At 42.8% G+C, this 144,179-nt stretch overlaps 2 protein-coding genes, 1 non-coding gene and 1 pseudogene across 3 annotated transcripts; 3 read left to right on the top strand and 1 right to left on the bottom strand.

Moving 5' to 3' along the window:
• Window positions 1-10,194: 10,194 nt before the first annotated feature.
• Window positions 10,195-10,284, top strand: Trnay-gua (transfer RNA tyrosine (anticodon GUA)). The gene is given in 2 exon segments: window positions 10,195-10,231; window positions 10,249-10,284. It is a non-coding gene; the product is annotated as a tRNA-Tyr (tRNA).
• A 35,617-nt stretch (window positions 10,285-45,901) lies between these two features.
• Window positions 45,902-135,927, top strand: LOC126285448 (leucine-rich repeat-containing protein 15-like). Its single transcript, XM_049984834.1, has 9 exons — window positions 45,902-46,064; window positions 91,560-91,809; window positions 97,055-97,225; window positions 102,449-102,646; window positions 106,315-106,502; window positions 111,794-111,968; window positions 119,583-119,767; window positions 126,806-127,094; window positions 135,325-135,927. The coding sequence occupies exons 1-8, from the start codon at window positions 46,060-46,062 to the stop codon at window positions 127,089-127,091; spliced, it is 1,458 nt and encodes a 485-aa protein (XP_049840791.1). The 5' UTR covers window positions 45,902-46,059; the 3' UTR covers window positions 127,092-127,094; window positions 135,325-135,927.
• Window positions 73,164-73,280, top strand: LOC126285684 (5S ribosomal RNA; annotated as a pseudogene).
• On the bottom strand, window positions 127,827-128,397 carry LOC126285090 (uncharacterized). Its single transcript, XM_049984415.1, has 3 exons — window positions 128,296-128,397; window positions 128,038-128,140; window positions 127,827-127,939 (listed from the first exon to the last, which is right to left on the bottom strand). The coding sequence occupies exons 1-3, from the start codon at window positions 128,395-128,397 to the stop codon at window positions 127,827-127,829; spliced, it is 318 nt and encodes a 105-aa protein (XP_049840372.1).
• Window positions 135,928-144,179: the final 8,252 nt, after the last annotated feature.

Raw genomic sequence — 144,179 nt, 5'->3', positions numbered from 1 at the left:
CCATCCATGCAACTAAATGCTACCTGGTGGCGTTATGAGCATGTGATGTGGTAAGGAAGGTATGAGGTGCTTCCATGAAGTAAGTTTCCCTGAGGTCATTGATAGAAACAAATGCAATTTTATTAAAAGATTTACTGGAACAGATACAAGAAGCAGTGAGCTATTTGTCAATATATTCACCACTAGAATTCAGGTATCTATCAAACTGTGGGACCAAGTTTTGTATCTATGAATTATAGAAGTCTGTCACCTGGGATTGGAACCACTCTTGACAACCATCTCTGCCTCTCAATTAGTCTGAAAATGCTAACTCCACCTGGACATGAATTTCTTGAAGTTCCAGAATAGATTAAAATCTTCACAGTGATGTCTGGGCTATAGGGTGGATGATCAAACACATAACAGCTAATCGTTGGCAGGAGCTCCATTGTCTTTCAAGCCAATTGTGACCAAGCATTATCAAGCAGCAAACAACACACCAACAATAAGTACCTCATGCTGCTTGTTCTGAATGACCTGTCCCAATTTCTGACAATTCTCCATAATGTGTTCTCGCACTTTTTGCACTTGGTCACCTTTAATGCCTATGGTGTCCTGCTGCACTCCTCATCGTGAACTTTTGGTGACCAGCAATGCACCATCAGTTTGCTCATGGTGTGGTACAGGTGATGGCGAATTTCAATTGGTGCTATGTTCTGTGCATTCAAAAACTTTATCAACAACTGCATTTCACACATGGTGGGAGTTGGAATATGAGTCTGCATTTTCAACTGCTGCTACAAAATTACTGTGAGGCCTCAGAAGTTCTGTTAGCACATGTGCCACACAATGTTATTACTCTATCACATATGTGCTCTTGCTTTGTGCAGCATATGGTTTACTATCTGTGGAATGGGTGGGAAATTTGCTGTTTGGACACCTATATATGCAGAACAGAGGCGAATGGGGAATCATTCAAGTGACAATGTGGGATGAAGGTGGGGAAAGCTGCTGACATAAGCAATTTTGACATAGGGCAAAGCACTTAGGACAGAACATGTTTGAAACCTCAAACCTATCAGCTATTTGAATGCTACTCTTGTGAGCATCTGTGGAAATAATTAGGTCCGGAGGCTTGTCTGCTCTGTAAAGCAGGATAGGCAATGATCTGTGGCAGATCATATGGCTGAGTACAATGATGGTGCAGGCACAAGTAGTTTGGAGCACACTGTTCAGCACACATGAAACTCTGCAGCAGATGACACCTATGTACTTCAATGTTCACTCAATGAAACCATTTACTAGACCATGGATCAATAGAAATATTTTGCCTGGTTGGATGAATCAGTTTCTTGTTTCACCAGATCAACAGTTGTGTCCAGATACACCATCATCCAAATGAACAGCTGCTCAAAATGTGCACCATACCATGGACACAGGCCAGTGGAGGTAATATTTTGCTATATACAATGTTCAACAGGGCTTCCATGGGGCCTGTGGAAGTAATTGAAGGCACCATGAAAGCAGTGGAAATGGGTAAACAACTTGGATACAGCACTGAGTGCAGTGTATCTTCAACTTGAATTCTTGCTTAAGACTGTTAGTTCCCAACATTATAACTAGTGGCATGCATGAATAAGTTAATCCAACAGTCACCAAGGAGTTGTACAATGGTGCAGAGCATGTGCAGTGTTGTTTATAGTTTAGTGAATCCAAATCCACTACTACAACTTAGAGTAAATTCAGAACCAAATATCAGAAGCCATCACCTCAAACACAAACTGATATTAACTGGTATAATCACTTCACCGAAACTGACTGTGTATGATAAACTAAGTCCAGTCAGGTTTGGCCAGCTGTCTCTGATGCAGCAATTGAACAAGTTCGGTAGCCTTACACTCGTAGTGCAGACAAATCAACAAAATATGCCAGATTACAATAGTGTATGCCTAGAATTACAATGTGGAAGGTGCTACAGAAATGCCTGTAATTCAGACCCTACAAATTGGAACTGTTCACAGCTTAAGAGAAAGTGACAAAGGAAATGATCTGAGTTTTGTGTAGATATATTTAACAAAATATCACTGAAGAAGATTTTCTGAATAAACTCATGTTCAGTGATAAAGCCACATTCCATACATGTGGTAAAGTGAATCAACATAATGTTCAGATGTGGGTGAGCAAAAACTACATCATGTAATCGAAAATGTACAGGATTCGCCTAAGGTAACTGTTTTTTGCACTATAAGCTGTAAAAGATTTACAGTCCTTTCTTTTTTGCCAATTCAACTCTAATTGGCTTATCATACCTGAACATGCTTGAATATTAACTAATGCCCCAATTACAACAGGATACAAACACAGAATTTACTAACCAGCAAGATGGCACACCACCACATTTTCATTGTGAAGTTACCGCGTACTTCCTTGGGAATGTGCCGACTTCTATTGGATGTGATGGAAAAATATCCTGCTCATCAAGATCACCTGATTGAACTCCAATGGGCTTCTATGTATGGGGTAACTTTAAAGACAGACTCTTTCCCTTCACTTGCGGGAAATGATGAGCTGCGACAATAGATAACATAATGAATTGCCAGCATACATCAAGACCTGCTTCGTGGGTTTTGCAGGAAACTGATTATAGATAGAATATCTGTCATGTTACATTGAACATTTGTAAATAAAACTTGATGATACTGCATTCAGTGCTGTATGAAGTATTTTCGTATGTTATTTATCTTTTTTGCAACCAAAGATTACTTTTGTATAACTAATTTATAAAAACCCTATATCATTGCAGACCACATGAACCTCTTAATTTCTGATGACTTCCTTCAATTCTATGGCATCTTCTAGCAGAATAAATCTCTGTGTCACAAAGTCCTCCATTTGGCTCTTTGAGCAAGATCTACAGAGGAGGGTGTCATCACAAGAAAAACAAAACTGTTATTCTACATTTTCCCTTAATCAGATGGGTAGGTTAGAAATTAAAAACAGTAAATGGACAGGTGGAAATTAGTTACAGTGGGAATTGGTGAAGTGTTGTGGCAAAAGGTACAGGACTTCTGATGAGTTCAGTACAGGATTATTAGAACAAAATCAAATAGGAGTAATGCACGAGCAGGCCTAAAGTCAATAAAAAAAATAGCAGTGTGGGTAAGCTAATACGAACACTACAGTGAATGCACCATCATAACCAAGACAGACACAAAGGAAACACCCAGCATAGTAGTACAAGTTTATATGGCAACTAGCTTTGTAGATGATGAAGAGATTGAAGGATTGTGTGACAAAATAAACGAAATTGTTCTGAGAGTTAATGCAGACAAAAATTTGACTGTGCTGGGTGATTAGAATTTGATGATTGGAACAGGAAGAGAAGGAAAAATAGTCCGAGGACACAGACTGAGGGAAAGGAATACAAGAGGAAACAATATGGTAGATTTTGCACAGAGTGTAATTTAATTATCACTAACACATGGTTTAATAATCATGAAAGAAGGTTATGTACATGGGAGGGACTTGGGGTCACTGGAAGGTTTTCATATTCATTATGTAACAGTAACACAGGTATTGAAAACCAGATTTTAAACTGTACGACACTTCTAAGGGCACGTGAAGACTGACCATAATTTATTGATTATGGACTGCACATTAAAACTGAAGAAATTGCAAAATTGTAGGAAACTAAGGAGACAGGATCTGGACAAATTTAAGGAACCAGAAGTGTTTGAGAGCTTAAAAGGGAGTAACATGCAATACTGAACTGAAACAGGGGAAATGAATTAAACAGATGATGCATGGGCTGCTTTGAGAGATGAAAAGGGAAGGTAGCCAAGAATAACATAGCTAAAAAAGACAAGGACTCGTAGAAAACCCTGGATAACAGCTGATAGCTACTGTTGACAGCATTGAGTTTAGGATGGGGAGAGATAACTGGAGTGTGGTCAGAATTGCAAGATAACGCATGAGATCCAAGAGATGTTACAAGTCTGCTGGCTGTAGTCTAGATGTTTCCAGTGGCTTCACCACACTGAGGACTGTCGACAAAAAGAGTTCAGGAACATTCTGACAAGACTGAGAAAAAAATTACATTAAATCTAGTAGTAGCAGAGGATTAGAAAGACCAAGGGAGTCATTTTGTAGGGAATAGTCATGGAAGGGAAATATCTCAACTAACACAGAACTCTGTGGGTAGTGAATACCAGGTCACTAGTATTTTTAAGTCAAGAACAGGGCTCAGTGAGGTCAACTGTGATTGATATTCTCTGTGGAAATATGTTGGTGTAGTGATTATTGGGGGTGCTGGGAACAGTTAAGTTGCAATCTCAACTACACAATCAAGCACACTGTTGGTAGTACTCCCCACACAACTATGTTGATTGTGTCACTCTGTGAACAATACAAGAAGCCCTGGATGAAGCATACTGTTCAACATGTGAATATGTAGAGTCAGGGATTGTTCAGCAAATTAAGCTGATCAAAAATGGGTGTGACTGATGAATTACACCTCACACAGTTATGTACATGTGATGTGGCCTATATCTGAATGTTTTCACAAGAGATTATTTGCATCACTAATTTCCAGAAGCGTTCAATGGAATCAGGACACTGTCTGTCCTATTCCTGTGGTTTCCAATATTTTAGTTAGGCATTTTTAGAGCAAATGTTTCTGAAACATCACTGCCAAATAACTATAAGCACATAAAATTTAGGAAAAAAATGTATTTGTACAGATGTACTACTTATAGTGGAACATCAATTGGAAGTCACAGAAACTGAATGGCTGCACCTAGTGGATACAAGTTAGTGCCAAATTATTGTTGACACATTACAAGGAAAGGGGGAATGACTATATACACAAAAGCACAATAAAGTTTCAGGTCATGAACCTAAATGAGCACTACATTGAAGTGCATTTCAGCAATAGACTCAGAAACATACAAGAGAACAATTCTGACCATCTGCTTGTCCCCAACAGGAAATATTTAAAACTTTAGTAGTCAGTTAGAGAGGACAGTAAATAAGACTTAGCAAGAAGAACTGAAAAGTGATTACATGTTGAAATTATTCATTTGATCTTGTGTAGTTCTTATCTTGTGTTACTTGTGTCTAATTTTGATCTGATCCCCACATTAATGTTTCCAACAAGAACAGAAAGGTATAGCACAACATACAATGATAATTTATTTCTAAGTGGAACTGGCTTTATCAAACAAATGTGAACCCCATAAATAATTTATCTGACCATAGTGGCCGAATGATAGAATTAAGGAATCTTTATCAATCAGTTTTAACTATGAAAGGGAAAGGGAAATTTCACAGGCTTTTAAATGCTATGTTTCAATGATTGTTACAACACTCTGAATCCAGTCTTTCTTTACAATGTGTCAGGTACAGTTAAAATGGATGCTAAATAAAGCAGTATTGTATAATTCTCCACTCTATCACCAAAAAAGCAAAAATCATGTACCATGCACAATAAAAATTCAAGAATCAGGCAAGGACAACTTGGTGTATTATTACACATGAAATTAATAAATTTGGTAGGGCAAACTCTATTCAACTCCTTGTTGTTAGTAGCATCAAGGATGGTGACATTAAAATCAAATTAGATACTAAATTCAATAAATTTGTCCTAACAATAACTGAAAACAAGGGGCCATAAAAGATCCATCACAGGTAGATTAATGATATTTACTTAGATGGCATCACACACTCCACAACCAGACATCAGTTTTGACAAATAATCTATCAGAGAAATCACAAAAATCATTAGGTCAATGAAAAGCAGCAAATTAGCTATGATGGCTTCTCTGTCAAAATATTAAAATCTTGGGCATACTTGATAGTGTCCCATTTTGCATGTTTTAAAAAACTTTTATAGAAAACTCACAAAGGAATATTGAACCATCTTTTTAAGAAAAACCTTTTAACAACAGCTCAGTTTGGATTCCTGTTTTACTACTCAGTTTATTCACCACTGACCATTTACAGTGGAATAGGTTTGATCATTAAATATACAATTAAGAATAATTTCTACAGTGAACTTTTCACAATTCAGTTCCATATCTTTTAGAAATATCCTGAAGTACTAATGTCAATCAAGTTTATTTCAAATATTTTGGCTAGCTTGTAATATGAGTATTTGCGTAACCAATCATACACATTAACTTTGAAAATATTATAGGGCAATGTCCAAGCAGGTATTGGAAGTTTATTGTTTTGTGTGAGTCTTCCGTCTATTGTGAGTCTGTGTCTCGGTATATCAAGATTCAATTTGCCTCTTGTCATCTCTCTGGTGGTGGACTCATTTATTTTGCTTTTGGCACAAAGTAACCCATTGTATATGTACACATTAACAACAGTTAATATCTGGAGCTCGATACAGAGGGATGGCACTCTTCCTTAGAGGTAACTTCGCTCATTATTCTAATTACATTCTTTAAAAAAAATTCAGAACTCCACTGAGATAGCTGTAATGTCCCAATAGCAGTATGCCGTAGGACATGTGTGATTGAAATAGGCCAAAATATGCAACCTTCAGATATTCACCAGTGACTACATCTGTCAGTTTCCATGTGAGATAGCTTGTTGTTGTTGTTGTTGTTGTTGTTGCTATTGTGGTCTTCAGTCCAAAGACAGATTTGATGCACCTCTCCATGTCACTCTATCTTTTGCAAGCCTCTTCATCTCTGAGTAACTACTGCAACCTACACCCTTCTGAATCTGCTTAGTGTATTCATCTCTCAGTCTCCATGCTTTGCTCCAGTAATGAATTAGTGATCCCTTGATTCCTCAGAACATGTCCTACCAACTGTTCCCTTCTTCTAGTCAAGTCAGGCCACAAATTCCTCTTCTCCTCAATTCTATTCAGTACCTCCTCATTAGTTACATAATCTATCCATCTTATCATTAGCATTTAAAAAGATTCTTTTCTCTTCTTGTCTTACCTGTTCATCATCCGTGTTTCATTCAGGCATGGCTATACTCCATACAAATACTTTCAGAAAAAACTTCCTGACACTTAACTCTATACTCAATGTTAGCGAATTTCTCTTCTTCAAAAACACTTTTCTTGCCACTGCCAGTCTACATTTTATATTTGCTCTTCTTCGAACATCCTCAGTTATTTTGCTGCCCAAATAGCAAAACTCATCTACTACTTTAACTGTCTCATTTCGTAACATAATTCCCTCAGCATCACCTGCTTTAATACAACTATGTCCCATTGCCTTCATTTTGATTTTGTTGAAGTTCATCTTATATCCTCCTTTTATGACAATGCCCATTCCGTTCAACTGTTCTTCCAAGTCCTTTGCTGTCTCTGACAGAATTACAGTTTCATCGACAAACCTCAAAAGTTTTATTTCTTCTCCCTGGATTTTAATTCCTAATCCATATTTTTCTTTGGTGTCCTTTATTGCTTGTTCAATGTACAGACTGAACGACATCAGGAATAGGCTACAACCCTGTCTCACTCCCTTCTCAACCAGCTGTGAGTACCGGGCGTGAGTCGTGCTTTCGTAGCTCAGATGGTAGAGCACTTGCCCACAAAAGGCAAAGGTCCTGAGTTCGAGTCTCAGTCGGGCACACAGTTTTAATCAGCCAGGAAGTTTCCTGCCACCGTTACGTTGGAAGCTGGCCATCATTGAAGGAATGGGAGAGATGGAATGGTGCGAGTGGACACTATTCACACACTGCAAAGGGGTTTTCAAGAGACCAATCTGCAAGCTACGTTCTTTACCGAGTGATGTGATACAAAAGTGAACAGTGTATTTGTGTTTTTTATTTGTGTGGTTCCTATGTGCCTTGCAGCAGACTCAGTGTATTTTGTCATGTTTTATGCTTAAATGTATATTTGTTTACGTGATTATGATTTCGAGATACCAGTTATAAACTCTATGGACAGAATACCTGATTGAAGGATGCAATGTTGTGTGTATTTACTTGTGTTATTTTCTATGATTTAGCAGGTCTTGTGTTATTTATATTATGCTGGAAAGAAATTGATATTTTTTTGGCGGCCGGTATGTTCGGTCGTTACATTTGACTGAGTCTCTGGACAGTGCTCTCCTCTCTGGAGGTATTTGTACACAGGGGCGATTCTAGAAGTCGGTCAAGTGGGGGTGGGGGGAATGGAATATGGCTTAACAAAAGGAGAGTTGGGGTTCCCTACCGACAAATTCGTGAAATTTGGTGTTGCGTAAGTAGTTTTTGGTAACTGTTTTGCAGTTCAGGGTACAAAATGTGTATTAATAAATAGTAAGACGCCTATTTTAAGTTAAATGATATTAATTCAAATGGGTTCAAACGGCTCTAAGCACTATGGGACTTAACATCTGAGGTCATCAGTCCCCTAGACTTATAACTACTTAAACCTAACTAACCTAAGGGCATCACACCCATCCCTGCTCGAGGCAGGATTCGAACCTGCAACCGTAGCAGCAGCGCGGTTCCAGACTGAAGGGCCTAGAAGCGCTCGGTCACAGCGGCCGGCTCATATTTATTGGTTTAGGTAGTAAGCTACTTGCCGCTCTGATTCTTTTGTTAAAATGAGTTTGGAATACCTTGCAACCTATATTGCTACAGAATAATAATAATAAAAAAAAAGATAAAAAAAACAGATTGAATCTGTTGGAGTAATATTTTTGCTGATTTCTGAAGTCATTTTATCCAGTGTAATATGATACAGCTATAGCCCCATAGCCCCCAACCCCCCTTGCCACCGCCCCTGTTACGACATGAGACACAGTGGTCAGTAGACCACCCCTCAAGGGCACCTAACGGTACACTCGCCGCGGCGAGGGAGAGATTGGGCTGTGCTGAATGGGCTGTCGGTCGGACAACAGCCCTTACTCGTGGACGCGCGCATCATGTAAACGGCAAAGATATATATTTTGATTGTTAACGAACCCATGAATAATAAGAGATTATCTCCACTCTCGTCTTTCATTACAATCTGAATGGATTCGAATCATTATACGGTCCTCTTCAATTCATGGTCCTCCGGTACATTTACGTTTTCGTTTGCCGAGGCTAGTAGTATTATGTTTATTTATACATTACAAACCCGAACATAATCGTGTAGTGAATGTATTATTGCATTACACGACACGTTTACTTTACTGTGTCTCAAACGCTGTAGTTTAAGATGAAACTGCACCTGTAAATTTACAGACTTAAAAATAATTGCCAGTGGCGAGTTATTGTAGGAACGGTGACTTGGTGGAATTACTTTTCTCATTGAGCCTGTTTGCTTTTTGATCTTGCGGATCTGGCATTCACAAAATTTTATAGGTGGAAGCGGTGTGGGGGTAGGTTGCAAGACACCATCATTTTCGAAGTAAATGATGAGATTTGAGACATCACGCAACAAGAGCTTAATTTTACAGGTGACACAAAAAAAAAAAAAAAACATTATATCCTAGTGCTCCGATGGTTATCCACTCAATATTTGTTACGCGTACATTACTTCAATACTTAAAAACAACAAACGATTATACAGCAATTTCTAAAGCCATTGTATAGTCTCACTACGATCAGCCACGTAATGGTGCATTTGACTAAACGAGAGGTTTGGGTTTTATCCGAATCAGGAGAACTCACTGCTAGAAAGGTTTTTCCAATGAATAAAAATACCGTACACCAGATTCCAAGAGGGAGGGGACGGGGTAGAGGGACAAGAACCTTTGTATGAGGACACCTATGCGCGCTGTCAACTGTTTCCAATAATGCATCAGATGTTGGACCATCAACACATAAAAATATATGATTATCTTTTTTGTTTAGTTCTCTCTGAATTCTCTCAACAAGTTTTCGTGAAATATTTGACGTTCCAATTTTTCGGTCACCTTATGCCCTATTGCAAGAAAGTTGAACAATTATCACAGCAGCAGCGTCTTCGCGAACAACAATATTACTGGGCAATCCAGAGAGAACGACAATAATATTGCTCAATATTACTGTCAGTAATATTAACCACTATGGGCCGCTTTAGGCTTGTGATTATCCTTTAACTGCGCTGGCTGTGTAGAACGCCCTGACGACAGTGATTTAAGGTTTACAACTGAAACCACGGATTTTGAAGCAATTTAGTGTACAGGTTAATTGACAGAGTCGTCCCAAATACCAAGAATCTGTTTGAAGTAAGGTTTACTGAATGAATTTGAAGAGGGAATATACTATATTAAGCAGCAGATTTGCCGGTTTCCTCTGGTAGCTCAGTTGGTAGAGCGGTGGACTGTAGAGGACGTATGCACAGAAATCCATAGGTCGCTGGTTCGAATCCGGCCCGGAGGAGAATTTTTTCTTCTACTTATAACATACAGATGTTGAGAGAATTGTATTATATAGAGATGGGTGCAATACGTCTAATTTTTACGTTTATCGTTAACGTATTGTTTGATACACTACAAATGATTGACGAGTAAATAAGTAATCAATGGTTGTTGTTTGTTAAAAAAAACGCTGATGCTGGACAATGGAATATGGCCAGAGAGCGATTTGTTAAAATGATGAGAATAATAAATTAATGTCTACAGTGCTAAAGTCGCATCTTATGCTATATACCTTGTCGTTGTTGGTAACAGTTGCCATCGTACACCAGCTGGCAATGTCTGTAACTGAAGACAGCTTCCGACTGATACACTGGAGCTCAAAAATCTGACTTGGGCACACTAAGACAGGAAAACACAGTTTCCGTATAGTAAAAGTTGCCCACTGAAGAGGCCATCGAGGCAGATACTGAAGAGGTGATCGAGACAGATACTGTTTAATGTACACGGGAGAAGGATCATAAATGGAACTAATAGTAACATCATGCAAGTATGAGATCTAGAACTTTTAGGTGCAAAAATGTGAAAAAGTAGGTGTGACACATCAACTAAAAAAAGTGACAATTGCAAATGCGGTTTTTTTTCTGAGATGTGTAACTCATGAATCACAAACTTCCCAAACTCTGAAGGACTGAAAAATATAGCGATGCACGTCTCTGAACTCCCTGGCCTAATCCAGTTACTCATTCCGAAAACTGTTGAAACATATAGCAGCCAGCTATTCTTGAGTGAGGCTCCATCTGCGATCAGTTGGCAAATATTTGTGAATAGAAAAGTAACTTTATACTTCGACAGACACAAGACATGGGTACAGTGAAAAAGAAAACAAAATTTAACTGGAAGCTGAGAGTACCGAAATAGTTTTTCAAGTTATTAGATTTTCATGTTAAACGATGGATGCGATACGTGATTTGAAAATCAGTCGGAGAAGGCAACTTATTCGGAATAAACCACCAGTTTCTGAAGTAAAACCATGTATTTATCTAGCAACAAGGATACACATTGCTGTTAATGTATCTTTATGAATTAGTAGAAGCTTGTAATTGTTGCTGATGAGTTTTTTAAATTTTGTTTCAGGAAATAAAATGAGATCCGAAAGACAAATAAGTTATGTGAATCTGATGGCAATCATGAGAAGTGTGGTGTGAGTGTACAGACTGTCTCTCACAGAATTATGGGCCTTACGAATAAAGTGAGACGATTGCAAATGAAATGAAGCGGAATGAAGAAAAGGTGGCAACAATGGCAGAATTGATTACAATGCTGAATTAATGAAACTGTGTAAATGACAACCTGTAAAGTATTCTTCAGGAACATTTTAATGGCTTTGCTTTAAACTTTAAACTGAAAACCAGTGGTGCAAACAAGCAATCCACGCGATACAGTGAACTAACCAATCTGCCGTCACTCTGCGTTTCTATTCCCCCTAGGACATATAGATTTGTACGCTTTTATGTTTTTTTTTTTTGCCCCCCCATGAACCATGGACCTTGCTGTTGGTGGGGAGGCTTGCGTGCCTCAGCGATACAGATGGCCGTACCGTAGGTGCAACCACAACGGAGGGGTATCTGTTGAGAGGCCAGACAAACGTGTGGTTCCTGAAGAGGGGCAGCAGCCTTTTCAGTAGTTGCAGGGGCAACAGTCTGGATGATTGACTGATCTGGCCTTGCAACATTAACCAAAACGGCGTTGCTGTGCTGGTACTGCGAACGGCTGAAAGCAAGGGGAAACTACAGCCGTAATTTTTCCCGAGGACATGCAGCTTTACTGTATGATTAAATGATGATGGCATCCTCTTGGGTAAAATATTCCGGAGGTAAAATAGTCCCCCATTCGGATCTCCGGGCGGGGACTACTCAGGAGGATGTCGTTATCAGGAGAAAGAAAACTGGCGTTCTACGGATCGGAGCGTGGAATGTCAGATCCCTTAATCGGGCAGGTAGGTTAGAAAATTTAAAAAGGGAAATGGATAGGTTAAAGTTAGATATAGTGGGAATTAGTGAAGTTCGGTGGCAGGAGGAACAAGACTTCTGGTCAGGTGATTACAGGGTTATAAACACAAAATCAAATAGGGGTAATGCAGGAGTAGGTTTAATAATGAATAGGAAAATAGGAATGCGGGTAAGCTACTACAAACAGCATAGTGAACGCATTATTGTGGCCAAGATAGATACGAAGCCCACACCTACTACAGTAGTACAAGTTTATATGCCAACTAGCTCTGCAGATGACGAAGAAATTGAAGAAATGTACGATGAAATAAAAGAAATTATTCAGATAGGGAAGGGAGACGAAAATTTAATAGTAATGGGTGACTGGAATTCGAGTGTAGGAAAAGGGAGAGAAGGAAACATAGTAGGTGAATATGGATTGGGGCTAAGAAATGAAAGAGGAAGCCGCCTAGTAGAATTTTGTACAGAGCACAACTTAGTCATAGGTAACACTTGGTTTAAGAATCATGAAAGAAGGTTGTATACGTGGAAGAACCCTGGAGATACTAAAAGGTATCAGATAGATTATATAATGGTAAGACAGAGATTTAGGAACCAGGTTTTGGGTTGTAAGACATTTCCAGGGGCAGATGTGGACTCTGACCACAATCTATTGGTTATGACCTGTAGATTAAAACTGAAGAAACTGCAAAAATGTGGGAAATTATGGAGATGGGACCTGGATAAACTGAAAGAACCAGAGGTTGTACAGAGTTTCAGGGAGAGCATAAGGGAACAATTGACAGGAATAGGGGAAAGAAATACAGTAGAAGAAGAATGGGTAGCTCTGAGGGATGAAGTAGTGAAGGCAGCAGAGGATAAAGTAGGTACAAAGACGAGGGCTGCTAGAAATCCTTGGGTAACAGAAGAAATATTGAATTTAATTGATGAAAGGAGAAAATATAAAAATGCAGTAAATGAAGCAGGCAAAAAGGAATACAAACGTCTCAAAAATGAGATCGAGAGGAAGTGCAAAATGGCTAAGCAGGGATGGCTAGAGGATAAATGTAAGGATGTAGAGGCTTATCTCACTAGGGGTAAGATAGATACTGCCTACAGGAAAATTAAAGAGACCTTTGGAGAGAAGAGAACCACGTGTATGAATATCAAGAGCTCAGATGGCAACCCAGTTCTAAGCAAAGAAGGGAAGGCAGAAAGGTGGAAGGAGTATATAGAAGGTTTATACAAGGGTGATGTACTTGAGGACAATATTATGGAAATGGAAGAGGATGTAGATGAAGACGAAATGGGTGATACGATATTGCGTGAAGAGTTTGACAGAGCACTGAAAGATCTGAGTCGGAACAAGGCCCCCGGAGTAGACAACATTCCATTAGAACTACTGACGGCCTTGGGAGAGCCAGTCATGACAAAACTCTACCAGCTGGTGAGCAAGATGTATGAGACAGGCCAAATACCCTCAGACTTCAAGAAGAATATAATAATTCCAATCCCAAAGAAAGCAGGTGCTGACAGATGTGAAAATTACCGAACTATCAGTTTAATAAGTCACAGCTGCAAAATACTAACGCGAATTCTTTACAGACGAATGGAAAGACTGGTAGATGCGGACCTCGGGGAGGATCAGTTTGGATTCCGTCGAAATGTTGGAACACGTGAGGCAATACTGACCTTACGACTTATCTTAGAAGAAAGATTAAGAAAAGGCAAACCTACGTTTCTAGCATTTGTAGACTTAGAGAAAGCTTTTGACAATGTTGACTGGAATACTCTTTTTCAAATTCTAAAGGTGGCAGGGGTAAAATACAGGGAGCGAAAGGCTATTTACAATTTGTACAGAAACCAGATGGCAGTCATAAGAGTCGAGGGGCATGAAAGGGAAGCAGTGGTTGGGAAAGGAGTGAGACAGGGTTGTAGCCTCTCCCCGATGTTATTCAATCTGTATATTGAGCAAGCAGTAAAGGAAACAAAAGAAAAATTTGGAGTAGGTATTAAAATTCATGGAGACGAAGTAAAAACTTTGAGGTTCGCCGATGACATTGTAATTCTGTCAGAGACTGCAAAGGACTTGGAAGAGCAGTTGAACGGAATGGACAGTGTCGTGAAAGGAGGATATAAGATGAACATCAACAAAAGCAAAACGAGGATAATGGAATGTAGTCCAATTAAATCGGGTGATGCTGAGGGAATTAGATTAGGAAATGAGACACTTAAAGTAGTAAAGGAGTTTTGCTATTTAGGAAGTAAAATAACTGATGATGGTCGAAGTAGAGAGGATATAAAATGTAGACTGGCAATGGCAAGGAAAGCGTTTCTGAAGAAGAGAAATTTGTTAACATCGAATATAGATTTAAGTGTCAGGAAGTCATTTCTGAAAATATTTGTTTGGAGTGTAGCCATGTATGGAAGTGAAACATGGACGATAACTAGTTTGGACAAGAAGAGAATAGAAGCTTTCGAAATGTGGTGCTACAGAAGAATACTGAAGATAAGGTGGATAGATCACGTAACTAATGAGGAGGTATTGAATAAGATTGGGGAGAAGAGAAGTTTGTGGCACAACTTGACTAGAAGAAGGGATCGGTTGGTAGGACATGTTTTGAGGCATCAAGGGATCACAAATTTAGCATTGGAGGGCAGTGTGGAGGGTAAAAATCGTAGAGGGAGACCGAGAGATGGGTACACTAAGCAGATTCAGAAGGATGTAGGTTGCAGTAGGTACTGGGAGATGAAGAAGCTTGCACAGGATAGAGTAGCATGGAGAGCTGCATCAAACCAGTCTCAGGACTGAAGACCACAACAACAACATGTTTTTTTGCTCCACCCCAGTATTCTTCGTGGTTTGGTGTCATCAGCAAACTGTGTACCTGCCTATCTACAGGAGGTTTTCAGCTATATAGAACATAACACCAGTGACAAATGATATCTTAAAGAATGTGCTCTTACTTTTGATAGTACAGTATATAAATTAGGAATCAGCTTGTGTGGAACACAACAAAAAAGTGTACGAAAGCTATGTTGAATACTATTTATGACGTATCAGGATATGTTGTGAGAAAGATTACGCAATTGTTAAGATCGGATGAGTGCAAAGAACTTATTACTGTTCCGTTCATGGGCCAAAGTGATCACACTTATTGCAAGACTCCTGTGTCAAATGCATAAGCCTTTACTACGAAGGTTGACAGGTTAACAGAGGTGGTTTGCTTCACGCAGCTGTTGCAGTGTTTAAAATAGCTTTCGTTCTGCTCTAGTGAGATTTTAACTCACACCATTTTTATGACAGGGTTATTAATTGTGTTTGTTATTTCTTTGGTGAGCAACCCAGTGTATTGTGCAAAGCGCATACGATATTCTCTGCCATTGACTGTGAAGACACGTATGAGTCACAGTTAAAAACGAATTATTGCTACCGTGTATCTTCAGATTAGATTAAAGGCACTCACAAAAGAAACAAGAGCTGCAGCACAGGATAGAGACAGAGGTTGGGGAAGCTAAATGTATTTGCCAATGTATGGCTTGTGGATATATATTGAATGAACGAAAACAATAAATTAATTGGACCACCTCATCTACATCTACATGGATACTCTGCAAATCACATTTAAGTGCCTGGCAGAGGGTTCATCGAACCACCTTCACAATTCTCTGTTATTCCAATCTCGTATAGCGCGGAAAGAATGAACACCTATATCTCTCCGTACGAGCTCTAATTTCCCTTATTTTATCGTGGTGATCGTTGCTCCCTATGTAGGTCGGCGTCAACAAAACATTTTCGCAGTCGGAGGAGGAAGTTGGTGATTGAAATTTCGTGAGAAGATTCCGAAAAATGCCTTTCTTTTAATGATTTCCAGCCCAAATACTGTATCATTTCCGTGACACTCTCTCCCATGTTTCGCGATAATACAAAACGTGCTGCCTTTTTCTGAACTTTTTCGGTGTACTCCGTCAGTCCTACCTAGTAAGGATCCCACACGCGCAGCCGTATTCTAAAAGAGGACGGACAAGCATAGTGTAGGCAGTCTCCTTAGTAGGTCTGTTACATTTTCTAAGTGTCCTACCAATAAAACGCAGCCTTTGGTTAGCCTTCCCCACAACATTTTTTTGTGTGTTCTTTCCGATGTAAGTTGTTCGTAGCTGTAATACCTAGGTATCTAATTGAATTTACGGCTTTTAGACTAGACTGGTTTATCGTGTGACCGAAGTTTAACGAGTTCCTTTTTGCAGTCATGTGGATGACTTCACACTTTTCGTTATTTAGAGTCAATTGCCACTTTTCGCACCATTACGATATTTCTTCTAAATCGTTTTGCAGTTTGTTTTGATCTTCTGAAGACTTTATTTGTCGATAAACGACAGCGTCCTCTGCAAACAACCGAAGACGGCTGCTCAGATTGTCTCCCAAATCGTTTAAATAGATAAGGAACAGCAAAGGGCCTATAACACTACCTTGGGGAACGCCAGAAATCACTTCTCTTTTACTCGATGACTTTCCGTCAGTTACTACGAACTGTGATCTCTCTCACAACAAATCACAAATCCAGTCACATAACTGAGACTATATTCCATAAGCACGCAGTTTCACTACGAGCCGCTTGCGTGGTACAGTGTCCTTCCTTTGCCAAAACTCTTGTCTGTAAATTGTTAACATAACAATTTGTAAAGTGATTCATATTAACATCAAAGATTTTTCTCCTGTTAGCAGCTAAATTAGCAACCAAGCAATGGCTTAGCAGTTTTATAGCCTAATGATGTTTACAGAATTTTTCTCATTAGGTGTAGAGAGAAACGTACTTTGCATCAAATCCGTTATTCTGTGAAAGTTCGCCACATATCTGATGAGGTAACTATGACAAGAAATTTTTCATGTCAATGTTTTGGTCATTTGGTATCGCTATATAGTTTCGTCATTCAGGAAATAAAAATGCGAAAACAATGAAAGCAGAAAGTATGTACCGCGGAGTAAGATTTTTGAGAAGCATGATACGTCAGCAGCCTTAGCGGCAGAACGGACATTACGTATGTAAACAAAGTAGAATAATTTAAGAATGAATCTTGCAGGGAAGGATTAGAAGGTACAAGGCAATAACTAACAAGTCCGCCTGCTTGGCTGGCAGCGGGCCCGAGTTCGATTCCCGGCCGGGCTGGAGATTTTCTCCGCTCGTGGACTGTGTGTTGCGTTGTCCTCATCATCATTTCATCCTCATCACCTGCGCCCAAGTCGCCCAATGTGGCGTCGACTGAAATAAGACTTGCACTTGGAGGCCGATCTTCCCCGGATGGGGCGTCCCGGCCAACAATGCCATAGGTTCATTTCATTTCAGTAACCAACAGTGAACTATAAACTAAACGCACACAGTATCATACAGTGTTCATATATGGTAGTAGCTATTTTTTCTGTGTAGCAGAACAATTTGACACTTTGCCCCGGTTTGACATGGTGACTGTGACATCACGCATGTCTCCAGTACTGAGCTGACTGGTAGTGCACTGCTAGTTGACAATAGCAGTTTGAGCTAATGTGTCCCCGGAGACTTTCGCGGCGGCATGTCTGAATAAAATCTGCGTTTTCAAGCCGCGTCGAGACGACTAAAATTCTTGAGCTTTCAATGGCTACCTCCGCCATCGTCAAGGGAAAAAAACAACTGCAGATATTTATTTTGGAAACACTACCATAATTATGGTGATATTTGTGACTTGTCTGCAGAATGCTTTCCAGATGTCAAATCTCCATCTCGAAAATATACTCGTAAATTCAATTTAAGATTAGAAGAGACTGGGTCGATAGCAGTGCTTTCTCACACAAGTAAACCAAAGTCTGCTACTACAGAAGGGAACCTTAATGGTGCGGTATCGGCCGTTATTCGGTCGGCCGCACGTTCAAATACGCGCACCACCGCGTTTGCTATAACCGTCACAGCGGCACGAGGGCGCTGCCGCAAACGACTACCCCGCTGCCAATGGGAGCAAGCATCCCCTCTCTGGAGCTCCAGCGGCGTGTGTATTTGAGTTCGAACATTCATGCACTGACCTCATTTCTGTGTATTGCTACATCTACATCTACATACATACTCCCCAATCCACCATACGGTGCGTGGTGGAGGGTACCTCGTACTACAACTAGCATCTTCTCTCCCTGTTCCATTCCCAAACAGAACGAGGGACAAATGACTGCCTATATGCCTCTGTACGAGCTCTAATCTCTCTTATCTTATCTTTGTGGTCTTTCCGCGAAATGTAAGTTGGCGGCAGTAAAACTGTACTGCAGTCAGCCTCAAATGCTGGTTCTCTAAATTTCCTCAGTAGCGATTCACGAAAAGAACGCCTCCTTTCCTCTAGAGACTCCCACCCGAGTTGCTGAAGCATTTCCGTAACAGTCGCGTGATGATCAAACCTACCAGTGACAAATCTAGCAATCCCCCTCTGAATTGCTTCAATGTCCTCCCTCATTCCGACCAGATAGGGATCCCAAACGCTCGAGCAGTACTCAAGAATAGGTCGTATTAGTGTTTTATAAGCGATCTCCTTTATAGATGAACCACATCTTACCAAAATTCTACCAATGAATCGATGACTATCCGCCTTCCCCACAACTGCCACTACATGCTTGTCCCACTTCATATCGCTCTGCAATGTTACGCCCAAATATTTAATCGACATGACTGTGTCAAGCGCTACACTACTAAAGGAGTATTCAAACATTCTTTACACCAATCACAAATGCTGTCCAAGTCATCTTGTGTCCTCCTACAGTCACTCAACGACGACACCTTCCCGTACACCACAGCATCATCAGCAAACAGCCGCACTTTGATGTCCACCCTATCGAAATGTAGATAGAAAACAACAGCGGACCTACCACACTTCCCTGGGGCACTCCAGATGATACCCTCACCTCCGATGAACACTCACCATCGAGGACAACGTACTGGGTTCTATTACTTCTTCGAGCCACTCACATACTTGGGAACCAATCCCATATACTCGTACCTTAGTTAGGAGTCTGCAGTGGGACACCAAGTCAAACCCTTTCCGGAAGTCAAGGACTATGGCATCCGTCGGATACCCTTCATCCATGGTTCGCAAAATATCATGTGAAAAAAGGGCGAGTTGCGTTTCGCAGGAGCGATGCTTTCTAAAGCCGTGCTGATGCATGGACAGCATCTTCTCTGTATCAAGCAAATTCATTATATGCGAACTGGGAATACGTTCGAGAATCCTGCAACAAACCGATGTTAAGGATATTGGTCAGTAATTTTGAGGATCCGTCCTTCTACCCTTCTTATATAAAGGCGTCACCTGCGCTTTTTTCCAGTCGCTCGGGGCTTCACGTTGGGCAAGAGATTCGCGATAAATGCAAGCTAAGTAAGGACCCAATGCAGTAGAGTACTCTCTGTAAAACCGAACTGGAATCCCATGAGGACCTGGTGATTTATTTATTTTCAACCCATTCAGCTGCTTCACAACTCCAGGGATGTCTATCACTACGTCCTCCATACGGGAATCTGTACGAGACTCAAACGGCGCTATGTTTGTACGATCCTCCTGCGTGAAAGATTTCTCAAATGCTAAATTTAAAATTTCAGCTTTCGTTTTGCTGTCTCCCATTGCCAGGCCAGACTGATCAGTGAGTGACTGGATGGAAGCCTTCGACCCGCTTACCGATTTTACGTAAGACCAGATTTTCCTTGGGTTTTCAGCAAGATCTTTTGCTAGGGTATGACGTTGAATGCTTCGCGCATCGCTCTTTTTACAGCAGCACGAATCTCTACTAATTTTTGCCTGTCCTCATTCTGCCGATCTCTCTTGTACCGCGAGTGCAACTGCCTTTGCTTCCTGAGCATTCTCCGAATTGCACTGTTAAACCACGGTGGGTCTTTTCCGTCCGTAACCCACTTTTTCGGCACATACTTGTCCAATGCGTGATTTACAATGTGTTCAAAATCTGCCCATAATTCTTCCACGTCCATCGTACCGGGAGTAAATAAAGTCTATTCATTTACTAAGTGGGATGCTAACAACTGCTTATCTGCTCTTTCTAGTAAGAATCTGTCCTAGCCTTCTTGACCGACTTTTTAACTTTCGTAGCCGTAGTCGTAATGACATCATGATCACTAATCCCTGACTACTGACAACTGACTAACGACTCCGCGAATTTATACTCTACGGCTATCAATAAGCTAGCTGAATAACAGTTACAGAATTTTTAAGGCTTTCGTGGCCACTTGTTGACAAATTACCTGTTGACTTCTATATCGGGCTCTTCGACCAACGTTCGTCTTGACGATTTTTCTTACATTTCGCCAGCACGAGTGGCTGGCATTGTCAATGTTTCACCCTCCATTGCTGGTGGTTGACTAGAGACGAGCTTTTTCTTTCTTTTTCTTTCCTTTTTTTTTTTTTTTTTTTTTTTTTTTAAGAAAAGAGGTGGTGCCCCTCCACGCCCACACCGGCATGATGTCCAGCTCAAAAGGTCTGCTGCCATCTCTGCTTAAGGGTTAGTTTTCACTAGAGTGAGGTGTCGCAGGGGGTACTGCGATGTTTGCGTACGTCTGGTTAAGGTTAACCATTAATACGTGCTCATCTGGAGATAGATTGGGTCGAAGTCGAACGAAGGGTAGCGGTTTGAAGGGCAGAGGAAAAAAAGTGCCAAGGAAAGAGCCAAGGGAAAAAAAACCTCCGCAGTAGTTAGGTCAGGGTAGTAAGAGTAGTAGCGGATGTCTTGCTGCCTGCGTACGTCATGCAAGGGAAGGCTCTGTCAGTAGTGGGTATCATACATGTGGATACCTTTGACGTTGTGCGGTGCTGTTGCTCGGAGGCTGCCCCTAGGTGCCGCTGTTGAACTCCCGGTCAGCGTCAGCAACCTGCAACAGATTTATCATCGTTTCGTGTCCGATAGGTCGTATATCGGAGGCACAGTGTAGGGTGATGTTGGCGATTTGTTTGTGCATCAGTGGACGAGCTCATCGGTTTCCCTGCTGTAGCCCGTTGCTCGGCTTTAACAGCAGCTGGTATATCCAGTCAACGTTGCTGATGTGCACGGGGGTTGCCGACGATTGTCGCTTGTTGGTGTATGTTAGCTTGCCATAGGTGCGTGGTTACACCCTAACTAGTAGTGTCTTTGGCAGCTTATGCTTCCGCCTATGGTTGTGATCGTAGTTTCCCAGAATAAGGATGAAAGGATTGTTCGAGTGTCTCGAGTTCCTGTATAGTTTTTGGCGTGGTTTTTGAATAATTCCTTGAGGATTTCAGTGTGGTGGTGTAATGATTAAGGAAAGGCAAACCTACGTTTCTAGCATTTGTAGACTTAGAGAAAGCTTTTGACAATGTTGATTGGAATACTCTCTTTCAAATTCTGAAGGTGACAGGGGTAAAATATAGGGAGCGAAAGGCTATTTACAATTTGCACAAAAAAGCAGATGGCAGTTATAAGAGTCGAGGGGTATGAAAGGGAAAAAGTTGTTGGGAAGGGAGTGAGACAGGGTTGTAGCCCATTCCCGATGTTATTCAATCTGTATACTGAGCAAGCAATAAAGGAATCAAAAGAAAAGTTCGGAGTAGATATTAAAATCCAAGGAGAAGAAATTAAAACTTTGAGGTTCGCCGATGACATTGCAATTCTGTCAGAGACAGCAAAGAACTTGGAAGAGCAGTTGAACGGAATGGACAGTATCTTGAAAGGAGGGTATAAGATGAACATAAACAATAGCAAAACGAGGATAATGGAATGTAGTGAATTAAGTCGGGTGATGCTGAGGGAATTAGATTAGGAAATGAGACACTTAAAGTAGTAAAGGAGTTTTGCTATTTGGGGAGCAAAATAACTGACGATGGTCGAAGTAGAGAGGATATAAAATGTTGACTGGCAATGGCATGGAAAACGTTTCTGAAGAAGAGAAATTTGTTAACATCGAGTATAAATTTAAATGTCAGGAAGTCGTTTCTGAAAGTATTTGTATGGAGTGTAGCCATGTATGGAAGTGAAACGTGGACGATAAATAGTTTAGACAGGAAGAGAATAGAAGCTTTCGAAATGTGGTGCTACAGAAGAATGCTGAAGATTAGATGGGTAGATCACATAACTAATGAGGAGGTATTGAATAGAACTGGGGAGAAGAGGAGCTTGTGGCACAACTTGACTAGAAGAAGGAACCGGTTGGTAGGACATGGTCTGAGACATCAAGGGATCACCAATTTAGTATTGGAGGGCAGCTTGGAGGGTAAAAATCGTAGAGGGAGACCAAGTGATGAATACACTAAGCAGATTCAGAAGGATGTAGGTTGCAGTAGCTACTGGGAGATGAAGGAGCTTGCAGAGGATAGAGTAGCATGGAGAGCTGCATCAAACCAGTCTCAGGACTGAAGACAACAAGAACAACATTAAGAATGGTGTAATGATTAGCCGAGCTCGCGACCGCAGACTGTATGTAGTGGCTCCGAACGTCCAAGGGCTCCTCCGCGGTAATTTCCGGCGCTGTTTCTTGCTACCTGCGACGGTCGTTCACTGCAGCACCTGAAGCCAGGATCCATTTTCGTTGAGGCTTTCTTCTTTCTTGTTGAAGCTATTCTCGTGCTTTTGTATTTCTACAGCTTCTCTGAACAAGCTGGTATGATAGTTCTTCTCTCGTCAGCCATAAATTCCGTGTCGGGTAATTTTATTCTGTGGTCGGTCTCGCACAGTGCGTGCTCTGCCACGGCCCATTTCTCCACTTGCCCCAACCTGCAATGTCGCTTATGTTCCGTGATCCTGGTGCTGATTGATCGTCCAGTCAATCCAACATAAACTTTTCCGCATGTGCATGGTATGCGGTATATTCCCCACATTGCAAGTGGGTCCCTTTTCTCCTTTGCCGAACTGAGACACTCTTTGATCTTCTTTGTCGGTTTGTAAATAGTCTTTACGCCGCGTTTGCGCAATATACGGCCGAATGTGTACGTCACACTGGGAGTATATGGCCGATAGGCCGTACCAGAAATTTCTTTCTATGGTTTGTCTCTTCGCCGAATGTTAGGCTCTAGTATTAATTATGTTTCGTTTCTGGTTCGGTTGGTGGTTTGATAGTTTGTGCAGGTATCGGTCCGTGTGTGTCGGTTTTCGATACACGCTGTGTCCCAGGTTTTCACCATCCCTTGTGACCACACATCTTTTCTACTTCAAGGTAAACGGATCCTGGCTTCCCATGCTGCAGCGAACGACCGTCGACGGTAGCAAGAGAACCGCACCGGAAATGAACGCGATGGAGCCCTCGGACGTTGGCGCGCCAGGTAGATATAGCCTAGGGCCGCGAGGTCGGCGGCAGTCCACCACCAGAAATGGAAGGTGAAATTTTGACAGTGCCAGCCATTCGTGCTGGCGAAACGTCAGAAAAATCATCGGACGAACGTTGGCCGAGTTGTTTGCTCAGAACAGCATGGAAATTACTTTGTGCATTTTTTGAAGGACCTTCAATAAGTAAGGCAACACACTTTTTCCTCAGCTAATTTCGGCTGAAAAATGCGGAATTTGCTGTGTGACATTGTGAAATATTTTCTATTGTTTCATGAAGTTTCGACAAGTCGTGGCGCTATACGTAGCCTTCAAAAAAATGGTTCAAATGGCTCTGAGCACTATGGGACTTAACATCTGAAGTCATCAGTCCCCTAGAACTTAGAACTATTTAAACATAACTAACCAAAGGACATCGAGCACTATGGGACTTAACATCTGCGGTCATCAGTCCCCTAGAACTTAGAACTACTTAAAGCTAACTAACCAAAGGACATCGAGCACTATGGGACTTAACATCTGAGGTCATCAGTCCTCTAGAACTTAGAACTACTTAAAGCTAACTAACCAAAGGACATCGAGCACTATGGGACTTAACATCTGAGGTCATCAGTCCCCTAGAACTTAGAACTACTTAAACCTAACTAACCAAAGGACATCGAGCACTATGGGACTTAACATCTGAGGTCATCAGTCCTCTAGAACTTAGAACTACTTAAACCTAACTAACCTAAGGACATCACCCACATCCATGCCCGAAGCAGGATTCGAACCTGTGACTGTAGCGGTCGCGCGCTTTCAAACTGAAGCGCCAAGAACCGCTCGGCCACACCGGCCGGTTGTAGCCTTGAAAATAGCGTGTGTAACGTAGGTGCGTTCCAAGCACAGAGCAGTCATTGAGCGTCTTTTTGTGGGAAACCAGAGCACCGCAGATATTTGTAAACGCTTGCAGTGTGTCTACGGAGACCTGACAATGAACAACAGCAAGGTAAGTCGTAGGGCGACGTGTATGTCATCATCGCAAACAAAGTCGCACAAATCTGTCCGACCTCCGCTTGCCAACCGGCCTCATACAGTTGTGACTCCTGGACTCCTGCAATGTTGAGAAGTGCGGACATTCTCATTCGAAGTGATCCACAGATCACCATCAAACACGTCGCTTCTTAACTGGACGACTCTGCAGGTTGTGCTGACACACTCATCCACCAGTTTGGGTATTGTGTATTGAACCGGGGACCTAGAAACGACGGAGAGGCTCCCCCCCCCCCTCAACCACCCCCCCCCCCCCCCCCCCCAGCCCTACGACAGGCCACAGCCGCCCACCTGCCCCACCGCCGACCCACACCGAACTCATTGTGCAGTTCGGCCCTCAGTGGACCTCTCTGGGAACGTCTCATACCAGACGAATGTAATCCCAAAAGTCAGCTTTTTTTTTTTTTGGTCATCAGTCTACGCCACGAATTCCTTTCCTGTGCTAACCTCTTCATCTCAGAGTAGCACTTGCAATCTACGTCCTCAATTGTTTGCTTGACGTATTCCAATCTCTGTCTTCCTCTAGAGTTTTTGTCCTCTACAACTCCCTCTAGTACCATGGAAGTCATTCCCTCATGTCTTAGAAGATGTCCTATCATCCTGTCCTCCTTATCAGTGTTTTCCACATATTTCTTTCCTCTCCGATTCTGCGTAGAACCTCCTCATTCCTTACCTTATGTCTGCATGGTAGAGTAATTATGGTGTACACGTACGTAGAGACAGTGCTTGCACAGCAATCGCCGACATAGTGTAACTGAGACGGAATAAGAGGAACCAGCCCGCATTCGCCGACGCGGATGAAAACCGCCTTAATAACCATCCACAGGTTGGCTGGCACACCAGACCTCGACAGTAATCCGCCGGGGTCCTCGCCGCCTAATAGAAGACCACATAAATCAACGAAGAACGTTGCATGTGGAATTGCTTGCTAGTAACAAAGCTGATTATGACAATCTCTTCTTCGCACATCATTATAGGGATGAAACATGGGTTCATTACTTCGAATCGGAAACAAAACGATAGCCTATGGAGCGACGCCACACCACCACTCCTCCGAATAAAAATTTCAAAGCCGAACCCTCAGCTTGTGAAGTCATGGCAACGGTCTTCTGGAACTCTGAAGGGGTTATTTTGCTTGATGTCCTGCATCACGGTGCGAAGATCAACTCTGAGTTGTACCGTGCTACCTTTGAATTTGAAGAAACCACCTCACCGTCTTCGTCGCCACAAAATACGAGGGGTGTTCGAAAAGTCCGAGAGATGGAACCACCGGCGCATATCGAGGTCATGTTTAGTTAGTTAGCATCTTCGGAAAGAAAGCACACCAAGTTTCAGCCATATTGGTCTATTTATTTGTGTCTGGCATTCGTGTGAATCAAGGTAGTCAAAAAATGGACAAAAAAATGTCGTGTGGTGATTAAACATTACTTTATGAAAGGCAAAACGCCTCATGAACTAAAGAGAACCTTGATAAACATTACAGTGACTCTGCACCTTTGGTTAGAATAGTTTATAAGTGGTTTCAAAATTTTCGGAGTGGCCATATGGGCACAAGAGATGCTCAACGTTCTGAACGCCCTGTGGAGTTTACGACTCCAGAAATCATTGATAGAATCCATGATATGGTGAGGGATGACAGAAGGGTTCACGTGCGTGAGATTGCTAGTGCTGTGAGCATCTCGAATGAACGGGCACATAATATTTTGCATAAACATTTGGACATGAGAAAGAAATCCGCAAGATGGATTCCGCGATTGCTCACGTTTGACCAAAAACGGAATCGTGTGAAGTGTTGCAAGGATGGTTTGCAGCTGTTCAGGAAGAATCCACAGCACTTTAAGCGTCGTTTCGTCACTGTGGATGAAACATGGATACATTACTATACTCCCCACCAAACAACAATGAAAACAATGGCTTACCAAGGGAGAATCTTCACCAAAAAAGCAAAGACGATTCCTTCGGTCAGAAAAGGTTATTTCGACTGTCTTTTCGTTAAAAAAAATGGCTCTGAGCACTATGGGACTTAACATCTGTGGTCATCAGTTCCCTATAACTTAGAACTACTTAAACCTAACTAACCTAAGGACATCACACACATCCATGCCCGAGGCAGGATTCGAACCTGCGACCGTAGCGGTCACGCGATTCCAGACTGAAGCGCCTAGAACCGCACGGCCACCCCGGCCGGCGACTGTCTTTTGGGATTTGCAAGAAATAATCCTCATCGACTATCTGGAAAAGGGTAAAACTATTACAGGTGCATATTATTCATCGTTACTGAATCGTTTGAAAACCGAGCTGCAAGGAAAACGCTGGCGGTTGGACCACAAAAAAGTTCTTTTCCATCTGTCTTTTGGGATTTGCAAGGAATAATCCTCATCGACTATCTGGAAAAGGGTAAAACTATTACAGGTGCATATTATTCATCGTTACTGAATCGTTTGAAAACCGAGCTGCAAGGAAAACGCTGGCAGTTGGACCACAAAAAAGTTCTTTTCCATCACGACAATGCGCCAGCACATACCTCAGCAATTGTGGTCGCAATATTATTGGAAATAGGATTCCAACTCGTTTCACATCCCCCCTATTCTCCAGACGTGGCTCCCTCGGACTACTATTTGTTCCCCTATTTGAAGAAATGGCTGGCGGGACAAAGATTTTATTCAAACGAGTAGGTGACTGCAGCCACTAATAGCGATTATGCAGACTTTGGCAATTCCTATTATTCGGAAGGGATCAACAAATTAGAACAGCGTTGGACGAAGTGTATAAGTCTAAAAGGAGACCACGTCGAAAAATAAAAAAAGGTTTACCCCAAACGCGTAAGTAGTTTTTACTTTTTCACGGACTTTTCAAACTCCCCTCGTATAAACGAACTTCTCCATGGCAACGCAAGGCCTTATACCAGTCTGCGCAACCGCCAGGACCTCACAAAACTTCATTGGGCTATTATTCCTCACCCACTTACACGCCGAATCTCGGACCTTCCGATTACCATCTGTTTGGTCCAATGAAGGATGCGGGAAGCAGTACATGAATAATGGGAAGGTTACTGATGAAGCAGTACGTTGGTTGCTCTGCTACGACCAGTAGAGTGGTACCAAACGGTCATACAGCCCGCCACCGCCCCCCCCCCCCCCCCCCCTCGCCCGGAATTATTTTGTAACCAAAAGAGAGAGGAATAAATTGATGTACTGAAATCCTGAACAAAACCAACCTGTTTTCAGAAAACAAAATGTGTTGCACTTATTGAACGCCTGTTGTATTTCTCCGTAGATAATACATTTTTATTTTCATTTATTTAGTATTACTGCACCAAACGTAATTTTCACAACTGACTTATGACCCATCCTGTGTTTTTAACTGTGTTAATTTTCGAATTTTTCAGCTAACTTACGGAGCAGACAGTACATAGTCTTGGAGTGGTAAGAATCTCTAAAAATTTACGAGCTTTATTTTACACAGCATACTTGAAGACGCGTTCCCGAGAGCCCATGGGGATCAGTTTGCGGCCTGACTGTCTGTAGGAACACAGCAGCCACGAAATATCGCCCATTCATTCACAGACTAGCAATACCTGTAGCCAACAACGGAACTGACACGTTCGTGAGTCCACAAACGCAACCGGCAAACCACAAGAAGTTAAGAGAGAATGATAAAGATGCTCATCTAAGCGAATTATAACAGAAAACCTGATTTTCGCGAACGTAGCGGGAAACGACAGAAAAATACATCCGCTCCGTGCTCACACAGATGTAGTCTCGGCCCGTGTTTTCAGTCTTACAATACGACTACGAAGTGAAATAGTGAAGTACGCTCTACCGAAAAAAATTTGAAAATGTCGAAGTCGTGACAGTCCGTTGCTATCACAAGTCTTAAAACAAATCAATAGCACAGGTACTTCTCAAATTTTTGGACAAAAGCTTTTCAGCATCACCTATTAATTTGATTTACGATTTTGTTAAGCATAAGCGATGTACTAAGCACTGATGTAAACAAATTGAATTAACTTTTTAAATCAATATATATTATAATAGTAAATGTACAATGTGCGTTCTGCTAAAACTCAAACGAGTTCAGATATGATCAAGGGAGGTATATGGTATGGTAGTCCTCTATCCCTAATCTGCACTCATGCTAATAAATTAATGATAATTGCAAAATGTGGTCCCACACAACGTGGCACTAAACAAAACTGGCGCTAATAGCATAGGCACATGGGGAACACACACGACACAGATCTGTAAATCCACGGTATTGGTGATAAGTTGAGAAAACCGTCCCGAAACACATGTGCTACAAACACCACTGTTTCCTGCGCATGTATCCTGACATCAATATGGGATATGATCACCATGCACACGTACACAGGCCGCACAACGGGTTGGCATACTCTGGATCAGGTAGTCGAGCAGCTGCTGGAGTATAGCCTCCCATTCTTGCACCGGTGCCTGTCGGAGCTCCTGAAGTGTCCTAGGGGTTTGAAGACGTGCAGCGATACGTCAACCGAGAGCATCCCAGACGTGCTCGATGGGGTTTAGGTCTGTAGAACAGGCAGGCCACTCCATTTGCCTGATATATTCTGATTCAAGATACTCCTCCACGATGGCAGCTCGATGGGGCCGTGCATTATCATCCATCAGGAGGAACGTGAGAGACTCACTGCACCCCTGAAAAGGCCGACATACTGGTGCAAAATGACGTTCCGATACACATGAACTGTTACGGTTCCTCTGTCAAAGTCATGCAGGGGTTCACGTGTACCAATCATAATTCCACCCCATACCATCAAACCACGACCTCCATACAGATCCCCTTCAAGGACATTAAGGGGTTGGTATCTGGTTCCTGGTTCATGTCAGATGAAAACCCGGCGGGAATCACTGTTCAGACTATACCTGGACGAGATCCCAATCAAGGCTACCTGCAGTACTCCGTGGCCGTCTGCGGGCGCTGATTGTGAGATATCGGTCTTCTTGTGGTGTTGTACACTGTAGACGTCTCGTACTGTAGCGCCTGGGCTCGTTTCCTGTCTGCTGTTGCCATAATCTTGAGATCACACTTTGTGACACACGGAGGGCCCGTGCTACGATCTGCTGTGTTTGACCAGCCTCCAGTCGCCCTAGCATTCTACCCCTTATAACGTCATCAATATGTGTTCTTTGAGCCATTTTCAACACACAGTCACCATTAGCACGCCTGAAAACGTTTGCACATTTACTCGCTGCACCGTAGTCTGACATGCACCAACGCACCTCTGCGTATGTGGACTGCTGCCAGTGCCACCGTGCAACGACCGTAGGTCAAATGGTCATACCCTTAGGTGATTTAAACCCGCAAACCGCCCACCAGAGCGTTGTTTCACTATGTATCAGCATTATCCTTAGTTTATGAGCATGAGTGTATAAAGAAGGTTCCCGTTTTTACCCGAAAGTCGGGCTTTTGAAGATATAAGGGCTGGGAAGTTTCGCCCTCTAGAAATTTCTAGAGCATTTGAGAGTATTCGAGAACATTACAGGACAGTTGAGAGTATTCGAGAGCATTCCATGTCATTCCAGAATGTTCCAAAATGATTCGGGATGTTCTGGAATGTTTAGGAATAGTGTGGCATATTCGGGAAGAATGTTCGGGAACATCCCGAAACAACCAAGATCATTGTGGAACATTCCAGAACACTCTCGAATGTTGTGGAAAGTTCTGGGACATTTTGAACCATTCGAAGCCTTTTTAGTAAGTTCCGGAATTCACCACTGGTGAGGCTACCCATTCTTAGGAACACACGAAGCAAGTCCCGTCGTCGGTTCGAAAGTCAGTTTCTTATCAGTGACGAAGGGATGAACCGAAAAAGTAGTGCAGTGAGTGAGTAAAAACAAACAGTGAAGTGTGAGTACTCAAAGTGATATAGTGACTGAATATAAATCGAAAATTAAGTGTAAAAAGTGTGGTCCCGGCGGAGGTTTGAGTCCTCCCTCGGGCATGGGTGTGTGTGTTTGTCCTTAGGATAATTTAGGTTAAGTGGTGTGTAAGCTTAGGGACTGATGACCTAAGCAGTTAAGTCCCATAAGATTTCACACACATTAGAACATTTTTTTGTGAAAAGCGTGTAAAGTGCACTTAGTGGATTTATTATTACAAAATTGATTTTATATTTTAGACAATGTCCAAACGTAAAAGTGGAGGAGATCCTGTCACTTTTGAAGCAAAACGGCGGAAAAAACAGCGAAAAAACAAAAAAGACGAAGAGAGTGAAGCACGTTTAAGTCTCAAGGAACGAGAATGAGACAAGTGAGAGGCAGAAACCGAAGAACAACAAAATGAACGGAATGAAGAATCAACAACTGCGACATTAGCTTATAATACAAGACTGTGAACTCAAGACAACCACGAAAATATCACCGTACGAGAGGCGCGGACGACGAGAAGTAAACACTACAGCCAAACATATTGAGCTTTCCACTACGACCCAACGAAAGTACATAACAAAGCCAATACGCCGTGTGAGGAAAAAATGGATAACATCTGCCAATTCTGCAATGTGAAAAAATTCAATAGATAAACACTAGAATTATGTTACATGAATGGAAAAATTCGATTACCATCACTGGAAGCACCTCCGCAGGAATTTTTACATTACATGACGGGAAAACTCCAGAATTAAAACTCTTTCATCAAACTATAAAAGCATACAAAGCCTGCTTCCTAATGACTACTTTCGGTGTCACTTCGATCAACACTAACAGAGATAAAGTCTATTATGTTTATTCCATCCAAGGACAGATATATCACAGTATGGAACCATTGCAACCACTACCCAACGAGAACCATAAATTTCTTCAAGTGTATTTCATCGGAGGTGACGAAACAGAAATTGAGCGACGATGCACAGATATAGGTGGACTGACCGAGAAGTACAAGACGTACAGAGGATCTTACACAAATACCATCAAAACATATTCAAAACAGTGCTAGACCGAATGATTTCTGATGACCATTAAGCAACGATCCTATGTTGTGATAGATTTGTCCTTGGATCGAAGAAACATAATCGATTTCATCTCTGTTAGTGTCGATCGAAGTGACACCGAAAGCAGTCATTTGGAAGCAGGCTTTGTACCTTTTGCATTTTGAAGAAACTGTTTTAATTCTCAACGCACTCCAGATAGGAGAAATCGTCATCGTAATGGTGATCAATGAAAACACGATCCGTGACATAATTGTACAACTAAGAAGAGAACTACAATAAATTGAGGAGACACACCGTTCATATGATGCCCTCCGATATCCATTAATATTTCGGCATGGAGAGGATGGAGATCACTTTAATGTGAAACAAATCCAACCTGAAACAGGCGTAGAAATAAAAAAGTCACTTCCAAGGTGTTCTTCACTTTACGGTTAATGATCAGAGATAATGAAACAAACATCACATTCTCAACACTCGCCGGTTATTCCAGCAATTTCGATTTATTGGTGGATTCGCGTTATGGCCACACGTGGTTTGATTGTTTAGCTTTGTTAGTTATTATTATATCTGAAAGTGATTTTAGGGTGAACGATAAGCGTTTGTAGTAATGTGCATTTTTTGTGATTACCTTATTTGTCTGTACAAATCATGAATATGGGAAAAATAAGAAAAACTCGACAGTTGAGGACGAGGTCAAGGTACACGATTCGGAATTAAATACCGACGTTCGGCAAATTCCGGATGTTGAACTAGAGGCTACAAGTTCTGCCGCAAGCAGTGCTGATATGCCGGCAGAATAAGAAACCAAGATTGCGTTACCAGCTCCTGTATCTCGTCCTTTTTCCGAATTGCGTAAGGGACTAGCAGATAATATACAGAAAAATTCCGAACAACTTGTGAAAACGCGCAAATGAATGAAAGATTTGTACACCATGCGCGAAACCATACAAATTAGTACGCTTTTTCAGGGCAAAATGAGCGAAAATTTTAAGCAATTTGCAAATACCGAAGGAACAAATAAGCGGCGAAATTCAACAACAGATGAATATTAATTTCAAATACTTCTATAACAAGCAAACTGTACGAATTAGCGAACGGTTAGAGGAAAAGTAAAGTGCAGATTTTCAATGAGTAGCCAAAGAGCAGTCTGCTGAAATAATAAAAGCATATCCGAATATAGAAACTGTCACTAATAACTTTGCTGAGATATAAATTGCTTGTAAAGGCAAACCCGAGTCGGTACAGCCGACCGACCAGAGTTCATGTACAGCTATAGTCGAATGTAAACCTTAAGGAAGTAGTGTAAAGTGATGTCGTATCAAACGATTTTTCATATAGCGAACTTAGCTGTTTTGGAGTTTAGGTGAAACGCATAGCTTCTATATCGGCGTAATTTGACTCAAAAGACTGTATGTAAGAAAATAATGCCAAAGGCAGTGCTATTGAAGACTTTCAGAGAAAGTGTGAAATTTGTGTGCAATTACACAATACTGTGCAGGGGAACTAGTCTGTGAGAACAGTGAACATTATGTTGTTGCAAAGTGCATAATAATGTTGACGCTTACCTTCGCTTAAGTGTTCAATCACGTGTACAGGTGCAGCATCCTATGTAAAAACTCTTAGGTAAAGCATAGCTGCGAACCGAGTGTACATAGCTAGCAACGTACACCGCACCTCAACAATGTTCCACGCGAAGCTCTGGATTGTCGCGGTGGAATGTGAGCCACGTGATCGTCCAGTACTTGCAGTAGTTCAAAACATAGAGACCTGTCACCGCTGAGCTGCAGTATTAAAGCTCTTTTAGTGCAGATAGTGACAGAGAAATACACCAATAAATAAACTGCAATGCTCATTGCAAACAAATAACAATCATGATGTAATCGGAGAGGAAGGACAACGCGGACAAGAGTACAGAAAGCAAAATTTTAGTGCGCCAAACAAAAGAAATAAATGGTCACAACGAACTGTAAACTATCACCGAGAACAGAATATACAATCATTATATACATCCATAGGACAATATACGCACTAATACACCCTCTTTCAGCCAAACCGCATAATTGTATGCTGGTATATTAACATTCAGTCGATTGTATTTCATGTACCCTATACCCCAGATACCTGTCCTACGGAAGAGCAAATAGCCGGTATCCTATGAACTTATGCCCATGAATTGTGTGAACAACAAATGAAGTGACTTCAGTTAAATGTTGATCTTCAACAGTCAAAACAGTGTGATCTAAATATTTATGGGGCATTTTATGCAGTCACAAACTATCACGCGAAATTTACGCAGAGTAATAATGTAACTATGCCAGATAATATATCAATAAGCATACAAAGATCATAATATGTAATTAGTATAAACAGCAGTAAAGCAAGGGCACCACTCTCTTTTGCTCTGCTCTTTTGCTATTCTCTTTTTGCTCTTTATTCTCTTGCCTTTGTGCTTGTCTCTCCTGGTTAGCTTGATTCATGTTATGTAATAAATCCTTGAATTTGATGAAATGGTCATAGGAGATCTTTCTTGGACTGTTACTTAATTATTTGCAACTGGAACTGTTATTAGTAATCAGAATATCTAGTGCGTGCATTTGAGTATTCCGCATTTCACGTACAGGATCTTTTGTTTTAAGTAGTAGGTATGAAATGTTTGCTGTGTGGAATAGTGTAAGTTGGCTTTCATTTCTTTAAAATATACTGTTGAAGTTTAAACATATTTCATTTACAAACCTGTACTTCCTTTACAGATTCATAATTTTGTGGATTTTCTTGAATACAGATGCATTTCTTATTATAGTCAGCGTGCGCCATTTCATGTGACATAGACTTTTTTGTGAAATACGATAGAACCTGCAATCATTTTAATATTACGAAGTCCGATAATCAATTTATTGCTCTCCAAGCCAAAACTGTGGCCATTGCTACTTTCAGAAGAAATTGCACTGACATTTGTAAAAGTTCAGAATTAAATCAGTTATTTAATGAAAGAGGCCCCAGTTCCTTTTAAAGATGCCGCCTTTGCTTTTCATTTAAATATAAAAATAGTTCTCAACTCGAAATTGGCTTCCATATTAAGTGCAACTAAAATAATTAAATCTCAGTTAATGGGAAGTGGCTTTAAAATTTCCAGTCAAATTAGTCTACAGTTTTACAATTAAGAAAGAGAAAGGACAAATTTTAAAATATTGTGGCATTAGCCTCAAAGAGTGCTGCTCCTCTCATGGTCAACTACACATAGCTTCCTCTCGTGTAGGAAATTCGAAAAATTGATTCATATATACCTTCGATAACAAAATGAAAAATGTTGTTTATAAACAAGTATTGCAAATAGTTAGAATACCTTTTCAATAAAAATTTCTATCTCTTACATTTTAACAGGTGTTGTAAATAGTTAGAGTATGTTTTCAATAAAACTTTTTCACCTCTTATTCTTTAAAGTTTAGCCTTTTACTTCAACTACCACACAATCTTATATTAACTCCCTGAGACAAGCTGGGCACATCAGCTAGTCTCTTTATAATTACTTCTGCTGTGTCTATTATGCCACCTAGGTACTTGAAATTTTCCATTTTCTTGAGGTACTTGTCCTTTAATATTTATATCTGTTGCTGCTCTCCCCTTATTTATAATTGCTACCATCATTTCACACTTCTTTCCATTAAATTTCGATCCATACTGTATCACCATGTACATGTACTGCAACAGATTTAGCCTTTATTGTACATCTTCTTCTCCATTTGCCCACACCATTAAATCATCAGTCAATACCTTCTATTTGTACTGTCTACTGCTCCCCTTCTTAATCATAATTAAAGGTCGTTACTTCCTAAAAACGAAGTCAGAAACCTGAGCAGTAAATTGGTTTGTTCTGCAGTTCTCCTGTATCGTAAGAAATTGGAGCAAAAGGGAGAAACATTAGTATTTAAATATCAATGAGGTAAGAACTACTGAGTCTGTAAGGATCATTTTAACTTTTCTGTCATAATCCATTATAGTTTCACATAAGCTTGATGGTCTTAGAGATATAAGTGATACAATTCCTTGCTGTAGGTTTACAGTATGAGTTTATTATCTGTGCTAAGTCTTCAGTGATCCCTTCACATCTCGTCCAGTAAATCTATCCTGATGCTGTATTCTGCGTGAATTTTCCAAACTCTGCCCCATTTGCTAAACCTCTCCAGTCCTTTTCCTTGACCCCTCTTCCTTCCCCTTCAACCCTTCTGCTGGAAGAAAGAGCCATTGGCTGCAAAAGCTTGCATAAGTAAAACCTTTCTTTGTGTGTATGTTCATCTGCTGCCACTTGGTGAGTACATTTCTTTATCTATCCAATTACATTTCAATGTCAAAAATTGATTATTTTCGTTTATAAGTCTGGGTACTAAAACCTATCATTTCCAATACAAAGTGCCAGCGATGCTCATGTCACATTGTAGTTCAAAGATGTTATAATCAAATATTAATTATTTGCACCAAAAGATAAAATTTATAAATCAGTGACATCTTATAATTTTCATGTGGTAAAAGATCTTCAAATTGTAATCTAATATTTATTTAAAAAGTAAAAATAATAATTTTGGACCATTTCAAAAGTTTCTTTCTAAATTAAAATGAATGCATCTTCTCACATTTTGAAATAATTTCTTAATTAAAATTTTAGTGAAATAATTTTTTTATAATTTCTTTAACCATAATAAAGAAAACCAAAATGAATATGATTTCTAAAGTGTTTTTGTCCACTGTATAATCCAGTTGCCCGAGTGTATTGGGTACTCCAAGCGTTCGTAGGTATCGAGTACTCCAGTTGCTTGTGTGTTGTCACCGGTTCCAGTTTGCAGTGCAAATAAGTTTATTGACCAGTTGCATTATCTCGTCCATAATTGTGATGAAAAGTACTCACTTGATTCGACCTATCTTCTGTTCTAACCAGTATGTCTTTTGTGTTCCTACTTTCGTCAAACACACAAAGTCCTTGTTGTATTACCTTTATTCTTCTCATAGTCAGCCTTCCAATTGCTCTTTTTGAGAGTCTTTCCAGATCTTGTTTCTTATTGCACTATCATATACCTTCTCAATGTCCAGAAACACCATTACTAAATCCTTACTTCACTTGTAATCTCACTCTTTGGAGCTGTCTTACACCAAAAATAAGATCCTCTGTTGACCATCTTGGCCTAAACCAAAACTGTCCCTGTCATAGTCATCTTCCTACTACCTTCTGTATTCTCTTCTCCAGGGTCTCCCAAAACAGCATGGCACCACAGTAATTCTCCTATAATTTTGACATGGTTTCATGCAACTTTTCTTAAAAATTTGAACTTTATTTCCATTTTCCCAGCCTTTGGTCATCCTCCTTTCTTCCCCATTATTCTCTTGACGTAATGGAGCCACTGTACTCCAACAATGCCAGCTGCTCTTATCATCTCCATACTTACCTCATACCATCCAGATGCTTTTCGTCCCTTCATGTTCTTTATCAGTTCCCTACTTCAGGTTAGGTCCATCTCAATATCCTTTACATCCCCAACCTCTTCATCCTTCTCATCCATGGTTGCATTGGGGTTTAGTAATTCTTCGAAATATTCCTTCCACTTCCCCTGATTTCCTGTACATTCTGAACTTTTTCATCTTTATTGATCATCCTGATATTTTCTGTCATGCCTCCCTTCTTGATCTTAACCACTCTTTGGAGGGTTTTCTTGCTCATCATTGGCATTGTCCTCTTCCATCATTTTTGGACACTCCTCCATCGATTTACTCTTGTCTCATGTTGCCAGTCCCTTAGCTACCTTCTTCTTCTCCTTTCTTGCTTTCCTTCTCTTGTCTTGAAACCATATATGGCATGCTTTGTTTTTCTTTGCAACTTCCTCCCTTATTCTATCATTCCATCATGGTGCTTTTTTCACCTTTTCTTATCACTGGGTTTTCCACACACTTTTTCTACTGCTTCCATTATCATTGTTTTGAACCTTCCCGATTTGTACTGTACTGGCTTTTTTTCACCACTTGATATTTTACTCTTTACTATTTTCTGAAATACTTTTATTTAAATTTCCATATTCTTACCCTTCTTTCCTGTGTCCTGCCCCCTTTTACTCGTCAGTCCCTTTAATCAGCACTACCAGAAGGTGGTGACTGCTATATAGAGTGCCAGTAGGTATTACCTTGAGATCTGCGATTGTTTTTTTTTTTTTGTGCTCTGGTCACATTTATTACAGTTTCATCCAAAGAACTATCGAGTTATCTTCTGATTTTTCTTCATTCAATGAACTGTGGATGAAGCCTGACCAACAGGCATTACATGCATTGATCAAAAATGATAGTGCATTGAGAATGGCTAGATAAGCAAATAAAAAATTTCAAAAGGACGACTGATAGCTGAAATCTATTATTTACAAATTTTCGTTCTTCTCCTGATTCAAATGCAAGAGATAAGGTTTGAATAAACAAATATATATAGATTTGCCCTATAATCATTACATGTATATTTATATACTATATGGCGATGCAGTGGGTATATAAAATGTGTGTATTTGGAGGCAACATTGTTTCAAAATTTCAAAGAAATTGGTGAACAACGGTTGGAGATTTATGTTTTTGAATGAACAAACATTAATATTTTATTTATACAGGGAGTACACAAAGTTCAGGAACACTTTCAATTATTTATTGCACAAGACATAAACATTGTACAGATGTCATACATAATGCATTTTGAAGAGAAACTCTGAAAGTTGTTTTACAAACATTCAATATGCATACCATGAGTGATCTGGCAAACCTCAGTACGTTAATCGAATTCTTGTCATACCTGTCCCAGCATGGAATCGTTGACTGTGGCAGTCGCTTCCTGTATTCTCTCCCGGAGCTCTGCTACATCACGTGGTAGAGGCAGTACATACACCAGATCTTTAATGTGTCCTCACAGAAGGAAGTCACACGGAGTGAGACCTGGTGATCGGGGAGGCCATTTCATGAAACAGCTGTCCCCTTCTGTAGTACGGCTAATCCATCGATGTGGCAGCTCCATGTTCAGGTACCCATGAACTGCATGATGAAAATGGGTTGGAGCCCCGTCCTGCTGAAAGATGGCCAGAGAGTCAAATTGCATTCGAGGTATCAGCAATTGCTGCAACATGACCAAGTAGGAATATCCAGTGACAGTGCTCTTGGCGAAGAAGAATGGGCTGTAAAGTTCTCGACGTAACAAGGCACAAAAAACAGTTATCTTTGGGGAATCACGCTGAAATTCAGTGCATTTGTGTCGGTGCTTTGAATCCCAGATTCGACAATTGTGCCTGTTCACTTTCCCATTAGTGTGAAAAGTGGCTTCATCGCTAAAAATTAAGCGATCAACAATGCCATCCCCATCCTTATTCAATTATTGCAACTGCGAACAAAACTCAAAACGGTTGTCTTTCTTGTCGTCATTGAGCTTCTGCACTACCTCCAATTCGAATGGTTTCACAGACAGCTGCTGTCGCAGGACTTCCCACACCGTCATTTCGAGTTCACTGGATACACGACGCACGAATTTCCTTGGACTCATTATGATTGACTCTCATACGCACTCCACATTCACTTCACTCACACTGGGATGTCCGTTTCTCTTTGCCGGGCACAAGCAACACATCGTAACGAATTTGTTGTTCCAGTGGTAAATGGCCTTCCTTGTTAGTGGCTTCTTACCGTACTTGGTTCTAAACATCCTCTGAACATCTGTAGCACACTTGTTTTCGTCGAACTCCAAAACACAGAAAGCTCGCTCGGCACCTGAAGTCGCCGTGTTTGCGACTAGATCCTACTGTCGGCAAATTACGGAACTACGCTGTGGCGGTATACATGGTCTTAGATTAAATTCGTAAACGGATTGAAGCCATTTGTCCACTCTGTGACCTTAATCGCAATGAAACCCAATGTATCACAGATAAGGCAGAAATACACTCCTGGAAATGGAAAAAAGAACACATTGACACCGGTGTGTCAGACCCACCATACTTGCTCCGGACACTGCGACAGGGCTGTACAAGCAATGATCACACGCACGGCACAGCGGACACACCAGGAACCGTGGTGTTGGCCGTCGAATGGCGCTAGCTGCGCAGCATTTGTGCACCGCCGCCGTCAGTGTCAGCCAGTTTGCCGTGGCATACGGAGCTCCATCGCAGTCTTAAACACTGGTAGCATGCCGCGACAGCGTGGACGTGAACCGGATGTGCAGTTGACGGACTTTGAGCGAGGGCGTATAGTGGGCATGCGGGAGGCCGGGTGGACGTACCGCCGAATTGCTCAACACGTGGGGCGTGAGGTCTCCAAAGTACATCGATGTTGTCGCGAGTGGTCGGCGGAAGGTGCACGTGCCCGTCGACCTGGGACCGGACCGCAGCGACGCACGGATGCACGCCAAGACCGTAGGATCCTACGCAGTGCCGTAGGGGACCGCACCGCCACTTCCCAGCAAATTAGGGACACTGTTGCTCCTGGGGTATCGGCGAGGACCATTCGCAACCGTCTCCATGAAGATGGGCTACGGTCCCGCACACCGTTAGGCCGTCTTCCGCTCACGCCCCAACATCGTGCAGCCCGCCTCCAGTGGTGTCGCGACAGGCGTGAATGGAGGGACGAATGGAGACGTGTTGTCTTCAGCGATGAGAGTCGCTTCTGCCTTGGTGCCAATGATGGTCGTATGCGTGTTTGGCGCCGTGCAGGTGAGCGCCACAGTCAGGACTGCATACGACCGAGGCACACAGGGCCAACACCCGGCATCATGGTGTGGGGAGCGATCTCCTACACTGGCCGTACACCTCTGGTGATCGTCGAGGGGACACTGAATAGTGCACGGTACATCCAAACCGTCATCGAACCCATCGTTCTACCATTCCTAGACCGGCAAGGGAACTTGCTGTTCCAACAGGACAATGCACGTCCGCATGTATCCCGTGCCACCCAACATGCTCTAGAAGGTGTAAGTCAACTACCCTGGCCAGCAAGATCTCCGGATCTGTCCCCCATTGAGCATGTTTGGGACTGGATGAAGCGTCGTCTCACGCGGTCTGCACGTCCAGCACGAACGCTGGTCCAACTGAGGCGCCAGGTGGAAATGGCATGGCAAGCCGTTCCACAGGACTACATCCAGCATCTCTACTATCGTCTCCATGGGAGAATAGCAGCCTGCATTGCTGCGAAAGGTAGATATACACTGTACTAGTGCCGACATTGTGCATGATCTGTTGCGTGTGTCTATGTGCCTGTGGTTTTGTCAGTGTGATCATGTGATGTATCTGACCCCAGGAATGTGTCAATAAAGTTTCCCCTTCCTGGGACAATGAATTCACGGTGTTCTTATTTCAATTTCCAGGAGTGTACTAAACGTCTTTTTGAAAACTGTTTCACAGAAGAAGAGCACACTGCAGTACCTCCTCCAACTACAAATGTTCAATTACCAAATTTACACATGCAATACAGACTACAATTACTAAACTACAAATTAGTACAGCAATCCTAGTTTCTGCTATTTTTACTATCAAAAGAATTCCAAGGGACGATCCGAAGCAGCGGTCGCCACGTGCATGGGGGCTTAATTAAATATAATGCAAATATTTTTTTGTTTTTTTTTTTTTTGTCGCTGTTTGTCCGATTACGCAGTCTTGTAACCGGTTGGCCCTGAATAATATTAGTACGCAATCTGACTGCAGGGAATAACAATAAAGAATGAAAGGAAATTTCCGTTAACACAATTAATTAATTAAGTCCCCAGCAACTATAAAAGTTACGAAACAACAAAGTACAAATGTAACTGTTCTGTGTGTGGAAGTGTGATTCAATGTACACATCTGGCACAGTTCTACCTCAATAAGACAAGATATTTTAAACACGATTTACACTGAAGTAATTAAAAAAACTATAAATACTATAATTGCATATAGAAACCAGAATTACAGTCTAACACAAGAACACGAGCCAGATGCTTTGTTGACTGAACCTGTGACCAAGAGGCATAAGACATTTGAAATAAAAAAGTTTCTTTACCTTCATATATATTGACGAAAAATACACTGTGATCATTACAACATCCCCAATCCAACAACATCCGGTGTCTTGCCCAACAGAACAACTGCACACGACATGGTCACAATTAGTACTCTAACTACGGCTACCTCAGAACTACTACTGCCCTGAGCAGCTTCTCAGCTGCAACTGCCAGTGGAGGCGGCTGAATAATACTCTTTGGCGCAATCTCTGACACTGTGACTCAGTGTAGCCACCTTTCAGTGGCTACAGGAATACTCTTTTGAATTTAAACACTTCCACTGGACACCAAATTCCCCACATCCGAACGTTATTGAGCACATCTGGGGTACCTTGCAACACGCTGTTCAGAACGGATCTACACCCCCTCGTAGTATTACTGATTTATGGGCAGCCCTGCAGGATGCATGGTGTCAGTTCCCTCCAGCACTACTTCAGACATAAGTCGAGTCCATGCCACGTCTTGCTGCGGCACTTCTGCGTGCTCGCGGGGGCCCTACACTATATTAAGCAGATGTACCAGTGTCTATGCGGGGATCCCCAAAAGGTCGTTAACATTTTAAAATTGAATAAGGTTGTAACCTTCCCGTGTATAAAAATTTCCGGTACAAAATTGACTGAGAATTGAAACTGGCCCTGTGAAATCACCCTGAATAAACTGAAAAATTCTTACCTCGTGTTGTTGCCGCCGGATAACGCTGTCTATATATATCTGCTCCCAAATGGCACAGCTTAGTGCAATGCTGGCCTATCTACTACTACTAAATAACATTTGTCTGAGATTTGCATTATTAGAAAAAAAAACTGACTTTGCTTGTTGACACAGCTGCATAGATGGTCCTCTGATTATTAAACAACACATGACTGTGATCTGGGAAAATTTGTAAAATATTTAAATTCAAGTAAATGACTGGCAAAAAAATTAAGTTCTGAAAAACCCTATTATCGAAAACATTTCTGCAAACCATTACATAAAAAATTGAACATTACAAGTCTGACTTAATTAATGCTGACAAATCACAAAAGATTGAAACAAATTCATATTAACATCGCAGACAACGAATTTACACTGCATGGCAATGAACTGCGCTGCGCCAACGGCGACTGCTATTGCTCTTACATGGCCAGCAACTGTGCTGACCGGCCTGAGTGACCGAGCAGTTCTGGGCGCTACAGTCTGGAACCTCACGACCGCTACGGTCGCAGGTTCGAATCCTGCCTCGGGCATGGATGTGTGTGATGTCCTTAGGTTAGTTAGGTTTAAGTAGTTCTAAGTTCTAGGGGACTGATGACCTCAGAAGTTAAGTCCCATAGTGCTCCGAACCATATTTGAACCAACTGTGCTGCAGTGGTGAGCTACTACGACTTCTCCGTAACAGCGAGCTATTGCGACTGTTCCATAACAACGAACTATTGCGACTGCTCTGTAGGAGCGAGCGATTATTACTGCTGCCGACACTGCTCTGACCTGCGATTCTATTGCAGCAGAGATGTTTTTATATCGCAGGCAGCGCGTGAACAATACATCGAAATTACATTTGCTCCAGTAGGACAGTGAACAGCAAACCTTTTACATAATGAAACCCTTACAAGGTAAAATGCTTGAAACGAGGTGGGATTTCATTGAAACCAAGAACAGTGCGCAAAATTACCAACAGATGGCTTTATATAATGCAAAAGCAATAATTAGCATAAATATTGATTTTCAGCAAAGACGATATTCTTTATCAAATGCTCAACGTGTCTGCCGTCATAGCCGAGGAGCAATGTTGGTAACAGCACTGTGAAGCATATCAGTATTTATGGTGAGAAATTACCGTCGGATGTTGTCTTTTAGCATCTGTAATGAGGTTAATGAGCTCGGTCGATCGCGGTAGACTTGCTACTTCAGGTAACTCCGCAACCAATAAGTACACAGACTGAGGTCTGGGGACATGGGAGGACATGCGTGACTGAGGTGGATGCTGAGCACCCAATCCTCTTTCGTAAGTGTAGCAATTTGGTGTGGAGCACCGTCGTGTATAAAAGTCGTGCCTTCCAGCAGGTGTTTATTAGCCAGGCTAGGGATAATGCGATTCTGTAACATATCGGCGCACCTCGCACGAAAAGCGACATCCCCGCATTAACTCGAAGAAAAAAGGCCCGGAAACAACTGATGAGTTAAATCCACATCACACCGCGACTTTCTCGTCACGCAGCTTGGTTATCAAGACAGTTATAGAATGTCCGGTAGCCCAAATTCTGCAGTTTCAAACACGACTCTCCTGCAGTGTCACTGACGTGTTGCTGTCCAGCGCTACTCTTTCTCGGTTTTTGCACTCGTTTTTGTTTTCAATAAAACCCTATGCCATTTCAGGCATGTGTATCAAGTTTTATCTCTCTACATACATTATTCCGTGAATTACTGCATTTTCAAATGTTACCGCACCTTTGGGTCACTCTCTGTATAAATGACTTAGTGGAGCCAGAAGTTCCATGAGGCATTTCGCGGATGATGCTGCTGAACACAGGAAAGTCGCAGCGCTAGAAAACTGAACTGAAACCAGGATGACCTGCAGAAGTTCGATGTTTAGTGCAGGGACTGCCAATTGATCCTCAACATAAACAAATGTAAACTCTTACGCATAAATAGGCAGAAATATCCATTGATGTATGACTATACGATTGCAGAACAGTCACTGGAAGCAGCCTCATCCATAAAATATCCAGGATTACGCATACGGAGCAAGCTGGAGTGGAACGACAACATAAAACTAATCGTAGGCCAGACTGAGATTCATTGAAATAATCCTCATGAACTATAATCTACAACAAAGGAGGTAGATGACAAAACATTCATTCGGCCAGTAATTGCGTATTGCACGGCAGTCTGGGATAAGTACCATATAGGACTGATAGAGGAAATAGAGAAGATCATAAAAAGAGCTGCGCGTTTCGTTACAGGTTCATTTGGCTAGCGCGAAAGCCTCAAAGATATTCTCAGCCAACACCACAGGCAGACACTATAAGAGAGTCATTCTGCATCATAGTGTGCTTTACTATTAAAAGTGAAACGTCCTCTTAGAAAATTTATTGAATAACTGTGCTGATAAATCTCTTACATTGTTTGATTTTCAAATAGCTCAGCAAAACTGAACGTACTCAGACATTTCGCTCTCTACCTATTCTGATCAACACTAAACTGACACACAATATTTTTTTAGCGCAACGCAGTCTGACTTTCAATAATCCCTACCAAAGAATGGCCCTGACTAACATTAACCTATACCTTTCACAAATCACTTACCTCACAAAAATCTTCGTTACTCGAACTACTGCAATACAGCGAGCGCCACTACTGCCAGCAAAATAAAAGATTCAAACTACTGAAGGCTCTCACTATTGATAGGCATAGTTAGCAAACGAAAGATTTTGATAGAGAACAGACAATGTATTAACCTTAAAAGTGTTCAAACGTCATAATATATATATCAGTTCATGATATCCGGTCTTAACAAATTTACTATTTCTGGTGGACACACGTCCAGATCATCCGCTCTCAAAAATCCGCCCTCTCACTTCCGCACATACACCACTGCCGGCGGCTCACCTCCAACTGCGCAACCCTACGCTCTATTAACAGCCAACTGCCCAACGCTACAATGGCGAGTATTACAACAGTGCCAACCAGCCACAGACTGCACACAGCACAGCCAGTGATTTTCACATAGAGCGCTACGTGGTGGTGGCGTTATCAAAATAAGAACCTAAACAGCCTACTTACAAAAGTACCGAGAACGTGGACGACCGCAGTGGCCGAGCGGTTCGAATCCTGCCTCGTGCATGAATGTGTGTGATGTCCTTAGGTTAGTTAGGTTTAAGTAGTTCTAAGTTCTAGGGGACTGATGACCTCAGAATAAAGTCCCACAGTGCTCAGAGCCATTTGAACTATTTGAACCGAGAACGTACTTCCGTAGAAGAGTCAACTGATATATTACTTCCTCTTACGAATATCTCGCGATACGACCATGAAGGTAAAATTAGAGACTCGAACTGACATGGAGGCTTATCAGCAATCGTTTTTCCCGCGAATCATTCGTGACTGGAACAGGAAGAGGGGGAAGTGAGTGGTACATAAAGTACGCTCCGCCACACACCGTAGGGTTTATTGAGGAGTATCGCTGTAGATGTAGTTTCAACACGCCCTGCGAACTTCCTTTACAAAACGTCATAAAGGATCAGGTAGTTATTGAGTGTAGATACAGGAACTATACGAAAGGCAACAGTTTAACTCCTGTCGGCAGCGAGAGCTTACCGGAAAAATTGCAGGTTAATACAGGTTATAATAATTGCAGGTAATACAGAATACGCAGATTTGTGTGATTCACGGAAGAACAGTAAGCGGCGACGTTAAACAGGCGGCAGCCGCAACGTCGTTATCTGGGCGTGAGCTGCAGATAAGCAGATATCGGGGGCAGCTGGCCACAGTCTGCTCCAGGTAACCGAACAACTCCAACCATGAGGTGAGTCCAGCCTATAGCTTCTGTTGTATAACATCCCTGCTGTTGCAAATCACGGATGTCGCTACTCATGAAAGCTAATTCGTTGCCCCATGAGTGGCTACATCTGCTCTACACTGCTAGCCTGTGCTCATTCGCGTGGCGCGTCGCCCAACTCTTCCAAATGTAGCACCAGTCGTCCTTTCATGATACGTACAAAGAGTCTTGGTGATTATTTAAAACATGTAACCAACGTTGTTGATTGAGGAAGAAATCTCTACTGTGCTAGCAAAAAGGTTCTTCCCTTCATTATTTAGCACTAATTTATTGCGATTCGTTTTTGTTTTTCTCGCTGGTACTGCGCAGCTGTACTGCGCAGCCGAGTCTCTAGCAGTGGTTCAGCCTATCGGTGAGCACACGTTCGGTTGACGTCAGTTTTGTGTATTTTCTGAAGCTGCAAACCTGATGGAAAAAGACCTGAATTGTATCAGCGATAGAAAATGAATTACAGAGCCCACAAAAGAATGTTCGTCGAACAACGCAAAGCATACGCCAAAAGTACTTTGCTAAATTGTTAAAGTTAGTGTTGTGACCCATTCCGCTTACCACGCAGAGATTGATTCAGATTTTATCAGCGATTTTGTCGGCTAAAGTTAAAAAAAAAATTTATGGCGTAGGTTGTAACACTGCTTCAGTCTACCACATACAAACTGAGAAATTATTTTCTGTTTGCTTGGGTTGACATTCTTCAGTATTTTAGAAAAGACTACGTGTTATAGGTTATCTCACAAACACGATTTCGAAATATGAGCCATTTTCAGGTAATGACGTACAATACCTAGAGCACGGACTATGGTAAAATTGCGCAATACTTAGACATAGTTCGATATGGTTATTATACGAAATGTTACGTCATCCTTTGATACAAACGACGAGATAATTTTTTATTCTTATACAAATGAATTGAAATATGGCGTACCTCGCACTGCACGAATTATCCAAAAACACACGTTGTCCAAAATTTACTTGTTTTTACGGTTACGTGTCATACTTCTAAGCCCACTTCATTAGTTTAACTATGCTCGCCGATAAGTGAGAACATATTTACAGAATATACTTTCAACAGTATATTTCATATCACTTCCTTTCAATTCACTTTCGGTATATAATATTAAAATTTTTGTGTTTGTGATTTTCATTCATATTTTCCCCTGGCGACGCTTACTATTTTCCGGAAAGTCAAGAAACCGATGTAATCAAACGAATTGTGTCCTGTGTCACCAACGTATTTCAGTGCCTCGGCGTGGGTGACAACGGTTCCCTCGATCGTTACATCTTCTCTCGCTTCTTCCACGGGACGCACTTTGATCACTATACTCGCGTCACTTGACTCCACAAACTTCCGTTTTTTGGCATCGCTTTTTAACCACTCGCGGGTGATTCATCACACACGTGTTCACAGCCTGAGATTTGTTTCACAAAATCGGTCAGACGAGTGACAATATCACATTCCTCACCACTATTACCTTCAAAGCCATTTGCTGCTGAGGACGTTGCAATTTTCTTTCACGAGCAAGATAATGATGGTGACTTCACGTTGTACAAAGCTTTGCAAATACCGTGAACTGCCGCGAGCACATTCATAGATTTCCAGAAACTGCACATGTCAGAATCTTCTTGCGCAAGCTATCTCATGAGATACGTATTTCATCGCCCCCGCGATCACAAATTGGCCCATCGGCTGTACGGGTGACGTAATGCAAAGAGAAGTTATCTCGTGAGATCCGTATTTCATCGCCCCCGGGATCACAAATTGGTCCATCGGCTATACGGGTGACGTAACGCAAAGAAGAAGGTACTTTGCAAACAAGGACATATTTCGCAAGATGACGAAATGCGTTGCCCTTTCAAAGAACAGCTCATTTAAAAAAATCGCCCAATGATGCACTGCCATCTTCAAACCGGATAATCCCCAACTTGGTGATCGGGAACTTGATGTATACGAATATGGTTGATGTTCTTTTGACAGTAAAGAATATGTATTGGCTCACATCATGGTGAGTTATCACACTGAAAATAATAATCGCGATCGCGAAATTATTAAATTCGTAACCGTCCATGCCGAACAGATTTCTAAAATTCAGTACTTGGCTGTCGGATGTATTCAACCTTAACAGCATCTATGAGTGTACATCTACATCTATAAATGGCGACCAAAAGAAAGTTACCATCTGAGGGCAATGCTGCAGAGTGTATGGAACGTAGGACGACTCCGATGCGTGTATACAGGGTGGTTTTTTCCACCACGCACAAACTCTAGGGGTTGATCGACGGGAGGATATGGAGCAAAGAAGGTCAAATGAACTTATATCCGGAAATGCAAGGTTCCTATGCTAGAGACCATTTATTCAACCACACTTTGTTACGGACTGGGGTTTAATAAGCGCTGTACCACGCAGTCACGGTTATAGTTGAAACTTCTTAATTTAAAGATTTTTACTTCAACTGCTGAATGCTTACTCAATGTTTTTAAGTTGCTGAGTGAAACTGAATGCAAGTGAACCTGCTTAAACTGCTGAGTGAAACTGAATGTACTCTCTCTTTGCTTGTCTTTATCGTTTCATTTATGACATACAGAATTTTCCCTGACAAACAGAACTCAAACTTTTCCTATTCATTAATTACTCACAATATTAAAGGATAACGCGGTTTGACTGCTTTAAAATTGATAACCTGACTTCAAACAATTAATACAGAAGAATGGCGCTGAAATAGAAGAAATCCTAACAAATACCCATACATATCATACGTCACTTACCTCAGAAAAATCTTCATTACACGAACAACAGCAATGCCGCAAGCGTCAATACTGACAGCTAAATGAAAAACTACTAAGGCTCCAACTACTAATAGGCATGTGGTTAGCAAAGGAAAGAGTTTATTGCACAGCAAACAATGTATTTACCTTAATAATGTTCAAAAATTACATAATCGTGAATGACATCCAATTCCAAAAATTGTATAATCATCGACAAATGACATTTCCATGACGGACAAACATTCAGATCATCCACTCGCGCTAACACTTCAAACCTCTAACCTCCATCACCGCTGGCTACTCACTCCCAACTTCCATCACTGCTGGCTGTTCACCTCCAATTGTTAATCCGACCAGCCACAGAGTTTCTTACAGAGTGCGCCGTGCGCCCAGCGCTGTCAGAGTTATTAATGAAGAGCGCTTCACAGCACCGCCAACATACAAACACATAAACAGCCTACTTAGTTAGTATGCGTCGTTTCCTCCTAGAAGGTGGTACTGTTCCTCATACGTCACGTCCTAGCGCCCTCTCCTGTCGTAGTAATTGGTAACGTTGTGTCCGTTTCACATCGCTTGCTGGCTAACCTTGTAGTGGATGTGATACGACGCTATACACGGTCGCTCCCTATTCGAATCGAGAGCTTGCCGATCTGGTGTTTACTTACAGAAAGTCAAAATGGCAACGGGTGGCGGGCAGCAAGGTTCTATCAGGAGACTTATCCCCGCCGAAGATACCCATAGCATTCAAAGTTTGCAACAGAGTTTCGCCGTTCGGCTGAGACAGGGTCGTTTCTGGACGCACCCGAAATATTAGGGCACCAGACTTGGAGGAAAATGTGATGAACACTGTGGAGGGCGACCGCCATGTCAGTACAATGTAGTTGGCCCGTCAGTACAGGGGAAGCCAGACAACCATGTGGAACGTTCCCCATGACAACTGTTATTACCCTTATGACTTACAGCGTGTGCACGGCTTACCAGCGACAGACTTTCCACGTCGGGAGTAGTTTTATCACTGGGTCTTCGCCAGGCAACCATGCTTCCGGGATTTGTGTCATCTATCCTATTCACAGATGAGGCCAGCTTTACGTGGAGTGGTATCTTCAACGATTATAACAGTCATCTGTGGGATAGTGTGCAGAACCTCCATGGTATAGTGACAGCGAAACATCAGCATCGCTGTAGCCAGAATGTGTGGGCCGGGATACTTGGCGACCGTATGTTGGGACCAGTCTTCCTTCCACGTCGCCTAACAGATCGGAACTATCGTCGTTTCTAGCGGGTGACTTTGCGTCCCCTGCTGGAAGAAGTGCCATTGATGATTCGAAGGGTTATGTGGGTGCTACATGACGGTGCTCCAGCCCACTTCGCTGTCAACATCCGGACGCATCTCAGTCGTGTCCTCCTTGTTTGGACCGGACGAGGGTATCCAATTGCACGGCCTGTTCATTCACTGGATCTCAACCCGTGCGATTTCTGGTTATGGGGCCATCTCAAAAGTATCGTGTATGGATAGTCCATTCCAGATGTGAAGACACTGGAGCAGTGTATTCTGCTCTCTTTATTACTGTTCGGTTGCAGCCTCGCCAATGTGAACGTGTGAGACAAAACATGCTACGGTGTATACCCGCATGCATTGATGCACATGGAAGCCATTTTCGACATATACTGTAGCTGTGGCTGCATGGTACAGCCCATATTGGACAGCACTGTGTAACAATATATGATAGAGTAAATGGTCTCTAGCATGGAGACCATGCTGTTCCGGACACTAGACTTCTTTGGTTCCGTATCCTCTAATTCATAAACCCTTGAGTTTGTACACGATGGAAGAAATCATCCTGGATCAGAACCGACATGTAAGGGATTATTGTAGCATTCGTGTCTTTCTGACGTGTGAACAGTAAATGCGGAAACGAGAACTATGGCAACTTTAGTACTAAATGCGTCCAAAAATGACCAACGCGCTGTTGTTCTTTTTCTGACTGCTGAAGGTCAAACACCGGTAGCCATTCATCAGAGAATGAAGAATGTGTATGGGAAACTTCAATAAGTGGTGCTGCTTCTTCATGATAACGCACCTCCATATCTCAAATGTAACGTAGAAGTTACGCCGACTCAAGTGGGAGATACTTGAGCACCTGTCCTATAGGCTTGATCTCTCGTCGTACGATTATCACGCCTTTGGTTCCCGAAAAAAAGAGAATGAAGGGTCGACGATTCGTGTCGGACGATGATGTGCAGCAGGCATTGCAGACTTCTTCAAGCAGCAAGACGCAGTGTTTTACCAAACGGATATCTTCAACCTGGTGCAACGGTGGGATGATTGCCTCAATGCTCACGGCAGCAATGGATGTACGGCCTTCCAACGCAAGCTTTTCGATCACCCCATATATAGGGTAGGGCAAATACAAGTGGCCGTAGTACAGAGTTCCGTGGTAGGAGGCGTGTTTTTTAAGTAAGGTCCGTTTTGTTGTAGACACTATTAGTTCGCGCGCATACCGCAACGAGCGCATGTGTCGTGTACCGGCATGCCTCGGGAACAACTGTGCTCAGTTTCAGCTCTGTAGCTAACCTGTACAGTTCTGTTCCGTGCTTTCAAAATGTTTAAGACTATCAACTCGCCCGCCGCGTGTGAGGTTCGCTCATGATACGGTTTTTGTCAGCAAGGAACAGATTTTCGAAGTGGACGGTGATACTGCTATGAGTAAAAGCAAAGTGCGTAAGTGGGTACGAGAATTCAAAGATGGCCGTGACATCGTCCATGATGAGGACCCCTCCAGTCGCCCTTCTTTGATTACAGGCGATTTTGTGGTTTCAGTTGAAGCGAGGATTTGTGAAAACAGACGCTTCACAATAACAGGTGTCTCAAACGAATTTCCTGACGTGTCGAGATCAGTGCTTTAAAACATTGTTTCTGAACACCTAAAGTTTAGGAAGCCGTGCTCCTGTTGGGTCCCAAAACTCCTAACAGAGGACCACAAACTCCAAAGATTTGAGTGTGCGATGAAGTTCTTCACTCGTTATCACGAAGAAGGTGACGGCTTCTTGAGTCAGATCGTAACAGTATCCGAAACATGGGTTTCGCATATCACGCCCGAATCGAAGCAACAGAGCATGGAATGGAAACACACACACTCGCACTGTAATGATGAAGGCCAAACAGACTCTGTCCCAACACAAAACCATGACGTCGGTGTTTTGGAACAGGCATGGTATTTTGTTGGTGGACTTCATGCAACGAGGAACCACTATCAATTCAGAAGTATACTGCCAAAACCTGAGAAAGCTATGCAGAGCGATTCAAAACAAAAGACGCAGCATCCTGACAAAGGTAATTGTCCATCTCCATGACAATGCAAGACCTCACACTGCAGGTCAGACCCGCGATTTATTGGACAGATTTCCTGAGAAGTCTTAGGCCACCCACCCTACAGTCCTGATCTTGCACCGAGCGATTAACATCTGTTCCTCCACCTCAAACAACACCTCAGTGACATCCGTTACAATGATGACGGCGGTAAGTTTTTATGAAGAGGGTATTTTAAAATTGGTTGAGAGGTATGTTACGTGTTTGAACAAACTTGACAACTATGTCGAAAAATAGAGTGAAGTACACTACTGGTCATTAAAATTGCTACACCAAGAAGAAATGCAGATGGTAAACGGATATTCATTGGACAAATATATTATACTAGAACTGACATGTGATTACATTTTCATGCAATTTGGGTGCATAGATCCTGTAAAATCAGTACCCAGACCAACCACATCTGGCAGTAATAACGGCCTTGATACGTCTGGGCATTGAGTCAAACAGAGCTTTGATGGCGTGTACAGGTACAGCTGCCCATGCAGCTTCAACACGATACCACAGTTCATCAAGAGTAGTGACCGGCGTATTGTGACGAGCCAGTTGCTCGGCCACCATTGACCAGAAGTTTTCAATTGGAGAGAGATCTGGAGAATGTGCTGGCCAGGGAAGCAGTCGAACATTTTCTGTGTCCAGAAAGGCCCGTACAGGACCTGCAACATGCGGTCCTGCATTATCCCGCTGAAATGTAGGGTTTCGCATGGATCGAATGAAGGGTAGAGCCACGGCTCGTAACACATCTAAAATGTAACGTCCACTGTGGAAAGTGCCGTCCATGCAAACAAGAGGTGACCGGGACGTGTAACCAATGGCACCCAGTACCATGACGCCGGGTGATACGCCAGTATGGCGATGACGAATTCACGCTTCCATCATAATGGTGTAAACAGAACCTGGACTCATCCGAAAAAATGACGTTTTGCCATTCGTGCACCCAGGTTCGTCGTTGAGTACACCATCGCACGCGCTCCTGTCTGTGATGCAGCGTCAAGGGTAACCGCAGCCACGGTCTCCGAGCTGATAGTCCATGCTGCTGTAAACGTCGTCGAACTGTTCGTGCAGGTGATTGTTGTCTTGCAAACGTCCCCATCTGTTGACTCAGGGATCGAGACGTGGCTGCCCGATCCGTTACAGCCATGCGGATAAGATGCCTGTCATCTCGACTGCTTGTGATACGAGACCGTTGGGAACCAGCACGGCATTCCGTATTACCCTCCTGAACCCACAGATTCCACATTCTGCTAACAGTCATTGGATCTCGACCAACACGAGCAGCAATGTCGCGATACGACAAACGGCAATCGCGATAGGCTACAATCCGACCTTTATCACAGTCGGAAACGTGATGGTACGCATTTCTCCTCCTTACACGAGCCATCACAACAACGTTTCACCAGGCAACGCCGGTCAACTGCTGTTTGTGTATGCGAAATCGGTTGGAAACTTTCCTTATGTCAGCACGTTGTAGGTGTCGCCACCGGCGCCAACCTTGTGTAAAGCCTCTGAAAAGGTAATCATTTGCATCGTCTTCCTGTCGGTTAAATTCTCGCGTCTATAGCACGTCATCTTCGTGGTGTAGCAATTTTAATGGCCAGTAGTGTATGTACTTTTATGAAAATAAACTTACTTTTTTGAAATAAGCTTGTGTTGTGTACTTGTGTTCAGACGGTCCTTACTTAAAAACCCCCTTATACACAGGAACCCAACAAGGGAAAGGAAATACAGTACTAACCTGACTACAGCACATATTGAAAGTGACTTTCATTCAACTGGCCCTACCCAGCAAATTGCTGAAGGCGGATCGAAGTTGGACCGCTAGAATTGCTGCAGTATCGTACGAAATGTTCTGCTGCAGTTCTTGAAGTCAGGGTTCTTGCATACACCTTAGACTTGAGGGCTCACCACACAAAGTAATCGCACACTGACAGATCAGGCGACCTGGGAGGCCAGCTATGGCTGCGACCAGACTGACCTCTGCTAACAACGCTGTCAGGTGTGAAGACTGTGTATATGTGCTCAAGTCTGAGACAGCTGTATGGGGAGTTCCTCCATACTGTTGGAAGTAGCTATTGATCTTTTCCTCCTCCGTTAATGCCGCCACAAAGGGTTTAAAAATGTTGGAAATGCAATGCGCCAAAGTCCCCGTCTGATGAAAGGAGATGGAACGAATAACGCGGCTTGCACACACTGCACAGCATGCTCCAACTTTATGATCATGCAATGGTGTTTTGTCGAAGTTATGCAGATTCTCCGCTGCCCAGAACCTGTGATTATGTGAGTTGACATAACCAATCAGGTGAAACCAGGCCTCATCAGACATAAAGAACCAATCCATGTCCAAGTCATTCATTGTTATATCAGTGAATAGCCACTCAGAGCACTGGAGGCGCTGAGGAGCATCTGGTGGTTTTAATGCAAGGTCAACAGACACCCAGTAGGGATGCATGCGCAGGTCCAGGTGGAATATTCGTCCGCATGATCGACAGGTGTCGAGTTGGTTTGGTAGGACTCTGAAGCATTTTCTGGTGAACTGCAACCAAATTTTCTGGTGTGTGGGTGTATTTCTAAATGTTTTTTGCCTTGTCCAAAACAAATCCTCTCTGGTGGCTCTTTTGGATTGAGCATTGCATGGCACTCTTTTCTGGCGCTTTGACGCCATTCAACCTCTGGGCAAACAACTGATCACAGCGTTGCCACGATGTTCTTGTCATCGGCTCCACTGCGAGCACCATCGTTCCCTTTGCACTGCTCCACTCACCCTGCCACAGCCTGCTCTGCGCTCTGAACCGGTGCAGATCACGTGGAGGGCGTCCACACCAGGCGTATCCACTCGTCCAGGCCACTTTTATTTGTCCCCTCTCTGTATATGATTGATCCGCAATTCACACTTAAGGATTCATTCTCAACCATTCCAGTCTCGAATAGCTAGTGAGTAAAATTAACATATAAATCTTCTTGTGCGAGTTCTGATTTCTTTTATTTTATCACTATGATCATTTCTCCCTATGTTTTGGCTTTCGTAGTAGAACGTTGATGACTGTAATTACGTGAAAAGGTCTCGCCACAACGAAAAACGTTTCTATCACAATGATTGCCACCCTACACATTTATCATGTCCGAGACACTTCAACTTTCCCTTTGAATGTAAAGAAAGACTATGCTGGTGAACGTCTACGTTATTTTATACAGAAACAGCCAAGTAAAACTGAACTTTCTCAGACAGTTTTCTCTTTATTTATTCTGATCTTTTCTAAACTGACACACAATATTTTAGGGCAACGCAGTCTGACTTTTAATAATCCCTACAAAGAATAGCCCTGACTAACAATAACCTATACCTTTCGCGAATCACTTACATCACACAAATCTTCTACTGCATTGCAGCGAGCGCAATTACTGCCAGCTAAATAAAAGATTCTAACTACTGAAGGTACTAACTACTGATAGGCACATAGTTAGCAAATGAAAGATTTTGATAAACAAACATTGTATTTACCTTAATAGTGTTCAAAAGTCATTATATATATATATATATATATATATATATATATATATATATATAAAATTGACATCTATTTAGCCAAATTTCCTTTTTCTGACAGACACACGTCCAGATCGTCCGCTCATATTAACATCGAAAAACTCTGGCATGTCTCTCCCAAAATCCACCACTGCTGGCGGCTCACCTCCAACTGTCCAGCGCTACGCGCTGTTCACATCCAACTGCCCAACACTACACTAGCGAAAATCCAACAATGAGTCCAACCAGCCACAGACTGCACACAGCGCAGTCAGCGATTTTAGTTCAGAGCACTACCAACATAAAAACCTAAACAGCCTACTTACACACTCTCTCACTTAATTTCATGATATTACAAAACGAGCTGCACATCTTTGAACGCCTCCCATGTCCTCTGCTAATACTATCTGGTTGTTGTTGTTGTTGTGGTCTTCAGACCTGAGACTGGTTTGATGCAGCTCTCCATGCTACTCTATCCTGTGCAAGCTTCTTCATCTCCCAGTACCTACTGCAACATACATCCTTCTGGATCTGCTTAGTGTATTCATCTCTTGGTCTCCTCTACGATTTTTACCCTCCACGCTGCCCTCCAATACTAAATTGGTGATCCCTTGATGCCTCAGAACATGTCCTACCAACTGGTCCCTTCTTCTAGTCAAGTTGTGCCACAAACGTCTCTTCTCCCCAATCCTATTCAATACTTCCTCATTAGTTATGTGATCTACCCATCTAATCTTCAGCATTCTTCTGTAGCACCACATTTCGAAAGCTTCTATTCTCTTCTTGTCCAAACTATTTATCGTCCATGTTTCACTTCCATACATGGCTGCACTCCATACAAATATTTTCAGAAATGACTTCCTGACATTTAAATCTATACTCGATGCAAACAAATTACTCTTCTTCAGAAACGCTTTCCTTGCCATTGCCAGTCTACATTTTATATCCTCTCTACTTCGACCATCATCAGTTATTTCGCTCCCCAAATAGCAAAACTCCTTTACTACTTTAAGTGTCTCATTTCCTAATCTAATTCCCTCAGCATCACCTGACTTAATTCGACTACATTCCATTATCCTCGTTTTGCTTTTGGTGATGTTCATCTTATATCCTCCTTTTAAGACACTGTCCATTCCATTCAACTGCTCTTCCAAGTCCTTTGCTGTCTCTGACAGAATTACAATGTCATCGGCGAACCTCAAAGTTTTTATTTCTTCTCCATGGATTTTAATACATACTCCGAATTTTTCTTTTGTTTCCTTTACTGCTTGCTCAGTATACAGATTGAATAACATCAGGGATAGGCTACAACTCTGTCTTACTCCCTTCCCAACCACTGCTTCCCTTTCATGTCCCTCGACTCTTATAACTGCCATCTGGTTTCTGTACAAATTGTAAATAGCCTTTCGCTCCCTGTATTTTACCCCTGCCACCTTCAGAATTTGAAAGTGTGTATTCCTGCCAAAGTTCTCAAAAGCTTTCTCTAAGTCTACAAATGCTAGAAACGTAGGTTTGCCTTTACTTAATCTTTCTTCTAAGATAAGTCGTAAGGTCAGTATTGCCTTACGTGTTCCAATATTTCTACGGAATCCAAACTGATTTTCCCCGAGATTGTCTTCTACTAGTTTTTCCATTCGTCTGTAAAGAATTCGTGTTAGTATTTTGCAGCTGTGGCTTATGAAACTGATTGTTCGGTAATTTTCACATCTGTCAACACCTGTTTTCTTTGGGATTGGAATTATTATATTCTTCTTGAAGTCTGAGTGTATTTCGCCTGTTTCATACATCTTGCTCACCAGATGGTAGAGTGTTGTCAGGACTGGCTCTGCCAAGGCTGTCAGTAGTTTTAATGGAATGTTGTCTACTCCTGGGGCCTTGTTTCGACTTAGGTCTTTCAGTGCTCTATCAAACTCTTCACGCAGTATCGTATCTCCCATTTCATCTTCATCTACATCCTCTTCCATTTCCATAATATTGTTCTCAAGTACATCGCCCTGGTATAGACCCTCTATATACTCCTTCCATCTTTCTGCTTTCCCTTCTTTGCTTAGAACGGGGTTTCCATCTGAGCTCTTGATGTTCATACAAGTGGTTCTCTTTTCTCCAAAGGTCACTTTAATTTTTATGTAGGCATATCTATCTTACCCCTAGTGAGATAAGCCTCTACATCCTTACATTTGTCCTCTAGCCATCCCTGCTTAGCCATTTTGCACTTCCTGTCGATCTCATTTTTGAGACGATTGTATTCCTTTTTGCCTGCTTCATTTATTGCATTTTTATATTTTCTCCTTTCATCAATTAAATTCAATATTTCTTCTGTTACCCAAGGATACCTACTAGCCCTCGTCTTTTTACCTACTTGATCCTCTGCTGCCTTCACTACTTCATCCCTCAGAGCTACCCATTCTTCTTCTACTGTATTTGTTTCCCCCATTCCTGTCAATTGTTCCCTTATGCTATCCCTGAAACTCTGTACAACTTCTGGTTCTTTCAGTTTATCGAGGTCCCATCTCTGTAAATTCCCACCTTTTCGCAGTTTCTTCAGTTTTAATCTACAAGTCATAACCAATAGATTGTGGTCAGAGTCCACATCTGCCCCTGGAAATGTCTTACAATTTAAAACCTGGTTCCTAAATCTCTGTCTTACCATTATATAATCTATCTGATACCTTTTAGTATCTCCTTGGTTCTTCCATGTAAACAACCTTCTTTCATGATTCTTAAGCCAAGTGTTACCTATGATTAAGTTATGCTCTGCGCAAAATTCTACCAGGCGGCATCCTCTTTCATTTCTTAGCCCCAATCCACATTCACCTACTATGTTTCCTTCTCTCCCTTTACCTACTACCGAATTCCAGTCACCTATGACTATTAAATTTTCATCACCCTTCAGTATCTGAATAATTTCTTTTATTTCATCTTACATTTCTTCAATTTCTTCGTCATCTGCAGAGCTAGTTGGCATATAAACTTGTACTACTGTAGTAGGTGTGGGCTTCGTATCTATCTTGGCTACAATAATGCATTCACTATGCTGTTTGTAGTAGCTTACCCGCATTCCTATTTTACTATTCATTATTAAACCTACTCCTGCATTACCCCTATTTGATTTTATGTTTATAACCCTGTAGTCACCTGACCAGAAGTCTTGCTCCTCCTGCCACCGAACTTCACTAATTCCCACTATATCTAACTTTAACCTATCCATTTCCCTTTTTAAATTTTCTAATCTACCTGCCCGATTAAGGGATCTGACATTCCACGCCCCGATCCGTAGAACGCCAGTTTTCTTTCTCCTTGGTTTGGCTGAGATATTTTGCCTACATTTCAGCTTGGATGAAACACAATTTGATTGCCTTTCTTTTGTGACCTATGTAGAAATACGTGAGATAAACTTTTACGAAGGTTGCCCAGAAAGTAAGGAATCGCATTTTTTTTCTTCAACAATTCTTTATTGAATATAATGAGAATTACACACACGAAAGAACGGGGCTTTATCTACATACCCTCCCTACAGCACGAAACAAGGGCGGGTTTTCCCTGGCGGTAGTACTTTTCATCCTGGTGGCGGAGCCAGTGTGCCCTCTATGAATCATCTCCTCATCGTCCTCAGAAAGTATTCCACGAAAGGCATCCTTTAATGGCGAATGACATCAGCTCGCTGCAACATGTCAGCTGTGACGGCCGTGGGTGGTCTCCCCGACTACTGTAAATTGTGGAGCTCTGTCGAACCGTCTTCTGATGACCTCACCCTCCGTGCCCAGCGACTAACTGTACTTCCGTTGACAGCAGATGCTCCATAGACTTTGCACAAGCGTTTATGAATATTCCCTACAGTTTCTTTCTGTGCAGTGAGAAATTCAATGACGGCACGTAACGTACATCGCCTACAGGCGCCAATTTGAAACTGTCCTGCAGCTGCGCTATCTGTGGGACGTGATGGAAACTTGGCGCGCTCACTCAAGAGGCTTCAAATAACACATATGTACCGTTTCGAATTCGTAGCATTGTTTCCGACTAAGAAAAAAAATGCGGTGCATTAGTTTCTGGGCAACCCTCGTATTAAAAATCCGTTTAATAATGTACATCTTTTTTCATTAAGCCCTGAACGCTTTTAGGGTTATGGGATAATACCTGTCGATACTAGGCTGTGAAACGCTGTGGCCAATAAGTTATTGAATAGAATTCAACCAGTAAACCCTAGATTCCTTAAAGAATCGAACTTCCACAAATAAAGCGCCTTCAGACATCTCATTACTTTACAAATGGGTTAATGTGCTAAATATTTGATTTTAAACACGTAAACGACAAAAAATTTAGAAAAGATTTGAAATTATGCTTATAAAGTTTGTTGGGAATCGCTAACTGCTCTCATTATAAAACAATGGATGAATATGCTATGGGTAATTTGCCCTTCATTTGAAGTAAAAGCAAGTTTTTCACTCATCTCAATGTTTATTACGACATATGTCCTGAACCATTTGTCGCACAATGATATTTTTGCAGGTGCATTCAGTGATTTATGTGGAAACTGTCTGCAAATTGCGTTGCAAATAGAGTTGCCAGTAAAGAAATAATACATTAAAACGTCATGCCTGATGTTTAAGTTGTACTGCGCGCCACTGTAAGTCGAAATTAGTTTTTTTAAACACATAAATGTCTATGACGTCATATCTCCGGAAGCGTGCGCCGTACAACGATATAATTTTGCAGGTACATTCAGCGGTAAATGTGGATGCTGTCTGAAAACTGTGTTGGGGGTGGAGTCCGTAGAAAAGATATAATAAATTAAAAGTTAATGCCTGATGTTGAACATTCACCACGTTAACATCGAAAATGCAGTAAGCCGTAAACTGCTTTCCTTTTATCATTTTGTAGCAACCGCTAGTGGGAAAAAAGTTTCGTAACGGTTTAAAATTATGTGTAAAGTTCGTAGGAAGTCGCTAAGCTCTTTCATTCTCCAATACTGTTTGAATAAAAACCGGGTATTTGTGCACGGACAGTTACCCTGGCTCAAGACAAACACACAGTTTGTAACTGTAAGACTTGTCTTATTATGTTAAACTTTTAACAAAAGATAATAGCTCTTAATGAGTAGGTTATGAGAGCTTTTTTACTTTTTGAATTAATTCGGTAACTATGCGGAATACTGAAAATCAAATTTTTGTTGCCCCTCAAAACAGCTACTTAGAAAACCTTCAAATAGTACTGGATTCCGGGTTGCAGTATAGTCACTAAATAAATAAATGTCGTGTGACTAGGGCCTGCTCGTCGGGTAGACCGTTCGGCGGGTGCAGGTCTTTCGATGTGACGCTCCTTCGGCGACTTGCACGTCGATGGGGATGAAATGATGATGATTAGGACAACACAATACCCAGTCCCTGAGCGTAGAAAATCTTCGACCCATCAGGGAAAGGAACGCGGGCGCTTACGATTGACATCCTGTCGCGCTGACCACCACTTTTTTTAAATTTTTAATCTCATTATTTTCGCTTTCGTTCGTTGCATCTGCTCGGGGCGGACGTCGTAAGACACCCGTTTAAGTTCGTCGTTGATCGATTAACTCAGTTTTTTTTTATTACAGAGGGCAGCTAACCCTCTGACCGAACACGCTGAGCTAACGTGCCGGCTGGCCTATCAGCTACCGGGGCAGACAGTATAGGGAACAGTCCCACATGTAATCTTAATGGAACTTGGAGGGTGTGTAGACGGGGCCAAATATTGCTACATCTATTTTTTTAAATTGCGTCCATTACGACTTTTAATATAGAAAATACGCACCGAAAGGCATTTTTGCATGATAGGTTTAGAGGGAATATTTCGAAACTATGATGTATAAAAATGTTTTTCATGTAGAAGTTGATACGTAATTAACAGTCATGAAAATTGTATAACCAGCTTTTGTAATGATTTGAATACCCTCCATAATTAATGAATTTTAAAAAATGGAAACTTATATTAAAACATAAATTAAAGAAGCTTTCAAGCCAAATATATCCATGTGTAATAAAGTTAGTTTATGAAACACCATTTTTGGAAAATAAGCTGTACACAATGTGGTGTCGACATATTTTCAACATTCCTAATAGAATATCCAAATATTCATTATTATTCTAATTATTTATCTTACTTACTCATTTTAAAACAAAAAACACGCACCACGAAGGAATTATCCGAATGGGATGGAAACCAGTAGACGTGATGTACTTGTATAGACAAGCAAATGATTACAATTTGAGAAAAACTGAGTGATTAATTCAAGAGAAAGAGCTTCACGAATTGTAGTGTTACTTAAAAACAGTCTTGATTGAAAATTTTTTTTATTCATATGACCGGTTTCGGTTCATTCAGAACCATCTTCAGATCTGATATTTCAGTTACATAAAAAAATTGCAATCAAGACGGTTTTTAAGTAACATTATAAAATCACTGAATGCTGTTATCCCATAAGACATCATGTCTGTTTTTGCTTCACGAATTGAGCAAGACAATAGCGCACTTGTCCTCCACTGACCCTTATGCAAGCAGTTATTCGGTTTAGCACTGATCGACAGAGTTGTTGGACGACCTCCTAGGGGATACCGTGCCAAATTCTGTCCTCCTATTCTGTTATGGTTATCCCAGAGTCCTCGATGCACTTCCATACAATGTAGTGCCCCAGTCGTACATTCACACAAATTTCTTTCTCAAACTATGGCGAATGTTTGACACTAGTGGCATTGTTTTGGCCAGCGCCAGCGCTTTTTGTATTTACTGATCTACTTTTTATGATCTCTTCAACTTGTCCATCAAATGTTAATTTGTTTCCAAGGCAACATGTTTCATGACTGAAGGCAGCAAAAAGGCAACATTCATGAGGACCATGTCCTGCACCTTCGCTGTTACGTACTTCCTGTAGACTGGAATGGATGCCATTACTGGTAGTAATGATACATCCATAGAGTGATGTAATTTGATGCGTGCAGCACCCGTTTACTACTCAACCACGATATTATTGCACTTGGACTCCCATGGCCGTTATCGAAAACGCGCGGTATCATTACAGTAAAAAAGTTTTTTTGATTGTTGTACACACTGTGGAAGTCCTAATAGCTTTACTAGCAACTTGTCAGGTCGTTAAAGCAGTTAAGAACATTCTAATAGGCTTCAATGTCGCAGGTAAACATACGACCCGACCGAAGAGCTCTCCGTCCTAGATGCAATAATACAGAGGGGTCCAAAAAAATGTATCCACTGTTTAAAAGACCATAACTGGCAAACTATTTGACAGAGTTGTCTCATCTTTGGTAATATAATAGTTTGTAGTTCCGGCCGCCACACAAGCGTTGTACTGCATTGTTTTCTTTTGTCAGATGACAGTCGCCAGATAATCAGTGTTTTGTTCTTAGTTGCACCTAGTTACTCGAGTAAACATGGCTGGCGCAAGGCTTACATTCGATGGATGGAAATCAGTTTTGAAGCGGTATTTTAAGTACGAAAACATTAATGAAGTTCAACGGCAATGGCGAAATGAGTATCAACCAGAGCGATCGACACGTTTAACGATTCGTCGCATTCGAGACAAATTTAAAGCTGAAGGCTGTGTTGAAGATGTACACAAACGACGATCTGGACGACCTGTAACAGTAACAACTCCAACTAACTCCCGTTGTGTGTTACAACAATTCACTCGCTCACCACAGAAATGGTTCAAATGGCTCTGAGCACTATGGGACTCAACATCTGTGCTCATCAGTCCCCTAGAACTTAGAACTAATTAAACCTAACTAACCTAAGGACATCACACACATCCATGCCCGAGGCAGGATTCGAACCTGCGTCGCGCGGTTCTTGACTGAAGCGCCTAGAATCGCTCGGCCACACAGGCCGGCCACCACAGAAGTATGTGAGACAGTGCGCCCGTGAAACTGAAGTGAGTCGCTCAAGTGTTCGGCGAATTTTGAAGACAGCAGAGTGGAAGTGCTACATCCCACGATTGCTACACGCAATGAACGAGGACGACCCAGATCGTAGAATGAAGTATTGCGAGTGGTTTACTAACACGGTGCGCAACGATGAAGAGTCTGCACAGATGATTGTGTGGTCTAATGAGGCACAGTTCAAACTCAGTGGTACAGTAAATCGCCACTATCGCATCTACTGGACCGCCGAAAATCCGAACGTCCATGTAGACAAAGCCGTGAATTTGCTAGGAGTAAATGTGTGGTGTGGGTTGTCTTGCCGGAGCTTGTTTGGGCCATTCTTCTTTGACGATACAGTTACGGGTGAGGCGTACCTTCAGAACCTTCAGACATCCATTTTACATGCCACCCGAGACTTGTAAGGAGACGGAAGATGGTGCACCTTCCTTAGGGGTTCCGGCCGTGTTCCAGCCTCTGCGGCCATCTCGTTAGTTTGACATGACACACACAACTTCCTTTTCTATGTCCATCATCTCCTACCGGTGGGCCAATTATCAATTATTATTCGGTGTGTTAGTACTGATTTAGCATCATGTAAGATGCAAAATCTGCTACCTTGCACTAAAGTGCACAAGAAAATAAACAAAGTAGAAGGGACCCAAACTCGAAGTTTAAGAAGTTCAGCGTGGGTCACAGGACGTAATCAGTAACACGTGATTGTGCCTTGAACAAGTTACGAGTGCTCAAGCGATGTAGGTCACTGCAACAGATACTTTTTTTGTTTTTTTGTTGGGGTCATCAGTCTTCTGAGTGGCTTCATGCGTCTCGCCTCTAAATCGTCTCTTATGGCAACCTCTCCATCTCAGGGTAGCCCTTGAATCCTACGTCCTCAATTATTTGTCGGTTGTATTCCAATCTTAGTATTCCTCTTTAGTTTTTACCTTCTGTAGCTCTCTCGAGTACCATGGGAGCTGTTCCCTGATACCGTAACACGTTTCTTATTATTCTATCCATTCTTGTCAGGTTTTTCTTGTGTTCTTTTCTTCGGCGATTCTGCAGAGAACTACCTCATTCTCTATCTCATCAGTGCACCTGATGTTCAACATCCTTCTACATCTCCACATTTCAAACGCGTCGGTTCTCTTCCGGGCCGGCCGTTGTGGCGGAGCGATTCTAGGCGCTACAGTCTGGAACCGCGAGACCGGTCGCAGGTTCGAATCTTCCCTCGAGCATGGATGTGTGTGATGTCCATAGGTTAGTTAGGTTTAAGTAGTTTTAAGTTCTAGGGGACTGATGACCTCAGAAATTAAGTGCCATAGTGCTTGGAGCCATTTGAACATTTTTCTCTTCCGGTTGCCTCACAGTCGTTCATTCACTACTGTGCTCGAAACTTACATTCTCAGAATTGTCTTCCTCAGATTAAGACATGTGATACTAGCAGATTTCTCTTGGCAGGAATACCCTCTTCGCCTGTGCTGAGCTGCTTCTTATGTCCTTGCTTCCATACGAAATGTTTCCGAGTCTATCAGGCCATCGTCAAACATTGCTGACAAAGTCCCATGGCAGTACAGAAGGGCGAGACGACGAATTCGACAGAACCAGCGGAGTGGTGCGCATTCGTAATCGGAGCTCAGCGCCAGTTGCGGTTTTAGCTGCGGTCACAGTGGCACCGACGTCCGTTGACCCCGCCGTCGACCGACGTCGGCAGAAGACGGCCGATCTTTTCAAATCAGTACACCACTACGTGCGCGGTCACAAAGCAGCCGATCTCTTCACCAGAACGTACAGACTTCGGGCTACAATCGGTGAAATTCAGATCAGTTTCTTTTCATCACGGCCTTGCCGCAGTGGTAACACCGGTGCCAGCCAGATCACCGAAATTAAGCGCTGTTGGGCTGGGCTAGCACTTGGATGGCTGACCATCCGTTTTGTCCAGTGCTGTTGGCAAGCGGGGTGCGCTCAGCCCTGAGGAGCTACTTGATTGAGAAGTAGCGGCTCCGGTCTCGGAAACTGACACGCGGCAGGGAGAGCGGTGTGCTGACCACATGCACCTCCATATCCGCATCCAGCGACGCCTGTGGGCTCAGGATGACACGGCGACCGGTCGCTACCGTTGGGCCTTCTTGACCTGTTCGGGCGGAGTTTTGTTTTCTTCGGTCGAATAGGCCAACGTTCTCAGATACGAAGCAGGGACTGAGAGAATCTGAAAACTTTAGGCCAACAATGGAGTAGTCTGCGGCATAATCCGGTTGTAGCTCGGAATATATGGGCTCAAATCGCAACTTTAATGGAAACCACAAGTACGAAAATCTTTATCGGATGTTTCAAGTGTATTTTTATTAAAAATGAAATTCCTCCCGCTGCACTTAAGATTTGTTATTTACTTCGCTACTAGTTTCGACGTTGCGTCGACCCCATCTTCAGGCCCGTGCACTTTGATGAAATCAGTTGTGTGTGGCTCAGTCTAGAAGTCCGCGGAGAGATCAACACGCGCACCACATGGATCCAAACTGAACGCCTCTTATCCTCAGCAATGTGAAGAGGATATATCCCAGATTTTGTGCTGCTCTCGGAACAGAGATTTCGCAGCTGCTGCTAACGCAGTGGCGGGCCGCATCCAGCCAGAAATAAAAGTTTCCTTAAACTGATCTTCTGGAATTCCCAACATCAGCATCCTTAAAACGTAACCCATATTAGTTGGGGGAGCATTTTTACAAGGAAAACTTAGAAAACACCAGAAATATGACTTGGAAAGAAACTAGCTAAAACCATTTACTAGCAAAGAAAACACGTTCGTCTGGCAGCAAAAATTACTTAAGAGAGAGATTAAAAGTTTTTCTTCTAACAATGATTTTGTTAGCTCTCATTTATTATCGAAATAGAATGGCAGTATATTACATATTACGCGTGTAGTGATACTGTAGTATTTTTGTTTATGTATTTTTCCAAGGCAGAGTATCGTCAAAACATAAATACCTTAAGGCTATAGGACATGCAAAGAACAGTATCCTCTGTATAAATGTATCACCCAAAAACGAAGCATTCACAATACAATTACTTGATAATAAATGAAAAACACCAGTTCGCTTTTGTTCTACAATATTACTCTGAAGATGGCCTTGTAAGCCGAAAACCGGTTAGCAATAAAAGTAATATTGTAGAACAAAAGCAAACTGGCGATTTTCATTTATTATAATGTTGTTCTACCAAGAACCGACGGAAGATTCTGTTAATTACTTGATACGTAACTGCCCACACATGCACATCTTGACTACATCGTAACTGATACAAAAGTCATGAACATATCACTGCAATAAGTTTCTGAACTTTCTACAAAAATATAAAACAAGTAATGCTTGAGACACACGTTCAATCTAGTACTCGCATTTGAAATTGCGTAGTGTAGCATTAAAACACCTATGAAATACTGAAAATTAAAAGCTCTTTCTAGGTTTCCTTACCTTCTTTCATTTGTTTGTCTGTTGCAACGATGCACTAAACGCAATAAGACGAGTGAGAAAAGCACGCAGCAGTCTATAAAAATGAACATTTATTACGAAACGAAGTGAAACAATAATGAAATTCAGTGGCTCAGCCTTTCTCAGCTGCTTCAAACATTTACAGATAAATAAAGCACATCGATATGTCACGATTTCAATATCACTGCGCAGCAATTCTGATGATAAATTTATTAAAACGCCGCTGTTATTTGTTAGATAATATACCCATTGACGAATGTTACATCTTAAGACTAATTCTGTTTACACATTAAAAATTCTCCATTCAGCAGAGAGTACAGCATCGTGTCCTATGACAAAATGTAAATGTCGTATCGCACTCATGACTTGGAAATCCCACATGTTCTTCGTCCGTGCACTTTGGCCCCTTTTCTTGCGGATTTACGAGAATATGTGTGTTTTAGAGTGAAGATGAGTGCTATGGGTGCGTGTTTAGTGTAATGTTATGTTCGTAGTACATGACGATGATGATGATGATGATGATGAGAGAAGAGAAAGGGTGATGCCCGTTGCCAGCACATAGCCTACTTGCCTACATTGTTGGCAACCGGAATAAAATAATAATTGGATCCCAGTTCAGATGATACAGTTGCTGAAAGATTCAATGAAAACTTCAGTTTGATTTGAAACACGTACCGCACTCATACGATAGTAGTTGGTGGTGACTTTAATTTACCCTCGATAAGTCCGGGAAAATACATGTTTATTTCCGGAGGTAAGCATAAAATATCACCCGAAATTGTGCTAATAATAACTAGCATCAAAACCGATATAGGGATTAGTGAACACAGGGTTGTCGTAGGGAGATTGAATACAGTAATCCCCAAATCCTCAAAAAATAAGCGAAAAGTATACCTATTCAAAAAAGCAAATAAAAATTCACTTGACGCCTTCCTGAGAGACAATCTCCACTCATTCGAAATTAATAATAAAATTGTAGACCAGATGTGGCTTAAATTCAAAGAAATAGTTCGGCAGCAATTGAGAGATTTATACCAAATACATTAACAAACGATGAAGCCGATCCTCCTTAGTACACAAAACGGGTTAGAACACTGTTGCAGAAACAACGAAACAAACATGCCAGACTTAAGCAGACGCAAAATTTCCAAGATTGGTGATCTATTACAAAAGCTCGAAAGTTAGTGCGGACTTCAATGCGAGATGCCTATAACAGTTTTCACAACGAAACTTTGTCTCGAGAAGTGGCAGAAAATCCAAACAAATTCTGGTCGTTTGTGAAGTATGTTAGTGGCAAGAAACAATCAATGCCTTCTCTGCGCGATAGCAATGGAGATACTATCGAAGACAGTGCTGCTAAAGCAGAGTTACTAAGCACAGCCTTCCGAAATGCCTTCACAAAAGAAGACGACGTTAATTAATCCAGAATTAGAATCGAGAACAGCGGCTAACATGAGTAACGTAGAAGTAAACATCCCCGGAGTAGTGAAGCAACTTAAATCACTAAATAAAAGCAAGTTTTCTGGTCCAGACTGTATACGAATTAGTTTCCTTTCGGAGTATGCTGATGCATTAGCTCCATACTTAACAATCATACGCAACCGTTCGCTCGACGAAAGATCCGTACTCAAAGACTGCAAAGTTGCACAGATCACACTAAGAAAGGTAGTAGGAGCAATCCACTAAATTACAGGCCCATATCGTTAACAGCGATATGCAGTAGGATTTTAGAACATATATCGTGTTGAGTGCTATTGATGGATTTCAGATCGATTCCGTATTTCTGGATTTCCGGAAGGCTTTTGACACTGCACCACACAAGCGTCTCGCAGTGAAATTGCGTGATTATGGAATATCGTCTTAGTTACGTGACTGGATTTGTGATTTACTGTCGGAGAGGTCTCACTTCGTAGTAACTGACGGAAAGTAATCGAATAAAACAGAAGTGATTTCTGGCGTTTCCCAAGGTAGTGTTATAGGCCCTTTGCTATTCTTTATCTATGTAAACGATTTGGGAGACAATCTGAGCAGCCGTCTTCGGTTGTTTGCAGATGACGCTGTCGTTTATCGACTATCAAAGTCATCAGAAGTTCAAAACAAACTGCAAAACGATTTAGGGTGCGAAAAGTGGCAGTTGACCCTAAATAACGAAACGTGTGAGGTCATCCATATGAGTGCTAAAAGGAAATCGTTAAACTTCGGTTACACCATAAATCAGTCTAATCTAAAAGCCGTAAATTCAACTAAAATCTAGATATTACAATTACGAACAACTTAAATTGGAAGAAACACATAGGAAGTATTGTGGGGATGGCTGCGTTTTATTGGCAGGACACTTAGAAAATGTAACAGACCTACTAAGGAGACTGCCTGCACCACGCTTGTCCGTCCTCTTTTAGAATACTGCTGCGCGGTGTGGGATCCTTACCAGATAGGACTGACGGAGTAAATCGAAAAAGTTCAAAGAAATGCAGCACGTTTTGTATTATCGCGAAATATGGGAGAGAATGTCACAGAGATGATACAGGATTTGCACTGGACATCATTAAAAGAAAGGCGTTTTTCGTTACGACGGAATCTTTTCACGAAATTCCAGCTACCAACTTTCTCCTCCGAATGCGAAAATATTGTGTTGACACCGACCTACATAGGGAGGAACGATCACCACGGTAAAATAAGGGAAATCCGAGCTCGTACTTAAAGGTATAGGTATTCATTCTTTCCGCGCGCTATACGAGATTGGAATAAAGGGAATTGTGAAGGTGGTTCGATGAACCCTCTGCCAGGCACTTAAATGTTATTTGCAGAGTATCCATGTAGATGTAGAAAATAAAAGCCCGACGTGTCACGTGGCCGTGATGTCGTAGGATCTTCGTCAATGAGCAGTCTAGGAACGCGATATCAGTGCATTTGATCGTGGGCAGGCAGTGTGTGTCCGATCTGTAGGATACTCCATCCCTGAGCTCCTGTGCGCCCTCGGCTTTTCACGTGTCTCCAAATCAAGGATGTGCCAAAAGAGCCTCGATTAAGGGAAAACCGCCGCCATCACAATCAGTGATCGTGCGCAACAACGTGTTCACGAAGCGGTCGTTGTCGAATGTTGTGGATCGTTAGAGCGAATGTTAGCACGCTGGACTCGCATTCGGGAGGACAACGGTTCAAACCCGTCTCCGGCCATCCTGATTCCAGGTTTTCCGTGATTTCCCTAAATCGTTTCAGGCAAATGCCGGGATGGTTCCTTTGAAAGAGCACGACCGATTTCCTTCCCAATCCTTCCCTAATCCGAGCTTGTACTCCGTCTCTAATGACCTCGTTGTCGACGGGACGTTACACATTAATCTCCTCCTCCGCTAGAGTGAACAGAAGGGCCTTAGTGCAGTGTCATCATCTTCATCATGACCTCACTTCTTCATTCATTTCTTAATTAACTGGATCTACGAATAGATTCCTCCATCCGCAGCGATCCTCAACTCTTCTTAATATAACGTGAAGAAGTAGGCCGGTAATTTTCTCCGCTTGATCCAACCAACTATTTGCGCCTCCTCCGTGTGATCTTCTGACTCAGATTTTGTCTTGCAAGATAGTTCTTTCCAAATTTCCACCTTCTCTGCTCAAGGAACTGGAATAGCTTTGGAAGACATGGAAAGACAAACTTCTTGTGATGCTAAGTTGTTTCGTAACAGAAGCAGTAGTTCTTCTTTCCGTCCAAGGTAAGCACAAAATCTTCTTCCAACGTGACATCTCGAATGCATCAATTCGGCTGTTGTCACTAGCTTTCACAGTCCAGGCTTCGTAGTCGTATAAGAACATAGGGAACACCTACGATTCTATCAAGCGCATGCCAGTTTTTTGAGTAGTGCATAGCTCTGCCATATCTCAGTGAGTTTAACCATTGCAGCTCGGCCAAGTACGATTCCTCGTTTCATTTACTCATGACAATTTTCTGTGTCATTGATAAGATAACCTATATATACATTATGATTCACTACCTTCATATCCTTTGAGCTACGTCTAAGTTGGATCTGATCTTAACCTTCTCGATGAATAACCATTAATTTAGTGTTTCTCACGTTTATCTCTAGATCGAAATTTAAACTGAGAGACTTCAATCTGGAGAACAGATCGCCAGTTGTTCCCCCCTTAATCCAACGAAGAAAAGCATAAATGGTTGGTTTTCCTGTCGCCAATCCCAGCCGTTCAGAGTGCAATTCATATTATCCAGAACCACCTCCTTTTAAACGGACACATGGGACTCCGTCTGCCACCCTCTCCAATCTGAGCTTCATTCCTTTCCAGCGCCTATGAATGAGTCCGGTTTTTCGCATTGAGAATGCAACATGGATTTATTCTTGACTAGCGACCCGCCTCGACTTCGCACTCGTAGCATTAACTAATTTGCGGCCGGATAACTACAGTAATTCTGGACATCAGCTTTCACATACAGCAGAAAAACGAGGTGAGAAACTTTATTTTGCGTTATGTAAGTTATAGATGAGATCCGGAGGCAGGTAATAAAACATAGAAGAACGAAAACAAGATACTCATCTGCTCTAAAAATCGTATTCCACGTTTCTTCTCGTGGTAGTTGGCATCATAAGAATGGAAACGAAGAGAAGAATTCGCAATCAACTTTTATCGATTAGGCTTGTCATTTTAACATAGCAGCACACCACTCGATAATATGTTTCTCCTTAAGGTTGTTTCCAGATTTTCTGTTTGGCACGCTAATGATTATATGGAAAAGCCAAGAGGTCACTTGCATCAGTGAAGGGGCCCTTTCTTCTCACAGCATACTAATGTCTTAGTTGTTAACAACTTGTAATTATGATATTTGAAAAGGTTTATGAGAGACAGCTACCAGTCATAAAACCATTTGCATACTTTTAAAACAGTGAATATGGCTTTAAATTACTTCAAGGTAGTTACAACAACACGCAAATTTTGTTTCCAGATCTGCTTTGCTGATGAACATAAATAGTAATCACTTCGTTTACCATCACTAGGAGAACCAGGTAAAAGGTTCGAAAGTTTGGTTTATTGATCTAAAGAACCCTACACATGCCTTATTTAAAAATGAGTTCAGTGACGTCGCCGGCCGCTGTGGCCGAGCGGTTCTAGGCGCTTCAGTCCGGAACCGCGTGACTGCTACAGTCGCAGGTTCTAATACTACCTCGGGCATGGATGTGTGTGATGTCTTTAGGTTAGTTAGGTTTAAGTAGTTCTAAGTTCTAGGGGACTGATGACCTGAGTTGTTAAGTCCCATAGTGCTCCGAGCTATCTGAACCATTTTTTCAGTAACGTCAATAGAAGGTAAAAACTCAATCTTTTATATCTCTGTAGCGCTAACCTTGTCGTGGAGCACATGTAACGTAACTGGAGTATTTATGGAGGAAGTACATTCTGCACTCCTGTCTCAGGTAGATAGCTGATGGATTTGTCTTTGCCCAGTCAGTACTCCGTTCCATGAACTGATGCCACACAACAACGCAGACTGTGCCGCAAGTAAAGCACGATTTTATCGTTTCCGCGTTAATCATTCACAGTGATGAGTAACGTTCGCAAGCCGAGTTATCTTTGCCGTGCACAGTACATGCCCGTCAGCGAGCACCGCTTTTCGGAATCTCTGACTCTCATGTGACGTTGCTACTGACGCTGCCAAGAGAGATGATTCATACTCACTGTTTGTTATTCGACAAAATGGTGCGTTTTTCGGATTCTGCGCCGTTGAGACCAGCAAATATGTATAGACTAATTCTTATATTTTCAATAGTACGAACCACGATGGCCGGCCGCTGTCGTCGAGCGGTTCTAGGCGCTTCAGTCCGGAACCACGCGGCTGCTATGGTCGCTTGTTGGACTCCTGCCTCGGGCATGGATGTGTGTGATGTCCTTAGATTAGTTAGGTTTAAGTAGTTCAAGTCTAGGCGACTGATGACCTCTCAGATAGTGCTTAGAGCCATTTGAACCATTTTTTTGAACCACGATGAATGACAGTGGTAACCGTGAATATAATTTGTGATGAGGGAGATAGTGCCAACGGCCTTGCCACTGCGGTAACACCGGTTCCGTCAGATCACCGAAGTTAAGCGCTGTCGGGCTTGGCTAGCACTTGGATGGGTGATCATCCGGTATGCCGAGTGCTGTTGGCAAGCGGGGTCCACTCAGCCCTTGTGAGGCTAATTGAGGAGCTACTTGACTGAGAACCAGTGGCTCTGGTCTCGTAAACTCACAAACGGCCGGGAGAGCGGTGTGCTGACTACATACTCCTCCATATCCGTATCCAGTGACGCCTGTGGGCTGAGGACGACACGGCGGCCGGTCTGTACCGCTGGGCCTTCCAAGGCCAGTTCGGACGCAGTTTAGTTTTATGAAGGAGATAGTGTGGTGCTTACTAAGAGCACAAAGGTACTGGATACGAGTGCCAATCCTTGTTAATAACAGATGCAAACCTTGCCCAAACTGCTGCTGTCAATGAAAGCAACTCCATATCGATCACTTCCGAGCAAACATCGCGTACAGAATTGTATGCTGAAGGATTTATAGATATAAATTGGTCTTGTTCGTATCTGAAGAGAGGCAACAGTACGTAATATTACTTATGTTTTATATCTTACAAAATTTGCTTTTTTATGTGCTTGGGCAAGGCATCTTTGTTCGTTATTTTAATTATGACCGCGCACTTGCAGATTCACCTTTTATCTTTTATATCGGACTTCGCATTTCAGATCAGCAGCATCCGAAGACGTCGATGGTTCATGCTGGACGACTATCTTTTCAATTTACGGATCCTTTCTTTGCCAAGCCAAGACACTCAACAATCTTACAAATAACTAGTGACACAAAATAAAACAAACACCGATTAGTAATAATTATATTCTGAGATAGAAACATAGTTTAAAAATACACTTGCATCATGTGACTACGAGCGCCGGTGTTTGCAACTCGTGAATAAAATATTGAAATAATACAATGTTAATGGCGGTGTGCCACACTCGTCCGATCTGTACAGGACCTATCCAACAAAAAGCAACCTATAGTTTCGTTATCTGACGATCGTAATTCTTCCTCTGTTTTCCAGCGGCTGCAGGCAATGCTTGCATAGCCGTGGATTTCATCTGTGGTTTTTTGATGTATCTTTATTTGTCAACTTATAACTACGACTTTTTCCTAAATAACCGCGCAACGTGCAAATGTGCCTTTGAAGATGTTTGCAGTAGGGTATCACGCAGAAAGACGTTGGTTACAGCAGCATTGAAACGTCCCCTTAGAAAAACGGATGAATTACTGTGCTTAAACTGACACACAATATTTTTTTTTAGCGCAACGCAACCTGACTTTTAATAATCCCTGCAAAAGAATGGCCCTGACTAACATTAACCTATACCTTTCACAAATCACTTACCTCACCAAAAATCTTCGTTACTCGAACTACTGCAATACAGCGAGCACCACTACTGCCAACTAAGTAAAAGATTCTAACTACTGAAGGCACTAACTACCGATAGGCATAGTTAGCAAATGAAAGATTTTGATAGATACCAAACAATGTAATTACCTTAATAGTCATAATATATATATATCAGTTCATGACATCCAGTCTGACAAATTTCAAAACTCCGCCATCTCTCTCCCCACATCCACCACCGCTGGCGGCTCACCTCCAACTGCGCAAAGCTACGCGCTGTTAACAGCCAACTGCCCAATGCTACAATGGCGAGTATTACAACAATGCCAACCAGCCACTGACTGCACACAGCACAGCCAGTGATTTTCATACAGAGCGCTACGTGGCAGCGGCGTTACCAATATAAGAACCTAAACAGCCTACTTACAGCATAAAAAAGCTGCATTTCTTCAGTGGGTCGTCAGCAGCGCCTAGACTTATGGTTAGCGTTGCTGACTCTCAATCAGGTGGACCCAGCTTCGATTTCCGGCCAGGTCTGAAATTTTCTCCGCTCGGGACTGAGGGTGTGCGTGTTGTTCTCATCACAATTTCATCATCGAAGCGCGAATAGCCGTAGCGGCCTCAAATGAAAAGACTTGCATCAGACGCGCGAACTTCCCAGCTATGGCCTCCCCGCTAACAGTGCCATACGTACATTTCATTTCGATGGGCCAAACAACGCAGTAGGTAAACAGTACCTCCCTGTAGGCGTGCACTGTGACCCAACGAGTCGCTATTTTGCCTTTTTGTAAGGGGTCGATTGCAGCGACAACCTAAGGAGGCGATTAACCTGCAGTTTGTGGAGGTTGTCGTTCAGGACGGAGTTGGTTCAGTGAAGCTTTTTGGGTGTTTTTCGTAGCATGACTTGGGCCCCCACATTGACGGTTTCCTTGAACATGTAACAGGACGTGTACTTCAAAATTCTCGGTGACCAAGTGTTCCGTTTCTTCTATGTCTTCATGATGAGTGTGCTTTGGACAGTCCCGTCTTCCAAGAGGAGAGCCGTGTTCACAGGGCTACCCACATACATTCTTGGTTTGACGAACACCCAGCTACTCTGTCGCACGTCGAATGGCACGTTGCATCACTCGATCTTAATCCCGCAGAAAATGTCTGGTAAGTGTTTGAACGTCCGGTGCAACGTGGCAGTCAGCATCACCACAGATTGGTGGCCTACCGTACTGCATATAACCACGGATGAGTGGCTCCAGCTGGATACGTCATATCTGGAGAAACTTGTGGATTTCCTTTCTCCCCGAATTGGGACCGTTATCAAGGCTATACGTTATGTTTGCACTTGTACAATATTTTCGGTAATCCTTCATCTTCCTAATGTGCTGTTTCCATTTTCTTTCTCACGCCTCTGTCCATTCGTTTGAAAGGCATTCATCCTTAAAAAATTTTCAAGTGTGTGTGAAATCTTATGGGACTTAACTGCTAAGGTCATCAGTCCCTAAGCTTACACACTACTCAACCTAAATTATCCTAAGGTCAAACACACACGCATGCCCGAGGGAGGACTCGAACCTCCGCCGGGACCAGCCGCACAGTCCATGACTGAAGCATTCATCCTAATCTATGTTCTTGGTTCTTAATTTAATTTTCGGCCTTATGTATCACGATAGGGGGCTGAGAAAGTTCATTTCCACCACTCGGTTCTCCTATTTTGTTGTTATTAATTTTTAACTGCCATAGATTGCAAATGGGCGTGACAATGTTTCGTAAAATTTTAGGAATGTTTCCTTCCCATATACCAGTGAGTAGGGAGGATACATTGTATCAGATTTGCTGATGACTGCGTAATACTTGCAGACTCCGAAAAAGAAATGTGCAGAACGCTTGAAGTCCTGTCACAAACTCATAAACTACAGAAATTAAAAGTGAACAAACGGAAAGTGAAAGTAATGTTTGTACAGAGAAATATGGGAAACATTCAAATCAACATATAAACTGATGACATCAGAATTGATCAGGAGAAACAATTTTCCTATCTCGGTACTATAATCACAGAGGACTACAGACGTTTAATGAAAGTGAACAGGATTGCATTGGCAAAACAGCTATTTATATCTGATTCAAAAAGGTCCAAATGGCTCTGAGTACTATGAGACTTAACTTCTGAGGTCATCAGTCCCCTAGAACTTAGAACTACTTAAACCTAAGGACATCACGCACATCCATACCCGAGGCAGGATTCGAACCTGCGACCGTAGCGGTCACGCGGTTCCAAACTGAAGCGCCTAGAACCACACGGCCACACTATTTATGGCTGAGAAAATTTTTTTAATCAGCACACATACGAATATATATATTGGAAAATCCTTCGAAAAATCATTAGTTAGGTTAATACTGCTCTATGGAAGTGAAAATTGAATTCCGAGTAAATTTGAAAGAAATCAAATTGAAGGTGTTGAAATACGGACACGTTGTAAAACAACAAGAACAGCTGGACGAAAAAAAACAACCTGGAAGTCTTAAAGGAAGTCAACGAAGAGAGAATAATATTAAAGGAAATGTAAAGGAGAAAAATAAAATTTATTGGATGTGTCATCAGACAGAACACTTTCATCATTAACGTTGTTGAAGGGAAAGTGCTGTGAAAGAAAGGAAAATGACGGCTTAGGATGAAATATTTTGGATTTCGCGAGAAGGGTGGGATGTGACGATTGTAAGGAACTGAAACGAACTGTCAATGACAGAAGAGAGTGGCTAGATTTACAGGGCATTAGCCATTAGGATATGTGTATGAGTGTTTCTTCCCCGCCTTTCTCTGAAACGTTCGTCTAATAGTACCATTCATTAAGTTAAATTTCTGTCTGACGATGAAAATCAGTATTATCTTAATACGACATACTACATCCTTAGTGTTTAATATATATTTTTCCTGCCAACAATTTTTTTTTCATTTATTACGATTTTAGACCTAATTCTTTTCTCCACATAATGCCGCCAAATGTGTTTCACTCTGTGGTATACGCAAGTTGTACAAAGCACAGATACTTTGTAAATGAGATGCTGCTCTTTGTAGATCATTTTCAGTATCAGTTATACAGACCTGGTAACCTGCAGATAGCATCGCCGGTAGATAATTTGTAGATTACGAGAATAACATGGCAGGGAATTTACTCATTCCGAAAGGAGCGTTTAGCCCTCTGAACACCAGTGGTTTCCGACTGAAACCACCATTTTATTGTTATCTTTTATTTGAAGTACGAGTGCCTTCGCACGAAATTACCGATGTTATTGCGAGACAAAGACCTCTATAACTGTACATTGAGGTACTTCAACGAATGTAGAACATTATAGCAGTCATTTACAGCGTTCAAAGCAACAGTCCGCGGGAGTGTGTGTTTCGTAATTGTATAAGATTGTGACTTTTTCTCCTTTTTTTTAGAAGGGGGGGGGGGGGGGGGAAGGTGATCATATTGAGGAGATCACTGACAATGAAAGTAAGTATATACAAACTGATACAGTCATTTAACGTGAATTAGAGTATGTACGACTGCTTTTATGTGCGGTTTTGAAATGGAGCCACTGGGGCAGTATACATTTTTATATAGATTTATTAAACTTAAGGCCTATTTTTCCTTGTTATTAGGGATTACAACTTTTCTTTAGCCATTACAAGTTCATGGGAGTTTCGAGATGTGCGATTATTTCTAGGGAAAATGCGAAATTGCTTTCAGATATATCACACGAACAGATGTGTGGTTGAAAACTGTATGTCCCATTGATTCCAAAGTGAAACCTCCTCCATAAAACAATTAATTGTTTATTTTTTGCAAATTTCTTAATTTTTGTTGTTTAGGTTACTTTTGTGAAAAAATTTCAAATTCTATTTCAAAGTGAAACCGCCTTTTTAAAACAACTCATTGTTTACTTTTTGCCAGTTTCTTCTTGTATAGGTTTTTCACCATGACAATAAAGGTTAATTTTGCGAAAAATTTTAAAATAATAAATCAAAATAATACCTGCGGCACTAAGAGTTTAAGCACAGTCTTATAAGACAGTTTGCACCCAAGAGGAAAGACAGTGATACAATCAAAACATCGCAGCTCTACGGTCGTGTCTCGCCGCAGAAAATAGTTTTACACCGAAACGTCGTTAACAGCTAGGAGAAGAAGATCATTACGTTTACTTGGTGCTGCCAGGAAGTCAACTCGGAGGTCATTTTCTCCTGCGGCGAATGACAGCGCTCCAATTGTTACACTACCTGGTTGATATCGTCATCCCTCCCTCAACACGACGGGGCTGCCATATTGGCAGAATTCACAGTATGCTTTTTGCGTAATAAGTTACTTGGATAACAAGTAGTTAACCAAGATGTGATGCGTTTTAATGCGAGTTGAAAACAGATGTCAAAGGCAATTATTCTCAGACTATCTAAATCCATTATTTGTCCGTGCTTTTTTGAGGACAACGTTTTATAACAGAAAGTGGCTGTGGATGGCTCAAATCTGCTTCAGATTGCAAGTCTGCTTCCGGTCGTGTCAAAAAGTTGGCTGCCGCTTGTCTCTGTTGCCATAATTTAAACTCCTCGATTTCGCAGCTCTACAGAAACTCGCTCGCCGTCTGTAATTTCAGATAAATGTTACAGGACGTGACAATCGCAAGGCCCGCATGCCTTCTGCCCGAACTCGTTCATCGATTCATATCTTCCGAAGCTTAGCACAGCGAGCGGTATCTAATCTTTCAAAAGATATCTTTAACCTACGTGAAACTAACTGCACGCGCCTGAACTTACGTAAAGATGAGCAGTACATCGACGACTTGAGACGTAGCTGAACATTACTGAATTTTATAAACATTCCGGAAACCAGAGAGTTCTCGCAGGCAATAAGGGTTGTTCTTTGCACCTAAGTCATCTTATCGTCGCTAACAGGTCCCCTCTCCTTATTTTTATACACTACTTTCCTAAATCGTTATCGTTATCAGCTTTATAGCTTAGTATGCTAAGTAAAATATGACAGATCGCAGCAGATATGAATACAAACTGTGTAGGCTTCAAGAGATACAGCCAGAAAAGAGCAACTTAGCAAGGTATATTTGCGTGAGTAACATAGTACTGGAAACTTCTAAGTAGCTAAATTAAACTGTTACAGCGATCCTTATAGGTTTTGCGTTCTTAACTGAAAATATTGTGGCCTACATCGTAGGAATTACGTAATGGCGTTGTTGATACTTAAAAAAACCACTTGTTTGAGGTAAATAGGTAAGTCGTTCATAATTACAATTTTGGGCCTCGGTTCACTCTTACATGATAATGAAGTGTATCAGATCATCAAAAATCAAAGATCATTACAGTCTTTCTTTTTTGGGCGCTGTAGTCTGTCATGCCACGCTATTTAGAGATGGCAGACTTCATTGAACAAATTAGAATTAGGACAATTAGAGCATGGGAGGCTTTTAAACCAGAAGTAACACAGAAGTTCGATTTTATTAATGAGAGCTTAAATTTTATTTTCGATTTTACGTGTGATGCGAGGGGAGACAAGAGATGCTAAATACACTGGTGTGCAGAAATTAAGAACGAAAGTAACTCTCGCATGGTGTGTCAGTGCCAAGAAACATAGCTAAGTGAAAGTTGGAAAACAGATAGAACTGCTATAGTACATTGCAGTATAGAAGATAGCTCAAAGAAAAACACTTTGAGACGAACAGAAATGACACTTTTAATCAATGAAAATACTTACACTGAAGGAACCTCATTACAAAACTCTGGACATAGGTCTTAATATGGTGTGTGATCATCACGGACGGCAATGCATACTGAAAATTCCTGGCAAATTAAAACTGTGAAGGACAGACACTCGAACTAGCGACCTTTACCTTCAGCGGGGAAGTGCTCTACCGATGGAGCTATCCAAGCGCGACGCACGACTCGTCCGCACAGCTTCAATTTTGCCAGTACCTCGTCTCCGAGCTTCCAAAAGTTCCCGAGTTCGAGTCTCTTTCCGGCACACAGTTTTAATTGCCAGGAAGTTTCATATCAGCGCACACTCCGCTGCAGAGTGAAAATCTGATTCTGGCGATGCATACTGCTCAACGTGCTCCAATGCTGGCCACAAGACTGATAAGAAAGTCTTGTGATAGGGCATTCCATTCCGCGATCAGCACGGTGACAGATACTGGGTGGTCGATGGTGCCTCCAAAATGCACCCCACACGTGCTCGATGGGATGTAAGTCGGGGCAACGGGCACGCCAGTCCACTCGCCGAACATCGTCTCGTTCCAAGACTCCTCCACGTGCGCTGTTTGATGCGGTCGAGCATTATCACCCTTAAAACTAAAGTCAAGGCCGAATTCTCCACTGGAGAAGGGCGTACATGGGGAATGAGTAGAGTGTCACAGTAACGCTGACTGATGAATGTACTGCATTTAAAGAAATTGCACCGTTAAGGCTCCCCACAACCTGGACCACCAAGACGATGTGCCTGGGTGTATTACGTGTCGCCACCTCTCGCCATGTGTGAGTGCATCCACCTCTGTCGAGAATGATTATTTTGGTGGTCCAGATACACACATCAAAAAAAGTTTTGCATCGCCTCGGGTCCGAGAGTTCCGGAACTTGTACAGAAAATTGGAATAGAGATCGACATAAACAACATTTCCGCCCTTTTAATAGCTCATGAAAACCACACACTGCATGTTGGACCACCATACAACGAGACCTCCAGAGGTGGTGGTCCAGATTGCTGTACACACTAGTTCCTCTAATACCCAGCAGTACGTCCTCTTGCATTGATGCATGCCTGTGTTCGTCGTGGCATGCTATCCACAAGTTCATCAAGGCACTGTTGGTCCAGATTGTCACACTCCCTCAGTGTGATTGGTGGGTCACGTCGTCAATAAACAGCTGTGGAAGTCGCGAGTGAAGTTGCGCATCATGCAGCCTCTTGTGCACAGTTTGAGTCGTAACACGACATCCTGTGGCTGCAAGGAAAGGTTGCTGCCAGGTTTCCGCCGAGCCATAATCCATCAAAAATCCATCAAAAATGGCTCTGAGCACTATGGGACTTAACATCTATGGTCATCAGCCCCTAGAACTTAGAACTGCTCAAACTTAACTAACCTAAGGACATCACACAACACCCAGTCATCACTTGGCAGAGAAAATCCCTGACCCCGCCGGGAATCGAACCCGGGAACGCGGGCGTGGGAAGCGAGAACGCTACCGCACGTAGCGGTCATCCACTGCAGTAGTAGCCCTTGGGCGGCCTGAGCGAGGCATGGCAGTTCCTGTCTCTCTGTATCTCCTCCATGTCCGAGCAACATCGCTTTGGTTCTCTCCATGACGCCTGGACACTTCCCTTGTTGAGAGCCCTCCCTGGCACAAATTAACAGTGTGGACGCGATCGAACTGCAGTATCGGCCGTCTATGCATGGTTGAATTATAGAGCCGTGTACCTCCTCCCTGGTGGAATGACTGGAACTGAGGGGCTATCGGACCTCCTCCGTCTAATTGGCGCTGCTCATGTATGGTTGTTTACATCTTTGGGCGGTAAACTGCATAACAGAAAGAACTAAGTAGAAATGCAGTATTGAAGCCGGCATACAAAGACGACCACTCGTGACAAGCACAGGCGTAATAAGCACACAGGTAAAGAAACACCACGCTAATAACGTGTAACGTTCCCTCTCGTCTTCATAATGGTCGGAATTCCCCGAGGAAAAGAGATCACAAGTTTCTACAGGTACGCCATATCCAAACGTAGATTCTCATTGGTGATAAAGTCCCATAGAAATATCAAATTTAGGAGATACGTTTCATCCCATGTTCCTAACAGTAGCAGACTTCTTTTATGAGATTTTGATCGGATGACGGCCAGTCGGTGTGTGACGACGGCACCTGAGTTTGTCCTTGAACTGAAGAGAGTGTCCACAGTATACTCAGCATGTAGATATAAAAGAGAGATCAACATGCGCTCACAAGGAACACCGAAATAAACATTCTTGTTCATGTTCACAGTAGCCTGAATGAACGGTCTCATGCCATGTGCAACGCCGCTACTTATTGTTCGTCTTACAGAAATAATGTCCACTCATCTTGCGACGAATTTCATCTTCTGCAGTCCACACACCTTACCTGTTAGAAAATGCGTAATGGTCGTGAGCTAGAGAAGGCTGTAGTGTAAACTAACCGCATCATACGCCACTATATGTTGCGAGAAATGTTTTCTGGTATCAGGTTAACTCAGGTTGTTCAACAGTAGACAGTCTGTGAGTGAAAATTTAATATATTGTCACTCGTTTGATGCAAGAAAAAACAAACCAAGCCTATGGTAGGTAATCTTAAGTTATAGTCTCGCCACTGGCACGCAATCATAGTCACTCGTAATAGCCAGCTTATGGCATTATACAAGGGCTATTCAGGAAGTAGGGAACGTTTCCGTTTGACACCGCTAAGCACGCGCCGGTCGCGTATACAGCGTGGTCCATTGATAGTGACCGGGCCAAATATCTCACGAAATAAGAATCAAACGAAAAAACTACAAAGAACGAAACTCGTCTAGCTTGAAGGGGGAAACCAGATGGCGCTATGGTTGGCCCGCTAGATGGCGCTGCCATAGGTCAAACGGATATCAACTGCGTTTTTTAAAAAAATAGGAACCCCCAGATTTTTTTACATATTCGTGTAGTACGTAAAGAAATATGAATGTTTTAGTTGGATCACTTCTTTCGCTTAGTGACAGATGGCGCTGTAATTGCCACAAACGTATAAGTACGTGGTATCACGTAACATTCCGCCAGTGCGGACGGCATTTGCTTCGTGATACATTACCCGTGTTAAAATGGACCGTTTACCAACTGTGCAAAAGGTCGATATCGTGTTGATGTATGTCTATTGTGATCAAAATGCCCAACGGGCGAGTGCTACGTATGCTGCTCGGTATCCTGGACGACATCATCCAAGTGTCCGGACTGTCCGCCGGATAGTTACGTTGTTTAAGGACCCTGGAAGTGTTAAGCCACATGTGAAACGTCAACCACGACCTTCAACAAACGATGATGCCCAAGTAGGTGCTTTAGCTGCTGCAGCGGCTAATCCGCACATCAGTAGCAGGCAAATTGCGCGAGAATCGGGAATCTCAAAAACGTCGGTGTTGAGAATGCTACATCAACATCGATTGCACCCGTACCATATTTCTATGCACCAGGAATTGCCTGGCGACGACTTTTAACGCCGTGTTCAGTTCTGCCACTGGGCACAAGAGAAATTACGGGACGATGACAGATTTTTTGCACGCGTTCTATTTAGCGACGAAGCGTCATTCACCAACAGCGGTAACAGGGATAATATGCACTATTGGGTAACGGACAATCCACGATGGCTGCGACAAGTGGAACATCAGCGACCTTGGCGGGTTAATGTACGGTGCGGCATTATGGGAGGAAGGATAATTGGCCCCCATTTTATCGTTGGCATTCTAAATGGTGCAGTGTATGCTAATTTCCTACGTAATGTTCTACCGATCTTACTGCAAGATGTTTCACTGCATGACAAAATGGCGATGTACTTCCAACATGATGGTTGTCCGGCACATAGCTCGCGTGTGGTTGAATGGTATTGAATAGCATATTTCATGACAGATATTGGTCGTCGAAGCACCATACCATGGCCCGCACGTTCACTGGATCTGACATCCCCAGATTTCTTTCTGTGGGGAAAGTTGACGGATTTTTGCGATCGTGATCCACCGACAACGCCTGACAACATGCGTAATCGCATTGTCAATGCATGTGCGAACATTACGGGAGGCGAACTGCTCGCTGTTCAGAGGAATGTCGCTACACGTATTGCCAAATGCATTGAGGTTGACAGACACCATTCTGAGCATTTATTGCATTGATGTGGTATTTACAGTTAATCACGCTCTAACAGCATGCGTTCTCAGAAATGATAAGCTCACAAAGGTACATTTATCACATTGGAACAACCGCAATAAAATGTTCAAACGTACCTACGTTCTGTATTTAAGTTTAAAAAACCTACCTGTTACCAATTGTTCGCCTAAAATTGTGAGGCATATGTTTGTGACTATTACAGTGCCATATATCACTAAGCGAAAAAAGTGATACAACTGAAACATTCATATTTCTTTACGTACTACACGAATATGTAATAAAAATTGGGGTTCCTATTTAAAAATACGCAGTTGATGTCTGTTTGACCTATGGAAGCGCCATCTAGCGGGCCAACCACAGCGCCAACTGATTTCCCCCTTCAAGCTAGACAAGTTTCGTTCTTTGTAGTTTTTTCGTTTGACGCTTATTTCGTGATTTATTTGGCCCGTTCACGATCAATGGACCACACTGTATTTTAGTATGTGCGTGCTCGGCAGCTCCGTCGGCATTCGTCTGTGACAGCGGGAATGTCTCTGCGCGTCTGGTTTTTTCGATATTCGAATTTGAAATGTGCGCTGCAATCGAAAATCCCGCCAGTTGTGAGGTGCTACCTCTGATACGGTTTTTGTTGGCTAAAAACATAAAACCCATAGAAATCTATCGTGAACTGTGCGAAGTGTACGGGAACAACGTAATGAGTGAATGTTCCGTCCGGAAACAGTGCATTCGGTTTAAAAATGGCCGAACCAACGTTCATGATGAAGAGAAGAGCGGACACACGACCATTGTCACTGACGATCTTGTCGCTGAAGTTGATGAAACATTCGTGTCGCTTCACAATAACGGAGCTTTCGCTTTCTTTTCCACAAGTTTCACGGACTTTATTGTTTGAAATTGTCACTCAAAAGCTCGGCTACCACAAATTTTGTGCACGATGGGTGCCCAAAATGCTTAGAGAGCACCATAAAGAACAGTAAATGGGGGCAACGTTGACATTTCGGAGACCGACCAAAAACAAGGTGGTTCATTACTGGATCGAATCGTATCCGGTAACGAGACTTACGCGAAACAGGTCAATAGCGAGGCAAAATTACAGTCCATGGAGTGGAGGCACACAAGGTCCGCCCCAAAACCAAGAAAATGTTTGCAAACCTTGTCAGCAAGGAAGTTGATGGCGACAGTGTTTGGGATAGGGAAGGTGTGCCTCTTATCGATTTTCTCGAACGTGGAGCATCCATAAATTCTGCCCGGTACTGTCAAACTTTGCACAGCCTTAGAAGAGCAGTTCAAAACAAACGCCGAGGAAAGCTGACGTCCAAAATTTTGTTTTTGCCCGACAATGCCCGAGTTCACACCGCAAACCGCACTAAATAACTCCTTAATTCATCCAAATGGGAAATTTTCCCTCATCCGCCCTACTGCCCCGATCTTGCACCAAGCAACATCCACTTGTTTCCCAAGCTGAAGAACTGTATTCCAACGCAGCGCTTTGATGACGACGGAGAACTCCAGGTGGGCGTGACTCACTGGCTGAAGTCTCAGCGGCAGAATTTTACGACGAAGGTCTTTCAAAGCTTGTCGACCGTTATGATAAGTGCCTCAGTGTGTTTGGTGTCTATGTGGAAAAGTAGTACGTCAGTCGCTCTTTCAAACGTATATAATAAAATGTGTTTCTTGTACTTAGATTTTTTTAAGCCTAAACGTTCCCTACTTTCTGAATAGCCCTCGTATTACACAAATTGATCCTTTCGAATGTTCAGTCCATTGTCACGATGTGTATAACACGACACGCTGATTTTCGTTAAATAGTAACAAACGGCACCAATAATCGGACTGTTTGTTTGAAAAGAGAAGAGTCTCTCTTTTTGTTTCTGTCCAAAAAGAAAGAGTTTTTTATTTGAAAGAATCCTCCATTGAACTGACGCCAGTCATGTGGCCGAAGGCTTCTTTCATGATTACTTCTTCCGGTACTTTTCCTGAAAATGGATTTCTTATCTGGAGTGGCCGTCACAAAATTGGAACCTCAAGATTACGCTGGCCGCACTCCACAGGCGCTGAGCGCTGTGATTGGCCCGCCTCACAGCTTTCTTGCCGCATGTACACAATTGACAGTACGTCAGCGCCAGCTGAATGTTCTCTCCCCCTGTGTTATGGAGTGTTCCCAAGTACTTTCAGTCTTCCGTGGAACGGTACATTGACGTAGTCAGCGAAATCCAGCAGCAAAGGCCTGAACAGAAAGTGAAGTGACATTCGAAAACAATCTAAAACTGTGGTATCGAATGTACTGAAGTTTTTACTGATCTAGGGAACAGTGGAGGAGCCAGGAACATTATAAATTTTGCGCAAGTTCATAAATTGACAAAAAAAAATCCTTTGTGCTGTCGACTGTACTCCATATTAACAGTGCAATAACGTCGGCAGAATCCCCCGATGTGAGCATGTGTTTTGATTCTACAAAAAAGTGATACAAATGAAAACGGAAATCTACAGAATTGAGAAAAACTTAGTGTGCGGAACTGTACTTAGATACCACGACCGATGATAGTATCCGATGAATGAAAAAATACAGGGTGATTTCGGTTTTAAAAAAAATCTTGCTTAGAGACCTCCTTTCGTTGTCTTCTCCACTACCTTGGTATTTGATTCAGAAAGTCTAATTTTTAACTCTTAAAAGGAAATAACTGCCTGAGGGACATGTATGCACTTAAATTGACGGGAATGCCTCTGTAGCTTCACATAATTTTTTGGTCAGTCTTGTGGTGTGATTGACTGTTGACGGTGACGGTTATACATCAAGTAATTGTTGTTTTCTCAAATACCACAGTGTGTGACACATACACTGAAGAGCCAAAGAAACTGGAACATCTGCCCAATATCGTGTAGAGCCCCTGGAACCGCGCGACCGCTACGGTCGCAGGTTCGAATCCTGCCTAGGACATGGATGTGTGTGATGTCCTTAGGTTACTTAGGTTTAATTAGTTCTAAGTTCTAGGCGACTGATGACTCAGAATTTAAGTCGCATAGTGCTCAGAGCTATTTCAACCATTTGTAGGGCCCCTGCGAGCATGCGGAAGTACCGCAACACGACGTGGCATGGACTCGACTTATGTCTGAAGTAGTGCTGGAGGGAACTGACACCATGAATCCTGCAGGGCTGTTCATCAATCCCGTAAGAGTACGAAGGGGTGGTGATCTCTTCTGAACAGCACGTTGCAAGACATTCCAGATATGCTCACTAATGTTCATGTCTGGGGAGTTTGGTGGCCAACGGATGTTTTTAAACTCAGAATAGTTTTCCTTGAGTCACTCTATAGCAATTCTGGACGTGTGAGGCATTGTCCTGCTGGTACTGCCCAAGCCCGTTGGAATGCACAATGTTCATGAATGGATGCAGGTGATCAGACGGGATGCTTACGTATGTATCACCTGTCAGAGTAGTATCTATACGTATCAGGGGTCCTATATCACTCCACCTACACACGCCCCATACCATTACAGAGCATCCGCCAGCTTGAACGGTCCCCTGCTGACATGCAGGGTCCATAGACTCATTCGGTTGTCTCCACACCGTCTATCCGGTCGATACAATTTGAAACGACACTCGTCCGATCAGACAACACGGTGCCAGTCATCAATAGTCCAATGTCGGTGTTGAGGTGCCCAGGCGAGACGTAAAGCTTTATGTCGTGCAGTCATCAAGGGTCCACCAGTGTGTCTTCGGCACCGAAAGCCCTTATCGATGATGTTTCGTTGAATGGCTCGCATGTTGACACTTGTTGATGGCCCAGCACTGAAATCATCAGCAATTGGTCGAAAGGCTGTACTTCTGTCATGTTCTTCAGTCGTCGTTGATCCCGTTCTTGCAATATCTTTATCCGGTCGTAGTGATATCGGAGATTTGATATTCACGGTACACTCGTGAAATGATTGTACGGGAAAATCCCCACATCATCGCTACCTCGTAGGTGCTGTGACCCATCGCTCGTGCGCCGACTATGACACCACGTTCAAACTCGCTTGAATCTTGATAACCTGCTATTGTAGCAACAGCAACCGATGTTACAACTGCGCCAGGCACTTGCTGTCTTATGTAGGCGTTGCCGACCGCAGCACCGTATTCTGCTTGTTTACATATCTCTGTATTTGATTATGCATGCCTATACCAGTTTCTTTGCGTTTTAGTGTATTTCCAGTATCGCAAGTTCTGTTGTATGTCTAGTAGACACGGTTTTCCAAAATCTGTACTTTTACTTCTGGTGAGTAGAACTACATGCAGCTAATTGCTTTTGCTTTTAGACATTCTGTCAAGTTACAAGTCCTAGAATTTTTGCAATATATTGTACAGGTGTTAAAAATGGAGCAGGTTATCTACATCTCGAAAAAGAAGACAAAAGAAGTTTTGAAAGCATATTATCCAAATTTTGAAGAGAAACTTGTAATGGTGTGGAAAGAAGTAGATGGAGAGGACATGTATGTTGAGGATATAATTTCCGGAGTATTCCGATTGCGACCTTCCATTTCTGCAAAAAAAAAAAAAGCAACTTCCAGGTCTTCCTCTCATGAACAAGACTCTGATGCAGGCGTTCACTTTACCTGCACAGTTGAGCAAAGCAAACAAATAACGGTATGTCAGTCACCTTTGTGTACAAAGGCAAAAATGGATTTTGTTGCGAATCAAAAGAACCAACTAAAGTTAGACGAGCATCTCGTGATAACATAATCCGAGGAACACCGGGTATTACAAGGACTGTTAAAAATAGAAGATATTTGGTCTTTGATATTTGATGATGAACTCATACAGGTAATTATGAAATGGACAAACATTAAACTGGAACAGTACGGAAACAGGATCGACGTACATCAGCAAAGCAGCTACAGGTCTTCGATACTGTGAAACGAATCACTTGTACCGCAGGCTCTTTGCTTTCCATATTTTGAGAGGTGGTAGTGTGGAGATAAACGTTAAGTGAACGGAGGATGTAAAGCGTACCCCTTAAGAGTAATGAGAAATTGTTCATCTTCGCTATTGAGAGACACATCTCTTCTACTGAACGAGTGATCTCAGCTCTTAAGGTACGCATTTTAGAGTACGTGAATGCTTGGTAGTTTTCTTTCTTTCGGTCCCTAATACCTCCTTCCGAAATATGAAAAGCAAAGAGCTTGCAGTAGGACAGACTGGCTTCACAGTGTCTAAGACGAAGTAGTACTCATAACAGGTCTTAAGAAATGCATTTTCGAGCCCGTGTTTAGTAGACTTTTTTGCTTCGAACGACAGTTCCTGTCAAATTCATGAATATCGACCATTCGTCCTGGAAAACACTGTATAGGGAGTAGGGCATGTTTCAATTCCTTTCGCCCCTATGGGGCATAGGGCGTCCAGGAGAACTAGCCATCCAGCTCTGTCTTTGGCCATTTGCCTCAATTTTGCCCAGGTCTTGCCAACTTTTTCTGCTTCCCCTTCCACTGTCCTATTCCATGTGCCCCTAGGTCTTCCATGTTAACTGGGGATTCCATTCCGATGCTTTTTTCTCGATGGCTCCAGCTGGTTTTCTCAGTGTGTGCCTCAACCATCCCCACTTTCTCTCTCGTATCTGATCTTTTATAGGTATCTGGTTTGTTATTCGTCTGAGCTCCTCATTACATATTTTTTCGGGCCACCAGATATTCATGATGGGACGGAGACATCTATTTATGAAAGCTTTGTAACTGGGTTGGTCTTTTTTGTCCATTTTCCAGGTTTCACTGGGGTATAGAACGATAGCCTTCACATTTGTATTAAAAATATGGATTTTTGTGCCTTTTTAATGCGGGTTTTCACGTCATTTCCAGATCCACCATCTTCCGTCTCTATACTGCCCAGATAAAGAAATGAGTTGACAGTCTCCACCCGTTGCTTCCTTATTAACAGTGACGCCTCCATGTTCCCTGAATTTACTCTAATTTCCTTTGTTTTGCCTATATTTATCTTGAGGCCAACCGTCTCTGCTTCTTCTTTCAGAAAGTTTAGTTTAACTTGCATATCAGTCAGCCTTTGAGTTAATAAAACTATATCGTCTGGAAAATCAAAATCCTCCAGACGTTCAAGGATCCCCCATTGGATTCCTCGTCTCTTGCCTGCTGTGACTCTTCTCACAACAGAGTCTAGAACAAGTAGAAAAAGTGTTGGTGATAAATGCAACCCTGCCAGACTCCACTTGTTACTTTTATGGGCAACATTTGTAGCCATTATATACCGGATGATCAAAAAGTCGGTATCAATTTGAAAGCTTAATAAAATACGGAATAATGTAGGTAGAGAGGTAAAAATTGACACACATGCTTGAAATGACATGGGAATTAGAACAAAAAAAAAAAAAAATTGCTAGATGCGTGAAGGATCTCTTGGGCGCGTCGTTTGGTGATGATCGTATGCTCAGCTGCCACTTTCGTCATGCTTGGCCTCCCACGTCCCCAGACCTCAGTCTGTTCCTTTATTGGCTTTGGGGTTACCTGAAGTCGCAAGTGTATCATGATCGACCGACATCTCTAGGGATGCTGAAAGACAACATCCGACGTCAATGCCTCACCATAACTCCGGATAGGCTTTACAGTGCTGTTCACAACATTATTCCTCGACTACAGCTATTGTTGAGGAATGATGGTGGACATATGGAGCATTGCCAGTAAAGAACATCATCTTTGCTTTGTCTTACTTTGTTATGCTAATTGTTGCTATTCTGATCAGATAAAGCGCCATCTCTCGGACATTTCTTGAACTTTTTTTGGTTCTAATAAAACCCCATGTCATTCCAAGCATGTGTGCCAATTTGTACCTCTCTGTTGACATTGTTCCGTGATTTATCAGTTTTTAAATTTATACTGACTTTTTGATCACTCCATAGAGCTTTTATGATGTTTAAGATCTTCTGTAGTATATCATACTTCCGCAACAGCTGCCAGAGCACTTTATCTTTCACGGAATCGAAGGCATTTTGAAAATCAATGAATGACAGCAGGAGTGGATCAAGAATTGAACCCTGCGGGACTTCCTTTGCGATGCGCATAGGCCAAGTTACTTTGTGTCAGCTCTACCTGTGACAGCCTACTTGTTGGGAAATGGAGGCCGAAATAATAAAGGGGTTGAACCTGATGTGTGCAGACTGGTGGCAGCGAGAGTGGCGGCGGCGGCAGCTCTGCTGGTGGTGGCGGCGGCGGTGGGCGTGGCGCAGGCGGAGGAGATGTGCAGCGTGTGCGCGTGCGCCAGCAGCGGCGCCGCCCCCGCGCTCAACTGCTCCAGCCGCGGCCTGCAGAGGCACTTCGCCAACGACAGCGAGAGCGAGGAGGCCGGCTGGCTGTGGGCGGACGACATGCTCGGCGTCGTCTCCGTCGACTTCTCCCACAACGACCTGGTGAGTCTGACGGCGATCGTGGCACGGGCTGGGCAGCACTCAAAATAGTCTGAATCCTTCTGGGGGTGTTATGCCATACCTCGCAAAGTACCAGCCCAAACTCCACCATGTACGCTGGAGGAACATAGCACAACCTTAGTACAAATGATATTGTGGAGACATGGCTTAGCCACGTTGTAGGAGATTATTTACGGAGTGGATTTCCACTCTGCAGAGTAGCTTACGCTGATTTGAAACTTCCTGCGGATTAAAAATGTTTGCTGGACCAGGACTCGCACCACAGACCTTTGCCTTTCGCTGGAAAGTGTTCAACAGACTGGAGTACCACTCACGATCCGTCCCCACAGCTTCATTTTCGACAGCACCTGATCTCTTACGTACCAAGCTTCACAGAAGATCTCGTGCATTCCTTGCCGGACTAGCTCTAGACCACAACACACGATCCCACTCATACCGATGAAAAAACTACCCACATTATTTCTGCAATAATATGCTCTCTTACTCACAAACTGGACATCCAATATCAAGAAAGATTATCGCTCTTGTCTAAGAACGAGAAGATGTGCGTTTTACTGTGGATTCTTAAGGATGGTTCCAATACTAATGGATGGATTGGAATCATCAGCAGGTACAGGATCCGCGAACTACTCCCCAACTGAAGAAGAAAGTTTCACGTGAAAGATTTCCCCCCCCCCCCCTCCCCCCCCCCCCTCCTCTCACCATGGCGCCTGGTTATCAGAGAAGCTGCCAAGTATACTTTGCACAACATGAATGAAATATTGATCAGAATGGATTTGCAGAGTACACCATCCGTCTAAATAATTCCGAGACTCTTCCTGGCGTGTAAGAGGCGTCGGCGCAGTGTCTACGGTTTCAGCTTCAACTAATAACGCGAGCGGTTCTAGGCGCTTCAGTCGGGAACCGCGTGACCGCTACGGTCGCAGGTTCGAATCCTGCCTCGGGCATGGATGTGTGTGATGTCCTTAGGTTAGTTAGGTTTAAGTAGTTCTAAGTTCTAGGTGACTGAATACCTCAGATGTTAAGTCCCATAGTGCTCAGAGTCATTTGAACCATCAACTAATAACAGAAAAAAACAGATGTCCGAAATTTCAAACAATTCCAACAGGTGACGGAACTGTAGAGAAGTAGCTTGCACAGAAGGAAGTCGGTACAAAGAACGTGCTGTAATTGAGTTCATTGGTAATGAGCCTTGGTATTACTAACATGTACTTATCACATAACGACAAAGTGCAGAATGGGTTTCTGTTGGCTCACCAGAACCGAAGAAGGTGCAAATGACAAATCGAACGTGAATCCAAAGCTCATTTCCGTTTTTGATGCTCGTGGCATTATCACATTATTAGCATTGTGTAAATAAGTCTCTTTTCAGTCAGATTATTATTTTTCTTGATAGTTACTGGCCAGTTAAGAAGCATGTTCATGTCACTAACTTAATTTTACACTTTCTTCATCGCTCTTTCGTCTTTTCATTTTCCTCTTTCTTTCTCTTCCGCTTTCCATTTTATTCCCTCCTTTCTTGAAACTGTCTACATTTGAAAATTGTCCTACTTCTTAGTTATGTTTCTGTATTTTGTACCGTCTCCAGTTTCTTGTTAATACATAACCACTTCACCTAGATATTCATGCACTTTCCCAAGTCAACTGGATCTGCCTTCTAATTTTTCAAAATGTTGTCCAGTTTTTGTCAATCTGCTAGGAACCACTCTCTGAATGTGCCCATAAGACATTAGCATTCTTTTAAACTTTTCTACATGTTTGTATAGTTCCACGTTCATTGTAATTTAAACATTCCCACTTTTGTGCTGTTTCTTAATATGCTCCTCCTTTCCTATGATTATTCCATTTTGTTTTATTGGTCCTAAAGTTAGTGTAACTGGTACATTTTTGCATTCTGGCCACATTATTATACACACATGAAAAATGTTTTGCATCACCTCGGTTCCGAGAGTTTCCGAACCTGTACAGAAAAATGGAATAGACCTCAACAGACACATCATTTCCGCCTTTTTTATAGCTCATGAAAACCACACATTGCATGTTGGACTACCATATAGCGAGATCCTCAGAGGTGGTGGTCCAGATTGTTGTACACACTGGTACCTCTAATACCCAGTAGCACGTCCTCTTGCATTGACGCATGCCTATATTCGTCATGGCACACTATCCACAAGTTCATCAAGGCACTTTTGGTCCAGATTGCTCCACTCTTCAATGGCGATTCGGCGTAGATCCCTTAGAGTGGTTGAGGGTGACGTCGTCCATAAACAGCCCTTTTCAGTCTATCCGAGGCATGTTCGGTAGGGTTCATGTCTGGAGAACATGCTGGCCATTCTAGTCGAGCGATCCTTAAGGAAGTCATTCACAAGAAGTGCATGATGGGGGCGCGAATTGTCGTCCATTAAGACGAATGCCTCGTAATATGCTGCCGATATGGTTGCACTATCGGAGGACGGCACTGACGTACTGTACAGCCGTTACGGCGCCTTCCATGACAACCAGAGGCGTACGTCGGTTCCACATAATGACACTCCAAAACAGAAGGGGACGTCCACCTTGCTGCACTCGCTGGACAGTGTGTCTAAGGCGTTCAGCCTGACTGGGTTGCCTTCAAACACGTCTCCGACGATTATCTGCTTGAAGGCTTATGCGACACTCATCGGTGAAGAGAACGTGATGCCAATCCTGAGCTGTCCATTCGGCATATTGTTGGGCCCATCTGTACCGCGTTGCAAGGTGTCGCGGTTGCAAAGATGGACCTCGGCATGGACGTCGGGAGTGAAGTTGTGCATCATGGAGCCTACTGTACACAGTTTGAGTCGTAACACGACGACCTGTGGCTGCACGAAAAGCGTTGCTGTCAGGGTTCCTCCAAGCCATAATCCATAGGCAGCGGTCATCCACTGCAGTAGCAGCCCTTTGGTGGCCGGAGTTCCTGTTTCTCTGTATCTCCTCCATGTCCGAACAACACCACTCTGGTTCACTCCGAGACGCCTGGAAACTTCCCTTGTTGAGAGCCCTTCCCGGCACAAAGTAACAATATAGACGCGATCGAACCGCGGTATTGACCGTCTAGGTGTGGTTGTACTACAGACAATATGAGCTGTATACCTCCTTCCTGGTGGAATGACTGGAACTGATCGGCTGTCAGATCCCCTCTGTCTAATAGGCGCTGCTCATGCATGGTTGTTTATATCTTTGGGTTGGTTTAGTGACATCTCTGAACAGTCAAAGGGACTGTGTCTGTTATAAAATATCCACAGTCAACGTCTATCTTCAGGAGTTCAGGGAACCGGGGTGATGCAAAACTTTTTTTGATGTGTGTACTATAACGATGATCTTTTTGCATTTATAGAGTGTAATTTTTTTTACCATGATATAATGGCCTGGGCTGAGACCCCCATGGTTGCAGAATGGTGAAGCCTTTGGAGTATGCTGGTGAACACTAGTTGGCTCCCTGCACATTAGTGACATATCGTTGAAGACATACGTTTATTCGATTTAAGTGTTTCATTAGAATCGTCTCCTCTACGCCCATTGCGAGGTTAGTTGATGCAGCATGTAGCCTTCTAGCACACTGATTCATCCACCTCAGCAGATTACTGAGGTACCGGCAGCTGGCTTAGCTTGAAGAGTGGCTTAGACCACCAGAGCATCGACTGCTTTTTTGCTCGGCCACTCTCATGAACATCGAAGGGGTGTGCCTGAGTAAATTCCAGCAGCTTTGCATGGGATTCTGATAGTTGTGCGTGGTCTCACCACCAGAGCTAGGCTGTGGATGCCAGTATCTGTCCATAGATGCAGGTCTGGTGCAGCAGGCTTTATTGCACCTCCTGAATACAGTAACAGGTTGGTGGTGTGTCAAATACCATCGGTTCGGTTCTCAGCAAGCTAGAGGAGGTAGACGTCCCCGAGGTTTCACATTAGTGAATGAGCTGTTGGCAGTTCACCGCGATCAGGTTCGGCAGATGTGGACAACAATCTCGAAGGTACGAGTCATCTAATGAATGACAGGCAGCACACTACAGGTCTGCACCTTAGCTTGCTCACTGTAACTGAGTAGCGTATGATCCTAGAAGCCTGAGTGTTTTATTGCTGTACATCTGAGGAATGACATCATGTCTTAACGAGGATGACGGTGTGTATCGTAATTTTATGGTTTCTTCGGCATTCTTCACCAAACGTTGACATCACAACACTGACTTTCAGTAGTGCTTTAGCTCGGTGCTTTTCTGGTATATGAGTGCGCTGACAGGTGTTCTTGCGGAACTTTTACTCATTCTTGTGGCATAGTGCTCTGCTGTCAGATGATGTTATGATCCCTCCTGAGTGGGGTCAGGTTGCTCACTCATTCGAAATGAAGCAATAGCTTCCAGAGTGTGCTATATTATTTGCAGCATCGGCGCTCTGCCTGTTTGTCATCCTGATTGCTACATTGTACGCTGACCTGGTTGGACTCGGCTTAACGCTGGATGGAGAAAACTTTAAGAAAATTTTGCATTTGCCCATGATATCTTTCCGCAGTGCAAAGATTACAACATCGCTTGCACCTTTTGTAATCTTCCTCTGGTAGTTTCCTTTTCCCTCAGTTATGCGTTATGGCTTCTCCTAGATATTTATTTATTTATTTGTTACACTAATTTAGTACCACCGATTCTGTTCTGTTTCTGTTCATATTTAAACTATTCACATTTTTTCCACTGCTGGATCCACCCTCATATGCTCCGGTCAGCAGACATTGTCTACTTGATTCATTGGGCTTAGCGCAGTGTGTCAGCATTGTTTTCACTTTACATGTGATTCCACGTTACATTACACCATCTTAGGATTCACACTTCTGTGATCACTTGCACCAGCGCAATGTAGATTCTTGAAAACTATTTCATTGTTTGGTCGTCGACCTCAGCTGTCTTCTCACCAACTTTAGAGTATCTCGACTAGCTGGGATGACGGCATACTGCCGTGTGGTTGAGTGCCTTGTGGAGTCTTCCTTGGGCTTCCTGGACACAGCTGCTGCAATATCTCTCAAGATGCTACAGGATGACTCATTCCTCAGTACTGCTCTGAGATCCAACGTACTTAATGGCTAACTGCTTAACGTAATGGGAATGTTGCGTGATGTGTTATGATGTCACTATGGTCCTGTGGGACAAAGAATATAAGAATGTAAGGAAATCTTTGGAATCCAAAGTGCCTGCACAATTACTGGGAAGTTTGCCTGTGGCAGGTGCGCGTGCACAAGTTCCCGATGCTGCCTGCCCTCCGGGTGCTGGACCTGTCGCACAACCGGATCGAGGAGATCGACCCGGCTGCGTTCGAGCAGCTGCAGAACCTCACAGAGCTCGACCTCAGCAACAACGAGCTGGTGACCGCCGCGCTCAAGCCCATCGTCTTCCAGGTGAGTTCCCAGCTGGCTTTGCTGCTTAGTCACCGGCTTGGTTTTCTCTTGGCTCGGGTGGTGTGGAATGGGTTCCCTGGAGTGGGCAAACTCTAGTCGGAATGAACGATGGGCGGCATTGACACGCAGTCGGCTGACGTGGCCTGAAGTCGAAAGTTTTGCACCAGACTGTGAGCCATTTTTTAATTCATCATTCTTTCGACAGGTTTTAAGCTACAAACCATCTTTTCATCTTCGCTTAACTGCCACATTCAACTATAATACACTCCTGGAAATGGAAAAAAGAACACATTGACACCGGTGTGTCAGACCCACCATACTTGCTCCGGACACTGCGAGAGGGCTGTACAAGCAATGATCAAACGCACGGCACAGCGGACACACCAGGAACCGCGGTGTTGGCCGTCGAACGGCGCTATCTCCGCAGCATTTGTCCACCGCCGCCGTCAGTGTCAGCCAGTTTGCCGTGGCATACGGAGCTCCATCGCAGTCTTTAACACTGGTAGCATGCCGCGACAGCGTGGACGTGAACCGGATGTGCAGTTGACGGACTTTGAGCGAGGGCGTATGGTGGGCATGCGGGAGGCCGGGTGGACGTACCGGCGAATTGCTCAACACGTGGGGCGTGAGGTCTCCACAGTACATCGATGTTGTCGCCAGTGGTCGGCGGAAGGTGCACGTGCCCGTCGACCTGGGACCGGACCGCAGCGACGCACGGATGCACGCCAAGACCGTAGGATCCTACGCAGTGCCGTAGGGGACCGCACCGCCACTTCCCAGCAAATTAGGGACACTGTTGCTCCTGGGGTATCGGCGAGGACCATTCGCAACCGTCTCCATGAAGCTGGGCTACGGTCCCGCACACCGTTAGGCCGTCTTCCGCTCACGCCCCAACATCGTGCAGCCCACCTCCACTGGTGTCGCGACAGGCGTGAATGGAGGGACGAATGGAGAAGTGTCGTCTTCAGCGATGAGAGTCGCTTCTGCCTTGGTGCTAATGATGGTCGTATGCGTGTTTGGCGCCGTGCAGGTGAGCGCCACAATCAGGACTGCATACGACCGAGGCACACAGGGCCAACACCCGGCATCATGGTGTTGGGAGCGATCTCCTACACTGGCCGTACACCTCTGGTGATCGTCGAGAGGACACTGAATAGTGCACAGTACATCCAAACCGTCATCGAACCCATCGTTCTACCATTCCTAGACCGGCAAGGGAACTTGCTGTTCCAACAGGACAATGCACGTCCGCAAGTATCCCGTGCCACCCAACGTGCTCTAGAAGGTGTAAGTCAACTACCCTGGCCAGCAAGGTCTCCGGATCTGATCCCCATTGAGTATGTTTGAGAATGGATGAAGCGTCGTCTCACGCGGTCTGCACGTCCAGCACGAACGCTGGTCCAACTGAGGCGCCAGGTTGAAATGGCATGGCAAGCCGTTCCACAGGACTACATCCAGCATCTCTACGATCGTCTCCATGGGAGAATAGCAGCCTGCATTGCTGCGAAAGGTGGCTATACACTGTACTAGTGCCGACATTGTGCATGCTCTGTTGCCTGTGTCTATGTGCCTGTGGTTCTGTCAGTGTGATCATGTGATGTATCTGACCCCAGGAATGTGTCAATAAAGTTTCCCCTTCCTGGTACAATGAATTCACGGTGTTCTTATTTTAATTTCCAGGAGCGTATGTTTAGCGTGTTAACCATTCTCACATACTTAGCAGATATCCCACTAATTTTCTTCTTGTAATTTTTTTTTTGTTTATTTACAGACGCAATCACATGTTTATGACACAGTCATTACCGGTTTCGGCCGTACAATGACTATCTTCAGATTCTAAAACAATACAAAAGAAAATTTATATTAAAACTTAAAAATAAGTGCAATACTTAACCACGCGTATTAGTAATCTAACTGAATTTATGCGAAATACATATAGTTCATATCTAAAGGCGGCATACACTGAAGACAGGTTCATGCGTTGTCAAACTAGCTATAAAATGTATATAAAAATTTTGTTAGATTTTGTTCACCCTTTTTGCGCTAGACGCGCGCGTCCTTTATAAGAGAATTTTTCAAAAGCCTGAAATATACGAAGTTACTATTAATATTTTGGTCAAATGTACTTAAAATTTAAGATACAGAACAGATCGTTAAATCAGTAAAATAACGTTTCTGTTCTGTAATCTTAAACGCAACAACGTACGTCAGTCTCTCAATGAGACGCTGCCTCAGCGCTGCATAACAGCCGTGGGATCCCGAGACACTGCCCAGCATTTTTGCCCTCCAAGTTTTCTTGTGGGGCATGTGAAGGTCAGTGTGTTTATCTCCCTAATACTTCGTGACATAGAAAAAGTGAAGAACAGAGTAACAGCCGCCATATCTCCTGTAAAAGCAGATACATTGTGTGAAGTTTAAGATCTCGCCTAGATGTTCCCACTGCTGATGGTGGACACACAGAGTATTTGTAATAGCACGGCTAAAACTTTTAAGATTTTGCGAGTATTTTTCAATGCATCCCATGTGTTGTTGTGTGTTCTTATCAATAAATACATTTTTTTTAAATTTCTTTTGAAGCACTCTGTATAAATTTAAAATGTTTACAATTAAGGTATTAGTATTTATTTTTCGGGAGGCCTTCGACCTTCGTTCATTCTGAGCTCTGGTCACAAGCTAAGCAGTTGGTACTAAAAAGGTCTTTCACCTGTCATTGGTCGATCGGTCTGTCGGTCAGTCTTGCTTTCTTTTCTTTTTTTCCTTTTTGAGTCAGCCTTGTGACTGGTTTGATGGAGCCCACCACGAATTCCTCTCCTATGCTAACCATTTCATCTCAGAGAAACAGTTGCAACCTACTTCCTCCATTATTTGATGGATGTATTCCAATCTCTGCCTTCCTCTACAGATTTACCCTTTACAACTCCCTCTGTTACCATGAAGTTATTCCCTGACGACTTAACAGATGTCCTGTTATCCAGTCCCTTCTTGTCAGTGTTTTCTATACACAGGTACGGTGTCAGAAGGGGGGGGGGGAAGGGGGAAGGGGCTTGGGGGCTATAGCCCCCACCCCCCAGTGGAGTATAATATTACACTGGATAAAATGACTTCAGAAATCACCGAATATATTACTCCAACAGACTCAATCATTTTTTTAATAACTATTTAGCAATATAGGTTGCAATATATTTCGAACACTTTTTAACAGAAGAATAAGAGCGGAAATAGCTTACAATCTAAACCAATAAGTACCATTTAACTTAAAATAGGCGTCTTATTATTTATTAATACACATTTTTTACCCTGAACTCCAAAATAGTCACCAAAATCCACTTTAAGCAAAACCAAATTTTACCAATTTGTCTGTGGAGGACCACAACTCTCCTTTTGTTAAGCGATATTCCATTCCCCCAAACCCGCTCCCCCCTTTAGGCTCCTCCCCCCCCCCCCCCCCCCCTCTGACCGACTTCTAGAATCGTGCCTGTCTATATATTCCTTTCTTCACGGATTCTGCAGAGAACCTCCTCATTCCTTATCTTGTAGGTCCACTAACTTTCAACATTCGTCTGTAGCACACATCTCAGACGCTTCGATTCTCCTCTGTTCTGGTTTTCCCATAGTCCATGTTTCACTACCACACAATACAGTGCTCCAAATGTACATTTCTTCATCAAATTGAGGCCGATCTTTGATACTAGTTGAATTCCCTTGGGGGTAACTATCCTCAGCTCCACACATTGATCCAGAAACTAACGCTGAAAAAGATATTTTACTATTAAAATACAGCGACCAACCACTTTTTTTTAATGCATTTTATTTATGCCAATATGCATTTCAGGTTTGCACCCATCTTCAGCTAGCAAACTACATGTATCTTCAGTTTCTACAGTGGTACAATCTCGACAGCAGCTTGGATGCGGCAGCTGGCCTGTGTAAAAGCAAGGACTCCAATCATTTACTTCAATTTCGCGAGTTTAAAGTTACGCCCTATCAGTAGTTCATTTTACTTACCTTCTCCTCTCCTTGTTTTTTCTTGGCTTTTCTTCTTTTTTGTAACAGCACAAACACTTTTTGTCACGTATTTTACACAGGCGCACTGCGTTATCCGCCATGTTGTCGACTGACAGGTTTGTTTACATAGAAGCACTTTATCTATGGACAGAGTTATGTTTTATGAAAGTTTTTGAGGTTCTAGCTAAGCTACTGTTTACTAAACATTGACTTGGGTGACAGAAGTATTCTAAGTACGATGTATACTAAGTTTTTTTGTTACTTAGGCAGTATTGAAGACAATAAACTAACATAACACATTTATACAAAGCAGTAATTCATACATTTACAATTTTTTTCAGATAATAAACTAACATAACACATTTATACAAAGCAGTAATTCATACATTTATAATATAACAAAGATAGAATTAAGATTTTTATGTTGTCTATTATTAATGCATTTGTTGGGTTTATATTAGATTATGTTATTTCTTGATTGTGCTTAGTAAGTGGTTTGATAAGTAGAGTGTGGAAGTTTTTCGGAAATATTCGGTTTGGTAACTCTGTTTGGTCGTGAAGTATGTCAGAAGGGGATGCATGTTTATGTGAACAAATTTCGATTTCTTCTAGGAGGTTCATCCTTTTTCCTTTGTTGACTAGGTGGAGAACTTGTAGGTTAAGGGATATGTCTGTTACTTGATGTTCTTCTTCTGCTACATGTTGGGCAAATGTGGATTTGTTTAAGCTTTTAAACAAAGAGCATCCATGTGTTCTCGAAAACGTATGTTGAAAAATCTGGCGGGTCAGACGCTCCAATGTTAGCCACTGACCATCAGTCCAGGCCAGTGTCCATGAAAAAATGTGTGGAGGCTGCTGTACTGAAGATTCTGTAGAGTGAGTGTAAACCCAGGGTCCGATTCAACCATACCTGACACTGTTGAGCCTAGGTGCTCAGAACTTCTACAACACTCGTCCTGCCAAGACTTCTCCCCTCACCAAGAACACTCTACTGCATATTCCTGCCGCTGCTGTACCCCTTTTATGCTCGAAGGACAGGCTGGGTACATGACATACAGTGTTCTAGGGCTTCATTGTGGCCTGTAAGGATCTTATACTAGCAGATGTTGACATTTCAGATTACTTACCTGGTGCATAAGAAGCACAGCATTGCAAGAGCTACATATATAAAATAACTATCGACTTGACAGTGCGATGTGTTGATGACTGTGTACGCAGGGCCTGTACGCGATGCCGGAGTACATGCCACTCAAGTCGCTGCGGAGACTCAGCCTGGCTAACAACGTACTGCATGCACTGGACTCGGACGTGTTCGACCATATCGAGAAGCTGGAAGTCCTCGACCTGAGGGGCAACAAGTTCAGCATCATCAGCCAGGTCACCGCAGACGCCATTGGATCGCTCTTCCACCTCAAGGTATGTGCCTGTGTAACTGAGAGGGTGGTGATGTGTTCTGTACAGAGAGGGATGGAGAATACTATGCAGCTGCAGCAGTATGCTCTCTGCCTCTGTCCCACACCTCACGCTCCACCTGCTGTTTACCTTCATAACTGGCAACGCTGGGTTAAGTGTCATGCTCGATCACTGTTTCAGCTTCTGACTCTCCCTAGAACAATTGGTATATGATCAGGATACCATCACTGTCGTTTCTTAACATAAAACTTGTCGTGTTTCCTTTATGTCACTCATAAGGAACACCATCTTTTAACTAACACATATATTGAGGTGACAAAACTCATGGGTTAGCGATATGCACTTGTTCAGATGGCGGTAGTATCGCGTACACAAGGTATAAAAGCCAGAGAACTGGCGAATCTGTCGTTTGTACTCAGGTGATTCATGTGAAAAGGTTTCCGACGTGACTATAACTGCACTGTGGCAATTAACGGACTTTGAACGGAGGATGATAGTTGGAGCTAGATGCATGGGACAGTTTACTTCGGAAATCGTTAGGGAATTCAGTATTCCGAGATTGGCAGCGTCAAGAGTGTGCCGAGAAAACCAAATTTCAGGCGTTACTTCTCACCACAGACAACGCATAGGCCAACAGCTTTCACTTAACGACTGAGGGCAGTGACGTTTGTGTAGTATTGTCAGTGCTAAGGACAAGCAACACTGCGTGAAATAACCGCACAAATCAGTGAGGGACATTCGACGAACATACCTGTTAGGATAATGCGGTGAAATTTGGAATTAATGGGCTATGACAGCAGACGACCGGCGTGAGTGCCTCTGCTAATAGAATGACATCATCTGCAGAGCCTCTCCTGTTCTCATGACCATATCAGTTGGACCCTAAACGACTGAAAAACCGTGGCCTGGTCAGATGAGTCCCCCTTTCAGTTAGTAAAAACTGATGGTAGGGTCAGAGTGTGGCGCAGACTGCACAGAGCCATGGACCCATGTCGTCAATGAGGCATTGTAGAAGCTGGTGGTGTTTCCATAATGGTGTTGGCTGTTTTTGCGTTGAATGAACTGGGTCCTCTGGTCCAACTGAACCGATCATTAACCGGAAATGGTTATCTTCGGCTACTTGGAGACCATCTGCAGCCTTTCATCAATTTCAATTTTTGTGAATGATGATGTGTCATGTCATCAGGTCACAATTCTTCGTGATTTTTGAAGAACAATCTGGACAATTCGAGCGAATGATTTGACCACGCAGATCGCCCGACATGAATCCAAACGAATATTTATGGGATATAATCGAGAGGTCACCTTGTGCACAAAATCCTACAACAGCAACACTTTCGCAATTACAGACGACTGTAGAGGCAGCTTGGCTCAGTGGCTTGTTGAGCCCTTGATGAGTTGAATTGCTTCACTATGCCAGGCAGTACAAAGTCTGACATAATATTATGAAGTATCCCATGATTTCTATCACCACAATGACAGTGCTAAATGTTTCATGCCCTGCTGATGCTACGGTCGCAGGTTTAAATCCTGCTTCGGGGATGGATGTGCGTGATGTCCTGAGGTTAGTTAGGTTTAACTAGTTCTAAGTCTAGGGGACTGATCACCTCAGATGTTAAATCCCATAGTGCTCATAACCATTTGAACCATTCTTTGTTCTATATCCACGCCAAAGTAGACACTACAGACAGAAGTGGCCGAATAATACTGTTGGCTGGTACGACATGTGGCACATTGCTCCTTGCAATGTACATCGTTACACCATTCAACTTCTTGCATGCACCCCACTGTAAATCATGGCTCTAAAACACTGCCTAACAAAAAACGCGGTGCACCCAGAAGACAGGGTAAGATGACGATGTACACATCTTCGCCAGTCATGTAATAGGATGGCCACCAGTGTACATTAGTTTTGTACATGTTTAGTTTTGCTAACAGGTCTGCTACGTTATATAAAGGACGTTAACAGCATGAGGCGTTGAGCAATGACTGTGAAGGAGATGGAGATGCCAGGCACCCGTCTGAGACAGTATTATCAACACTTGACAGTTATGAAGGGGCATCATTGTGTGTGTCCATTGGACCATTTGGTCGAATCGCGCAATTTTCAGATTTGTGGGCCATTTGAATGTAACAGTGGTCCAGTGTCGGATTGCTTAGGAACGTGAGTGCAGGCATACTCTTCTTCAAGAGTCCGATCGAGTAAGTCTGGCCGCCACAAGGGAGGGTCGCTGTGTTGTGCACTAACCACATCGTAATCTCTTCATATCTGCGCCTGTGATCCGAGAACAAGTAGTGTACGCCCCGTAACATTCTATGTAACCCAAGTCACTGGTTGTAGACTAGCAGTCGGGAATTAGCGTTCCATTTGTAGGCTGTCTGCCCCGATAGCTGAGTGGTCAGCGTGACGGATTGCTGTCCTACGGGCCCAGGTTCGATTCCCGGCTACGTCGGAGATTTTCTCCGCTCAGGAACTGGGTGTTGTACTGTCTTCATCATCATTTCATCCCCATCCGGCGCGCAAGTCGCCCACAAGGCGGTCGGACCTGCCCCGTAAGGGGTCTCCCGGACAATAACGCCAAACGCTCATTTCATTTCGTGTCTAGGCTTCCATTAACACCACGTCAGAACTGTCTGCATCTGGAGTGGTGCTGTGACTGGGAAGCGTGGAATTCTCACGAGTCGCGTCGCACTCTATTTGGCGATTAATCGTGGTTCTGCACTATCCTGGATGAGCATCGTCGCTGAGTATGGGAGCCACCTGGAAAGATGACTCTTCTTCCAACATTTTGGAGAGGCACAGTAGATTTACTCCTGGCATCATCGTGTGGGGGGCCATTGGGTAGGGAATTCTGATGGTACAATAGTGTGTCACAGGCATCCTGCGTCTTCATGTGTTTCCTCCCATGCGAGAGTATCATGGTGCCCATTTTCAAAAGACAATGCTCGCCCATATCTATGAACTATCTGTGTGATGTTGAGGTTCTCCCATGGCCATCAAGATCGCCAGATCTGCCCTAATGGATCATTTGTGGAACCATATCGGACGCCAACTCTGCCCTAGTGCCAGAATCCAGTTTCAACAACTGTGGGCAATTTTGCCTCAGGAGACGATGTAACGGCTGTGATATCCTTCCCAACCGAATCCAGGCCATAGGTGGTGCAACGTCATGCTGGTAAGTGGGCTGTAACGGTCTAGTTCTTTCTGAACCTGACGCAGTTTTGTAGTCACTGAAAGAATATCACATACACTCTCATTCCGTGAAGTTTCATTTCATTTCTTTCTCCTTTACTGGGTCCTTCACGTTTTTGTCAGGCAGCGTATTACAGGCAGGGTCACGCAGTACCACCATTCTAACTACTGTGTCCCCTAAAACGGCTGCTCCATCTTGTGCATTTAGTCTGCTTACTCTAGTTAGGTACTATTCGGCTGCTACCAGGAAGAGTATCGCTACAGAACTGACAATGAGTTGGACATTGGCTGGACTTCTTCACATGTTCTGTCGAAGACTCAGCCATTCCCCGCTTATCTGAATCAGTACGCTGCTATGAAAGCTTCATGTGTATTTTGTCTTGTGTTATGCCAATTGCTATATGCACTTTATCACTTCCTTTCCGGCCTGTAACTATAGCGGCTATAGTTAGCGCTGACGAACTCGTCTTTGCCTCAGAGTCTGGACCTGTCGTTCTGCGACATCGAGGCGCTGCCGGAGACGTTCCTGCACCCGCCGAAGGACCTGCAGCAGCTGTGGCTGGCGGGGAACCGTTTCACCAAGCTGCCGGACGAGCTCAAGAACTCACACAACCTCAGCCTCCTGGACCTCAGCCAAAATCCAATCCCTGAGATCTCCAAGGCGCAGTAAGTATCGAGTACAACGCTGCGTGCCGTTGCAGTATTTCATAAGCGTACCACACGACTCTGGAACAAACACATAACAACCTAGTGGACACTGCGCAGTAACGGAAGTCACCACTCGGAAGTAACTGCTGCTAAGCGATAAGTCAACCAGGGAGAGGTAGTGGAACAGCGGTTCGTATGGGTCGGTGCACACTGGGCCAACTACATTCATGGTCATAAATTAAGGACACAACGTGGCATTACACAACACTGGCGCTAATAGCATGGGCACATCGGGAACTGTAAGTCCACAGTATTGGTGATAAGTTCAGAAAACTGTCCCGAAACACATGTGCTACAGAACGCCACTGTTTCCTGCGCATGTACGCCGACATCAATATGGGTTATGATCACCATGCACACGTACACAGGTCGCACAATAGGTTGGCATTGGATCAGGTGGTCGAGCAGCTGCTGGGGTATAGCCTCCCATTCTTGCACTAGTGTCTGTCGGAGCTCCTGAAGTGTCGTAGGGGTTTGAAGACGTGCATCGATACGTCGACCAGACGTGCTCGAGGGGGTCTAGGTCTGGAGAACAGGTAGGCCACTCCGTTCGCCTGATATCTTCTGTTCCAAGATACTCCTCCACGATGGCAGCGCGGTGGGGCCGTGCGTTATCCATCAGGAGGAAGGTGGGACCCACAGCACCCCTGAAAAGGCGGACATACTGGTGCAAAATGACGTCCCAAAACACCTGACCTGCTACAGTTCCTCTGTCAAAGACATGCAGGGGTGTACGCGCACCAATCATAATACCACCCCACACCATCAAACCACGACCTCCATACAGGTCCCTTTCAAGGACATTAAGGGGTTGATATCTGGTTCCTGGTTGACGCCAGGTGAGAACCCCGCGAGAATCACTGTTCAGACTATACCTGGACTCGTCCGTGAACATAACCTGGAACCACTGTTCCAATGAGCACGTACTGTGTTCTTGACACCCGGCTTTACGAGGTCAGTGGAATGCTCCTTGCAGGTCTCCAGGCGAAGAAACCATGTCTGTTCTAGTCGTCTGTAAACTAAGTGTCTGGAGACAACTGTTCAAGTGGCTGCCGTAAGGGCCCGAGCAAGGATACCTGCAGTACTCTGTGGCCGTTTGCGGGCAGTGATGGTGAGATATCGGTCTTCTTGTAGTGTTGTAGACTGTGGACGTCCCGTACCGTAGCGCCTGGACACGTTTCCTGTCTTCTGGAATCGTTGTCATAATCTTGAGATCACACTTTGTGGCACTCGCAGGGCCCGTGCTACGACCTGCTGTATTTGACCAGCCTCCAGTCGCCCTGGTATTCTACCCCTCATAACGTCATCAACATGTGCTCTTTGAGCCATTTTCAACACACAGTCACCATTAGCACGTCTGAAAACGTCTGCACACTTACTCGCTGCACCGTGCTCTGACATGCACCAACACACCTCTGCGTTTGTGGACTGCTGCCAGCACCACCGTGCGACGACCGCGGTTCAGATACACCGCATGGTCCTACCCCGAGCTGATTTAAACCTGCAAACCGCCGACCAGAGCGTTGTTTCACCATGTATCAGCATTATCCTTAATTTATGAGCATGAGTGTAGCTTCGACACCTGGACATAGTAGAAAAAGTATATAAAATCCTACAAAAATGTGTTCTTTGTGGGCTTATGTGGTCGCTGTTTACGAATCCGATGCCAGAATTACAAAATTGAAAATGGCGGATTCAGTATGGCTGACCAAAAGTGGTAAGTTCAGGGGATTCGAGTTAAAATGAAGGTGAAACGTATTTTAAGATCGCTGATAACAAATTAGGAGCCGAAACTATCGTACTGAAATTCTTTATTCAACATTTTACATTTTTTTCGTAGAAATCGCAGTCAAATTCGTCGCTTGCGTCATTATCACTGTCAGAAAGTTCACTGTCGGGTTGTGCACTGTCGATTCGAAAAACTTCCTCAGGTGATAACTGTTTACTTTCTTCAATTGTCATTTTCTGGAAGTTCGAGATGAGTGGATCATAAGACGCCAGAAGCCGAGGCAATACACCCTGCATCATTCTCTCATGGGAATATTTGCGCGTGAAATTGGGAAGCGACCGTCAAGTTTCTTTTCCTACAGTGAGGTGATATGCAAATCACTTATTTACTGAACTCGGAATTGTGCTACAAATTCCCCAATGCGATTCTTACGCGCTTAATGACATCTGATTATGCAGTACAGTCCTTTGTTGAAGAATAGGATTGGGTGAGGTTGGCTGCCTCATAGAAACAATAGTGATGCATGTAAATTATTAACACCAAAATTTTTGAACAGGTTGTAGGATGGGTCGGTGTGTCTGAAATATTTAACGCATGGCAGTACAGCCTCATTGCTCATTCCATAGCTAGCTATCTCTGTTAGTATGGCGTAATGAACCGCAAATTTGTTCACATCATTGCTGCTGCTGGTCATTACGGCCTTAATTAATTACTCAAAAATGCAAAGGGGCGATTGATGTGGGCCTAGCACTCCCACTGCTCGGCTCATGTAAGTTGCCACATTGCAAAATCTTATCGGTAATGTCGGACATCCTTTTTCAGACCTTCCTGCGCATTTTCACTTAGACCGTCATCTGTCGGCAAATGATGGTTAAAGTGCTCACTATAGCAAATATCTACTAATACCAGTATTTCTGGCCCCTGTTTTGATCACAGCCGAGATAGAATCTTCCTATCGTCGGTCAGGGGTCTGAAAATTGCGTAGTAAAACGCTGAAACTGGTAGTCAAATAAAAAGTTTGGAAACTAGACGGCTGAAAGGTGATTAATTTGACATCCTCATTCGTGAAATGGTCGTATGGGAAAATCTCCTCTTCATCGCTATCTCGGAGATGCTGTGTCCCGTCGCTCGTGCTCCGACTATGACACCACGTTCAAACTCACTTAAATCTTGATGACCTGCCATTGTAGCAGCAGTTACCGATCTAACAACTGCGCCAGGCACTTGATGTCTTACACAGGGTGAAACAAAATGGTACGGCGAAATTTTCAGGAAACATTCCTCACGCACAAAGAAAGGAAATATGTTAAGTGGACATGTGTCCGGAAACGCTTACTTTCCATGTTAGAGCTCATTTTATTACTTCTCTTCAAATCACATTAATCATGGAATGGAAACACACTGCAACAGAACGTACCAGCGTGACTTCAAACACTTTTTTACAGGAAATATTTAAAATGCCCTCCGTTAGCGAGGATACATGCACCCATCCTCCGTCGCATGGAATCCCTGATGCGATGATGCAGCCCTGGAGACTGGCGTATTGTATCACAGCCGTCCACAATACGGTACCGGGGTTGCGTAGACAAGAGCTTTCAAATGCCCCCATAAATGAAAGTCCAGAGGGTTGAGATCAGAAGAGCGTGGAGGCCATGGAATTGGTCCGCCTCTACCAATCCATCGGTCACCGAATCTGTTGTTGAGAAGCGTACGAACATTTCGACTGAAATGTGCAGGAGCTCCATCGTGCATGAACTACATGTTGTGTCGTACTTGTAAAGGCACATGTTCTAGCAGCACAGGTAGAGTATCCCGTATGAAATCATGATAACGTGCTCCATTGAGCGTAGGTGGAAGAACATGGAGCCCAATCGAGACATCACCAACAGTGTCTGCCCAAACGTTCACAGAAAATCTGTGTTGATGACGTGATTGCACAATTGCGTGCGGATTCTCGTCAGCCCACACATGTCGATTGTGAAAATTTACAATTTGATCACGTTGGAATGAAGCCTCATCCGTAAAGAGAACATTTGCACTGAAATGAGGATTGACACATTGTTGGATGAACCATTCGCAGAAGTGTACCCGTGGAAGCCAATCAGCTGCTGATAGTGCCTGCAAACGTTGTACATGGTACGGAAACAACTGGTTCTCCCGTAGCACTATCGATACAGTGACGTGGTCAACGTTACGTTACAGCAGCAACTTCTCTGACGCTGACAGCTGGGTTATCGTCAACTGCACGAAGAATTGCCTCGTCCATTCCAGGTGTCCTCGTCGTTCTAGGTCTTCCACAGTCGCGAATCATAGGCTGGAATGTTTCGTGCTCCCTAAGACGCCGATCAATTGCTTCGAACGTCTTGCTGTCGGGACACCTTCGTTCTGGCAATCTGTCACGATACAAACGTACCGAGCCACGGCTATTGCCCCGTGCTAAACCATACATCAAATGGGCATCTGCCAACTCTACATTTGTAAACATTGCACTGACTGCAAAACCACGTTCGTGATGAACACTAACCTGTTGATGCTACGTACTGATGTGCTTGATGCTAGTACTGTAGAGCAATGAGTCGCATGTCAACACAAGCACTGAAGTCAACATTACCTTCCTTCAATTGGGCCAACCGGCGGTGAATCGAGAAAGTACAGTACATACTGACGAAACTAAAATGAGCTCTAACATGGAAATTAAGCGTTTCCGGATACATGTCCACATAAAATCTTTTCTTTATTTGTGTGTGAGGAATGTTTCCTGAAAGTTTGGCCGTACCTTTTTTGTAGCACCCTGTATAGGCGTTGCCGATCTCAGCACCGTATTCTGTCTGTTTACATATCTCTGTATTTGAATACGCATGCCTATACCAGTTTCTATGGCGCTTCAGTGTATTATCTATTACATGCACCCCACGTCTCTAGTTTCAAATTTAACGAGTATTTTTGTAGCTATTAAAAATTCTTAAGCACAAATGTTCAGGAGTATCTGTACGGGGATAAGAATCTGGATGGGGCTATGAGAAATTATTATATACTTTTTAATACATTTTATATTGAAAACCAAATTTAAATAATTATTTTCTGCTTTTTAGTCTTGAGAATGTGAAATTTTTCAGTCGATTATAAACATTTTTATGGGATTGCAACAGAGTCGTGTTAGTCTACGGAGTTACTTTGCCTTTCATAACGTAATGTGTAATCACCACACGAAATTCTTTTTCGTCCATTGTTTGACAATCACTCGAGTTCCTTGATTCACACGAATGCCAAACACAAATAAATAGACCAACATGGCTGAAACTTGGTGTGTGTTCTTTCCAGAGATGCTACTAACTAAACATGACATCAATACGCGCCGGTAGTGCCATCTCTCGGACTTTGCACGGACTTTCCAAACGCCCCTCGTATTAAAAAATCGTAGCCCCAGGAATGCTTTCTCATGTGCGAGTAGCCGCTTTCGTAGGCTGGGAACGCGTAAGGCGAGGGCCGGTGCTGAGTGTTGCTTCCTGCGCCTTCGCAGGCCGTTCCCGGCGTCCCTGGAGTCGCTGACGACGCTGGTGATGACGTACATGCCGTTGCTGCGCGCCGTCGACGGTTCGGCGATGGCCAACCTGACGGGCCTGCGCGAGCTGCAGCTACACCACAACCCGCGCCTGTCCGAGCTGCGCGGCGAGCTGCCCTACTCGCTCCGGAAGGTCAGTCTCTCCGCCCCACCAACACACGTCACTACTTGGTGCCCTAAGCCCTGTACCATACTACAGAGACGAGACTTTGTTTAAGGTTGTCGACAAAAATCTCGAAAACTTCTACCCCAATGTACTTCAAATTTTTACACAATTTCTATTACACATTTGGACAGACATAGGCCATATATTTTTCGATATATGAGGAGTTGAAACCATAAGGATCCAAAGTACAGACAAAGTTTTGAGAAAAATAGACCTTTCTAAAATGCAGATCTGCAGGGAAAGCACCAGTCTCACAGGTCTGACTTGTCTTTTAACCAAGCATCATCATTTACATTTTTTATAGAAATTTACGTACCAACTTTATGTTCTGAATTCTTAATTAATATTTACGATTATTATTATTCTTATTATTATAATTAATGTTGCTCCAAAACATTTCAATTTATAGACTAGTAGCAACCGTGTCTTTTTTTATTGTTGTGTAGGTTGTAATTAATCTGATACCGTGGTGTCAACGCCAGACACCACACTTGCTAGGTTGCAGCCTTTAAATCGGCCGCGGTCCGTTAGTATACCTCGGACCCGCGTGTCGCCACTATCAGTGATTGCAGACCGAGCGCCGCCATACGGCAGGTCTAGTCTAGAGAGACTTCCTAGCACTCGCCCCAGTTGTACAGCCGACTTTGCTAGCGATGGTTCACTGATTACAGATGCTCTTATTTGCACAGACGACAGTTTAGCATAGCTTCAGCCACGTCATTTGCTACGACCTAGCAAGGCGCCATATTCAGTTACTATGTCTTCTGAACAGATGATATCATGTACCTTCAAGAGCGACTTTCATCATTAATGGATTAAAGTTAAGTATCTAACTAATTATGTCCGCTTTCTGAATTCTAATTCCTTGTCATGTTCCAGACCTCACGTCAGTATAGTCCTTCCCTCCTCACGGCAGCTTGCGTGAGCTAATACGCGTGCATTTCGGCCTCCTCTAGTAACACGGTGTTGGCTCTTCTGCCAACAAAACAGATACTAGAATCAGAATATAAACAACTACTGAATGCACCACACATACGCAGTTATAGCCTATCCGTACACTTCATGGTCCTCGTTGACATCATTTTCGTTAAGCATATTCTCCGGCTTGAGGATCAGAGGCCGCGCTGGACTAGCCAAGCGGTCTAAGGGCGCTGCAGGCAGGGACTGTGCGGCTGGTCCCGGAGGGGTTCGAGTTCTCCCTCGGACACGTGTGTGTGTGTGTGTGTGTGTGTGTGTGTGTGTGTGTGTGTGTGTGTGTGTGTGTGTGTGTGTTTGTCTTTAGGAAAATGTAGGTTAAGTATTGTGTAATCCCATAAGATTTCACACACATTTGATTTTTTTTCCCCTGAAATCATGGAATATTAAGTTGTGGTGGGGTATTCCTTCAAGAACTTCCAGCTTTCACAAAAAATGGGCGTCAGTGTACCCATTGAACATTCCTGCACGAATGTCCTTTGGGCCCATATGGAAATGAATATGTGAATATCAAATTGTTGAGACAGCTTTTCGTAAATGTACATATTTACAGTGCAGGGTACAGCACTGATAAACCTGGTCAACAGATGTGAGAAGCATGCATACAAGCTACAATCTCAAAATCGACGAAGGTGTGCTTTAGGCCTATGGTTCTCAGTGCCTCAAATGTATAACATACGATAGGGAAACGTTGTCAGCAAACATCTCTATTAGTTCTTCATCGATTTACTTCAATTTTTTGGCACGATACTCTAATAAGCATTCAGGCAGACATTGGCTAAGTAATTTTTGAGCAAGAGTATTCAGTTTTTATGAAAAGGATAGATTGCTACTCACCACAAAGATGGCACTTGGAGTTGCAGATAGTCACAACGAACAGACTGATACAATAAGCTTTCACCCAAAGCCATCCCCAGAAGGGAAAGGTAATAAAGACACATATTAACAGAAGCAAACACGCCTCACACACACCTGACAGCTGCCTGCAGCTGTTTCCCTGTGGAAAATCCACTTGCAAGATCTGCCCCGTCCATCCAGCCAGCACTTCCTACTGGATTCCTATCACAGGCTTATCTTACCCCAGCAGGCGCCAATCCACCTGCGAAAGTAGCCACTTCGTATACCATCTCTGATGAAATTGTTGCACAGCTTTTTAGATTGGTATGATTACCAACCAGCTGTCCCCCAGCATCCCACCCCGTGGCACAACATTCATCTGAACATAACATGTTTCATTTGAATGGTTGTTTCACAACTTGGGTCATCTTGATCCTCCTCTGCACCACCAGTTTTTCTGCACATTCTCCATTTCTCAAACCAGCTTGGCCTCAACCTACGGTAACCTATTGTCCCACACCCTTCAAACAATAGTTTCCCTTCCCCCTGTTGTGAGTTGCTCTCTGCCAGTCTTTACCGCTTCTCTGTTCCTCTCCTTTTCGACTCCCCGTTTCCTCCCCACGCTCCTGATGCTGTGCTTGGAAGTGTTGTCTTGCCACCATCCACTCGCTCCACACTCCCGCAGGCAGCACTCACTTCTCTTCCTTCACACACACCCTACTATCCTTCGCCCTTCTTTGCCACACTCCAAGTTGCTGATTCCGCTCGAAGCAGTTGCATTCTGGCCGTAGCAGCCGGATATAGCGGTCACGTATGCGTGAGATGTGCTTACTTGTGTGAATATGTGTGGTCTTTTTCCTTTCAGGAAAAGGCTTTGGCTTAAAGCTCAATGTGTAACACTCCGTTCATTGTGGCTGCCTGCAGCTCATTGTGTCATATTTACAGTGACTATCAATCTATCCTTTTCACAATATTGTTGATATTCTAACCTGAACTTTCTATTGTTTAGATGTACAGAGTTTCTGCAAAATCGAATGCGATAAAAATCTGTTGCTCTACCACTGTGCTGTGAAAATGTGCGATTTCACTTTCTTCCTCGCTGTCAGTTTTAACAATGGTAGCAGAGTATTTAAATCAATAGGCAATTTTTTCTCCCACACATATATTCTTTCTCCCTATAAATAATTTTAAAAATTGTATTCACAACAATGTGCTGTTTTGTTTCATAGCTTGCAGTTGGTTTTAACAGGAAAGTTGTGTTTATGGTTTATCGACTTATGTCTAGAATACTATGATAACTGAATCTTTCGAAACTTTGCAATCTTCCCCATTCACGAAATACTCGAAATACGCGAAATACTCTGATTGAAGATACTATGCTCACAGATGCAGCAGGTGGAGATGCATCTCTCATAACCTGTACTCCAATGATTCCAACTGATCTACCCTTTCATTTCAAGCGAATTCATTTCTCAATCAAGGTTTCGTTTACAACAATAATAAACAGTATTTTTTTCATAATGCGGGGCCGGCCATGGTGACCGAGTGGTTACAGGCGCTACAGTCTTGAACCGCGCGACCGCTTCGGTCGCAGGTTCGCATCCTGTCTCGGGCATGGATGTGTGTGATGTCCTAAGGTTAGTTAGATTTAAGTAGTTTTAAGTTCTAGGGGACTGATGATCTCAGATGTTGTCCCATAGTGCTTACAGCCATTTGAACCATAATGCGGGGCCACAGTCATAACACGTTTCTTTAACGTCAGTACCGCCATTGGATTGTTGTTTATTTACAATGTTACATTTACACTTACACAATCATGATTTCGGCTTCAAAGTGCCATTATCAAGAGTTTCAAATGTTATAAATTGCCTAAGATGGCATACTGTCGTATTAAAATACACTATTAGACACTTTGTCTAAGAGTCAATACTTCTGGCTGAGCCTACTGCTTTGTTTCATCACTGAGTACACCACCTTGACTGAATGACAGTTGGCTAAGATGGTGTACTCAGTGATGAAACAAAGCAGTAGGCTCAGCCAGAAATATTGACTCTTAGACAAAGTGTCTAATAGTGTATTTTAATACGACAGTATGCCATCTTAGGCAATTTATAACATTTGAAACTCTTGATAATGGCACTTTGAAGCCAAAATGATGATTGTGTAAGTGTAAATGTAACACTGTAAATTAAGGACAGTCTAATGGCGGTACTGACTTTAAACACACTATAAACAAGGCTCAATGTCAGAGAGAGAGAGAGAGAGAGAGGTGGGTGAAGAGGAGAGGGGCAGAGGTGGGAGAGGAACTGGAGAGAGAGGGGAAAGGACGAAATAGACAGGTAGAAGGGCAGGAGGAAGTGGAGAGACAGGGAGAGAAGGAGATGACTAGAGACGACATTTCAAATTCCCATACAAATTTACCGACTGCGAAGCATTGCCAGGTTCGCTAGTTTCTAATAAAAGATCTTGGAAATTACGAAAGCATATATTTTCCTTAAGGTTCAAATATATTTATGAGAAACAAATTCACATACAATCGTGAAAATAAGAAAACTTCATGTGTGGAAATATCGATTTATTTTTCGATGCATCGTCATGACATCAATGCGATTTATTGCATAGAAGCAAAAGTTGTATTTTTTAACTTCCATCCTAGTTTCCTTCGTCCATGGGTAAAGAGACTAACATATTGTACTTACCGTATACCTTCAGGCCAGTACAGAATATTTCTACCCATTGTAAATCTTAATGAGAATATAGTACAGGGCAACGGAACAATGTAACGCTGTATTATGTATTGCGAATGCAATGCTAGCTCCATTGTGCTGCCTGATGAGAGTAATTTCGATTATACAATCGAAGTTTTATGGAGAGAGTGGCTATTGAAGTCTTAGTTTATATTTTAAAGTCTGAGTATACTGATTTAAATATATTACTTCCAGCGAATTTATTTATGTTATTTCAGTCAGAAAATTAAACAGTAAGTGATGAATAATAAATATTAGTTTTCTGCCACTCAAATAAACTTTTATCATTTTGAGTGCACCTCAGTTTTTGCTTGACGAAAAAATATATAACCAACGGTAACATACTATAAGTAATGCATTTATTCGGATTCCAATACATCACGTTACTCCCCCTCCTTTGGCTACAAAACCCTATTTTTCAACACAATCTACGTTCAATGCGATGGACTTGCGCCACCTTACTGAGAGGACCTTTACACCCAATGGTACCACTCTGCTGGTCGATGTTGGGGTCAACGTTTTGCTGCATCAATAACCTCCGCATCGTCCACATACTGCTTCCTGAGGATCCTTTGTTGGGCCAAACAGATGGTCCTTCGTTGATCTTTATGGTTTTCTGTTAGGCAGCAAAGAACCCCCCAGGCACACATCTCTGAGTACCCCAACTGGTGGATTACCAAGAGACACGTTCATTTAAGCAGCGAGACGTCTGATTGTGATCCGCCGATCATCTCGAATGAGAGTGTCCGCACGTACCAGCACTCCACGAGTCACAGCTGTGTATGGCCAGTTGGCTTGCGGGAGATTGGACAGGTTTGCGCGACCTTGCTATGATGATGACCGACGCCTCGCGGTGCTTTCGTTCACTGCCAGGACTTCCGCAGACATTCGGCAAGCGCCTATGAATATCTGCGGTGCTCTGGTTTTCCGCCAAACGAAACGCAGTGACAGCTCTCTTCCTGGAACGCACTTCCGTTACAGAAGTCATTTTGAAGGCTACATGTAGGGTCACCACCTATCGGAGCTTCATGAAAGTATAGGGGCAGCAGCATTTCACGATGCACCCTAACGCAGTTTTTCAACTGAAATCGGCGGAGAAAAACGCCCGTTGTAGTTATGGCCCATTTTTGTCTGTTGCGGTTTATTTATTCGAAACTAAAAGAACACAATGGGAGACATTTGTCGTGAAATACCATGTCTGCACATGACTTAAAAACCACAAATCACTGAAAGATAATGCTGTAACAGCTATGATTTAAATGAGTCGAATGACTCATTAGTAAAAGCGTTTCGTCAGTTCAAGACTGAAACACAATCAGATGTTTCGAAGCAAACATGGTATCGAACAGTTCATATTATGAATTTGCACCACTTCCTGGTATATTACAAGTCTAATGCGGAAACATTTGCCAGTGGAGAGATCACTATGAAACTTCTTATTAGGTACAGGATTCATGTTCTACATATTACATGCCTTTAACGCAGCGGTTGTAAGTAAGCTGTTTAGTTTTTTTTTATTGGTAACGCCGCCGCCACGTAGCGCTCTGTATAAAAATCACTGGCTGTGCCGTGCGCAGTCTGTGTTTAGTTTGCATTGTTGTCTGCCATTGTAGTGTTGAGCAGCGGCAGCTGGATGCTAACAGCGCGTAGCGTTGCGCAGTTGGAGGTGAGCCGCCAGCAGTGGTGGACGTGGGGAGAGAGATGGCGGAGTTTTGAAATTTCTAAGAATTGGTGTCACGAACTGATATATATATTATGACTATAAAGGTAAATACATTGTTTGTTCTCTATTAAAATCTTTCATTTGCTAACTGTGCCTGTCAGTAGTTAGTGACTTCCGTAGTTTGAATCTTTTATTTAGCTGGCAGTAGTGGCGCTCGCTGTATTGCAGTAGCTTGAGTAACGAAGATTTTTGTGAGGTAAGTGATATTTGGAATGTATAGGTTAATGTTAGTCAGGGCCATTCTTTTGTAGGGATTTTTGAAAGTCAGATTGCGTTGCGCTAAAAACTATTGTGTGTCAGTTTAACCACAGTCGTGTAAAATTTTTCTAAGGGGACGTTTCACGGTTCTACTTCTTTCCTGCTTCCTCATGCCTCTGATCTTTGCTGATTCTTCTGCCTTTAGCGACAGTTTTCCACCGTAAGTGTAAGAGGGTGCTTTGAGTCTCTGTCTGTTCCTCCACGCTCCTTGACAAGGCCGTTGGCAGTCTGAAGGTGACTCTTCATACCAGGAGTCATTGCTGACGGTATTTACTTAAGATCTGATCAATGGCAAGTGTCAAACTTGCGACTCAGGTCTTTTGAGTAGTGGTCCAAGACGCTACAGGACGTCAGGCTCGTATTTGTCCTCGAAGTAACCGATTTGTGACAGTTCATTGTGTCACCGTGGTGACAACTGCTGCTCAGATTTCTGCTGCAGATGCAATACGATGCAACAGAACCATACGCCGAATACGATGGTATTCCCTCTCGGTAGTTCGACGTGGCTCTTCGGAGCGAGTTGTTTTTGCGACCGTACACAGCCGTGACAACCGCTGCCAGTAGCTGTGTGTATTGGTTACGTTCCTCCCACATCTTTCTTGAATATCGCAGAAGGAAGACCCAGTTTCTCGTAGTCTCTCGCTCATACTCAGCGACGTGTCTTTGTCACCTTAAACGCATTCTCGACTAACATCAGCCCACCACATTCAATCTCGAACGCTCACGACCTTTACAGCATGTATTTAAATCAAATCTGATTTTCATCCTCATAGTAGCGACATTAGCGCCACTCTTCCACGACTGGCGCGAAATTTTAATAGACATCATTTTTCAGACCCAGAAAACTCTCGTACCAACTTTAGTTTATGTCGCACCATTCCTTTTTGGTTTTGGTATTTTTTCCGTCAGTGTAGTATTAATTAAAAGACACGACGGCAAATTTTATGCTGAAGCAGTTTATCATATTGAATGAGGAGACTAGATAGATAGATAAACAATAAGGAGGGAAAGCAGATGTAGACTGATGTTTTTTCCCGGCAGATATGGCTGAACGACAACAACTTGAGCCGGCTGGACGGCGCGCAGGAGCTGGGTCGCTCCAACATGCTGAAGCTGGTGGACATCCGCTACAACCCGTGGGTGTGCGACTGCGACACGCAGTGGATGGTCTCCGTGCTCACCCCGCTCATCAACCGTACGACGCCGGAGCTGCTCACTGGCGCTGGGTGAGGCTCTCTTCTCTACGGCTTCCAGGTCATGCCCGCACCAACTCTGCTCGCAGTCACGGCCGTGTTGGCTCGTGATCCGGGAGCGGAAGTTTGGAACAGGCCGTAACCTACAGCAATACATTGACAGTTTTACAGTTATTAGCTTGGTGCATAAGTCGTAGCGATTTTGTTTTGCGTGTTGGTATTCCGCTTGCTGTGGGTTTATTCATCGATTGTCTTTTTATTTGTAGTTCATGTTGCTATTTGAGTTTGAGTTTTTATTCTTTCATTTTGTCATTTACAGGAGGTAGTGAGTGGAGATTTGCACGCTAGAAAATGGAGTGCCAAGTACGAAAGTCGGAATATTTCCGACATATTTTTCTGTTTGAGATCAATAGAGGGGTTACAGCAGCGGAGACAGTCAGAAACGTTTGCGCTGTGTCTGGGAATAATGCCGCTGGGCAGAGTACGGCAAGAAAATGGTTTTCTTGTTTTAAGGAGGGTCGTTTCGACATTAGCGACTGTCCACATTCAGGAAGAGCTTCGGGGTTTGACGAACATAGTTTAAACCCGTTAATCCACCCAAACAAAGCAACAAATCCCGTACAAAGACCTGTGTGCATCCACAAAAGATAATGTAATACATCTGGTGCAACACCAACGGTGTCGTATGCTACTAACTGCTTCCCCTAGTTGCAACCATAACTAATATTTATTGTCAACAACTGAAGCGCCTTGCAGATGAAACCCAAGAACAGCGTCCAGGAAGACTGCCTGAAATGAGTCACCACGACAGAGTGCTAGACTGACAAAAAGCACTATACAGGGGTAGTGTTTGGAGTCCTGCCGCACCCGTCTTATTCACCTGTTATAGCGCCCTCAGGTTTTTACCTTTTCTGCTACCGATCGAACAGCCTTCAAGGCAGTTACTTTCCGGATGTAAATGCGGTCACAACGAGGCACGACGAGTTGTTCGTCTCAAAATCACGTGATTTCTACAGTCGCGGAATGTGAAAGTTACCTCAGCGTCGGCAGACTACGGTAAATGTTGAAGGAGAATGTACTATTGATTACTGAAGTCTGTTATGTGTATCTGTTGTGTTAATTTGACTTATAAACTTATGGAAAAACAATGCGAACTTTTGCACCAACCCAAAACATTACTTACTAATCGTTAAACATTGATATAACTTTAGGAGAGTATGAATGGCGGATCGCGCTAATGTTAAAGTTGCTAATTTCATGACACAGTCTTTCAAGAATTACTACATGCAACTTAATGAAACTTTTGCAGTTTACTTAAACATGCTTCCGGTACTTACCCTTTCAGTTTGGTTGAAGTGTATATTCTAGGAGGTAGGATAGCATTTTTTCTGTTTTATTTGTTGTTAAACATTTCCTTAAATTTTTGTGCGTTTTACTAGAAACAGGCAAGCTATCTTTACCATTCGATAGGTCTGTATCATAAGGGTGTCATAACTTAATTTTCAAAAATATCAAAAGTCGATCTTCTGTAGTTCCTCAGAAAATGGACCACTGGTCTGGAATTTTTTTTTTTGCAGAAACTGAAATTAAAAACCACTTTAAGTTAAAACATTTTAATAGAAACAACAGCTAAAACGTGGAAGCGCTGTAGTCTTCATCGTCTACATTGTTCGAACGCATCCTCTTTCTCCCCTTCGAAGATCTTGCTCGTTTGACACCTTTTGAGCTTGAAGCTCAGCCTTGACAACTCACTCCGTCTCCATTTCCACCAGCATAGCTCGCGTTTTCCAGCCAGTTTTCAATCTCAGCTCCTCAAATACTTTCAGTCTGCCAGTACAACAATCACTAAATGCGATAATAGTATCATATACACCAACCCTCAATGTATGATACCCCATAAATACATTTTTAGACACTCTTGTAAACACTACATTGTGGAATGACTCATTCACATTTTGTTTTTCCCCTGTCAGATAATTCTTCGAAAGACCTGGATTTGCCCAATCTCTGTAAGTGGTTTATAGCCAACGCAACAGCCTCAGGTAAAGAGTTCTTGAGGGAAATATTTTCTACATGTCCAGTTGATTCAGATTTCTTATATTTACACCACTCGCCTGAACGAAGGTTGTGGATCGGCCTGTCACCTGTTGATATTTTATGGAAAAAAGTTGCTCACACAGCTTCTTTCATACCATCTACGTATTTTAATTGCTTTTTGCGGCTTAAATATAGTATTCTGGTGGTTGATTGATGGCATTCTGTAGCGTACGACTCCTGACAGTCTTGCAGTCAGATAGGCGCGACCAACAGCTCTTGTTTCGTGCATGATACCAAGAATGTCGCATGCACAACATATACAAGAATCACAACTGTTAAAATGGTTCAAATGGCTCTGAGCACTATGGTACTCAACTGCTTAGCTCATCAGTCCCCTAGAACTTAGAACTACTTAAACCTAACTTACCTAAGGACATCACACACATCCATGCCCGAGGCAGGATTCGAACCTGCGACCGTAGCAGCCGCACGTTTCCGGACTGCGCGCCTAGAACCGCGAGACCACCGCGGCCGGCACATAACTGTTATGTCAGTCCTTCCACCTTATGCAGTGATATTTCTACTAGCATTGAAATCATGCCACGCCCTTCTATACGGTTATGATTCTTAAGATATTAATTTTTAACTGACTAATGTTTTACGAAGTCCTAAAAATGTCCTAAGCTATTAATTAAATTTGGTTAAATATACTTCCAGTCAATCAAATTTAATAAATTGTACACCAAGTTAATCAGCAAATCCCAAATTATGTTTCTATACAAAACAAAAACAAATTAAAACTCATCAACAAAATGGACATGTATACTCCCCTTAAACCGACGGTTCCTTGTAACTGGGGAAGTCACAAGACGGAAGCAGTGACCCCTGAAAATACGTCAGCAAGTCGACTGTGGTCGACACGACATTAAAGGAGGACGGGAAGCTGACTTTGACAGAGCCCAGTGGAGCTGGACGGCGTCGTACTCAAGAGTTGAGCGGCAGTGGCAGTGAGAAGGCGGTGGCTTAGCGTAGCTGGCGGTGATCTGCTTGAGGTGACCGCCCAAGAAAACTGACCTTCGCCTGCTCTGTATCCGGTTATATTGCCACCAGTAACACCTCCATCCTCTATTCCTTAAAGAATCGAACTACCTTGTATGCAACAGCTTCAACGTCTGATTATTTTGTATATGAGTTAATGTATTTTAAGAAAAGCTTGTTTTCAAGCGTCTCACTGTTTATGGCGTCATACATCCTCAACTATCTGTCGTACAGTGATATAATTTTTCACGTACGTTCAGTGGTGTATGTCGATAAGTAAAGTAATGTCAGTCACGCAAGCTGGTAACGACGGTATTGGTTCGAATGCAGGCACCGCCTTTAAACCTTGGGAAATTTTAGCTCTGTAATCCTGGGACTGAACAGGAAAGAGATCAAACGCACGACTGGACTGACGACCGGCCTTGGGAATTTGAAAAAACACCTACACACAGTGTGTATAACGGGACATGACCCTAAATGTAGGATCTGTGATGAGCGTGAAGAAACGGCATCACACCTAATCTTCGAATGCGTGGCACTGGAGAGCAAAAGATACAGTATCTTCGGGACAACTAGACCTGCAGAAATTGTGTCTGACAAAAAACTGGTAAAGGGGCTCCTTGCACTATTTAAGGACATTGGTTGGCTTTACTAGATATAGAGGGAGCGATACCGCACAATAAACTTGGTTTCGGTGCGGGCAGTGGTGGGTTAGTCTTAAGCTGTTTTTGCTTCCCTGTCAAAATCAAATCAAATCAAATCAGGCCTGGGAAATACTCCCGGTACACATTTGATAGCAGGCTGAGTTAATATGAGGCTGTCTTGGAGAGAATGGAAAGAGGAAATATCCCCACACATTTCCAGGATTGAACTAGGGACCATCAGCACGTGACACTAGTGCTCTACCTGCTAGAGTACTATAGCCACGTTACTTGTAGATACTGTCTACAAAATTTGTTGTGAATAGTTAGCGGTAAAGCAGTAATAAATTGAAACGTTATACCTGATGCTTAAGTTTTACTGCGTGCACAATTAAAAACAGTAACAGATATTTTTTCTTTTCATTATTTTGTGTCTTTGGGGAAGAGGGAGTGAAGTGCCAGTGAGGAAAAGTTTCCGCAAGATTTCTTGGAAGAGCCAAGTGCTCCAATTGTCAAATCCTGGATGAATATAGTCTAGGTGATTTGCGCGGCATTCGTTAGGCTGCCTCAGGACGCAGACTTGATTTCTAACTCCAATACTTGACTCATTACGTTAAACCATCAACGTATGATAGTACCTCTTAATGTGTCGATTATGACATGATTTTAAATTTTTAAATTCGGCCATTAATTAATTTACATGATGTACTGAAAAATCAAAGTTTTGTTGCTCCTGGAAGCCATTAGATAGCCAACCCACATCTGCGACAGGGTGGCCATCTTAGCTGTTTAATAATATACATTGGTGGGCGAAATGTAAGGGTGAAGCTAACTTTTCCATTACATGTCACTGCCGAGAAATAACGCTCCATGAAACTCGGACCATGCGTAGAAGCAACTGACACACTTTAGTACCACAAGTAACTAAAAGAAATGCACAATGAGACGATCAGAGCTTTCATTCAAAGGCAGCAATTACACCGAAGTCATGCTGATTCATGATTGTCTCAGGACATTACAAACGGCGGGACATCATTGTCAGTAGAGTTGGGGTCACCACAGACAGTAGTCTAAGAACAACAATGTGCTCCCATTCTGGCCAAGAAGTTAGTAAGGAGTTCTTGTGGTAGGGTAGTCCATTCCTCCACCAGTGTGGATGACAACTGCTGGGGCGTGGACGTCCTACAGAACGCCTTCCCAATGCATCCCACAGGTGCTCAATGGGATTTAAGCTAGGTGAATGGGCAGGCCAGTCCATTCCCTGGACATCCTCTCATTCCAAGAGCTCCTCCAACTGTGCAATTCGATTTAGTCATGCTATGTCATCCATAAAAATGAAGTCACAGCCGAAATCACACCTGGAAAGATGCACACAGTAAAGGAGTACAGCATATGTGCACACTGAACTGCATGCATTGCTGCCCACAGTTATCACACATCCTGTTAAGAGGTATGTCCCACCTTTTGCAACGTCCATGTTACCATCATAACCGCGGTGACTTCAGAGTGACTATCACCTTTCAATAAGGTTGTCATTTCTGTTCTTCTAATCATGTTTTTCTTTCAGTTACCTTCTTTACTATACTGTATGGGCTTTTTCAATGTGTGGTCCAAGTTTAATCGAGCTCTTTTACATGGCTGAGATACACCATGCGAAAGTTATTTTTTTTCTCACCTCTATAGATTTTCGAAGTATCCTAGGTAGCTAACATGAATAACTAATGGTCATGTCGCGTAATTACCGCCACTTGTAATGGTGTCACTATAGCTACGATGTCTCCGTCATTGATACACTACTGGCCATTAAAATTGCTACACCAAGAAGAAATGGAGATGATAAACGTGTATTCATTGGACAAATATATTATACTAGAATTGACATGTGATTACATTTTCACGCAATTTGCATAGATCGTGAGAAATCAGTATCCAGATCAACCACCTCTGGCTGTAACAACGGCCTTGATACGCCTCGCCGTTGAGTCAAACAGAGCTTGGATGGCGTGTACAAGTACAGCTGCCCATGCAACACGATACCACAGTTCATCAAGAGTAGTGACTGGCGTATTGCGACGAGCCAGTTGCTCGGCCATCATTGACCAGACGTTTTCAGCTGGTGAGAGATGTGGAGAATGTGCTGGCCAGGGCAGCAGTCGAACATTTTCTGTATCCAGAAATGCCCGTACAGGACCTGCAACATGCGGCCGTGCATTATGCTGCTGAAATGTAGGGTTTCGCAAGGATCGAATGAAGGTTAGAGCCACGGCTCGTAACACATGTAAAATGTAACGTCCACTGTGCAAAGTGCCGTCAGTGCGAACAAGAGGTGACCGAGACGTGTAACCAATGGCACTCCATACCATCACGCCGGGTGATACGCCAGTATGACGATGACGAATACACGCTTCCAATGTGCGTTCACCGCGATGTCGCCAAACACGGATGCGACCATCATGATGCTGTAAACCGAACCTGGATTCATCCGAAAAAAGTGACGTTTGGCCATTCGTGCACCCAGGTTCGTTGTTGAGTACACCATCGCAGGCGCTCCTGACTGTGATGCAGCGTCAAGGGTAACTGCAGCCACGGTCTCCGGGTCTCCGAGCTGATAGTCCATGGTGCTGCAAACGTCGTCGAACTGTTCTTGCAGATGGTTGTTATCTTGCAACCGTCCTTATCTGTTGACACGGGGATCGAGACGTGGCTGCACGATCCGTTACAGCCATGCGGATAAGATGCCTGTCATCTCGACTGCTAGTGATACAAGGCTGTTGGGATCCAGCAAGGCGTTCCGTATTACCCTCCTGAACCCACCGATTCCATATTCTGCTAACAGTCATTGGATCTCGACCAACGCGAGCAGCAATGTCGTGATACGATAAACCGAAATCGCGATAGGCTAAAATCCGACCTTTAGCAAAGTCGGAAACGTGATGGTACGCATTTCTCCTCCTTACATGAGGCATCACAACAACGTTTCACCAGGCAACGCCGGTCAACTACTGTTTGTGTATGAGAAATCTTTTGGAAACTTTCCTCATGTCAGCACGTTGTAGGTGTCACCACCGGAGCCAACGTTGTGTGAATGCTCTGAAAAGTTAATCATTTGCGTATCACAGCATATTCTTCCTGTCGGTTAAATTTCACATCTGTAGCACGTCATCTTCGAGGTGTAGCAACTTTAATGGCCTGTAGTGTACATTTTATTCCACCAGTTGCGAAGATACACACACACTGAACATAAACTTAAACAGTGAGCAATCATTTTCCCAATTGACTGCAGAGGGTGGTAGATGAAGCCTACAGACTCGGATGTTGAGAGGTGTCTGGCTAGGGTGCTGTGTGTGTGTGGCAGGTGCGAGCATCCGGAGGAGATGCGTGGCAAGACGTTCGCGTGGATGTGGCGCAGTGGCTACAACATGCGCTGCCTGCCCACTGACGGCTCCAAGCCGGAGCGCGACGCAGCCATGCTGGTGGGCGTGCTGCTCGGCCTGCTGCTGGGCATGGCGCTGCTCGGCGTCGCCATCTTCCTGCACCGCCGCCGCCTGCTGCCCGCGTGCCTCACCTGCGAGACCGGTCCAGCCGCCTTCTCCAGAGGCTTCTACAAGCGCGCTGGGCCCGCCACTGACGAGATGTACTAGCCGGTAAGTAATACAATCGTGCCGGAATCTGTCCATCATGATCATCATCCTCATCTTCAACAACCTCATCTTCAACATCCTCATCCTGAATACTCACATCCACACCATAATCTTCCACAGCATCCTAGTCCACATCATCTTCCTCCACATCATTCTCATTCTGATCATCCTCATTCTCATCCACACCACCCACATCAACATCCTCCTCATCCACCTCATCCTCATCTTCAACATCTTCATCCTGAATACCCTCATTCACACCATCATCTTCCACAGCATCCTAATCCACATCATCTTCCTCCACATTACTCTCATTCTGATCATCCTCATTCTCATCCACACCACCCACATCAACATACTCATTCACCTCATCCTCATCTTCAACATCCTCATCCTGAATACCCTTATCCACACCATCATCTTCCACAGCATCCTAATCCACATCATCTTCCTCCACATAATTCTCATTCTGATCATCCTCATTCTCATCCACACCACCCACATCAACATCCTCCTCATCCACCTCATCCCCATCTTCAACATCCTCATCCTGAATACCCTCATCCACACCATCATCTTCCACAGCATCCTAATCCACATCATCTTCCTCCACATCATTCTCATTCTATCACCCTCATTCTCATCCACATCATCCAAATCCTCATCCACCTCATCCTCATCTTCAGTATCCTCATCCTCAATATCTTCATCCACATCATCATCTTCCTCAGCATCCTAGTCCATATCATCTTCCTCCACATAATTCTCATTCTGATCATCCTCATTCTCATCCACACCACCCACATCCACATCCTCATCCACCTCATCCTCATCTTCAACATCCTCATCTTCAACATCCTCATCCTGAATACCCTCATCCACACAATCATCTTCCTCACCATCCTAATCTACATCATCTTCCTCCACATCATTCTCATTCTATCACCCTCATTCTCATCCACATCATCCATATCCTCATCCACCTCATCCTCATCTTCAGTATCCTCATCCTCAATATCTTCATCCACATCATCATCTTCCTTTCCATCCTAATCCACATCATCTTCCTCCACATCATTCTCATTCTATCACCCTCATTCTCATCCACACCACCCATATCCACATCCTCATCCACCTCAACCTCAACATCCTCATCCTGAATACCCTCAACCACACAATCATCATCCTCATCATCCTAATCCACATCATCTTCCCCCAAATCATTCTCATTCTCATTCTGATCAACCTCATCCACACCATCCACATCCTCATCCACACTATCCTCATAGACACCACTCTCATTCATGCCATCCTCCTTATCCTCCTCCTCATCATCATCATCTCCCCTCCTCTCTCTGACCGCATGAACAGTCCGCTACTTTCTCCCAAAGATTGTCCAGGCTGAAATCTGTCACTTCTGATTTCACCAATCCATCCCATCCTTTGCTGCTTCTTTGTGCTTTCGATCTTCTGCAGCATTATGGTCTTTTCTTCAGATCATTTATTCTCATGATTAGCAGCTACAACAAGTACTTGTGCTGTTGGACATGACATGGAGGTCACTCATCGGTTAATCTTGAGGTTTTGAGGGATGATGGCCAGCATCCATTTAGTTTCCACACTGTCCAGGACCCAAATCCTGTGGCAGGCTACGAACACAGGCTAGTGTTTTGGCAGTGGTTTCTGCGACGCGTTGCATGAGATCCCGACTTCCTCGCTATTGTGTTGTTTACCGAAGAGTGCACCTTCCATCGGGATGGCCTTTACAACACTCGAAACGTTCATTACTGGGCAAGGGAAAATCCTCACGTTACTTATGTCCACGGACACCAGTAACGTTTTCGATTTTTGCTCAACATTTTGGCAGATAGTATGAGTGATCATCTCATTGGGCCGATCCGTCTACCTCTTCGACTTGCTGGGGCAAATAACCTTCACTTTTTGCAAGAAACTCTACCTGGCCTGCTGGAAGATGTTGCCCTGGACTTAGGTCTACGCATGTGGTTGCAGCATTATGGGACGCCCGCACATAACAGTCGTGCTGTGGTTGGATATTTAAATGAACTCTTCGACGGCTGTACATAAAGTAGGCTAGTTTTTGTTTCAGTATCAGATGTTCCAAGGAACAATTCTCTGTAATACCGACCTATTTGTTCTCCTTGCAGTCCGTGGATCTTTTGAGGAGTTTCCTCCAACACCACAATCAAAAGGAGTCTATGAAGTTCAGCCTTTCATAAGGTCCACTTCTCGCATCTGTACATCACAAATGGAAAGACCACAGTCTTTACTAACCCGATCTTTGTTGTTAATCTCTACTCCATCAAACCATGTCCAGGATGTACTTTGCCTTTCTACCAAGTAACAAGCATCTCTTGATTACGTGGCTGCAGTTAGCAACAGCAGAAAAAAAGTCTGCGAGCCGAGATACATGAAAATAGAAACTATGCTCATTGTTTCCCCTCCTACGTGCTATCAGTTGATAGTTATAGTTGCCAGAATTTACGTTTTCTTGAAATGCATCATTAATCCAGCCTCTGTGCGTTCTTATTTCACCTTCAGTATCTTTAACTCTTATTCAATTTTGGCCATCAGGATGGTATCATTTAAGCGTATTTATCGTTATTCTATTTGAATTCCATAATATGTTTGTTTTAATTCCTATTTCTTCTTCATCTAAACTGACATTTATCATAACGCTCCCTACATACAGATTGACTAGATAAGGTGACAGTATACAGCACGGCCTTCACCTTTCTGATTCTTCACCCACTTAGTTCCTCCATATACGATTCTCACCATGCCCTCTTGGTCAGAGTATAAACTCCATATGAGGTAAGTCAGCTAATCTGTTAATCTCACTGTTTTGAGTACATCCCGCAATTTGTTGTGTTCGACAGTCAAAGGCTTTAGCATAACCAATAAATCGAGGTACACATCTTCCTGGAATTATTTTGTCTTCTCCGTAATCCACCGGATGCTGGGAATTTGTGGATTACTTCCTTTATTATATCCTGCTGGTTCTTCAGGTTGCTCTCGGTCTGTGTACTGGTGATCGGTTCCAGAAAGAAATCTTCACCTTGCAGCGGAACGAGTTCAAGTCTCGGTCCGGCACACAGTTTTAATCCGCCAGATAGACTGAATGGATTGGTTGATAGGAAACATTCTAAGACATCAAGGGATCACTAATTTAGTATTGGAGAGAACTGTGTGTGGGAGGGGGGAGGGGAGAGGAGTAGGGGGTAAAACTTGTACAGGAAGGCAAAGAAATGAGTGCACTAGGCAGGTTCAAAAGGATGTAGGTTGCAGTAGGTATTCGAGATGGAGGTTTGCACAGGAGAGAATAGCGTGGAGAGTTGCATTAAAGCATTCTTCGGACTGAAGACCACGATGACGACAACAACAATAACAACATCAGAACTGAGGAGTAAGCTTAATGAGCTGCTTATATGTGTTGAATAATTAGAGCTGAGCAAACCAGTTGATATAATCTGCCTCTCTGAATATCATGTGGCCACTGGTATAGATATATTAAATGTCACAGGATTCCAATTGCACTGTGTGATCAAAAGTATCCGGACACGTGGGTGAAAATGACTTACAAGTTCGTGGCGCCCTCCATCGGTAATGCCTTGACAGCTTCCATTCTCGCAGGCTTACGTTTAGTCAGGTGCTGGGAGGTTTCTTAGGGAATGGCAGCCCATTCTTCACGGAGTGCTGCACTGAGGGGAGATATCGATGTCGGTCGGTGAGGCCTGGCACAAAGTCGGCGTTCCAAAACATCCTAGAGATGTTCTATAGTATTCAGGTCAGAACTCTGTGCAGGGCAGTCAATTACAGGGATGTTACTGTCGTGCAACCACTCCGCCAGAGTCCGTGCATTATAAACAGCTGCTCGATCGTGTTGAAAGATGCAATCGCCATCCCTAAGTTGCTCCAACAGTGGCAAGGAAGAAGGTGCTCAAAACATCAATGTAGGTCTGTGCTGTGATAGTGCCACGCAAAACAACAAGGGGTGCAAGCCATGAAAAACACGACCACACCACAACATCACCGCATCCGAATTTTACTGTTGGCGCCGGCCACACTGGCCGAGCGGTTCTAGGCGCTTCATTCCGGAATCGCGTGACTGCTACGGTCGCAGGTTCGAATCCTGCCTCAGGCATGGATGTGTGTGATGTCCTTAGGTTAGTTACGTTTCAGTAGTTCTAGGGGACTTACGATCTCAGCTGTTGAGTCCCATAATGCTCAGAGCCATTTGAGCCTTTTTTTTACTACACACGCTGGCAGATGACGTTCACCGGGCATTCGCCGTACTCACACCCTGTCATTAGATCACCACATTGTGTACCGTGATTCGTCACTCCACACAACGTTTTTCCACTGTTCAATCGTCCAATGTTTACGCTCCTTGCACCAAGCGAGGCGTGATGAGTGGCTTATGAGCAGCAGCTCGGCCATGAAATCCAAGTTTACTCACCTCCCACCTAACTGTCATAGTACCTGCAGTGGATCCTGATGCAGTTTGGAACTCCTCTGTGATGGTCTGGATAGATGTCTGCCTATTACACATTACAAACCTCTTCAACTGTCGGCGGTCTCTGTCAGTCAACAGATGAGGTCAGTCTGTACGCTTTTGTGCTGTACGTGTCCCTTCACGTTTCCACTTCGCTATCTCATCGGATACAGTGGACCTAGAAATGTTTAGGAGCGTGGAAATCTCGCGTACAGACTTATAAGTGACATACAATCACCTGACCATGTTCGAAGTCTGTGAGTTCCGCGGAGCGACCCATTCTGCTCTCTCACGAAGTCTAATGACTACTGAGGTCGCTGATATGGAGTAACTGGCAGTAGGTGGCAGCACAATGCACCTAAAATGAAAAACGTATGTTTCTGGGGGAGTCCGGATACTTTTCATCACATAGTGTAGCTTCTTTCTTCTGTAGAAAAAATACAGAGAAAACTGTTTTGTTTCCAAGAATATTGATGTTAATAAAATTTTCTCAGAACAGCGCTTATAAGCTTGTGCAACAGAAATGGTATTTCACAAGTCGTTTGTAATAGTAAATATATACAGATCAGCTTAAGGAAGTTTTAGCCTCTTCATAAAAAAGTCTGGAATATCTGTCGTCACATCTTACAGTAAAAAATAAGGAAACAGTGGTTGCTGGTGATTTTAATGTGGATTTATTGAAAATCTCTGTCAGTGAACAAGTATTGCAATCAGTAAAACTATCATTCAATTTAGTTCCTACTGTGAACTTCGCAACTACGATCTGTAAATTCTCTGAGATTGCTATTTACAATATGTTTGTAGACAAATCTAGGGAAAATAGCCACATCACAAAACCAGTAGTAAATGGACTATCTGATTATGACATGCAGTATCTTGTGTTAAATGTTGAAAATCTATGAAATCTGAGTACATGAGCGTAATTAATCTGTCAAAAATTGAGAAATTCAGGAAACTGGTCAAAGACATGAACTGCATAGGTCTTTACAATAGTTCTGACTCAAATGGAAAATACAAAGCACCCATTAATAAAGTTACTTTCACTTTTGAAAATTGTTTTCCCACAGAGGTAGTTCAAATCACACAGAAGTCAGAAAATAATCTGTGGATTACACAAGGAATAAAGATATCATGTGGGACAAAAAGGAGACTATATCTACTATCTAGGAACAGCTCTAATGTTAACATTGTAATGCATTACAAAGAATAGTGCAAAATATTGAAGCAAGTCATTCAGAAACTGAAGCAGCTTTATTATGAGAAAAATGTAATTACATTGGGCAACAAAAGAACTGCATGGGATATAGTGAAGACAGAAGCATGTGTGGCCAAAAAGGAAGAGGAACAAATAGCTCTAAAAACAAATGAGACTTTGGCAACAAGTGCATGTATTGTTGCCAACCTCTTAAGCAAGTACTTCATTTATTTTACTGACAGCTTGGGGTTATCAGGTACGGTGAACAACGCAACGGAGTATCTGAGACCAGTCTTTAAAAATAACTTCAGTAAAGTGGAGATGTCACTCACATCTCCCAGAGAAGTAGCATTCATCATAAAATCCTTAAAATCTAAGTATGCTAGTGATAATGATAACATATCAACGAAATAAAAGGGTGTCACTGCGAAATACCTGTGCACTATGCAGTCAGTCTTCATCTTGGGTCACTTTCTTTTTCTGGTGTACATTATTGATCTATCAACTGTTACATTGGCAGATGCCAAATTTGTTTCGTTTGCAGATGATACAAACATTACAATAAGTAGCAAGACAAGAATAGATTTAGAAATGGCTGTTCATAAAATTTTAACTGACGTTAATAAATGGTTTAAAGCTAATTCATTGTCATTAAACCCACTACATGCAGTTCAGAACCTGCAAGTGATTTGCTTCTAGCATGTGTATAACATATGAAGACATGCAGATCAAAGATGTTGACAGTGCTAAATTTCTTGGATTACAACTCTAAATTCAGTTGGGAATCGCATACCACAGACCAACTTAAATGCCAAAACAAGTCTGTATTTGCAGTGAGAATGATGTCAGATGTAGGAGATATAAATATAACAAAATTGCATAGTTTGCTTACTTTCATTCTATTACATCGTACAGGATCAAATTCTGAGGTAACTCATTAAACCGAGCAAATGTTTTTAGCGTGCAAAAGCGTGTAATGAAACTCACTTGTGATGTAAATTCTAGAACATTATGTGGAAACCTGTTCAAGGAACTTTGTATTCTAACAACTGCTTCTCAGTATATTTATTCCTTAACGACATTTGTTGCAAGTAATATATCTCTATTTCCAACCAATAGCTTAATTCATAGTATCAATAAAAGACCTCAAATCACTTACCTTGGTGCAAAAAGGGGTCCAATATACAGAAAAACACATTTTCAAAAAAAAAAAAATGCCAGCAACCATTAAACACTTGATCTAAGAAAAGCATGGTTTAAGCAGAGTTTGAAAGACTTTTTGACAAATAACTCTTTCTACTCCATAGATGAATATCTTAACAGGGTCTGTTAGACCAGCTTAAGTAAATATGTCTATTAGATTTCAGTTTTGGCAGCACTTGGTCCCAACAGTCAAGATTAGGTATTTATGTATGATCAGTTTATTAACAGTGCATTACAATGTTTCGTTCTGACATCGTATTAATTCTGTAAATATTAGCAGCTCAGTTTACTGTAATGTATTCGCCTATTTTCACAACCTCCTGACAAATAACCAGAGTAGTAAATATTGTATTCAGATTTTTATGGTTTTTTATGTTATATTTTCTGACATGTTCCACAACCACGAGAATCATCTCATTTTTTGGGCCTATGGAACGAAAACTGAATCTAATTTAACAACAACAACAACAATGGAGGATACGCTGAAACTACGTCAATGAACGTAAAGTCCCTGACAGCCATAAGCAAATTGTGAGTTCCTTACATTTGTGAAATGTGAATAGATTTCCGCTCAGGTTGGGGCAGTCCAATGATAGTTGTGAATTGCTACCCGCCACTCGCACGATCGGCTTGATGGACGTGAGGATGGAATAATACGTTTACTTGGCGGCTAAAAATATCTTATCTAAAAATAATGAGGGCATTGTGATTGGCATTGCTGAAGATGATGAGAAACTGTTGACTTCTTCCAACATTTATTTAGGATTACAGTTAGCGTAAGTTTATGCCTTTTTTGTTAGCGGTACGGCATTATAAACCCAACCTTCATTGTACACTAACAGTCTTTATATGCCTGAGAATGCAGTAGGTTTAGGTAAGACCACAATCTATTTCTGAAATCAATTTGCTTTTTGTGTTTGAACGTCTGTTCACAACTTAGATTGTAGCTTTGTGTTCTCTTTGTAAATTTCTCCAGTTATTATTGACTTCTTCGTTTTCGAATTGTACTTTTAATGATGTCATTAAATTAATAATTGCTATTTAGTCATTGTATTTGAAAAGTCAAGTCAATGCAACACAGTTTTGTCTTGTTATTTGTTGAGACTTACGTCTTAACTAATACGAAAGAGCCGAAATGAGTGATATCTATTGTTAACTAACACCTACTTCTTTAGGCTGCTGTTCGCTGAAGAGTTTAGTAAATATTTTCTCGTTTTTAAGTGATAATAAAGACGTAATACTTATTAAAGAGAAGGGTAAAGAAGGGTTACTTTACTTTACTACTGTGTTTCCTGATTCTAATTTGTTTTCTTCTTTTTCAGGTTCTACTCGCGTCATGTCATAGCCTGGAGCTAGGCGACAACGAGTACCACCTGTCTAGTCGAATAGACAGCAGTTACGAGCCGTGTGTGTCGTTCGCATTTTTTAAGTCATTTGCGAGCGTCGATGTTATGTATAAAATGCTTAGAAATAGAGACATTCGGTGTTTCAGGATTTGATGTACAAAGGAATCCATTTAAGCCGATATACACATCTCATTCAACGAAGTCTGATTTATGATTTCTCTCGTTTTCATTTTCTCAAGTCAGAATGAGATATAATTTTTTTAAATTTTCAATGGGCGACGACAATTATTGCGTATTTGTATAGATGTTGTTCATCAGTTGTTTTATGTCTATTAGGAGACTGAAGCTCTCATGTTCTTCTACTTATGAATATTATTAGTGTTTTATACGCTGTTGACGTTAAACAGGAATATTAGTTCAAGGTTTTTATCCGCAGAATTTGACATATACTTAACTTATAATGGTTTTCTCAAAGAGTTACCATGTTCTGTTACCTTTTGGAAACGTATTACAGAGTGTATTGTGTTTGTTATATGTAGAAGAGTTCCATTTTCAATAAAAAAATTGTGTAAAGCTGTATTTTACTGGCTGTCCAACATGCCAACAGGAAAAATCCGGATGCAATTGTAAAGCAAGTGTGGAAGAGTGCAGCAGAATACCAACTGCGGTATATTATGACTAGAAATCGGATTGTATGCAACATAAAAAACTAGAACTTTACATGCAAATATGCACGAAAAATGCTTAAAATATGCATGAAAAGTGTCGAAACATGCATAGTAGTTGCTGCATGCGATATATCTTGAAGTCAGACCTGTGCATATCGATTGCGATAAAGAGAAAAATCGGAATATTTAGAATGCTTGTTCCGTGTCTTTTGTGATAGAGGTTAGGCAGTGCTCTCTTTGATATCAGTTTTTAAAAAAACTGCAAAACGAAGACGCACACCGTGTTTTAAATATTGTTCCTTTCTTGCTATTGTCGGAAACAAGCTAATGCGATACGAGTTAGTTACCGAGAAACAATCGATAGGCATTGGTCCATCTTCGAGAAAAATGACACACAGAGGGGCACGCACAAGATCTCCGTAATATTTTATTTCAAAAACAACATACAGTCAGGAATATTTTGGACAACGTCAAAATTTGATAAATATTATCGGACTAAAGCATCGTTTATAAATTATTTTACACTTTCGTATTCTTGTAAACATAAACAGGTACTGTTCCAAATATTCGGTAGTAAGGTTGTCTTCGATCACTAAAAATATTTCTATAAGCAGAAAAAACCGTTCTACATCCGCTGAAGTGGGCAATATTTCAAATTGGGTACTACGTTAGCACTTATTGTTTCTGGCAAAACTTCACCCGTCCAATTAATGAAACTATCAATTTGGGACAAAGATTCAAACAGTGCGTTAAGATTCAAAGCGATTCCAATTTTTTCTTTAAGTTTTCTCGGGAATACCTGCGACAATGAGGAGTTCACTAGACTAACTCTATTCATTAACTGAATAGATTCATTCATTTCCGAAACCTGAGTATCAAGCTTTTTAATATTCACAGGTGTATGGGAAAATGAGTGCTAATCATAGCAACATTTTTTTTTAATGCTGGGATCATTAAGTGCTTCCTTGCACTCGAAAACTGCCAAAGCCTCTGCACTATCGGAGTCGTTTACTACACCTCTGATGGGCTAGAAATGCTCATTGAAAAACTACACAGCTTCGACCCGTGTATCCAACAAGTTACCACTGGTTCGAAGAGTAAAGACACATTTGGTAGTTTTCCTTGATGGGAGCAGGTGCCTTAAGAAACACTTTCGCTGTGAATCACATCAGTTTGTTTATATTCCCAAAACGTGGATCGTACTTCCTCAGCAGGGCGATGTAGTCCGTGAGTAAAGCACGTCACATGAATCAAATTTCGATGGAATGCTTGGAGGGCTTTTTCTGCTTTAGCAGCATCTGACAAACACAAACACCTTTTCATCTGCAGAACATTCTGGAAATATTTTCCTAATACCCTCATTCACGAATCTGGCGATCGTAGAATGATTTCTCTTTGCGAGTTCTTTGCAGGCCACTAAATAGGAAGAATGAGGCTCTTATTTTAGCGCACCGACAATTAAATTTGCAATTTGGCGGCCACAAGTGCTGGTAGTTTCGTAAACAGAAATCCAAATAATGCTGTCCTTGAGTTCATTGTGTATTTATTCCAGAACGTGTTGGTAAATTGTCGGTATGTAATTTTTACGCAATTTTGATTCATCTGGACTTGTTGATTTAATCTTCATTTGAGAAGAAAACCTTTGAGGTCAGTGTTTGTAAGTTTGTGAAGAGGAATACTAATTGTAATGAGTGCTTCACATAGATCTATGACTGCAGCGTGGTGCACAACACGTTAGACACTACACGTGAACGCGGTAAACTTTGTGTAAACGAAACGACAACTAAACTGAAACAATGGACTTGCATAATTTAATTTAATTTTTGGCGATGCGTCCGATACGACCGGGCAGTCGCGTTGACTGTGCCTGCCTGTTCCAGTTCAGTGAACTGTTCGCTAGCCAGTAGCCTCTCTGTTAGCGATCGCACGCAGTTAAAGGTCTCATCAGTCTGCAAGACTTCAAAACTGACATCTTCCTTAGACATGCAATTTTCACAAATGTTAGTATGCTTAACCAGCTTGTATCGCTTTGAAAACGTCCCATACAAATGCAGTAGTTACGGTACACTGTCTGCCCCTGCTTGAAGAAGCATTTTATGAAATCGAGAAACTGGCTCTGATACCTAAACGGCTGCAAATGAGGATTTATGTACGTGGCCCAAGGCTGGTTGAAAGCCAGCTCTTTTTGTAAATGTATTCCCCCTGAGGGCATACATTTACCGAAAGGAGATGACACAGCTGATTTCCTGCACTTTTTCCAGACTTTCTGAGCACAGATTTGCGCTCATGAGTAACTGGTATGAATATCTACGACCCCCATAACTAATGATACACTTACAAATATATGATAAATTGAGCAGTTTAAGTGATTATTGTTCCCAAACATTACATACTGAAATGTATTTCATTCTTATGCCATATAAAACATTTTGTAAGTTATAGATTTATGACGTCAGTAACAACCAAGCTAAACTTAAAACATAAAACCAGGTCTGAAGACGTCAAAGACCACCGGTAAATATTCATACCGAAGAAATGTACGATGAAATAAAAGAAATTATTCAGATAGTGAAGGGAGACGAAAATTTAATAGTAATGGGTGACTGGAATTCGAGTGTAGGAAAAGGGAGAGAAGGAAACATAATAGGTGAATATGGATTGGGGCTAAGAAATGAAAGAGGAAGCCGCCTAATAGAATTTTGCACAGAGCACAACTTAATCATAGCTAACACGTGGTTTAAGAATCATGAAAGAAGGTTGTATACGTGGAAGAACCCTGGAGATACTAAAAGGTATCAGATAGATTATATAATGGTAAGACAGAGATTTAGGAACCAGGTTTTAAGTTGTAAGACATTTCCAGGGGCAGATGTGGACTCTGACCACAATCTATTGGTTATGACCTGTAGATTAAAACTGAAGAAACTGCAAAAAGGTGGGAAATTAAGGAGATGGGACCTGGATAAACTGAAAGAACCAGAGGTTGTACAGAGTTTCAGAGAGAGCATAAGGGAACAATTGACAGGAATAGGGGAAAGAAGTACAGTAGAAGAAGAATGGGTAGCTCTGAGGGATGTAGTAGTGAAGGCAGCAGAGGATAAAGTAGGTACAAAGACGAGGGCTGCTAGAAATCCTTGGGTAACAGAAGAAATATTGAATTTAATTGATGAAAGGAGAAAATATAAAAATGCAGTAAATGAAGCAGGCAAAAAGGAATACAAACGTCTGAAAAATGAGATCGACAGGAAGTGCAAAATGGCTAAACAGGGATGGCTAGAGGACAAATGTAAGGATGTAGAAGCTTATCTCACTAGGGGTAAGATAGATACTGCCTACAGGAAAATTAAAGAGACCTTTGGAGAGAAGAGAACCACGTGTATGAATATCAAGAGCTCAGATGGCAGCCCAGTTCTAAGCAAAGAAGGGAAGGCAGAAAGGTGGAAGGAGTATATAGAAGGTTTATACAAGGGCGATGTACTTGAGGACAATATTATGGAAATAGAAGAGGATGTAGATGAAGACGAAATGGGAGATACGATACTGCGTGAAGAGTTTGACAGAGCACTGAAAGACCTGAGTCAAAACAAGGCCCCCGGAGTAGACAACATTCCATTAGAACTACTGACGGCCTTGGGAGAGCCAGTCATGACAAAACTCTACCAGCTGGTGAGCAAGATGTATGAGACAGGCGAAATACCCTCAGACTTCAAGAAGAATATAATAATTCCAATCCCAAAGAAATCAGGTGTTGACAGATGTGAAAATTACCGAACTATCAGTTTAATAAGCCACGGCTGCAAAATACTAACGCGAATTCTTTACAGACGAATGGAAAAACTGGTAGATGCAGACCTCGGGGAGGATCAGTTTGGATTCCGTCGAAATGTTGGAACACGTGAGGCAATACTGACCTTACGACTTATCTTAGAAGAAAGATTAAGAAAAGGCAAACCTACGTTTCTAGCATTTGTAGACTTAGAGAAAGCTTTTGACAATGTTGACTGGAATACTCTTTTTCAAATTCTAAAGGTGGCAGGGGTAAAATACAGGGAGCGAAAGGCTATTTATAATTTGTACAGAAACCAGATGGCAGTAATAAGAGTCGAGGGGCATGAAAGGGAAGCAGTGGTTGGGAAAGGAGTGAGACAGGGTTGTAGACTCTCCCCGATGTTATTCAATCTGTATATTGAGCAAGCAGTAAAGGAAACAAAAGAAAAATTTGGAGTAGGTATTAAAATTCATGGAGACGAAGTAAAAACTTTGAGGTTCGCCGATGACATTGTAATTCTGTCAGAGACGGCAAAGGACTTGGAAGAGCAGTTGAACGGAATGGACAGTGTCTTGAAAGGAGGATATAAGATGAACATTAACAAAAGCAAAACGAGGATAATGGAATGTAGTCAAATTAAATCGGGTGATGCTGAGGGAATTAGATTAGGAAATGAGCCACTTAAAGTAGTAAAGGAGTTTTTCTATTTAGGAAGTAAAATAACTGATGATGGTCGAAGTAGAGAGGATATAAAATGTAGACTGGCAATGGCAAGGAAAGCGTTTCTGAAGAAGAGAAATCTGTTAACATCGAATATAGATTTATGTATCAGGAAGTCGTTTCTGAAAGTATTTGTTTGGAGTGTAGCCATGTATGGAAGTGAAACATGGACGATAACTAGTTTGGACAAGAAGAGAATAGAAGCTTTCGAAATGTGGTGCTACAGAAGAATACTGAAGATAAGGTGGATAGATCACGTATCTAATGAGGAGGTATTGAATAGGATTGGGGAGAAGAGAAGTTTGTGGCACAACTTGACTAGAAGAAGGGATCGGTTGGTAGGACATGTTTTGAGGCATCAAGGGATCACAAATTTAGCATTGGAGGGCAGTGTGGAGGGTAAAAATCGTAGAGGGAGACCGAGAGATGAGTACACTAAGCAGATTCAGAAGGATGTAGGTTGCAGTAGGTACTGGGAGATGAAGCAGCTTGCGCAGGATAGAGTAGCATGGAGAGCTGCATCAAACCAGTCTCAGGACTGAAGACAACAACAACTCACTTGTTCGCTGTTATTTCTAGCATATCGACATTTAAAACATAAAAATAGCGTTCAAATTTGTCAGAGAAACTATTGTGAATATATTGACACCGCGCTTAGTACACATCCACCGCGGCGCTCGGGGTCCACAGCACAGTTGCGACACCTGAGGATGGGCTTATGAGAGCCCGAAACCGGTCGTGATGATAAAAGAAATTTACAACTGAAGCCGTATTTTCAACCTCTAGTATAATGCTCAGTTGCGGATATTCTTCCAGCAGGTTTGTTTCCAATAAAATCGATTGTTCGTAGCAAATAACAGCATTTAAGACCGTCGGTACATAAATTTACCACTGTCAATCACAAAGTTAACATGATGTCGAATGATATTCTCAGGCAAGTGAATTAACAATTCAGTGCACAATGGGATGTTAATAATGGAACTCAATTTTGTACAGGCATCGTGAAAAACCAACAAAAGAATTAAATGGTTCAAATGACTCTAAGAACTATGGGACTTAACATCTGAGGTCGTCAGTCCCCTAGACTTAGAACTACTTAAACCTAACTAATCTAAGGACATCACACACATCCATGACCGAGGAAGGATTCGAAACTGCGACCGTAGCAGCAGCGCGGTTCCGGACTGAGCGTCTAGAACGGCTCGGCCACAGCGTCCGGCTCAAAAGAATTAATTGACAGCATTATACCATCATTCGTCCATAACTGTAGATCCATAATTTTTTTCAATGATAAGTCGAATTTACATGTTGGGTACTCGTTTCCTGACTGACGAAACTGCGTTTTCAAACAATAGAAAATCCAGGATGGAATGTAACAATATTATAAAAAGGAAAATTGCTACTCACCATATGCTGCGTCGCAGATAGGCACAACAAAAGGACTGTCACAAATAAAGCTTTCGGCCAGTGAGGTCATCGTAAAAAAAAAAAAAAAAAAAAAAAAAAAAAAAAAAAAAAAAAAAACCACACAAAAAAAAAACACACACACACACGCACACATAGGCTCACGCGCGCAAAACGCAACTCACACAGGCGACTGTTGTCTCAGGCAACTGAAACCTTAAAAACTGCGTTTTCTCTATTCTTCTTTCGTTTGGAACAAAATAGAGTAACAAAACAAAAACGAAGTTGCGCTGTGCAATTAACTGAATATATTCCATTACACTCATTCTATGTCAGCATTACTATTCGCTGCCATTTTGTCATGGTAAATAAATAAACACATTTACAACTACAGTCACAGGTATGAGCCACTTTTTATAAGCTCATTAACACTCATTGTTTAGAAATAATAGTAGTAGCAGAAGTGTACACTGATGGAAAAAATCGCAACACCAAGGAGGAATTGCGCGGCTATAACTGATAGGCGTATTTGTACATTTGAAAGATTACGCCTACTTAAATTTCGCGCCAGTAGCTTAAGAGCGGCGCGTAGTAACGCCAATAAGAGGATGAAAATCAGGTTGCTTTAAATTAACTCTGTAACGAGCGTGAGCGTTAGTTACCTTTGAGACTGGAGGTGGTGAGCTGATGTTACCTTAAGGTGACAAAGACGCCATTATCAACATCTCACTGAGTGTGAATGAGGTCCTGTAATAGGACTATGAAAGATGACTGTTCCTTCTACGATACTGCGGAAAGACTATGCGTGATTCTTGGCGGAGGTGGTCACGATAATGTGCGGGACGGCCAAGTGGCACTGCCCGGGGGAAGACCGTCGTGTTCGATAAGTGACCCCGGCGCGCCGTACTGCATTTGTAGCACAGTCTAACGTAACAGTCGCCACACTTCGCCTCGATTTTGTTGCCTACCGCGCAAGCAGCGCCCCAAGCGACCAGTAACTTTAACTGTGAGTTCGGCGCGATCATGAAAGCGAATAGTGGTTGTTTATTTTGATTTCTACAATGGTTCTTACAAGCGGCAACAACAGAAAGAAGACACCACAGCTGTCTTTTTTTAGGTTTTCTACGGATTCTGGGAGGTATATACCATCATGTTACTAAACTGTATCGTCAGGATTCACTTGCGAACTACATGTGAATTAATGATTAATGTTTCGTTTTAGGAGCAGAAAATGGCTAGTTAATGGCTGACGAGAAGACCTTATGAAAAAAGACCCAGTTTACCAGTGTAATAATACACTCCTGGAAATTGAAATAGGAACACCGTGAATTCATTGTTCCAGGAAGGGGAAACTTTATTGACACACTCCTGGGCTCAGATACATCACATGATCACACTGACAGAACCACAGGCACATAGACACAGGCAACAGAGCATGCACAATGTCGGCACTAGTACAGTGTATATCCACCTTTCGCAGCAATGCAGGCTGCTATTCTCCCATGGAGACGATAGTAGAGATGCTGGATGTAGTCCTGTGGAACGGCTTGCCATGCCATTTCCACCTGGCGCCTCAGTTGGACCAGCGTTCGTGCTGGACGTGCAGACCGCGTGAGACGACGCTTCATCTAGTCCCAAACATGCTCAATGGGGGACAGATCCGGAGATCTTGCTGCCCAGGGTAGTTGACTTACACCTTCTAGAGCACGTTGGGTGGCACGGGATACATGCGGACGTGCATTGTCCTGTTGGAACAGCAAGTTCCCTTGCCGATCTAGGAATGGTAGAACGATGGGTTCGATGACGGTTTGGATGTACCGTGCACTATTCAGTGCCCCTCGACGATCACCAGAGGTGTACGGCCAGTGTAGGAGATTGCTCCCCACACCATGATGCCGGGTGTTGGCCCTGTGTGCCTCGGTCGTATGCAGTCCTGATTGTGGCGTTCACCTGCATGGCCTCCCGCATGCCCACTATACGCCCTCGCTCAAAGTCCGTCAACTGCACATACGGTTCACGTCCACGCTGTCGCGGCATGCTACCAGTGTTAAAGACTGCGATGGAGCTCCGTATGCCACGGCAAACTGGCTGACACTGACGGCGGCGGTGCACAAATGCTGCGCAGCTAGCGCCATTCGACGGCCAACACCGCGGTTCCTGGTGTGTCCGCTGTGCCGTGCATGTGATCATTGCTTGTACAGTCCTCTCGCAGTGTCCGGATCAAGTATGGTGGGTCTGACACACCGATGTCAATGTGTTCTTTTTTCCAT

The sequence above is a fragment of the Schistocerca gregaria genome, chromosome 8 (genome assembly GCF_023897955.1).
Source record: "Schistocerca gregaria isolate iqSchGreg1 chromosome 8, iqSchGreg1.2, whole genome shotgun sequence".
In the NCBI taxonomy this organism is placed as follows: Eukaryota; Metazoa; Arthropoda; class Insecta; order Orthoptera; family Acrididae; genus Schistocerca; species Schistocerca gregaria.
This window is presented reverse-complemented; position numbering and strand designations above follow the sequence as displayed.

Excerpts from the sequence above, each read along its gene's own strand:
- LOC126285448 (XM_049984834.1), top strand. Across the intron at positions 97,226-102,448 it reads TCAAGCCCATCGTCTTCCAG|GGCCTGTACGCGATGCCGGA; the intron begins GTGAGTTCCCAG and ends CTGTGTACGCAG. Across the intron at positions 119,768-126,805 it reads GAGCTGCTCACTGGCGCTGG|GTGCGAGCATCCGGAGGAGA; the intron begins GTGAGGCTCTCT and ends TGTGTGTGGCAG.
- LOC126285090 (XM_049984415.1), bottom strand. The coding sequence starts at position 128,397 with ATGAATGAGAGTGGTGTCTATGAGGATAGTGTGGATGAGGATGTGGAT. Across the intron at positions 128,141-128,295 it reads ATGATTTGGGGGAAGATGAT|GATGGAAAGGAAGATGATGA; the intron begins GTGGATTAGGAT and ends GATGTGGATTAG. Across the intron at positions 127,940-128,037 it reads TGATGTGGATGAGAATGAGG|ATGAGGATGTTGAAGATGAG; the intron begins GTGATAGAATGA and ends AGGATGTTGAAG.